Raw genomic sequence first — 144179 nt, 5'->3', positions numbered from 1 at the left:
TGAAGCTACTCCTTGATATGCTGTTGCTTATACTTGGCTTTATATACTATTGGCTTTATATTATGTTGGCTATACTTAAACTTCAAAAGCAAATATCATTATTCTATGATTATAGAGAAATTTAGAAAGTTTTAATCACCAACGTATTACGGTGGACAGGCATGTTTTGTTTCTTCGATGTACAATTAAAAACCTGAACAGTTTCTAATTTTTTCGAAGAAAAAAAAGATAAAGATTTTCTTGTCGAACGGTTATAGTTGATTAATCTTTTCCGACACAGGAAGTTTCGGATCAAGTTTTCAGTCAAAAATCACATAGTGACTGAGGTTGGCAACTGTATTAGTACTGAATGCCATCATATGTCCCGTATGTACACGGCGTTGGAAGGAATTAAGCGTCCACAAATTAGAATTAACCAATCAAAATATACAAGACATCATTTCTTTCTTATTGTTATGCATATGTATAAAAGCCTGTGTGCTCAATACAAAATACAGTTTATAAGCATTTGCGAAATTAAATGACATCTCAAAGATACATCTAGGGTTACGGTGAGATTTGAACAAGCTACCTCCAAGCAGAGCATTTGGGGGAACGGCGGGAACACTCGTACTGGGAGGACCCTCATTCGTTATCCTCTCTTCAAATTTTCCATATAATCCTCAAAGGCCACTGAAAATGTTTATTTATTATTACATGTATGCAAATTTGTGTGTTCATTAAAAATGGCTTATAACCCCTTGTTAAGTTGAAAAACAACACACATTAGTAAAGTACGTCAAAAGATACATATAGAATTAAGGCGATAAAAAATCTCCATTCTACAGAGCGTTTGGTGGATCGGCGTGACCGCTCGATCAAGGGAGACCCCACCACTGAATTGAACTTCGGCATGCAATTATATGCTATATGGCCCTTTACTTTATCATGAAAGAACGCAGTGGTAATTGTGATAATTTGATAGATTCTAAGCAGTGTTAGCGTCCCCATCACTGAATATAGTGGTTAAAAATTATTGTTAAAATATATTTCAAAATCCTAAGTGGTTGCTATTTTATCCCTTGATTTAGTGTCCTAGAATCCCCTTCTGAGTTAATATGATTTTACAAGAAGGGGCTGTTTTTCAGACACTATAAGAAAGACCTAATATAGATGATGATCATACAATACTTCGAACTAAAAATGAAGCATTGACCATTTCGTCAAAAAAAAAATTATTAAATCTTTTCATTTTACAGGCAGGTCATCATCACCACCATCATCAACAGCAACAGCAGCAGCACCAGCGAGAGCAACAGTCTCACCATCATCACCAACGCCGTAACCGCAGAGAGTCATCGGTGGATCTTGCAGCGGTCACTGAAGCCCATGGTCTAGTCTCAGACATGCTCGCCGATCCCCAACTCCCGCCCCACATTGTTACAGGGCTGCGCACTCTGTCCTCCCTCCTCTCACCAGCCCCGGCGACCGCCTCTGCCTCTTCCTCATGTTGTGCGCCCCCTCGAATGCATCATCGTCGCTCACCCCAGAGACGGAAAGGAAGTCTCATACTACCCTACTTCCGGTCTACATCCGATAATGAAGAAATACCTTTTACGGGAGAGAGACCGTCAGCTCTGCCAAAGGTATTTTCCCATTTTTATTCCTAACGCATTCGCCCAGTCATTATGTCTTACGTTAATTTTCATTGGGTTTCCATAGGCGATGAATTTATCTGGCATAGCAAGTAAATAATTGCTTCCAAGCGTTGCTCAATGCCTTTGTTACCTACATTTTACGAATTGGAGTTGGAAAAAAATAAACCACTGACATAACGCTGTAATATTAATATGCATGTAGAAATATTAAAAAATTGACTTCATTTAGCATTAGCAAGCTGACTAACAAATTTTTTTTATTTTATGAAAAAAAAAAATTTTTACAAATTAATAAATTAATAATTTCAATATCTGTTCTTGGGTCTTGAAGCATTGATTCGAGAAATTTTTAAACTAAAATGATTGACAAAAACTGAATGGGAATAACAAAATAGCGTAGTTTAAAAAATAATAATAATAAATAAAATAATAATAAATAATAATAAATTTGCCAGTATATTTATTTTTATTTTGTTTAGCTAGCCTCATAATTTTTATAAGCTTTGCATCTTCTCTCTCTTAATTTTTCGTTAAACTAGGAAAGTGGTAGAAAAATTAAGACAATAAGATGCATTTTAATTAGTTTATATTCACCACAACACCCAATTATTTGTCAATAAAATATGTTAAGTTTCGAAATTACAGATTTTGAAATTTATATTTTAAAGTAAAGTTAACGAAAAGAAGGTTGCTAAAACAATGACCGATTTGCTATAACAATAACTGATTGCTACAACAATAACCGATTTGATATGATATTAACCGATCGCTATAACGATAACCGATTTGCTTAATACTAAACAATTTGCTATAAAAATAACCAATTTGCTATAACAATAATGATACCATCTTTCACATTTGTTAAGGACCATAGGAACCCTTTTTCTTACTTTTCAAATCAGCTACTATTGTTACACAATGATAGCGAAGTGCATACCAGATTATTCTAATTGTAGAATATAATATTTGTTTTAAATACTCTCATTTCATAGGGTATCTCAAAAACGGTCTACGAATAGTAAAATCAATGAAAAAAATCGATGGAGATTGAATTATACAGTCTGCTCTGTTCTGCATAGGAAGCCAGAGATTTATTCGTCCCAAATTTCAAAATAAGATACAAAATGCTTCAATTCTTCTGCTAACTGTTAGGCCATTTCAACAGAAATATTTGCACACGCTAATTGCTGAAAAAAAGTATAAAACAGTGTTTCATAATAATCTATCGATAGCTTGGCGCCACTAGTGATATCTATGCAAATACTTTTGATAGAATAGTCTAACATTCAGCAAAGAGCATAGTTTGTTTTCATTTACTGTTGACGAACTTTACAACTAACTTCGAAATTATTTTAAAAAATGAAATTTTGGTGCCCACAGCAAACCATACATTCAGGCTCCTTCAGTTTTTTTTAATTGATTCTTCAGTCATTTAAGAGACACTCGGTATTAAAAATTATTACTTTAACCTTTTGCCTACGGCTGGTTTAACAGATGGACCAGAATGGTGGACTAAGAGCCATAAGCAAAGGGTTAAAAACTTTAAGCATTTAATTCAATATTTCGTATATATGAAATATTCATTTGTTCCAGCGTCTCCGGAAAAACCTGGCTCCCAGCGTGCTGCGGCGCATGTCTACTGCCACTTGGACGACGACGACTACTGCCACAGGAATGCCCACACTAGAACCGGAGCCTCTGAGGAAAAGGAGCACGAGCTTCAGAAATTTGCAGTCGCCGCCACCGACGGGTTCCATCAACGATGACGATCAAATTTATCAGGAAAATAACAACATAAGGGTTGACGAGGAAGAGCGACAATTTTCACCGGGGTATTTATATTTTTAAATGTAAATTGTTAAAAATTAGAAAACATGAAAAATAGGTCCCTAATTTGAATTATTAATAAGCCTGAGCTGTGATATCCCAGGGAATAGAGAGTAAGCCTTCTGTTGAGGTGAACCTGGTTCGAATCCCAGTGGCTGCGTGTCGATACGAATTCCACACTTTTCCTTTCCGTGTAACACAAATGCGGGTAAGTTCCATCAAAAAAAATTTTTATTTCCAATGGCAGATTATAGACAGTAACAGCATACATAAACATCTAAAAATAATAACAGAAACAAAAGATGCAGCAGCTGAGTCTATTGATCACAACATGTCTCTAGCTTCCCAATAGCGTTCAGTGATAGATTTCCCGCAAAGTGCAGGGCAGCGGAGAAGGTGCGTGGAGTCCATGTCCTCACCAGAACTGCAAAGAGTGCATACCGGGGAGGGAACGATACCAAATCTAGACAGATGCTTCCGCAGACAGTCATGACCGGTGGCTAAGCGGAATTCAGCCACCGCTCTTCGTCTTGGGCCATTTCGCAAATTTAGGATGGTAGTTCTCCATGACTTAGTAGAAGTACGGTCGATAAGTTCTTCATGAGCACAGGTCTTAAAGGTCCTCTTAATAAGCTGTTTGGTGGAACAGAAGGACATAATGTGTGCAGAAGTTTGGATAATTAAGGACCCCTTTTTTGCTAAGTAGTCTGCATTTTCATTACCCGTTACCCTGCAATGGCAGGAACCCACTGGAGAACAATGGTTTTCTTAAGGGATGCTAGGTATTCAAGTTGGAGGCGGCAATCCAGAATGTCTCGAGTTAAGGAATTATTTAAGGATGCAATGGCAAGCAAAGCAGCTCTTGAGTCACAAGTTCCATCGAAAAAGTACTCGCAATACTTGATCCGGGAATTTTCTTTTCTTCTGGAGTGGGTTTAAAATTACAAGGCTACGGAATTGAACATTAATAGTCGTGAACCCAGAATTGTGTCAGCTGTTTAACGACGGTTATAAAATATGAGTAAATCTTTTTGTTGAAAACACAGCTATAATGAAAAGTTTTTTTTATGGTTGTCAATTTTCTCGAATTTTTTGAGAGGGTTTTTAAATTTTTATTTAAAGTGATAATTTTTTAACATATAATTCCTGGTTTAATCGAACACAGTATGCCCGATGGTTACATAATTGTGGCTGGCTCAACTGATAAAATTAGTTTAAAAGAATTGATCTACATAAATAAAGAAATAAAATTGAACATGTAGATGCCCAATTACTTAATTTTACATCCTTATTAGTGATAGCGAAAAACAGATAAAATCACCCAAATCTACCATATTCTTTTTTTTATATTTTTTAGNTATTAGTACGGTCGATAAGTTCTTCATGAGCACAGGTCTTAAAGGTCCTCTTAATAAGCTGTTTGATGGAACAGAAGGGCATAATGTGCGCAGAAGTTTGAATAATTAAGGACCCCTTTTTTGCTAAGTAGTCTGCATTTTCATTACCCGTTACCCCGCAATGGGGCAGGAACCCACTGGAGAACAATGGTTTTCTTAAGGGATGCTAGGTCCTCAAGTTGGAGGCGGCAATCCAGAATGTCTCGAGTTAAGAGATTATTTAAGGATACAATGGCAAGCAAAGCAGCTCTTGAGTCATAAGTTCCATCGAAAAAGTACTCGCAATACTTGATCCGGGAGTTTCCTTGTCTTCTGGAGTGGGTTTAAAATTACAAGGCTACAGAATTGAACATTAATAGTCTTAAACCCAGAATTATGTCAGCTGTTTAACGACGGTTATTAAATATTAGTAAATCTTTTTGTTGAAAACACAGCTATAATGAAAAGTTTTTTTACGGTTGTCAATTTTCTCGAATTTTTTAAGAGCGTTTTTAAATTTTATTTAAAGTGATAATTTTTTAACATATAATTCCTGGTTTAATCGAACACAGTATCCCCGATGGTTACATAATTGTGGGTGGCTCCACTGATAAAATTAGTTTAAAGGAATTGATCTACATAAATAAAGAAATAAAATTGAACATATAGATGCCCAATTACTTAATTTTACATTCTTATTAGTGATAGCGAAAAGCAGATAAAATCACCCAAATCTACTATATTCTTTTTTTTATATTTTTTAGTCAATTAAACTACTACTTCTCCCATACAGACATCTATATATTCAACTGTGTGTTCAAATAACTATCTATATGTTCAAACAACTACAGTCTGTCTATAGAAAGAACTCTCTACGCCATTCGTCTGAGGTTAGTGACGGTGACTATGGTTACGAGTTTTAATTTCTTCAAGTAATAAATTGGGTCAATAAAGCTCTGGTCTGCGAAAAAAAGGAAATCAAGGGAGGAAGAAGATCATCTCTTTAAAATGCGATATTGCCTGCTTCTATAGCAGCAGACGGCCTTATACTTTGTGGCAAGGGAAGTTTTTGCTATAGACAAATTATATATCGATTTGTTCAAACAACTTGATACCACAAAAATCTTGCAATAAAGGCATTAGATAGAACCGTCGAATAAACTGGCATAGCAAAATGATTCCAAAATCTCGTGCGAATAGCAGGCAAATCATTGTTTATAAATAATAACATTAATTATAAATCAGCTTGATAATCGAACATCTTCATTCGATTAAAATATTGCTAAGTTGAGAACAGTCGACATATTTCGAAACGCATGAAAAACAGTTGAACATTTCCAGGACTCAATAGACGAGTAACAATAGAAGCTGAATACACTATGCGTTTTCTTTATTGATATTTGTTTTGTTTTCCACATTCGCTTCTGTTTTATCTTGAAAATGGGCGCTTTATTTTCGAGCGCGCGAAGCAAGTTGGCTATTGCCATCTTAATAGTTACGTCGATCTTAATAGTTTTGGAAATTAGTGAAGTTATTCAATTATTAACACTGGAAAGACTGAAATACCTATAGTTCCCAAAAAGCAATAAAAATTACTGCATTGTGAAAGAATAACTAAAGTATAAAGAAATTTGTGTAAAATTAATTTTTAATATTTTTGATACTATTTTCAGTTACATAACAAGTTATTAGTAAATATTAACAATAAAAAAATTATATGCTGTACAAAAGCATAGATGCCAACTTGCTCCGGACAGCAAATATATATCTTAAAGTGGTAGTTTATCAATTGTGATTTTTGGTTTAATAAATTCAATTTAGTAGATTTTTATCCAACACTATTTCTAAATAATTCGTAGGCTTATAGAATTCACCACTTTGTAGTAATTCTGCCATGCCATACGTTTTAAAAAGCAAGCAAAAATAGTCAAATATTTGCAAAATTTACTTTGTAGTTACTTACCGTTCCTTTATTTATTTTGGCTTGTCCGGAGCAGTTGGCATCTCTGCAAAAGGTCAAAAAATTCTAAGAAATTGTGTCATCATTGTTTTTTTAATTGAAAATAAAAAGCTATCAAAATGACTTCTTTACGCAATCTAGCGTTAAGCTTATCTCTCAGCGTCTTGGGATTTTTCTTGGGATCATCAATATTTGATTCTTTCATGTCGAAACTGTTCGAAAATCTCTCCCTCTATTAAAAAAGATAGCAGTGGCTGTCTAATAGGGAGTAAACAAGACCGCATTATAACATTTATTTGTGTCAACATAACAGGAAACAGTTTCCAGTGCGATTAATGCTTTTTAAAATAAATTCTACTTTTGGTCACCTTGTCTCAAATATTCCTTGTTTCGGTGTTTGACCACCATAGCAATCTCTAATGCGATTAACGTTCGTTAAAAAAAAATCAACCAACTTTGCCAACATTATTTCAAACTATATATTTTTATTGTTTTGATTCATTGAAAAAAGCTGTAGTGCAACTCTTTTATAATTTAGAATCACTGATAGTGGCTTTAAACAATGCCAACCTATATCTTTCAAAGGGTACCTCAAGGTTGATTCCAGTTAGCATGTCTTATATACCAGTAAATTGTTGTTTAAAAATTGTAGAGGTAATTTCGCCACAATATCCCCCACCAGAATTCGATGAACGGATAGCAATAATTGCTGTATTTGTGAAAAACCGGGAGAGCTGGTTTAAGGTCACCGGGTTTTGAGTTTTAATATGAGAGCTGTATTAAGTTCACGGTATTGCTATTAGCAGTCGAGTGTGTACAGAACCTCATTATGTGTAAATGAGACTGAGAAACAACAGCGCGAGGTGGACGATGACGCAGTCACAATAAGCAAATCAACTTTTCTATGCAAGCCATTCTTCGCGAAGTAATCGTGATCAGATCATGTCCGCAGGTCACAAATGTGTGGAATAACCATTAAACAATGCCACCCTTTATCTTTTAAAAGTTTCCTCAAGATTTAATAAAGTTAGCTTGTTTTATATACTAGTCGATTGATGTAGAATAATCATAGTGGTAGATACGCCACAGCTTCACCAAAGCATAGCAGGCCATCCAAACGCCAACGTGTCGATATAATAATAATAATGATAAGGACACAGCATAGCTCTGGTATTTGAACATCAAAGCAATCTCTAACGTGATTAATGGTGGTTAAAAAATTCAACTTCCGCCAACATTATCTTGAACTAATTGTTTTTATTGTTTTTATTCATTGATAAAAGCTATAATTGATAAAAGCTAAACTATAATGAAAAAAGCTTCTTTTTTTTTACAGTTTACAGCTTCTGAGTGTAGCCTTAAAAGAGCAGAGGAGGCCACAAAACGCCAATGTGACAATAATAATAGTAATAACAATGATAAAAACACAGCTTGGTTGTTTGAACATCAAAGCAATCTCTAATATGATTATTGCTCATTTAAAAAAAATCATCTTTTGCCAACATTATTTCGAACTACTTATTTCTATTATTTTGATAATTAAAGATGTATCGCTAATTTAAATATTTTTTCTTACAGTTTAGAATCTCTGATTGCGGCTTTACCAGAGCAGCAGAAGAGGCCGCCCAAAGGTCAACGCTCCTACTCGACCACCGCACTGCCTTCGGGTCATCCTAAGAGGAAAGATTCTCGTGGTCGGAAGACTGTAGCCTCTCTGCACCCTCTTACGCCACATGACGTCAAGTGCTTGACGTCACTGCACGAGGACGCCACCAGAAGGACAGGCGAGGAGCAGGAAGCGGATGAAGGGATTGCGTCCAAGGAACCGCAAGATGAAACTATCAAGGAAGAGGAGGAGGTTCGGTGTCTAACTTTTTTTTTTCTCTACACTTTTGAGCAGCAGTATAATTAAAACAGAACACAGCTTATAAAATCACGCATAGTGTATCAAAAAAGGCAAGACTATCTTTGTGTTGCAGTGTAATGAAATATCGCAGAGAGTGTAATTAATGCATTATGTAAATATAGCAAAAACTATGGTATATTTAAGTTACAGTAAAATTAAATAGAACACGACCTATGAACGAACAAGTTGTGCAGACAGCAAAATCAAGGTACTGTTTATGTAGTAACATAATAAAATAGAAGAAAATGTCTTAATTAACCTAGTTCATAAAGATTCGGAAATCTTTGGGTTGCAGTATAATAAAATTAAACGCAATAAATGACTTAACTAGTTTACAAAGACAGATAAATCTTTGGGTTGCAGAAAAATAAAAATGAAAACAATGAATGAACTATCATAGTTCAAAAGGACAGGAGAATTTTTGAGTTGCAGCATAATAAAATAAGGAATAAATTAACTAGTTCACAAAGACTGGGAAATCTTTGGGTTGCAGTATAATAAAAATGAAAACAATGAATAAATTAATCTAGTTAACAAAGACTGGGAAATCTTTGGGTTGCAGTATAATAAAAATGTAAACAATGAACAAATAAACCTAGTTCGAAAGGATTGGAGAATTTTTTAGTAGCAGCATAATAAAATAATGAATAAGTTAACTAGTTAACAAAGACTGGGAAATCTTTGGGTTGAGGTATAATAAAATTAAAAACAATGGATAAATTAACCTAGTTAACAAAGACTGGGAAATCTTTGTGTTGCAGTATAATAAAAATGAAAACAATGGATAAATTAACCTAGTTAACAAAGACAGGGAAATCTTTGGGTTGCAGTATAATAAAAATGAAAACAATGAATAAATTAACCTAGTTAGCAAAGACTGGGAAATCTTTGTGTTGCAATATAATAAAAATGAAAACAATGAAAAATTTAACCTTGTTAACAAGGATTAGAGTTTTTTGAGTAGCAGCATAATGAAATAGAAGACAATGAATAAAATAACCTAATTCACAAGGACTTAGGAATCTTTGGTTGCAGCAAAATAATATAAAACACAATGAGTTAATTAACTAGTTCACAAAGACAGGAAAATCTTTGGCTTGCAGCATTATAAAATGGAAGACAATGAATAAATTTATCTAGTTCACGAAGACTGAGGAATCTTTGGGTTGCAGTTTTATAAAATGGAAGACAATGAATAAATTTATCTAGTTCACAAAGACTGAGGAATCTTTGGGTTGAAGTTTTATAAAATGGAAGACAATGAATAAATTTATCTAGTTCACAAAGAGACTGAAGAATCTTTGACTTGCAGAATTATAAAATAGAAGGCAACGTGTTCAGGGTTTCTTTAGACTAAAATATACTAACTGAAGCACATCGTGTGATGACACATATAAGGTAATTTACAAAGATAAGGGTAAATTTCTGCTACGATATAATAAACTAAAAAACTATACAGGAGGATCAAATAATACAGTTAATGAAGAAATAGCAGTATTTTCTGTATTTTTTCATTTTATGCTTCATCTCTTAGGAAAATGTTCATTAGATTTGCTATAAACATATATAAATGAAGTTTTTCCTACTATATAATTTTCCCATACACTTTTGCCAATGGCATATTTTTTGTTGTCCTATAGTGAACTTTTCCCATAGGATACGGCCCAACTTTGTCATACAATNACTGACGACTATATAGCCAGGATTTGAAAACCAATCCGACGACAAACATCAATTGAGACAGTTTTGGCAATGAAAAACGTATAGTAGAAATAATTCTAATTTTCTCTCTTATCTGGATGTTATCTATTTACCAAACTTCGATACTCCGTCGCTTGTCTTCAAAAGAAAACGAACTCTAATAATAAAACATATTTAATAAAAGAGGACGGACATAACAAAAACGATCTTCTTTCATCGAAGCTATAGAAATCAACACTGAAACAAAATAAAAACATTAATATTCATAACATGCATTCAGTCTGCGCGCCATCTGTTGGCATAAAAGTTAATCTGTTTCAGGCAACCCATGATTTGAAATGTTGTGGTGTTTATCGGAGTCACACCAGAAAAAAAGCATTTGACCAATGGGAAACCAGTGATCGTAAAAAGGTGATCACAACTGTTTTTTTAGAATTGGTGTATGTAGGCAACATAAATATTTTATTATTTTTATTTTCATTTTATGTGTTTCACGGAACCAGGAACATCCTTGGGTTTAGTGGAACACCACTTTGCAGTAAAGCAGTTGACACTTTTTTTGGTGCTCAGATACACGAAAAATTTTTACAGTGTAGATTCATTCATAAAGGGATGAACTTAGAAATCAATACTGACTTCTGGTGATATTTCGACCCTTGAAAGATGATCGGTGAAAGTAACATCCGTACAATCAATACTCCGAGGTAGCCAACTGAGATCAAACCCCGGCCTAAGCTATGAAATAATCAGAGAATTATTTTATAACATGAAAAGTGTTTATATTATGTGATTTCTCATACTTCTCAATGAAGTTTAAAGCTTTTAGAGGTTTGACGGACAGACAATACATTACAAACGGAAAATAGTGTTTTTGAACACCCTATGCCAAAAAATGTAGGAATAAATTTGCAACTTCTAACAAATATTTTGGTGATTGTATGCAATAATTGATCAAAAGTTTGTGATGGACATTTGTATATGGACATTTTTACAAAAAAAACTAATTTTTTTTTGTCTTAAGTCTTTTTGCTATAATTTTAAAAATACTCAATAAAATTAAGCAAAATTTTTTGAACAAATCTAAATTAATTACGAAATTATTGCTTTAAACTTTGAGAAAAGTTTGCGTGAAACTGCACAAGTTATGATTGATTAAAGTAGTTATGTTAAAGTTACTTTTAAAGTAGTTAAAAGTTACTTTTGACTTTTGTACCTTTTATTTTTTTTAACCTGATTTACCTCATCGGAAGGTGAACCTGGTTTACCTTGAGACGGCGTGGCTCTCGGTACAATGTTTTTGAGAAAAATTCATTTAGCATATGTAGTTTCAACTTAAAATGTTAGCTAACGTTCAAAACTGAGTACTTTAAAAAAAATTTTATCTTCCTGATCCATAGTTACCATCCAAATTTATTACTGTGGGGATAATTGGAACCATATTAAGGGACTCCATGGTTCAACTTGAAGGAAAACATGGTTCAATTTAACATCTTATCGAATTAGTACCGTTTATTGGTTTAAAGTACCGATATTACAATTCAACGTGGGACCGATTTGCACATTTGTTACTGCATTAGATTTTCTTCTCGTGGATTATGAGTGTATCTAATATTATAATTTGCAGGATGAAGATGAAGATGAAGAAGAGGGTCTAGCGCCGCTTCCTTCTTTTCGCCGATCCGCCGCTATGTCCTCGGATTACGAGAGTAGCGACTCACCTCCTAGTGGCCCAGAAGACGCCGGAGGGCGACGAATACTGAGGACGCATGCCTCTGTCCAGACCACGGCAACGTGGGGCGGTAAAGGACCTTGTGCCCTGTGTGGAAGATCCGCCCCATTCACGCCTTCACCTCTTACTATAGCACCACTAGCCTCTTCTGAACAGGTCAGTACGATTTTCTAGATTACTACAATAGTAGTATTTCTAATATGGAAGTACAAGAAGAAAAACAGTGATGTCTCAATTGTTAAAGATCAGTCAATCTGAAGGATTAGGGTTCGATCCTCAAAAGCCCACTCAGCTTCTCTGGAAAGTAAAGGCAGCATATTCGCCATCTTTACCTCACTCGTCTAGTTAAGTACCACTGCCCGATAATGACATAGGCTTTCAGGCCTGCCTCACTGTCTCAACCATGCTGATGGTCACAAAAAAAAAAAATAAAGCCTTAATTATTTTCGAAACAGCAAGTTTTGATTGGAATTTTAGTCAGGCAGGACATGAGCTAGTGTAACCTGAAGAATTAGCTCTTTGTTTTTAAAAGAATTGTGGTTGCTGAACGTTTAAAAGTAATTAGTTCTATTAAGTAATTACATCTATTAAGTTAAAAGTAATTACATCTATTCTGCTGTGCAGTTGAAAAAACAACGAAAGTGCTTCACGATTGATTACGAGGAAAGTGGTCAGACAACTATTTTCCTTCTATTGCTCTTAAAACAAAATTTATTTTTGAATTTTTTTATTTAAATTTTTTGTCGCTTACGTTGATTTTTCAATTGCACGACAGTATAGCAATTTATAAAAATGCAGGATTAGACTGGCTAGACTGCTGTATTATTTTTAAATATTATGTAAATATAAATTTTAAAGATTCATACAGATCACAGATGCAAACATCTACAGGTTTGTTTGTTTTTTAATGTTTTCAGTTTAAAATCAATTCGGCGCCCTGGCCAAGAATCACAATTGATAAACTACCACTTTAAAATATATATTTGCTGGCCGAAGCAAGTTGGCATCTCTGTATATTTTATTCTTGAATAGATAAGTGTTGTAGCTTACAATCCTATGTAAATGATAAATAGCAATAAAACGATTTTTTTCTTAGCTTTCACATTGATATTTTCAATTCTCGATTATATTCGAGTGTGAAAAATAATTTCAGCATAAAATACAACGCCGCTCGAATTATCTAGAGTGTGCACAGTTTGGCCTAATTAGCGTGCTCGAATTAACTCGCGCTCACAAGTTAAGGGGTTAAAGAATAGTGGTTGCTAAACGTTTAAAATCTATTAGTTTTACATTTCTATTGGTTTGTAACATTTGTTAATACTAGTGCTGCCAGGCTGATTACATTACATCGGTAATCCTGTATACCACTTTCTTTAATAAAAGAACTTTCTGCATCACTGTAAAAAAGGAGGCATGTACTTTCGCGGACATAATTTATAAATTATAGACGTGATATAAGACTAGGTCAGTGGATAATCAGGTATTCTATTTTTCCACGTTCGTACTATTATATAATTTTCTTTATTTCTGAAAAAATTAAAAATTTTATGATCTGTTTTGCAGGAAATTACTGAAGAAGATTCGGAAGAAGAAGGTCTGATCATCCAACTTCAGGATGCAGTTTACGATCTTGAAGCTCTAGCTAACGATCCCCTTCTTGGACTCATTGACATTTGGGATTTTCCTGTTTTTGACATGGAACGCCAAGCGGGTACTCTAATCCTTAGCCAAGTGAGTCACTAATTCAACTTGTTATTTTGTCCTTATTAACCTAAGTATGTTAAAAATTGTAATACATATTTTCCTCTAGTTTATTTATTTTTCCAATTTTGAATTTTTTTTCTATTTTATTTTTCAACATTACTTTCTTTAGTATTTTTTTTTTAATTGCGTCCGTTCGCATGTTTTGCGATAGAAAAAAAAAGATATTTAAACTATTCGTACAATCCTTGATTTTCCAAAAATATACTAGAACGTAACTCTTTGACGTAGAATTTTTATTAAACATATTTTTCATGCTTTCTTGTATTAGGTTTAGGGCAAAATCTGTGAAAAATATTATATTTAGCACTTTAATAATTTATGATTATAAAATACGGGTGTCTTTTACTGCATCAAAGGTTAAATTTATCAAACACGATCCACTTTTTTAAAAAATTTGCAGTTATTTAAATCTAAGAAACAAGTTATTCATCAATGAGATTTCTTTAATTTACAGAATCAATTATTGGTAAGTTTTTAAATCTGAATGAAAAAATTACTCTTATCAGATTTTATATTTCAGAACAAATATAATACCAATATTAAAAAATTAGTCTAATGTGTTGTATTACTTCTGGGCATTCACTTTATCATTCATTCAATATGAAATTTATTCCCAGCTAAACCATTGATTTTTAATAATTTAAATTTCAGATGTGCTACCGTGTGTTCCTAGCTACGGGATTATTCGAATCTTTTCGTATACCGATGCTCCCATTTTTTGCCTACTTTCATGAGCTGGAAAAAGGATACAGAGACAAGCCATGTAAGTATTAAGGAGTGCTTAGAGAACAAGCAATATATATATTACATCTATTGTCTCCACGGCTGTCAAATCTCCCGATTTTCGAGGCAGACTTTCTTTTTACCCCATGTATTATAATACTATGGAGATGAATCTGTTATATATTTGTTTGATAATTATTAATGAGGAACTTTTGCTACCAGTTTCCCCGTTTTGCAAACGGGCAAGCAGTGCTCCTGACACTTTGTAAATAAAAGATTAGACCCACATGCTATTGACTTCCCGGAATAAAAGAAACTCTCTCCGACAGCTTTACCCGGAAAGGAGAAAAAACTGGTAGTAAAACTCTATTATTTCCAGTTTGTTTTAGGGAAGAGAAAAATATTCGTCATAAGACTGTCATGACTTATAACAGATATAATAAATACAGATGGGTGATAAAATACTAGGAATTATACTAACTATATGAAATATACCATCACCTCCTACATCAGAAGGCCTCCGCACAGTTTTTTTACAAGCAGTCAGCGCAGACTACTTATAAAAAAAAACTGTGTGGAAGCTTTCTAAGGTAGGAGGTGATGACTATACTAACTCTGTGCAAATAATCCTTCCTTTAATAGCAAATTTTAGCGTAAAGAGTTTACGAATTGTGTCATTTTTTGCCATCCAAATTTCGAATCGATCAAAATGAGAAGAGGAAGTTAAGTACTCTTTTTTTACCTTTGATACCATACCGGCAATTTTGAAATCATTTTATAGGATATTGCTATCTATGCAAGAAGGCTCACAATTATTTTGATTGGTGCAAATTTTGCATGGGTAAAAAGGACACCCTTTCTAAAATCTTCAAACATGATATTTCAAATTGTGTGACAACAATCTCACTTAAAATCATCCAAAACATTTGCTATTAAAGAAAGATTGTTTACGTAGAGATACCGTAGCGAAGTGCCCGCATACCCTCCAACTGCTACGGAATTTCCGTAGTTTCAGAAATCTTCTTTTCAGACGGTAGCAAAATTAATGTCTTAATATTTTTAAAAAATTCATTTTAGCGAAATTTGTCCACTATTACTTATAAAAGTGATGGGCCTATGGCTAGATTCTTAAGTTCTGATAAAAGTTTTATGAGAGATCCATTTGCTTTAAAAATTTCTACTTTGGTTCGCTACCACTAGAGAGAATTATTTTCAAAATCTTCATAAGTTGGAGGGTATGTCCCCGTATCATTTGTCACTCAACTGTACTACGCTTTCTGAAAAAAGTCTTATAGAGTGGTAAACAATTAAAAACGCAAGCTTTCGGAATGTACTCGTAATTTTTTTCAACGTTGAGAGTTTAGAACAAAATGGTGTTTCATATCATTAACTTTTTAAACAGCTTTCATAAAGTTATATGGATAAAAACTTTAAACCAAATTTCTCAAAATAACGAATCATATATTAAAACAAAAACTTAGCTACCTCTAGAATAAAATTTTTCAAAATGCGTAGAATCAACAGTCCTGGTAAAACCATACCATTTCCAGCTTTTACTGGGCGGCCAACTTTCTAAGCTTTCTGTAAAAATTTACTCTAGGAGTAGCTACGTTTATGCTTTAATGTATTATTTTTTATTCATTTAAACTTATTTTCCACACCATTACATATAAATGATTTAAAAGTTCATATGCAAAACCATTTTTTTCAGCTCTAGCGTGGTGAGACTTTCAAATTATTGGAAAAATTACAAAAATTACTGAGAGCTTTGGTTTTTAAATGTCCAACATTCTATAAAATATTTTGCAAGAAGTAATTGGAAAGCTTCATTTTATTCAAGAACAGAAAATATCAGCAATTAGCATGACTTGGGACAGCTATAATATGCACTGCTCAAAACAAATAAAGAGTATTGTAAGTCTTGTATAAAATAACGGTAGAAGCAATTTTTTTTTGTGCATACAAATGGAAGAAGATAGTTACAAATGTAAATTTTTATTATTTTCAAACTTCGCAGTATGCGAATTTTGAGATTGACGTCGAAGACGGCGCCTTCGGGACAGAGAGTTTGATTTGGCTTTCAACTTACTTTAAGACAAAGTCGAAAAGAATGATCGGAATTCAGTAAGAGCGTTGTTTCGATGAGTGCGATGCATCAAAGAAGTCATTTAACTGAATCAGAAGCTTGGAGAGTTGTTGGCCGGTTAGAGGGGAGCCAAACACAAGCCGAAGTAGCAGAAGCCATTGAAGTTTCAAAAAGTGTGATTTCCAGGATCTGGAACCGTTTTTTGTAAGCTGGAAATGAAGACCGAAGATCAGGGCAAGGGCGTAGATGTGCATCAACACTCAATGATGACCGTTATTTAACGCCAACGTCTCGGAAGTACCGAAATATGAATGCCACTCTTCTTCAATAACACACTCGCTCTGCTACTGGCCTCACAATTTCGACACAAACTGTCCGAAACCTTCTTCACGCTGTAGGTCTGTATACTCGCAGACCAATGATGCGTGTAACGTTAACAGCAAGGCGCTGTCGCGCTCGCAAGGTTTGGACAACAGAGCATGTGAACTGAAGGAGAAATGAATGGAGCAATTATTCTGTTCATCCTGATAATAGGCGTATTTTCATCTGGAGGGAGCATGGCACTTGAAACAATCCTGCGTTCGTGCACGAAAGTGTAAGATTTGGCGGTGGGGGAGTGATTGTCTAGACTGGCATCCTCATTTATGGATGCTCCGATCTCCATATCATTCGAAATGGAGCTCTGACCTTTCACCGATATGGGGATGGGATCCAGAGGCCCTTACGCAGCAAAAGTTGGAGATGACTTCACTGTAATGGATAACAATTGCAGGTCACATCGTGCTCACCTGGTGAATGATTCCGTTTTAGAGGAATGAGTCATACAAATGGATTGGCCTGCGTGTTCTCCGGACATGAACCCAATCGAACATGTTTGGGGCATTCTAGGCAGACGAATTGCTAGACGCCTACCAACCACACAAACTCTCCAAGAACTGGAAAGAGCTCTTCGGGAGGAGCGGGACAGAATACATTAATAACCTCATTGACTGGATGCCTCAAAGGTGTTAAACATTGCTGGCCTTCCGGGGAACCATATCCCCCCTACTGAGCACGATTTTCTTTTATGGAAACATCTTTTTTTTATTTGTTTTTCTCATGAGCACAAATTGTGATTTTTTCCTTCTGTACCCAAATGCTGAATAAAACGCATTTTGTCTGCCAAATAAATGTTATTTTTCATCATATAGTATAATAAATCAAATTTATTAAAATAGAAGTTAAGCCTGAATGTAAATTTTTCTTTACTTCATTAAATATAAAACTAAAATCTTCCCGAAAATCCAGAAGAGTTGGCAGGTGTGATATTTAAATTCGAAATTTTTTACGCCATGACCCTCAAATGAAAGATAAAATTTTAAGACTCTTATTTTTCCTATTAACTTTCCTTCTTCTGTTGATTTTCCTTTTCCTAGTGTCATTAATTTTTGTCTCCTTTTATTATTTTTTATACAATGCTGTACATAGTTTGTCGATTAATAAGTCCGGGTAATTATGGATATTCAACTGTCCGAAACTGGAAATGAGAAAGTTCCTCAACCAGGTTCTTTTTAATAATTTTCTCCCCTTCGAAAACTTTCTCGTGATGGTTAGTCAATAAAATAACAGCCAAAGTATTTCTTAGCATCCTGTACTTTCATCTGCAATGCGTGATAACGATATGTTTGTTAATTTGTGCAGACCATAATCGAATGCACGCAAGTGATGTCCTCCACGGAGTATATTTCCTCATCTCTCAGCCCATTCCTGGTTTCTGCCAAGTTTCTTCTGATTCAACAGACTCACCTTTACACAGAACTCTCAGTAAGTACACTTTTCTCTAATTCCAATAATTTTCTCTATTTCTAATTTCCTGCCAATATTACTTTCCATAAATAATTTTTCTGAGTAGTTGTCAATCATAAAACATATACAGGAAATCTAATTCTGGAACTGCTTCAAAGTTAAAGAGAATTAACGTCGGATGAGTCATTAATACATTCTTACAGCAGATTCAGAACGGAAAAGAAATAAGAAGTGGACGCTTAAAAGTGAACATAGCTTAATTTGACAATCGTAATTTTGCTTGCACTTGAATTTCAACGCATCTCATCAGCACTTTTGCAAAGAATAATTTACATAATTTTTGTTTTGGACTAAGCAGTGGTGAATTAAATAAATCAAACTATCATAACCCTATCAGAAATAAATCGATAAAGAAATAGTTTCGCTATCAGTTTTATCTGTTATTGTTGTTATTAATGCCCCTTGCCAATATCAGCAAGCCTGCTGTGCACCACACAGTCTGCTGTACACAAAATGTTTTACTACATCTACTGATAAAATCAGGATGGGTGGGATAGAAACCGCTATGTGGCCCAGGTGCCCAGTTAAGTTAAATAAAGAAGAAGAAGAAGCAAGCCTGCTGAGGGAAACCAATCGAATTTTAAGACAGAGGTTACGTTTCTTGTGTTTCAGAGGCGTCATCTATGGCCAAAAATACGACTTCAGTCATACACATGTCGCAGTTCGTTTTGCAGGGAAGACTCAATCATACTCCATTCATTCCTCCACAGATCGTAATTTTGACCTGAACCAGAGAACGATCAATCTCTATTTCAGTTGCCCCAGAGAGTTGTTATGGGAACTTGGCATAGCACTAGACTTTCTGACCCCGACAGATTTAACTTGCACTAGTCACCATTTAATACATAGGGATTCTTCTGCCAGCAGGATTCGAACTCACGCTCTCACGAACACGAGCCTAACGTCCTACCAACCTGGCTATCCCGACCCACCTGTTTTATCATTTTACATTTGCACCTGGGGAATGCACGTCTGAATCTTTCATCTGGAAGTGGTTAATAACAAAAATATGCAGCATTTTTATGAATTTCATCAACTGAACTTATTACAGATAAATTTAGAATATGATTTGTGCAGTACTTAAACGCATGGTCCGTGTACTACAAACGGTACTAAGCACACTTTTATGGTCTTCTGAAGTTATTCTTTAAAAATAAAATTAGTACAAATTTTATAGTTGGTGAAAACATTGGAGTTCTATCATGAATGTTCCGTTAATATAGGTATCAGTTTTTCTCAGGCCTTGTCTTTAACAACAATAGACTGCATTACAATCAATAATGAACCGCCATTAAATGGCAGTGAAGGATTACGGTTTGTTCCCTAACGGACTGTTGTGGGAGTACTTTTTTTTCTTTTCCTCCAGACGTGGACACGTACCTAGGTTTGCAAAACTCTTACCCGTATAGTCCACGTCTGGCTACCAGTCCAGCTCGCCACAACCCGGTCAGCTAGCCTGATCAGTGGGAATTTATTATTAAAAAAAAAACACGCACTTAAATTCTATAAGCCAATATCATCTAGCCAACAGTAGTTCACGAATTCATAAAAGCCATTTCAAATTGGCATTTTTTTCCCTTCAAGGTGGTCGCGAGGCTCAGGAACGATGGTCAACTTCAAGACAAGCCACTGTAGATAATCAAATAAAATCCTTCATAGACGATGAAGATGAAGATGATGAATCTGATGATGAGAAGGATGTTTATGGCGTGATGGGAGCCAATTTTCCAGCCCTAGAAATTATGGCTCTCTACGCTGCAGCAGCCATGCATGACTATGACCATCCGGGAAGGACCAATGCATTTATTGTAGCAACTCTATCTCCACAGGTACAGTATTGCTACCATCCCCTTTTTAACTAAAGTACACAATTTCTCACTATGCCAGAACCGCATCGTCCTAACAAAAAATAAGAAGATGTCAATTATTTCTCCCAAAAAAATAACACATTTAAATATTAGCTTTCGCTTAGTATTAATAACAGCACAAGGGTGACTTTTAGATACGTAATATAATCTCTTAAATTAACATTTTCTGATTGTTAAAATATTTGATTCATTTAAAAATTGATTTAAAAAAAATAGCCCAATTCTTCTAACACTTTTTTTTCAATAGGACGCTGCGGTTCCGATTCATAACAGCTATAAATAAGAGACATTGCGTAATCTAAAAAATTACCTATTTCATCTTTTTCCCAAAATGTCTTTCCTGCAGAGAAATAAAAATAGTAATAAACTATTACAATTTTTTAATATTATTAACTAACTGTTAAACTGAAAGGATGTCTCTTATTTGCTATATTTCAATTTTGGAAAAATTAAAATAAGTAAAAAAAATAAATGATCAGAAGAGTTTTTCCAAGTTAAAGTAACATTTCTATACACCATAGCTACTCATTCTCGGCTTAGAAAATTTTTCTCAATAGTAGAAAAATAAAGGAGAAATTTATATATATATAAAGCAGATATTTTAATTACGAGTAATTAAATTACTCTGATGGTGAAAATCATTTTAAATAATTTTTACTGAAGCAGCAACTACATTCAGACACTTTAACACTAGGTTTACGGGACGCGTTATTTTGACGCATTTCGAGTTTTTTAAGGAAAATTATAAAACCCGTTTGAATTTTTATTTTCTCTCTTGTAATGATTTTTAACCATTGATCGAGGTAAATATATATTGAAGGCTATTTTCTTCACAAGCGTTGAAATATTGAAATTCTCTATGTGGTATACCTCTACGGATATGCGTCAATTTGACGCGATCATAATTTAGACAAAATTTTGAGTAAGCAAACAATTATCACATCAATAATAAATAGGAATGTACCGACAATACTTCGATTCGTTATCCGATATCGTTATCTCAAATGAAACAAGCAATAAACAACTGTTGCCGATAAGCAATAATAGAAAGAACAAACGCAGAATGTCAGATTTTGAAGGTTTCAGTTGCTTAGTTCGAGTATTGAAACATGAAATACCAGAATATTTCATATATATATATATATATCTCATATCTTCATTTTTTTCTTACAGTATACAATTACATTGCTTTCTAAGAGCAGAGATGCCAACTGCTCCGCGGACACGTCCAAAAAAAATTTAAAAAAATGGTAAATAACAACTGAGTAAATTTTGAAAATGTAAAGTGGTGAATTATATAATCCTACGAATTATTTAGAATTAGTGAAGCATAAAAATCTACTAAATTGAATTTATTAAATTAAGAATCACAATTATATGTATTCTTTCATGCGTCAAATTGACGCGTGTTCGTAGAGATAGGTATATAAGAAATGTCCGTAAACCTAGTGTTAAATNTATGACGCATTCACATACATTATTAATACAAATACGTTTTCCAGGGCGAGACGATGAGGCAACCACAATCACTTCCACTGGTTCAAGAGGTCCACGAGTGAAAAATGCACAATATTACCGTTATTACAGAGCATGAAATCGAGAGGAGCAGGAAAAAGAGTCGTTGAATAGAACTAGTGATCCTTCTACGACTGCTGATTCTTCTACAATCAACGACGCAGGTTGCGAAGTTTAACTTCTTCCGCGAGGAGGGACTCCATGCACTATTTTTTTTAATGCTAGTGAGAACCAACACAATATGGAAATGAATGAGGGAAAACTGGATCCTACCACGTGATTTCCCGGCCAATAAAAATGCATACCCTCCAACTTATGAGGATTTTGAAAATAATTCTTTCTAGTGGTAGCGAACCAAAGTAGAAATTTTAAAAGCAAATGGATCTCTCATAAAACTTTTATCAGAACTTAATCTAGCCATATGGCCTGCACTTCTATAAGTAATAGTGGACAAGTTACGTTAAAATTATTTTTTTTAAAAAAATTAAGACATTAATTTTGCTACCGTCAGAAAAGAAGATTTCTGAAACTACGGAAATTCCGTAGCAGTTGGAGGGTATGAAAATGTAGCGTTAAACGTTTAACGCAACCTTGTTGGAAGTCGCATAAGAAGTATAACTTCAAAAAATGGTGAATCATATATGCCAACGAATTGTTTAAAAATAGTGGTGGATAAAAATCTACTAAATTGAATTTATTAAACCAAGAATCACAATAATTCAGTGATGCCAACTGCTCCGGACGTGCCTAAATAATTTAAAAAACGGTAAATAATTACAAACTAAATTTTCCAAATATGTGACTATTTTTGCTTGCTTTTTAAATGGTATAGCATGTCTGAAGTACTATAAAGTGGTTAATTAAATAAGCCTATGAATTATTTAGAAATAGTGGTGGATAAAAATCTACTAAATTGAATTTATTAAACCAAGAATCACAATTGATAAACTGCCACTTTAAAATATATACGAGTATCTGTTATCCGGAGCAAGTTGGCATCTCTGCAATAATTAAGTAAATTTTGAATAAATTTTCTGCAATTCCGTAAAAGAGTGCAAATTTTATAGTTCTATATCATGTTATACGCTGTCATCCAGCTGTTTATCGCGACCTATGTGAAAGGTCAGTGTCAGCAAGCGGTGGCAGCGCAGCCTTAATGCAATTTCTGTGCCAGCCACCGGTGGCTGATGCGGCCTAAATGTAATTTCAGTGTCAGCCACCGGTGGTTGACGCGGCCTAAATGGGAAGTCCAGTGTCAGCCACCGATGGCTGACACGGCACTCAACGTGTTAATAATTGTAGTGATAGTTACGTCACGCTGAGTATAAAGTAGTGATTTTGATAATTATCTTCAACATAGAAAAATTTCCCAAAATTGGCGATTTTCGAAAGAGTTTAATAACTTTTAAAATATTCATATTTCTCCGTTTTAAAGCCCAGATAATTCTTTGTTTCAAGTTTAGAGCACTTAAACTATGACTTTTTTACATTCCTTGGAGACTGATATTCTAAAAACCATGTTAACTAGTTAGAAACGACCGGAACTTTCTCTTCACTGAAACTCGAATGAAAGGTTTATGAATGTAAGTAGTCAGGTCATAGTTTATTTTTGAAAAAAATAAAAAGCTAGTTTTTTAACATTAGTTACTCAAAAACGTTAGTTTCTTATTTAGTAACAAATTGAGATAAATATGGAAAGCAATAGTAAATATTCAGTAGAAAACAGAAAATGTAATATATAAAGCGAGTAGCGAATTCATATATATAATTCGTTCACCAGGAGTTGGCACTTGGCTCCACCTCCTCCGACGCAGAGTTCATTTCAGCGCGGGGGAGTAAGAGGAAAAACATTTCCCTGCTTGAAATCGAGATAACCTCAAATGCGCGCAAAGCCTCCACACGGTTTCTTATAGGTAGTTCAATCAGATCACTATGAAAGCAAACCAGTATACAAAAGAGCCCTTTAATAGAAAATCTAGTAAAAATAAAAAAGTGGTAGAAAATATGTGTCTAAAATTTTGTTTAATTTTTGAATATGATTGGTTTGTCTTACGTACTTGTCTACCACTACAGATTCAATTCTCAAATAAATATGACAAATTCTTCTCAGTCACTTTTAAAATAGAATTTGGCTTCATGCGCTCAAACTGTTCGCTTTTTAAATAGTCTGCTTATAAGAAACCGTGTGGGGGCTTTCTGATGTAGAAGGTGATGGCCAAACACAAGCAGTGAATTCTTTTTCAGTCCCTTACTTCGCTTTATCACCAGCTATTATACCTTTCGTTATTCTAGCTGATTTATATTTAAAAACTATTTCCCAGCAAAATATCTCAAAAAGAACAAACTATTCAATAAAAAGAGCGAAATATCAACAAGTTTATAAAATAAAATGCACATGTTCAAAATATGCACATGAAGATTGCGAAATAAATATTTTTGTCATACGATCGCCAAATAGCAGCCTTGTTCACATCCTTCTCCCCAAAATAGCGAAATAGTATCATCCGATACCACGTGATAAAGGCGGAGCCAAGTGCCAACTCCTGGTGAACGAACTATAAACTTCCACTTCTATCTTGCAGAAATAAAATTTCTTTTTTTGTGTTATATTACATATACAGACAAACAGAACAAGAAGCCTCCTATAAAAGCTGCCTTTCTCTGTAATGAGTAGATGTTACTTTGAATAATATATTTTATGCTAACGATTGATAAGTGTTTTTGCTCTGAACTTTATTATGTTATTGCTGAATCAACATTATTGTTGACTCTACCTTCTTTCCAGGCTATTCTTTACAATGACCGATCGGTGCTTGAAAACCACCATTCTGCAGCTGCGTGGAGTCTATTGCTCTCCGACAATCGATACAACTGGCTGAGGTACTTGGACGAGGCAGAGTTTAAGAGGTTTCGTTTCCTAGTTATAGAACTAATATTAGCCACAGATCTGAAGAGGCATTTTGACATTGTCACTGACTTCAGTGCTAAAGTAATTGCCTTTTTGTTCATTAAAATTAACATTGTTCATTAAAATTAACATTCTCCCGTGTTTAGAAGAAATTTCATCTCTGTCACGTTTCTTTACTAAGCCAAAGAATTTACATGGAGGAAGAATTCTAGCCAAAGAATATAGAGAAGAGAAGAAGTCCAGCTCTTCGAATGCGTTACCAAAGATCGGAACTGCTCCATTAGGTAGGCTATACCAAAAAAAACAACTTACAGGATGAGCAACATACTCAGATTTAGCAGATCGTCATTTGCATAAGAAGCTAAGTGACAGTCAGGAGGTACGTCACCTGCGAATCGGTTGTTGGACAACTCTACACGCATGGTGGGGTACACTGCTTCCCGCCAACCACCATTTTATTCTTCATTTCTATATCAAAATGTGTTAACAGTTTTAATCAGCAAAAATAATATTAAATGTAAATAATATTACAGTACTGTTTATTAGTGGTGTAAAAATGCAGAACAAACCAACGATGAAAAAATTTTCTTCATCACCCCAAGGCTTCCCCATTCCCAGAATAGGTTAAAAGGATAGGAGGGTGCAAACCCGTTTATAGAACCTCTGCTGTTGTGTCCCCGGATGTTGTTTTTTCCTTTATATGACCGCACTTTTAGCGGACTGGTTTACATGAAGTCAATGAAAGCTAGACTTCTTCCTCTACATATATTCGTTGGCCTAGCTTTCATTAACAAAATGTAAACCAGTCCCCCAAGGTTAGGTGCGGTCGCTGTGTATAAAGGAAAATACAACATTTTGAGGCCCAACAGCAGACGTTCGTAAAATGAACTTGCGCCATTTTCTCCTCCTAACCAATATTTGGGTTGGGAAAGCGTTGAGGTAAAGAAGAAAAACTTTCTCTTCCCCCCCCCCGTTGGTTTGTTCTGTATTTTTAGAATTGATCAACAGTACTGTACTATTAATTAAGATACTTCTTTGTGAATACTTTTATATCATCCATGTTAATAAAATCTGCTAACATATTTTGACAAAAAAAAGTTACAATACAATAATGTTTTTAGAAAGCAGCGAATGTGGAGTTTTCCAACAACCGGTTCACAGGTGACGTACCTCCAGTCACTTTGTTTCTTATGCGCATGCGTTGTATCTTAGTTCAAATGACGCTCTGCTAAATCTGAATATGTTGCTCACCCTGTAAGTTGTTTTTCTGGTATAGCGTACCGTACCAAGCAGTTCCGCGTGTTAGCTTCGTGTTCGAAGAGATGGACTTCGTCTCCTCTCTATGTTCTTAGGAAGAAGGCTAGCTTCGATAGACATAATGTAAACCCGAGGCATGGTGAGGTCCCTGTGTATAAAGGAAAAAACAACATTTAGGGGAATAGCAGAGGTTTCTGGTGGTTTTGAGGTTGATTTGAGATTTATTCGAAGTTGATTTCAAAAGAAACGGGTAAACTTTTGTTATTTTTTAATCGACGTAATGTTTAATTTCAAATCAATGTCAATGCAGAGTTACGGTGTTTCGTTACCGTAGAATTATAAGATTTTTAAACAAGCACGCCAACAACTGTCAGCATTTTTCTTAACAAAATGTGGACTAATGCAACATGTGTCAGAATAAGTTAATCAAAAATAATTTATATAATATATTTAAATTTTAATTTTAAAAGCGGTAATAAATTTTTTTTAATGTTTGCATTTATTTGATATAACTACTGAAATGCCTGCTAAAGCTTGTTTCGATATTTATTAAATTTGATCATTAACTATATTAATATTTTTATTATTGTTATATAATTTATATATATTAATATACTCAGGCATTATAACAATATATATAAATATTATAATAATTTATTAACTGTACATCTTACAAATACATAAAACGCATTAACATAAAAGTTATGAAAAACGCGTGTTGACAAATGTATCCTCCCCTTTTTTTTATGAAGTTTTTCTTACTGTAAGTAGCAGAATTATATATTATGTGAAGTAAGTAGTAGAGAGCTTTTCTGCACGTAGGAAAGGGTAATGGGCATATATTGATTATTTTCGAATAATCAAATAGGCTTTGTCTGATTAATTTAGGAATCTATTAATTATTACTAGTATTACTTTGCCAATTTTTTTTCAATAGTTATTTTACAGCATGGTGTCAACAGAAATCATGGCCAAATAACAAATTAAATTGTTATTAAAATTCTTATTACAAAACAGTTTTGTTTTTTCGCTACAACCATTCTTCATGACACGAGATAGCCAGATAAAACAAAACCCCTCTATTTACGCTTTTACCTCAATTTGCGCTTCGGTTTTCATCTTTTGTATTCTGGCAATCTCGATACGAAAATATTTTAAATCATTCTTGAAAAATTTCTCTTCCATGTAAGTTCATTTGAATTCACTACTCTCTTTATAGATTTCGTTTTATGTTTTGTTCTGTTTTTTCTTTAGATTTTATTTTCTGATATTTTTACTTAATATGTTCCATTCTATTTTGTTGCAAAAAATGTATTTTTAGTGCTCCTCACACTATTGTATTGATATATTTTGCTTTGACTATATTGATACAATATTAGAAAGCACTCCTTTTTTCNGCCAGAATTATAAAAGAAATCTTGATAGTTACAGATATTTCATTTTTTTCGAAAAAAATGCTGGAATGAAATGTTTTACGTACCAGGTTTTTCTCTTTTCCGTCTTGCTATATAAGGGCTTTCACCCATGATTTCGTTTTATGTTTTGTTCTGTTTTTTCTTTGGATTTTATTTTCTGATATTTTTACCTAATATGTTCTATTCTATTTTGTTGCAAAAATGTTTTTTTAGTGCTCCTCACACTATTGTATTGATATATTTTGCTTTGACTATATTGATACAATATTAGAAAGCACTCCTTTTTTCAGATATAATCGTGTGAGCTGATGTAAAAATTATATCTCTTTTTTCTCAATTTTTCCGGGTTTCTATTATTTTTTTTTTCTCTCTTTTCATTGTTCTGCAATTTTTTCCATGTTTTCTCTGCATTTTGAACTTGCTCATAGAACGCATGTTACTTGACTGTCAACCCATGGCATCGTTTGACGAGTTAGACTCATCGTGCATTCATTTCGAATAAATATTAAATTGGAGCAAAAGCATATTTCCAACTGCTTATTTCAGAAAGAGATAATGCCTCGATAGCAACTACCTCATTTAAATGATAATGAGAGCAGTATCAAATTTTTTTTTCGTAACTAATCGACTAAATATTGGAAAAGCAAACATATTTACTCAAAAACTCACAATCTGTTCTTAATTTGGCTGTTTCCTCTTATTCCAAATAAATTCCAATGAGTATTTATGGATTTAGCGTTACCATTTCAGATCCACTCACGTTTCGTACGTATGTTTTGAAGTAACTGCAACAATCTTCTTCCGAATTCTTCGAAACTGCGCGCGCTCAGTAACTTTGTAACATACATACGTGATTGTGGAAAGATGTTATAAGATATTGCTAAATCTCTCCAATTAAAAAATATGTGAAAGTTAATATCATAGGATATTAAACGTTAGTGTTAAATGTCTCTGAATTTAAAAATTATGTTATAGCATTGCAGGCAAACTCATCATTTAATGATTTCATTGATCTAGAATTACGAGCTAATTTCGAAAAAATATTACTAGAGTAGTTAAGAAGAAAGTAGACTGTAAAATTTGTAAGGAAGATCCTATAAATTGTGGAATGACGACTGATTATCAAATTTCTCAACTAGATACAATTAACTTTTTGCATACTTTAATTATGATTATCAATCAACCTATATTAAAATTGAAAACTCATTTTAATGTTATTTAAGATAGTACGTGTGAACAACTTAACTGAGACCATGATCGTTAACTATCAGATCTGATGGATTGACGAACTTATTACTTGATTAAAAAGTTAATTCACATTAAAAATATATAAACTAATAATATAGGTCGACATATTTCAAGCTCTCCAATATAGACGCCCATTTTTAAGACTTGCCAGAAGTGAATGGACGAAACAGATACTAATATCGTTAACCAGGGAATCAGCATTCATATGAATAAAACAAGATTCCAAAATCTGATTAACTCCTCTCGGTCACTGTAGTTTTTCTTGTTCTGTTTTTAATCTTTTTCCTCTCTCGACTACTGTGATTTTTATAATTTTATTTCTCACCTTATTTTTTTCCATTTTTCGTTGGCAACTTTACGTTTTATATTTCAAATTACTTTTGTTTCTTCTCATTCACTTCTGGTAAGTCTTGAAAATGAGCGCCTATTTTTGAGCGCTTTAAACATCTCGACTATTATTTCCCATTTGTATACTTTTGAAGCGAATGAAGCATTGCATATGCATCAGCATTACATATTTTTCAGTTATATAAAAGAAATTATATTAGTGCTTCAGCTTCTTGGGATTATTTATCTAAATGCTGGTCGTATCTTTATATTGTGCTAAGATAATTTTTTCTTATAGATGTCAGATGAAGAATCCCCTCCTCTCGATTGGGCCAGTGAAGCTGATAGATTACTGGTGATGCAAATGGCTATAAAACTATCAGACATAAACGGTCCTTGCAAGTGTCGACAGTTGCATATGCAATGGACACATAGAATTGCAGAAGAGTTCTATGAACAAGTAGGGTTTGCTCGATTTGAATCCTTTAAATTCTAAAGAACAAAAATTTATTTCTTTGTGTTGTTGTTTCTAATGACACTTGTCAAATACCAGCAAGCCTGCTTGGTAAAACCAAGTGAATTTAAGTCAGAGGCATTGTTTCTTGTTTTTCAGTGGCTTTATCTATGGCCAAGAATATGTCTTAATCCACACACACGTCACAGTTCGTTCATTCATTCACAGATCGTAATTTTGACCAGAACCAGAGAATGATCGATCTGTGATTCAGTTTCCCCAAAGATATTGATTTGTTATGGAAACTTGGAGGACTTTGTAACCCGACAGATTTAACGTGCCCCCGTCATTTAGTAAGCGGGGAACCTTCGACTGGCGATGATCTAACTCCCGACCTCTTGTACATGAGCCGACTAAACATGTACATGTACCGAGTACATGTACATGTCTTGTACATGTACCGAGTACTCTAACACCTCCCAGCTAGGCTATCCCGGCTTTCTTTCTTTATGTAATATATTTGATTCAGTGATAGAAACATTAATGCTTTTTTGTCGCCAGCTCTAAATGGATCACGTCAGGGCTGAAAATCCTTATATATCAAGACGGAAAAGAGTAAAAACTGGTAACAAATAACTTTTTTGTGGGAATAATAAAATATTCATAACAACCAAATTTTTTAACGGATACAATTTACAAATAGAATTGCTTTTCACCGAGAAAAAAATTAATAGCAGTGAATTGTTTATTGTTAAGAGTAGATGTACTCCTCTCGAAAATTATCTTTTGTTGAAATAGTTCTACTACCAGTTTTTTTTTCTTCTCTTTTCTGTCTCGCTTTCAGGCCACGTGGACTAACAAATTATTCCAGCATAATAAAAATTTAATGATGTCTTTAGGTGATGGAAAAATTTAAACATTTCGTCCAGGATTTTATTGAAATCTGCATGGTCTGAGATTTGTGCGTTTTTATAGAACGTCGCATTTAACTTGCTTATATATTCACTAATACTATCTAANGGAATAATAAAATATTCATAACAACCAAATTTTTTAACGGATACAATTTACAAATACAATTGCTTTTCACCGAGAAAAAAATTAATAGCAGTGAATTGTTTATTGTTAAGAGTAGATTTACTTCTCTCGAAAATTATCTTTTGTTGAAATAGTTCTACTACCAGTTTTTTTTTTCTCTTTTCTGTCTCGCTTTCAGGCCACGTGGACTAACAAATTATTCTAGCATAATAAAAATGTAATGATGTCTTTAGGTGATGGAAAAATTTAAACATTTTGTCCAGGATTTCGTTGAAATCTGCATGGTCTGAGTTTTGTGCGTTTTTATAGAAAGTCGCATTTAACTTGCTTATATATTCACTAATACTATCTATTTTTAAGTCATTTCTAATAGAAGAGTTGGGTAGGTAGAAGGGTGCTCCGATAATACGTCGGAGAATTTTATTCAGAACTATATCTAGTTTTTTAATTTGGTTAGGCTTATGCACTGAAGATACAGTAGCCTTTTTAGGCTAAGTGGAAGTGCTGAGTTAGAGTTAAGTAGCGGTCTAATGCAGTTATACGCTGCATTTGCTTTATTTACAGTTTTATCAATATGGAGGTTCCATATTAGTTTATCATTTATGCAGAGGCCAAGGTAATCTGCTTTACTTGTAATTGGAATTTGATTATTGAAGACGCTAACTTTACTATCAATATTTATATGTCTCTTTTTTCTTCTAATAACCATTAAATTGGATTTATCAGTATTTATAGCAACCTTATTATCAACGCACCATTTTTATATGGGCGGCATAAGTTTATTAAGATTTATGAAGGGCTGATTTGGAACGCATGGCAATTGCCGTGTCGTCCGCATAAAAAGCTATTAAGTAATTATTTTTATTGATGTTAATTGGGATGTCACCTGTATATATTAGGTAAAGAACTGGGCCTAATATACTGCCTTGCAGTACTCCAGCTCTAATCAGTCTTTTTCCTGAGAGCTCCCGATTTAGTCGAATTTGAAAAACTCTCTTTGTTAAGTAAGAGTCTAGAATTTTTATCAAATCAAATGATAGATTTTTTTTTATCATTTTGCGAATTAAATCCTCATGCCAGACGCTGTCAAAAGCCTTGGCCTCGTCTAAAATGAGTAATACTGTGGTTTCATTCTTATAAAATCCATCACTTATAAAATCTATAAGTCTAACCAGTTGCTTTGTTGTGAATATTTTTTTACGAAAGCCAAATTGTTCTTTTGGTATGAAATTTAAAAAAGATTCTAATCTGTTAAGTATAATTCTCTCAAATATTTTCCCCAATGTTGGGAGAAGGCTGATGGGTCTGAAATTTTCAGGCATTCTGGCATCTTTGCCAGGCTTGGGGAACAGAATTATTACTGTATTTTTCCAAGCGTTTGGGAAACAGTTCTTAATCAGGCAAGAATTGCATATATTGATGATTTCATTGATTTTATTTCCCGGAAGATGTTTTATTATTTTGCTGTTAATGTGATCTTCACCAGGGGTTTTCTTGTTGTTTAGTCTTCTAATATTTTGAATTAACTCATTTTTAGTCACTTTATCAAGCATGTCTGGACTGTTGCTATTTTTAAAGTAATTATGGTACTCCATACTAGAATTGATATTATTTTGAGAGTTTGTTGTAAACTTATTTAAAGTAAACTGCTTTTCTATGGTGTCTTCAAAAATATTTAGCTTATCTTGATTGCTGTAAACGTTGTTGTCATCATTAATGATTGGTTTATTAGGTGCTTCTATGAACTTTAGTGATTTGGTCATTCTCCAAATTGATCTATCATCTGTATTCAGGCTTGCTCAAGCCAGCATTCATTTCTAAATTTCGTACACACAATTTTATTTTTCTTTATGAGCCTATTTAGTTCTAATTTATCTTCCGGGTTCCTATTCTTTTGCCGTAATTTTCTAATATGATTTTTATATGCTGTCATTTCTTTTATATTATATGGCAATTTTTGGTAGTTGTCGGTAGTGGGTACTTCTGCAATGGATTCTTCGAGAGGTTTTTGGATATCATCAGTGAGACAGTCAATATTATTATTAATATCATCAATATTTGCTGGTATTTGATATTATTTTTGGAGAGCAAGAATATTATGGAATAGGTCCCTATCAATATTTTTCTTTTTTATGATATTTGAGGAATTTAATTGTAAGACAGCAATCCCCGGAACATAATCACTAGATAACTCAGTGGCAGTGTAGCATCCAAAGTTGATATTATTGTTTAACTATGAAAAAATCAAGTAAGTCCGGTTGATGTTGACCATTGACAGGAAAGTATGTTGGTTCAGTTGGAGCTATTGCCATAAGGTCCATATCCTTAACTACTTCATGAAGCTTGACACCGTAGTGATTATCAACGCGAGAACCACAAATGATGTTCTTAGAGTTAAAATCCCCACCTATAATACAGTTCATATCATTTGGTATCAATGCATTTAGCAGTTCTTTAGTGATGGTGTAGGTGGATCTATTATATATGCTACTAATTTTCAGGAAGTCTTTCTTACTTAAATATAAAAGTATAGAAGTCTCTTCATATCCATCGCCTGTATCAGTGCTGTATAGAATAGTATTTAGTGATTTCTTTGCAATGATCGCTGGTCCGCCTACTCTGAATTGTATACATAGGTATACAATTAATTGTCTTATAGGTATTATATTTTACGAAGCTAAGTTTATTTCCAGAATTTACATGGTTTTCAGTAATTAGTCCAATGTCTATATCATGGTCAAATAAAAAAGTTCGATTCTGAACCAAAAACCAAAATTCGAATTCTGAAACTCGATCGAAATCCAAAATTTAAATTCAGAAATTGTTTCGCTTGAAAAGCTTAAGCCTTATGTTTTTCTAAATTGCAATTTTAGTTTAGTTTTTTTTTGTTAGAATGCGCTAGTTAATAAAGAACGTATAGGTTCATATACAAAAAACATATGACCTTAATCTAACGCACCTTAAGCTAAAATGTATTATCGCCATTTTCCTACCATTCCCGACGTAGCAGTGAGGTGGAGATGCTTACTATTTATTCAATTTCGAAAAATCCTGATTAGGAATATATTACTAAAATGCATAAGAACTATAGCTTGCAGAGAAAAACTGATTTCATATTTTATATCAGCTACGCGAAAATATTTAAAATCCGTTCAAATACATCGTGCTACAGAAAACAAAAAAGAAACTGTTCGCCAGTGTTATTTTCACGTTTAACATGGTGTAGGACATCTTAGACGAAATTTGTTCAGCTCTGTTTTTATTGCAATTCTAAGATTTTAAGTTACTATTTCTCCTTGCAATGCAAATTAAATTGACCAATCAATTTTGCATCTTACAATTATTTTATTGTTTGCTGGTCAAAAAATTGCAGCATCCATGTTAAAGTGAATGACCGAAATCAAGTGAATGTTGACTTTCACCGATGAATGTCAACAATCACATGGTCACTTTGGTGAAAGTACGAAATATATGTTATATCCCATTTGATATTAATGTATTCATTAATGTTATTATATTTATTCGCTGTTTTAATATCTTCTGCGGATAGATTAGGAGAAACACCAGTGTTCAGAGTACCGGTTAAATGCATACCGCACTGTGGCAGTTAACTTCAAAAACTCATTGGTGTAAGGTATACCGGGTAAATGTATACCTGGCAGTGGCACTGAATCTTAAAAAAACTCTAATGCAATATATACCGGGCAAATGCAAACCGGGCAGTGGCACTTAACTAAACCTAGTATATATTTCGGACATTTATCAGAGTAACTATGTGATTGTCAACATTCACCGGTGGAAGGCAACAACCACCGATTTCAGTCACTCACAGTAGCATTCATAATGAACCATTTATACAGTTTTAACTGTCCATACACTCATAGTAGATATTCAATTTTAAAAAAATTTCTTTTTTTTTTTCGTTTTTTACATATTTAAATAGCTTCTTTAAGTAAAAAGAAAAATTAAAATTATGTTGTGGACCTTCAATATTTTTGGTCAGTTTCCTGGTTAATATTATTTCATCTCAAGGCCTGGTTTCTTAGGACAGGACGCCGTCAGCTGGAAATCAGCGCTAACCTCTGATTGGTCCANTAAACTCATAGTAGATATTCAATTTTGTCTTTTCTTTCGTTTTTTACATATTAAAATAGCTTCTTTAAGTAAAAAGAAGGTTGTGGACCTTCAATTCCTAATCGACATTATTTCATCTCTGTTGAATTTTCAGGGAGACGAAGAGAGATCTTTAGGCTTTCCTATTTCTCGGTACATGGACCGTGAGAAGCCGCAACTGGCCAAACTTCAGGAATCCTTCATTGGACACCTTGTAGCTCCTCTATGTCGTAGTTATGCTGAAGCAGCCCTTCTTCCTGGAGTATGGGTACGGCTCTCACACGATCAAAGTAAGCTTTTTTACTCGAAATTATTCCATGATGGAAACAATCTTTCTTTTAATAGCAAATGTTTTGGGGAATTTTACATGGCAAAACTGTTGGTACAGTTTGAAAGATCCTGCGCTTCAAGATTTTAGAAATGGTTCATTTTTAACCATGCAAAATTTGCATCAACCAAAATCAAGCTTATTTCCTTCAGTACTATAATCCAAAAAGCATTCTTGTATTGATATTGTAATCTCTTACCTGCCAACTTGAAAAAGATTTCACAAAGTGGCAGTAAAACAACAATTAAGTTGGGAAGAATTTTCTGAAGATAAAACTAGTAAGGCATCTATAAGCATAACTAACCAATAGATCTTACATATATTTTACATTTTTTAAATTAATGATACATATCTTTTAAAGTAATGATTCGTCGCGGTAATTTTTTAAAAAAAAAATTGAAACTTTAAACTTCAATATTTAATACGCCAAAACGCTAATGTTGCTCCCTACCACAATGAAAATTATTTCTCAACGACCGTACAAGTTGGCAGCTATGCAATCCTATAGAATGATTTATCTATTGTTGCCCATATGGCATTCAAAAACTGATAATCTTTTTCAATAGCACAATAATTAAAATATATATATATATATATTTGTATAAATATTTCAATCCTAAGAAATAAATTCAATATTGTTGGTATTAAAGTTAAAAGGAAATCAATCCCATCTTTGCATGGGTAAAAATGATATTTCTAATCTAAAAGCTTTAAATGTTTCAAATTGTGCCAACACTTTTGCCAAATCTTCTAAAATATTTGATGCTGAGAGAAAAATTGTTTCCATAGAGTTAGTACATAAGTTTTTCCATTATTTTGATCGATTCCTGTATTATTTTATATTATAGTGTACTGTACTGTACTGTATTGCATTATTTTATAGATTATATTATTAGCACTAGAAGCGCTGTTGGGGTCATTGTTGATACTTATTTGCTATATTTCATGTTGTTTTTAAAGATACGTGTGAGCTATGAAGCTTTTTTTCTTTTACTTTCCCAAACTGTTTCTATGTATACTGTATTAAAGTTTCATGCGTTTATGTTGATTATTAAAATAAACAGTCATAGAAATACCTGTACAGCCAAAAGGGGTCATTTCGTAGCTTGTAAAAAAACGTTCATTTTTGAAGTATCATGGTATTACTCGCTTACTTGATTCCTTACTTGCTTGCTACCTTACTTAATGGCACAAATCAACAGGCTAAAATTTTTATTAAAATAATTTTTTAAAATATGCCTTTTATATTAAATGAAATAATAAATTTATGAAAAATAAAATGTAACCAATCAATAAACAATTATGTTTCTTTTTAATTATTAAGGATTTAGACAGATATACATCACAAATTAAGAGAATCCGACTACTACGGATACTCCGAAGTTTCCGAAAATATTTTTCGTAATGATAGTAAAGTCAATGTATTTATTTTTTAATAAACTGGAACTTTGTCCTCCAATAAACACCAGCAATTTAAACAGACATATACAGTTTGTCTACGGTAAGAACTCCTCCCGCCACAAAGTCTAAGGTCGTCTGCTGCTGTGGGAACAAGAATAGCGCATTTCAGGTAGGGTAGCTTCTTTTCACTCTAGAGCTAACACAATAGGGCGAAGAAAAAGATTCCCTTTCTCTCGCCAAAACCTGTCCTAGTATGCAATGACCCCAAACCCCTACTTGAAATATTTATACCTCGTGACCATAGTCACCGCCATGGTTCCAGGCGCTATCTAGGGGAGTTCTTACTTTAGACAAACTATTCATAAGGTCATTAGGAAGAATGTCTAAGCTCTTGAGTTCTAATAAAAAAATTTCTTAAAATTCAGTTTCAAAAAATTCTGCTTTAATTTACCACCAAAGAAAAAAAATTCGCAGCAGCCTAAAAATGTGCGAATATGACGCAATATAACGAACAAGTATATAATAGCGAAAGATAAATAGATAAAATGGTAGAAGATAAAATTGTGTATTAACAAATATTTTAGTGCCGCCATCTATGGATCCGTAAATTAACTACACAGTTAAATTAGGCTTAATTGTGTATTGGGACGATCCCTATCTTATATTGAATTACTTAAAAGTATTCTTAAAATGTATATTAAGAGTGGTGATTAAAGAACACCCTCGATATTCCTGTCTTTTTATTGCTATAGGTGCAGAAGAATTATCAGAAGATGATTTAGATCTTCCAAGACGGGTAGAAGAAATAATTATAGGTAAAATTCACATTTCTAAACAATTTTATTTCCATAAAATGAATTTGTCGCAAGATAAAAAGTACTATGAGAAATGCATTGCAGGTGGTAAACAAAAGAAGCAGCCACTTTCGAGAGTGAGAAGAAAAGTTGTCCATTGTCAACAAACTAAAAATCTTCAAGACAATTACGACTACTGGATGGCGGTACAGAGGAGGGAAGAGGAACAACAAAGTCAGGTAAATTAAACTTCAGTCTCTTAAATAATCTTAACCTAAGAACCACGTCCATTTTGTTCCAAAGAATTCAAACTATTCCTAAAACTAGATTTCCCTTTAGTATTAAAAATCAAAACGTCTGATTCCTTCTTCGGGCTTGTGTCATTGAAATATTTTGGTACCGTCATGTGGGGCTACTTTGTGCAAATTCGAATTTGGCACTTTTCAAGTGCTGCTATTCAGTATTATGTTTTTATCACGTTAAAAATTTTTGGAATTTGAAGATAGAAGTCTCCTCTATTACTACAAACATTTTTTCGAATTTTAAAACAATCTCAGAGTGTGTTTTGTTTATCCAATGTCAACAACTTTCCGAGAACGTCGGACGTCGAAAAGTGTGCGTGGAAACTTTAGCTGTGAAATGCAAAGACGTTGATAAAACAATTGTCGTAAGTGCAAAATTTTTTATTTATATATTAATAAACAATTATATCATGTTAGCGTTAAAAAAATTTGAAAATTAATAACAAATAAACGGAAAATGAAAAAAAATGCACTTTGGGGCTACTTTGTGCAAAGTTTCATTCGTTTTTTTTTTCGACAGAAAAATGGTCAGACGTTATAAAAAAATACCTGGAACGAGAAACTACCGTGATTACACTTTAGAAAAGCTGCAACAATGTTTGCAAGCAGTTGCTGGTGGTATGTCGATTGCAGAAGCTTCTCGGAAGTACAAAATCCACAGAAATACTATCTCTAATAAAATTCACAAGAAACACGTGAAACTTCCTGGTAAACTATTATTTTTCTTCTACAAAGATTTTTCTAATGAATTAATCAAACGATTTAACACATAAAAATATATTTTATAGGACATCAGGTGATTTTGACAGAAACTGAAGAGCAAGTTCTGTCATGTTCATTCAAGCATGTTATGTTCAAATTTATCAATATTATAAATGTTAATGAATATGTAATAATTATTATTTTTGAAATTTCATCCATTTCAATGTTCAAAAATGTATATGGTTTCCTTTTGTTTAAACTCAAATGTTTTGAAATAAACATTCTTTTTAAGAAAAAATTCTTTATAAAAAATGGTTTTTTAACGCTGAAAATTATTTTCAAACTAATATCTTTACATATCTTGATGTTTTTGTTATTAAAAATGTCAACAATTAACTTTTTTAACAATTTTATATCAATATTTTACTAAAAACATGATTATTAAACTGAATTCCTATCGCTGCACAAAGTAGCCCCACTTGGGGGCTACTTTGTGTAAGGTATGTTTTGTCTTATTATTTGTAAATATTACATACAAATAATGCCAATATTGATCAAATTCACTCGTCTTAGTCCAGTTATGAATATAATATCGATAAATTTTATCAAAGTTTGAATTAACATAGTTTTTTTACATGTCAAAGTTCAAAAACTGCGAAATTCTGCACAAAGTAGCCCCACATGATGGTAGTGAAAAGACTAATGATACATAATTTTTCATCTTTATATTGCTACCACTTCTTAATAGTTTCCAGATAAGTGCAAGCCTGTGTCATTCGAGGTGGAATCGAACTTTCCATTTCAAATTCTGTTTCTTCTATAATGATATTTTAAAATTTCAATTTTAAGAAAATTGATTTTAAGTAAATGTAAAGCAAACCATGAATTTTCAAGTACTGATAAAAATGTTTTCAAGATAACAAAACATGAACAAATTATTTCAAGATTTCTTCCCCTCTTGCCTTAATTTGTTTGCATTTTGATATTTTGAATCTACTTCTTCGGAAACTTCATGCTTTACTGTACGTTTACTTAAACTCGCTTTTCTATGCTTAAAATTATTTTTTCTCCCTCATTATAGGGTACTTTTAATTTGTTAATCAGGGATTAAAATCTAACGGATATGGTTTGTACGCTAATGTTACATTTTTCGGAACATGACCTCACATTAATGTGAATACATGTATTCATATTAAAGTCTCTTTTCCTCATTGAATCTATTATCCTTCAAGGACCTTCTCCGGCATTCAGATTTTGAATCTCGCAAAGTAAGCTTGTTTATAACTGCACTCTGAGCTAGCATGTCATTACAACGGTTAGGCCGTGGTGGAAAGACGATGGCTTACACTCCAATAAAGAGAGACTATTGTCCCTCTTTACCATCTTGTTTCCCAACTGGGAAAAACCAGATTATATAAGACCCGGTGCACCATCTATGAAGATAAATATGGATTTAATTGGGAATGATCTACAAATACCATTAGGAGGCTTTTTGACTTCGAAATTCCTGAGAGAGCTAAAAGACCATTTTGCTGGAACAATTCTGTCCTCAGAACCAAAGCGTGAGAAAAATCCCTCAGAATAAGAAATAATCATGGAGATAGCTACGACTTCACCAGAGACTACAACATTAGCTAACAACAACCGAGCCGAATAAGAAAGCCATGATCTCCAAAACCGAATCACGGCATAAAAGCAACGAGGAACAGCCGGCAAAGAAAAGAAAAAAGATGTCTGCTAACGTGAAGGACTCGTCATCTCAGAACTCACAAATCACCTGATTGATGAGTTCCTCATTATAGGGTACTTCACTTCATGAACTTCAATGAAACAGTTCTCAGTCAAAGTGAAACGTTTCTGCGGTACTTGCAACGTTTGCAATCACTTGCAACAGCCACACGGACAGCTGACCTCACAGTGTTAAGACAAACTGTAAAACAAATTCATGATGGACGGGATAGGGGCCACTTCGTGCTGCAGTTGCCCAGTTTCATAGCACTACTATGACTTTGAAATTACCTTCAAATAGCACCTATTGGGTAAAAAATATGCTAAAAGAAGTTGCTAATTTTAATCTTTTTTAATAGATTTATGCTTCCCTATGACATCCCTATTATCATTCGGTGTTTAAACATAGTGGAAGGCTCTTGTGTATAGAACCGAAACTATACTATGTTCATTTCTGTGCTTTCAATAGTGTAGTTTGAAATTATTGATCAGTGACTCAAATTGTTGATTAGTTTTTGAAGACAATCAATGAAATTTGAGGACTGTCCTCAAGATTTGAGATCGTCTGATCACCTTAATCTAGAGATATATGGCTTAAGAAACCGTTGAACTAGCAAAGGTAGAGGAGGGGAAAGGCATTGCAAGGAGTGAATGCAAGACAAAACATTTTGTAAGAAGCTGGCACTTGCGAGATGATAAGTGGGAATGCAAATTAAAAAAAATTCTTAAATATTACATAAACGACTAAAGCAAATAAATAAATAAAGCACCAACGAAAGAACAGAAATTTTAATCTTTTTCACCCTGGAGATCTCGCCAAACCTCCTCACATCTGTTTCTTACTTCTTTCTTTTACTATCTCTTCCAATCTTATCCCCCTGTTCCTATTGGCTAAACCACTTTGGATGCGTTTTTCTCAGCAATTCTCCATTATCATTTGATGTTTAAACCCTGGGGAACGTTCTTGTGCAAAGAACCAAAGCTATAGGATGTCCATTTCTGTACTTTCATTAGTTAATTAATTCACGTTTTTTTTTCTGTTTTAGTCTACATCGCATAAAGCATACCTTATTCTTTTTTTAAACCTTATCCATTACATAAACGGTTTTTAATTATGGTGACTATAAGAATTTTAAATGTGTAATGTCTCTTTCTAAAGCCAGTCATATGTTGTTCCAGGTTTCCACCATAGGGACCACAGAGCCTTGTACATAAAAAAAGGAACATAAATGTTCAAATCTTTCCCAGGAACTCTCGCAGTGTGGTACAGACGCACACTTCCAAACAGACTCATTACTGGTTATCATGGCGTGCGCAGAACTGTTTGCGGGACAATCCAGAGCTTATTCTTCGTCATCCTTCTAACTCCGATTCAATTCTTTCTGTGATATCCCACCTCTTCAAGGACCTCTTCAAGGACCTATCCCACCTCTTCAAGGACCTGAAAAAGAAAAAAGAAATTTCAAGGCATTCATCAACATCCCAAAGGATTATGGAGACCGCAAAGAAACCTATTTCGAAAGACTCTTTACACTGGCATCAGTGGCGTGGAATATTTGGCAAGATAATTGATTCTTGCGAGCCATCCATTACTTTGAGGAACAACCTATTCTTCTGATTGGCCAACCTGTCCTTCTGTTTTTCGCCATCTATTAATGTCAGAGAGAACGGAGACAACACTCGTTTATATTAGTTAAAGTAGGTCTTGGCGTCGCAGCAGGTACGGCCATAAAATAAAGGCCATTTTTATGGCCTGATAAGACACAAAATGAAAAATCCATATCAAGCTTAATTACCATTTTAGCTATTAATAGGCTTGTTAAGGGGAAAAAAGTCATATCATTAGCATCTTTTTAATAGATGTTATTTATACACATTTATGGACCAGAAATTATTCTAAAATGTTTCGATGATATATTTTTAAAAAATGATAAATATCATTTTTTGGGTGAATTTGTAAAAATTGTCCTTAATGCGTGTCTTTATACAAATTTACACTATAGGTGCAAAACAAAATATAATAAATTTAAAAGAAGTTAATACTAGAACTTGCTGTGCTACATAAAAGCTACTGTAAGAGTTTTTCTAAAATATTTCGTTCAAGCAAAGTAAGGACTGCTTAAGACTTATTTTTTGAAAAAAATTTAATTTTTGCCAAGAACAAAATTTTTTAATAGTTAGTAACCTTAAATTTTCTCTACCTTGAACTAGCAAAGTAATTTACTAACGTTATTTCAATTAATATTCAACATATATTCAAAAATTAGTTTTTAATTAAGATTTGTATGGTGCTTAAAAAAATTTAAAAAGTGGTAACAAACCTGAAGGACTAAAACTATTTAAGAATTTTTATCACCAACGCAAAGTTATAATTATTCGATGTGAAAAAACACAAAGCAAACATTGAGGCTTCTAAATTTAAATCCAGAAATGCAAACTAATAATTATAAATTTGCAACACCTATGGGTTCATATGATCCTTAAAAAAATTCAAAGAGTGAAAGAAATATTAGGAAAGTAAGATGCATTTATAAAGTTCATGTTCAACACAACGCTTAATAATTCCAAATGATCATAACTAGTCTTGAAATCTGATTTTGGATTTAAAAAGGAAAGCTAATGAAAAGAAATTCGCAGCTTTTTTATCAGAATATAACACCAGTATATAATAACACCAGTCTTTAATTTTTAAGAACCGTATGAACCCAGGCAAGACCGCTTTTTAATTTTTTACCTACTTAAGCAAAATGACATCCATCAATTTTTGAAAATTTTTTTTGATTTTGCATAATTTTTTTTCAAAGAAAAAAAAAGAAAATTTTAAATATGATAGAACATTGTTTATAACAAATGACAATTTTAAACAAAAAAAAGTAACAATTTATAATAATATTATAACTATTCTATAAAATGAATTAAATCTGCCAACTTTCTGTAAAAAATTTAATTATTTATGTAAACAGGTCGAATTATAAGTTAATCGATGAAGAATTGCTATGAGTCTGACCGATTTAGAAAATTTGTTCGGAATGAAACTCTTTTTAAAAGAATACTGGGTTCACTCATTGCTCTAATAAGTGTAGCGCAATTATTCAAAATTTGAATATTGACATTTTCCAGTTTATAATCCTTCGAATATATTAAGTTATTAAGGCGCATTTTAAGCCAAAGAGGAAGAGAAGAAAGGATGTCTCGAAACTCCTAGTGTCTCCAAAAACTTTTAGGAAAAATGAAGAAGTTCTGATTTTTTTTAAATTTGCCTTCAATCTGTAAGCTTTTTTCGATATATTTTAAATCAATACTCAAGTTCCCTAGCAGTGCCTTTTAAAAGCTAAATAAATATTCTTTTTAATCTTTTTTAGTTGAAATGCTATTATAAATTTAATAGTAAACAAAATTATGTAAATTATAAGACTAAATTGATTCTTTAATTTTTTTTCAGTTTCAAACTATGAAATATTAATACTATACAATATTTTTAACAAAAACATATGCATTAAACAATAGAATACATTGCAATTTACAACTAAATTCATTTTTGTACTAGCTTCTAAAGTGGAAGCAAATTTTCTGCAGTATTAAAGAAAATTTATTTTTAGGTAATTACATTTATTTATTTACATGTATTTATTTATATTTACATCTATTTATTTATTTATTTACATCTATTTATTTACATTTCTTTACATACATTCATTTATTTATTTACACTTATTTTTTTATTTACATTTACTTATTTATTCACATGTGTAATAAAAAATATACATTAAACTGAAGAATATATTATAATTTACAACTAAATTCATTTTTGCACTGGTTTCTAATGTAAAAGCAAATTTTCAGCAGCATTAAAGAAAATTTCTTTTAAGGTAATTATATTTATTTACATTTATTTATTAACATTTATTTATTTACATTTATTTATTTACATTTATTGATTTGCATTTATTTATTTGTGTGTATTCATTTATTTATTTACACTTATTTATTTACATGTATTTATTTGTTTAACGCTTATTTACTTGTTTATATTCATTTAATTCCTTGAAATGATCACACAATTTAAAATTTTAAATAATTATGTTTTGTTTATTTCATATGATAAATCATAGAGGAAAACGTTTTCATTACATTTCTATTTCAAAAATATTGTATAATATTGCTCCTAAGTATTGAAAAACTTTTGACCTATGCAATGACAACCTTATAACTATGCAATTTCTATTGTAAATACTTAAAAAAAAACTATTAAACTCTCTCTCTCTCTCTCTCTGTTTAAAAAAAACAGAAATCAAAAACATTTTATTTTCAGGTAATTGGGACCAACATTACAAATTAGACGATTAGAAACTTAATACCCTGTATATCCGATTATTGGAGGCTTTCCTCGCAGCTGATTTCTACCAGTTAAAAAAAAGTCGTAGTTAAATGTCATCTCTATATATTTTTTTTATTAAATTGCATAGGAACAATTTGTACGGACAAGGGAAAGATTTAGAATTATTAATTTGTTTTCGTGCCAATATTTTTTTCGAAATTTTAAAATCCGAGCTTTGTAGACTGAAACATTCTTGCTATATTAAGAAAATATTTTAACATCGACCGTACAAGTTGGTAGCTATGTTCAAAATCACTATAATTGATCAGAACTGTATTCTGCGCAATATAAAAGAAATGATTAAAATAGTTTAAAAAAATCTTATACTGAACTACAAAAAAAAATTAAATTAAAGCGAAAAAAAGGAATAGAATGAAGATATAAATGGTATAGTTGAGACCAATTATCGTCATTTTCCTAATTATAATGTTTTTTGTAATTCTCGGTTTTGTGTTTTAGAGATACACATTATTAGAAATTTTTATAGTGTACGCATTTTACTTAAAAAATTATCACCATTAATTATTTTATAACCGGTAGCAATCAGCGCAGTTACTTTTGTATCATTTAAGTTAAAGAGAAAAATATTAATCATTCTTAAGTAAAATTCAGTAAGAATCATCTAAGTTCAAAATTCCGTTATATTTACTTTTTGCATTTTTCATCATACCTTTTTTCTAATCGGCACACCTCTAGTTCAATAAATCTTATAACTGAAATTCAAAATTCGCTTTCTTATGCATAAATTAATTCATTCATGCATAAATTAATGCATTTAATTGAAATAATTGTTGTTATTTCTATTGCTTCCAGCAAGCATGCTTGGCAAACCAAGAGAAATTTCAGTGGCGTCATCTATGGCCAAGAATACGATTTCAGCCACACAGACGTCACAGCACGTTTTGCACAGCGGACCCATTCATTCATCCACATATCGTAATTTTGACCTGAATCAGAGATGGTTCAAACTCCAATTCAGTACCCCCGAGGTATAGATTTCTTGGGGAACTTGGAGGACTTAGAGACCCAGACAGATTTAACGTGCACCAGTCACCATTTAATGCACGGGGTTTNATTTTACTTAAAAAATTATCACCATTAATTATTTTATAACCGGTAGCAATCAGCGCAGTTACTTTTGTATCATTTAAGTTAAAGAGAAAAATATTAATCATTCTTAAGTAAAATTCAGTAAGAATCATCTAAGTTCAAAATTCCGTTATATTTACTTTTTGCATTTTTCATCATAACTTTTTTCTAATCGGCACACCTCTAGCTCAGTAAACCTTATAACTAAAATTAAAAATTCGCTTTCTCATGTTAATATAATACTTGAAATGTTTGTTGTTATTTCTATTACTTACAGCAAGCATGCTTGGCAAACCAAGAGAAATTTAAGGCGGGGGAAGCGTTTTTCGGTGGCGCCATCTATGGCCAAGAATATGATTTCAGCCACACACACACGTCACAGTACGTTTTGCAGAGCTGACCCATTCATCCATCCACATATCGTAATTTTGACCTTAATCAGAGATGGTTCGAACTCCAATTCAGTACCCCCGAGGTATAGATTTCTTAGGGGAACTTGGAGGACTTAGCGACTCAGACAGATTTAACGTGCACCTGTCACCATTTAATGCACGGGGTTTCTTTTGCTGGTGGATTCAAACTCCCGTTCTCACGAACAGGAGACCAGCGTCCTACCAACCAGGTTATCCCGGACCAATACTCGTAATAAATCGTTTAAATAGCTCCTGAGAGAAAGCAATTTAAAAATTCTCAAAATTATTGTTATTGCTTAAAAATTTGTAGATGTATTTCAAATTTCTGATATTTTTACAAAACATGTATATTTTAAGACGATTTTAAAAACATTTCTAACACATAATTTTCAAAATTTTGAAATTAGATGATTCATATACAATAAAGCTTTCAATGAGTAAAATTGGTTGAATAGTTCCTGAGAAATATTGATTTATAAAACGCTAAGAATTATAATAGGTATATAAAGAATTATATATGTCATAGCTTAATTAATCTAGCAATTTACATATAAAATTCCCCACTATTTTATTTAAAATTGTTAAATGTAAATAGTTTTTCCTTCAGCTAAAACGTGTGAAAGCCAACTATAACTTTGCAACTTTTAACATTAAAAAAAAACTTTTTTAATTGCTTTTCTAAACAGGCTATTTTTAACTCAAACAAGTGCCTGTCCAATTGAGGGTTTAAATATTTATGGAAAAAAAAGCATTATAATAAATTTAATTACCTATGAACAAAACAAATGTCGAATTACTTTTCCTAAATACCACACAGTTTTCTAATTTCATTGAATAAAGAGCATAAATAAAATCAATGATAGAAGTGAAATTAATATTTTCATACATATCTACGTGTCAGTATTCGAGAGATGTTCAAATTCTCAGTGAAGCTAAGTATAGACGGAGAATTGTATAGATCTGATTTGTAGTATGATATCGTCTAAGTGGGAGAAAAAAAATGCAAAATTCCTGGATGGAATGTAGTCTCCGTTCTCGCGTCGCACAATGTCAGCGACGTTGTGGTATGTTGATGTAAAAATTTTTAATAAACGTTTCTCGCTCTTCCTAAGTATGTTTAATTTTCTTTCACATTTAAGTGTGCAATTAAAACACTTGGGCAATATAATGAAAAGCTACAGTTCTTTGTTCAGAATTCAGTTTTCTTTATGAAAAAAAAACACGCGTAAGATGTTACTGTAACTTACCAATTTGGAAACTTGTAGATTACCAATGTAGAAACAATACTACTGAACAGTTTGATGTAAAAAATTTCAGCTTTGGAAAAAATGTGGCTTTTCACTAAATTGCCTCCAAGGTTTTCCTTTTCAAAATTTTCAATTCCCTTAGGGGAAAACTCCCAACTTTTACTCTTTTTGCAGAAAATATTTTCCAGAGAAAGTTTCACACGGATCTTTAAAAAAAAATCTGATAGTGGTAATAAATTTACTTTAACCTTTTCCGGAACAACAAGTTTCGATCAAAACTTTTAGTCAGACAGGTCATTAGCAAGTGATAACATTGGCAAGAACCTTTAACAGCACATCATAAGTAAAGCAGCATATTTAAGCTCTTTGTTGCTTAACACTAGGTTTACGGACGTTTCTTATATACCTATCTCTATGAACACGAGTCAATTTGACGCATGAACGAATACATATAACAGCACTTACATAGATGCCAACTTGCTCCGGAGAACTGAAACCTTCAAAATCTGACATCAATTTGTTCTCTCTATTATTGTTTATCGGCAACAGTTGTTTATCGCTTGTTTCATTTGAGATAACGATATCGGATAGCGGAAATAAGTATTGTCGGTGCATTCCTATTTAATATTGATGTGATGTTTGCATGTTTACTCAAAATTTTGTCTAAATTACGATCACGTCCAATTGACGCATATCTGTAGAGATAGATATACCACAAAGAGAATTTCACTATTTCAACGCTTTTGAAGAAAGTAGACTTCAATATATATTTACCTTGATCAATGGATAAAAATCATTACAAGAGATAAAATAAAAATGAAAGCGGGTTTTGTAATTTTCCTTATAAAATTCGAAATGCGTCAAAATGACGCGTCCCGTAAACCTAGTGTTAAAGCGGTTGCTTAACGCTTAAAAGAAATTAGTTTTACAATTCTAGTGTTTTGTAAAATTTGTTGAATTAGCGTTGCCAGGATGGTTATACTGAAAGAGGCCAGCTACTCCGGATACGACAAAATATTTTTTTAAAAAAACGATATAAAACTACAAATTAAAATTTGCAGATTTTCGGTTATTTTTGCCAATTTTTTAAAAGGCTTGACATAGCTTCGACGCAGGCCTGCAACTACTACGCTTTTTGAAAAATGTTTTATAGAGTGGTAGAGATTTAAAAACCAAAGCTTTCAGAAATTTTGCCAATATTTTTAAAGCCTCACCTAATATAAGCTGAAATAAAGTGGCATTGCATATGAACTTTTAAATCATTTATATGTAGTGGTGTGGAAAACAAGCTAAAATGAATAAAAAAATAATACATTAAAACATAAACATGGTTACCGCTAGAATAAGTTTTTACAAAAAGCGTAAAAAGTTGGCAGCTCTGTCGCTGTATCAACGTGGCGTATCGCATAAGTCTTTGAATCATTTGCAAGTAGTGACATTAACACGTTGAATGCCAAGCTAATTTTACACGGTAAGTAACTACAAACTAAATTTGCAAATATTAGACAGATTTTGCCAGTTTTTACAAGATTTAGCATGACATATCTGTGAAAAGTGATGAATTATATAAGCCTACGTATTGTTTAGAAATAGTGGTGAATAAAAATCTACTAAATTGAATTTTTTAAACCAAGAATCACAATTAATAAACTACCACTTGAAAATATTGATTCGCTGTCCGGAGCAAGTTGGCACCTTTGTAAAACTATTTTTGTGTCTTTTATATTGTGTTAATTTCTTCAAACCATTTTAGTAACTATAATAATATTTAAAAAAATTTACTCGAATTATGTGTTTCTAATTATCTTGGCTTCACCGGTGACCCCCATAGTATTCAACGTGCTAATACTTAAATCACATTGGTATTTTCTTACACTGGCAACCTCGTAAGTTTCAAATAAATCACAATTCCTTGATTACAGATCCAAATCAGAAGATTTATGTTACAAATAAATCGCGGTAGATGTGCATTCTTTATCTTTCTTAGATAAATGAAATAATAAAATAATTGTGTAGTCAGTTTTTATTTTTTGGAAGAAAAAAAAGAGCTTCTCTGTAATGCGGAAACAATGATTTAAAGGGTAAAACGTCTCACCACTCCCAGATCCAAAAACAAGACAAGACAACTAAGCCATTTTGAACCTTCTAAAAAGGTGAAAAAATTAACTGAAAATCTGCAAATTTTAGTTTGCAGTTTTCTTACCATTTCTTATAATATTTTATCGAATCCGGAGCAGTTGACATTTCTGAAAAGAACCGTTTTATATGAGCTTGTGAATTGTTATTTATGTACTACGTATATATATCAACAGTGACAATTTAGATAATTGTTACAGCTGATCAGTTAAATCACTTTATCGAATGTACTAAATTGAGGTTCATACTAACATATAGTTTACTAACGATAGACAAAATTTGCTCTCTAAGTGGAAAAGGCAGTATCTTTGGTTTTTTAAACAAAAATTTAAGTTTTTTTTAAATAAAATTTAAAGGCTGCTTTATAAAATTTATTTTATGGCTTTTTATTGTTTTTTACAAAATGATTCTCCAACGATTTTTTCGCTAACTTCAAACAGACGTTTTGCCAGTAATTTGTTCCTTGCCGCTCGTGTCACTGATTTCTTTTTGCAATCAGCGAAATACTTCCCAGTAGTCTTTTCCAACCGAGGATCAACTGCCAGTTGAATTGTAGTTTGAGCACCTTCTTCTGATGTCTAGAAACGTTTTGAAAGAAAAATAAAAGAATATAAATTGAGATTAAGAAGAACTATAAATAAAAATTTAATGATAACACTGGGGAGCAATTTTTACTTCTTTCTTTTGCATGAGACTTTTTAACAGATACTTTCGTATCGCTAGTTTCAAAACTGAAAATAATTTTGCTCATAACACTGCTGATTTTTTCAGTGATATTTTTAATCTATTTTCAGTTGAAATGCACAGGTTTAAAAATGTTATATATAACAGTGGTTGCAATGCATAATGTTATATATAACAGTGTTGCGACAAACTTCTAGAGGAGTTAAAGCACGTCATCAAATTTAAAATTGCGTTGGAACCCCAGAAATATCGTAATACGCTTCGTTGTTATGGATCATTTCTTTAAACTTAAACATTTCGTCAAAAAATATGCTAAAAGCGCCATTTAAAAAAATTTGCGGCTTTTAGATCAAAACAATTTTCAGACTTGAAATCCCTACAACCGAATAAGGCAAGATCAAATATTCGTATAAGTGGAACAAAAAAGTTCCGTCTTTCCCCAGTGTAATTACACAAAACTTATGCTAAGCAAACCTTTATTTCATTTTATAACTAATATTTTATTACTCTTTTTTTTTTTATAAGATAATAGTGTATGGGGCCCTCTCAAAATCCGTACCCATCCCCTTGACTGCCCTCAACAAATTTATTCGTTAGATATTCTTTTCACCGTGAAGTTATGGAACATAAGATTAATTGAGATTTTCGGAATATTGCGTATTGCTGAATTTCTATAGAAAGCCAAGATTGTTCTGTAGTAATTGCGACGCAACGTAACTTGTGGGATATTTCGTGGGAATGCTAAATCACTCTGATATCTTTCGAAAAAAAGACAACCCCGCATCGTGGCACTATACGAACAAGCAAATGATTTTTTAAAACGATTTTTTTTTCTCACAGAGTCCTAATTAAATTTTGAAGGCTCTATCGAGACGAAAAGCTTTAGGAATTCTGAGTTAGGTTAATTGTAGCATCGCAATAAGTTCTTCTTGTTGAGAGATCGGAAAATTATTAAAACTGGCATTGCACTCAGACACAGAGATTCACTTGGGATTTGAGTGCTCGTAGGGTAGTTTTATAAACTCGTAAGTTCGTAAGTTTTATTAACTATAAATTCTCTGTGACTATACATTCTGCATGAAGCGGTATAGGTTTTTATATGAATCGTTAAGGCGTCGTGCACGGTGCTCAGAATTTTGATTGAGAAATCGTTGATTGATGAACTCGATTGATGAATTGATGATGAATCAATGATTGATAAATCGATTGCTGAAATCGTTACGGTGTTCTTAATACGATTTGTGCACACTAAGTTATCAGAATTTTGATCGACGATAAATTCGATTTGGCGATAAAATGGCGGTAAATTAGTAATATAACAGAAAAGATTGGAACTTGCATTTTCATAAGGCATGTAAATGTGCAGTAGAGGTTTGAATGCTTGGAGAGAGTTCGAAATTTTTATTACAATACTCAACCTCTAACCGACACGAAAACGAATAAAGAAATACGCAGTAATCAAAACTTTTTTCACTCTAATCTTTAAGTAAAAAAAACATTGTAATTTTATATTAAGAGTTTTAGAACACAGGTATTATTTTTGCTCAAATTTTAAGTCCCGGAACTTTACTGTTTATTGAAATTACATACATTTGCAGGCTTGTTTGCTCAATTTAGGCTTATAAGCTTTTGTCAAGTAGAAGGACATATAGAACAATTTAGAGAAGGACATCACGAAGAATACAGGGTTACTGCGGGATTCGAACCCACCACTTCCACGCTTCACACTGCGCTTGGCAGGCGATACCGCTCGGGCGGTAGCTAAATTTAAGTTTTAAATTCATTTTTTGTGTATTTAAACTTTTTTTGCACACCATTACATATAAATGACTTAAAAGTTCATATGCAACTCCACTTTGTTCCAGCTCTGTCGCGGTCTAGCGTCCCGCAGTGAACTGATCGTTAAGACACGGTTCCCAGCAGATCACCGAAGTCAAGCATCACTGGCTACGGTCAGTGTGCGGGTGGGTGACCACTTGGATCAGTCTGCGTAGGGACCGAGGGTGTGCGGTATTGGTCCTCGTTAAACTGTGCTACCGTAAAGTGCTCGACTTCGCGCGCAGGTCGTCGGGCTACCGAAGCGGGGGTGCCATCCCTTCCGCAGAGGATGGATCAAAATTGTGATGGCATGTCTTCGGATCATCCTCCGGGATGTTTCCCAGACCGTCGCCAATAGCCCATTGTGCAGCTCTTGTGCGACGTAAAGTAACAACAACAACAACTCGCAGTCTAGCTTTTAAATTTTTGTCAAAATTACCAAAATTTCTCTAAGCTATGGTTTTTAAATGTTATCCCTCTATGAAATATTTTGCAAAAGGTGTAGTAGTTGGCAATGTTTGCAACATTGCCAAGTTTGTTGGCCGCCCTGTTTAAGTCTTAGAGGTTTGCCGATGGGTTTCTGCGGAACCCTAGGGGTCTGTAGAAATTTAAGAGGAGTTCCGAGAATTTGGCCTTTTTTTAACCAGCAATGATTTTTGAAACAAGTAACTATATTTGTATCCAACTAGTAACCCATAATTTATTCAATATTTCGGTTACTTTTATGAAATTATTTAATGGAAATGCCAAGGAAAATATATAGCAAAATTTAAAAATATATACATATTTTCCAACAACTATTTATTAAATAAATCGCGAAAGGGATGCGCATTTTCAAATGAGGCGTTTATCATCAAACTTTTCAATTCAAAAGAAAACTAATTTCAAGAATAAGGAATTCAACTTCACAGGTAACCGTTCTGATTGTTCATAGCAGCCCTTTTCAGAAAACCATAATTCAGCTTAGTTTATTTAATTTCAATTTATGCGTACACAAAAGTATATTTTGAACTTGTAGGCGCTCCAGAGCAGCATATTCCACGGCCTGACATTTACAATAATTCTAAGATTGTTATTCAGAAAGCAACAAAAATTTTGATAATTCATATTATATATACATCAATATTCCTTTTTAGTCTTTTTTTGGTCAGTATGTTTACAGAAGCTAATAAAACTTTATTTATAAAATCACAGTTCCGTCGAAACAACCTCGATCATTTAGTGTTTCCTAGCCGAAAAGAAATTAGGAATCATTGGTTTAAGTGATTAAGTTTAGTTCTGAAACTGCTCTAAGTGCTGGTCTGCTAAATACTGCACTTTATACAAACACGGCTGACAACTTTCTACGCTTTTTTTAAAAATTTATTCCTGTGGTAGCTAAGTTTTTGTTTTAATGTATTACATACCTGTCAACTTATAGTCCATTTGAGGATGATTTTCCCCAGTGGCAGTAAAATAGAATTTAAATTACAATTTTTGGCAGACACATATGGTGTATTTTACAAAAGCTATTACATATTAATATATATGTTTAATTTTTTGTGAAAATAGTGGTGGTCAAAAAGATTTTAAATTAAGTTTATAAATGTAAGGAAAAAATAGAAAGCATACATTTCACTACCACTTTAAATATAGAAATTAAATTTTACGCCAAATGCGTAAAAGTTGGCAGGTATGGACTATTTCATTCATTTAAACTTATTCTCCACACCACTATATATAAATGATATAAAAGTTCATGCGCTTTTAAAATGTTGGCAAAATCATACCCTCCAACTTATGAGGATTTTGAAAATAATTCTTTCTAGTGGTAGCGAACCAAAGTAGAAATTTTTAAAGCAAATGGATCTCTGATAAGACTTTTATCAGAACTTAAGAATCTAGCCATATGGCCTGCACTTTTATAAGTAATAGTGGACAAGCTACGCTAAAATTAATTTTTTTAAAATATTAAGACATTAATTTTGCTACCGTCTGAAAAGAAGATTTCTGAAACAACGGAAATTCCGTAGCAGTTGGAGGGTATGCAAAATTACCAAAAAATTCTGAAAGTTTTGGCATACTTGACAGCTTTTAATTCCTTCGAGGATTATTTTCCCCAGTGGTAGTAAAATGAAACTTAAATACAATTTTAGGCAGAAGAATACGCTGTATTTTGAAAACGTTTGTGCGGACTAGAGCAACAGCATTGCATATTGATATATATGCTTAATTTTTTTAAAAATAGTGGTGGTCAAAAAGATTGTAAATTAAGTTTATAAATGCAAGAAATATATAGAAAGTATACATTTTACTACCACTTTAAATATAGAAATAAAATTTTACGCCAAATGCGTAAAAGTTGGCAGGTATGGCTTTGGCTTTTAAATGTCTACCACTCCATGAAATATTTTTTCAAAAAGCGTAGTAGTTGGCAGGCTTGTACAAAATCAAAAGCCAAAGGCTTCAGAATTTTGAGTAGTTTAGCCATGATTTTAAAAAATTTGCTACGCCTTGCAACTTGAACAAAGTATCATTCCATATGAACTTTTGAATCATTCACATGTAATACAGAGCTGCGAACTTTTTACGCTTTGGGGGGCAAATTTCTACGAATGATAGCTAAGTTAAGTTTATATTTCAATGTATGACTCCTTGTTTTATAAAAGCTTTAGTTTTTAATTGTTTACCATTCTAAAACTATTTTGCAAAAAACGAAGTAGTTGGCAACCCTGGTAGTGGCGAGGATACTAACTTTAAATAAGTATTACTAAACAGAGAACCATACGAAAAAATTAAATCTTTCCAACTACAGAAAGAAATTTTCCCGAAAAACGTAGAAAGTTGGAAGCCCTGAATGTGTTATTTTTAAAACAAAGAGAAAGCAAAAACTGTAATATTTTTTTACTTTTAGATGTAAATCGAATACCATTTTCAAGCCACGATGTGATCTCTTTTTTAGACTAGAAAATTAAACTAAAACGCAGTAATCACGATAATGTAAAAAAAAAATTATAAAATCTGAGTCCAAATATCAAATTAGCTATAAGCAATAAAAATTGCACGTATATAGTACGTAAATTTATGAAAAGTTATAGAAATTGCCCACATTAAGTACGTAAATTCATAATAATCAATGAAACTCGCACATATAAAGTACGTGAATTCACAACAAGCAATTAAAAATGCGCACATTAAGTACGCAAATTCACAATAAGAAATAAAAATTACGCACGTAAATTCACAGTAAGCAATAAAAATTGTTATTTACTTTGCCAACCACAAAAAACAATATTCTCATTAAAATTGAATATAAACCATCAAGTGGAGTCAAGAAATCCGAGTTCACCACACCGGGATGCAATGAATTAACTGTCACTCCTGCAATGAATTAACTGTCAATAAAGAATTACAAGATAAAAAATCTTTGCTTAATATCAAACAATCACTTTTAATAATGATACAATTGCAGAGATGCCAACTGCTCTGGACACTTCTAAATAATTAAAACGGTAAATAGCTACAGGGTAAATTTTGCAAATGTTTGACTATTTTTGCTTGCTTTTTTAAAGGTATAGCGTGACATAAGTACTTGACTTATAGAAGATTCGCTGAAGTTAACGCGGTGAATTTTATAAGCCTACGGATTATTTAGTTATAGTGGTGGATAAAAATCTACTAAATTGAATTTATTAAACCAGGAATCAGAATTGATAAACTACCACGTCAAAATATATATTTGCTGTCCGGAGCAAGTTGGCATCTCTGTAATTGCTTTAAAAGCACTTACATTTTTACCGAATTTATTTAATGGCTAATGTAGTCATACTCATATGTGTTGGTTATCTTAGCATCAGCCCCGCTAGGGGCTCCAACTAATTCATCTGGGTGGAAATAAATAATAAATCGCCGAAGCGCAACTGAAAGGTGAAAGGCTAATGTAGAGCTGATACATTATTGAATATATCTTTAAAGAAAGGAATAATTACTGGTAGAAACATGAATTCCATATAAACATTTATTGAAATACAGTATATCTCAGTGCATAAATCGACCCACTGAGTAAACCGACCTCCAAATTTTGATAACGAGATAGCAAATGGTCTGGTTTATCAGTCGACAGCTAAAAAAAAAAATTCTAAAAATTTTTTAAAAAAAGTATTAAGTCTAAATAATTTTCTTCAATTTAAGGATATTTCACAATGGATTTTAATAAATTTGCCCTCGAATAAAAATTATTGAATCCTACATATATGATGTTCCGAAATTTTATAAGGCGTAAGCATAGTTCTTTTTTTCAAAGAAACTTTCTAAATTACTTTCAGAATTTGTGATTTGAAAACGTCCACTTCTGTTTTGGAGTCCTCCTTTTTGGAGAATCAGCCATGTACGGTGAACCTCTCGGGAACGACCACTCTCCATTCCACAGTAAAATGGTCGTACATAGAGGTTGGCCGTTCTTAGAGGTTACCTCCACTGACTTCAAAATTGTTATCGAAAGAACGTGATTTTAATTTTAGCCAGTGTCATTTTTTTTATGCGGAAATTCTACTTTAGTTGGCGTCCCTGAAAAGACGGATAGATGAATAAAATTTAGCCTCTATAACAATTGTTCCAACTGATAAGAATATGTGCAAAAACAATTATGAATGATTAAGCTATTTTTAAAAAAAAGGAATTATGTTTTTTGTTTAAGTTTGCATTTAATTTCATATCATAAAAATTTGTTAGTTTTAAAAGAAGAGAGGAGGTTTGTTTGAGATGCTTGCTTTTTCTAAAAAAAAACTTTTTTTCTCTAATTTAACGTTTATAACCTATAACCTATAAGTAAATCATCGTCTTTACTGCACTCTGACTACAACATGAGGTTGTATGCTCAAAAGGAGCTCTCTAAATAAGAGCGTCTCACAAATAATTTGAATGTATTTTAATCTACTTATTTGTTTTATATATATTTTGTGCTTCTTTAATTGACTTCTTCCACGTTCGGTGCAGTTGCTTGCCTGGTCGCTGGGAGTAATGATCTATCCTAAAGGTTTTCTTCAACATAAAGTCTATGGGAAAAATTCTGCTCCTCTCAAAAGTGGTCGTAAATAGAGGTGGTCGCTACACAGAGGTGGTCGCTACATAGAGGTGGTCTTTCCGGGAGGTTTCACTGTATTTTACTTGAAAAATAACATATAGTAGTGCTCGTAGTGGTAAAAAAGGTATTAAATAATTGAATTTCGTTTTTCTATTGTTACCATTTTTGTTTTTAAATTTTAAGGCCAGTGTGAATTCTGTTATAGATTTAAATACTAGGAGTGCATGAGAGAGTTTTAATTATACTAACCTGATCCTTGAAGTCTATCAGCCAATTCAGCAGTAAATAAGACGTTTGCCAACTTAGTGTTTCCATAAACATAAATCGAATTCAATCCTTTTTTGTTGCTCAGGTCTTCGATGTCTAACCTCTGGTAACGATGGGCTTCAGAAGACACGTTGATTATTCTGCTGGGTGAACTACGCTTCAGCAAATCTGCAGAAAAGTATTAATTGTCACTCTTTTAGTTTATTCGATTGAAACAAATTAATCTTGAAAAAAAAAACTGTAAAAAAATCTTTACAACCAGTATACTCACAACAATATCATGTAGAACAGTAATAATTTTAGTTTAGTTACCAATGACCGCCGTTATATACCGCCGTTGAACAGCCGACCCGATTTTTTGGGTTTACTACCACTAATGCTCAATTCCGTAGTCTTGTAATTTTAAGCCCAATCCAGAATACAAGGAAACTCCTGGATCAATCATTGGGAGAATATTGCCTTCATGGAGGTTTTTTTGATGTTACTAACCCGCAATTGCGTTACATGGAGAGGAAAACTTCAAAAACCTCCCACGCTTAGTCTGACTGCAAGGGGGGCTCTAAGTGTATTTTACATCAGCACTGTGGTCGGTACAAGCTGAATGCGGAATTCGTATCGGCCAGCCATGGCTGGGTTTCGAATCCGGTTCACCTCATTGGAAAACGAACGCTCTATACCCAGAGCCATCACGGTTCAACAATTAAAATTTAAACTATTTTAGCTTTTAGAGTTAATTTTATTTCTAGTAGAAAAGCCATATTCAGCTATTTCTCACTTCGCACTTAAAAAAAATAGAATGCCAAAGGAAAAATTGAATTAACCCCATGCAGAGCCATTGTTTTCAGTATAAAATATTTTTGGAATATGTAAAATATTTTCGTGACTGAGTTTGATTTATAAAATGAAATTCATTTAGCTAATTATCTGAAACTAATTTGATTTTAAGAGCATTCCTTTTTTTTTCTTTTTTTGTGGGAAGGTGAGTGGTATTTTAAGCGTTATACTAACTGTAAAGAATTAGTCATTAACTTGAACTTATGTGCTTTTCGATTACCGTTTTTACAAATTCTGAGTTTATAACTACAAATAAACTCGATGAGAAACGACCAAATGAGAAAACGCATAGTGCACACGAGAAAATAGCTGTCCAGTGTTTGGCTTTTCTCTTGACCCCTCGCAAACCTTTACTCTAACCTACATTTATATAAACACTCTTTGGTTTGTTTTTTTTGTGTATTTTCTGCAGCTGTCAGTAGATGGCCACACAAATCCTAGGTGGAAAAATAACTTCCCATCGTGATTTAATATTTAATAAAATTGGTGGGAAATATACTTCCCATGCCTGATGAAGTGCTAAATCAAAGAATAAAAACCTTTGTCATTAAGATAATCTGAAGTTGAGTCTATCGTGCATCTCCAATTAACTCTTTGAAGCGAAAATTTTATTAAGCATATTTTTCATTTTTTTTCTTCATTGTTTTATGTTAATTTAGGTAAAAATAAGGGGAAATATATTTAGTATTTTAATAATTTATTATTATGAAATGCAACGTGAAACGCCGCTATCTTTTTCTCGTTAAAAGTAAAATCTTCCAAATACGGCTCACTTCCACACAATAATTTTTCAAATTTGCACTTATTTGTAATTATTTAGATCTAAGAGAAACAGTTATTCAGTATTGAAATTTCTTTAATTTGCTATAACAATTGATACATTTTTAAATATGAGTGGAAACAAATTATCACATTACTTTTTTTTGGATTTTATATTTTAGTACAATTATAATTCCGAGAATGGAACAGATTTTTTTAGTGATTAGTAGACTGTTTTTTATTACATATTAAAAAATACTAAAATTTGTTTTTGCTTGTAATTAGATCGGCAGAAAAAAATATATAAAAAAGATACCGGTGTCCCATCTGCGCCAAACTGCTAAGTTTGAAATTCATGGTTTAAGCACCATAGTCTATGTTATTTATATTTCTACACTAAGTCAAAATATATTTCTCTGTTGAAAGTTCTTAGCACCTTTTTTTAAGGTTTAAACATATTAAGTTTTCTCGAACATTCATTCCTTATAATAAGGGCAACAGAAAGCCGCCATTTATAAGAATCCCAGTTATCTCAATTGAGCAATTGGTTTCATGACTAAAACTTGTATAAAATGCCTGTTCGCTAATGCAGAGATTTAACACTAAAAAAGATTTATCACGTTCACATAACATCCAGCACGTTAACATACATATGTTCAACTCAATTACCACAGTACAATCTTGACTGTTACTGTCAACAGTCTATTACTGTTAGCATTGATTGGAAAAACAACATTATTTTCGCAGTTTGCAACTACTTTGTTACAAATGTAATTAATTGCAACTACTTTTTTTAAATGTAGTGACTGTAAACTACTTTTAAAATGTAATAATGAACTTTGCTGGAGAAATTAATTTACATCCATGTTCAAAATTGTTATGAATAAGAAATTGATTTACATTAAAAGAAAGGAAATAATTCAGAAACATTTATTCATGTATACATGAGCCGGTTTGTAATTCCAAAACATTTTTTTCGAATTTGCTCATTTAACATTCAACTTTTTACGTCTTTTACGACAGCGAATATTTAATTCAAGAAGAGCGAAATTATCAAATACTTACAATTTTTCAATTGTTTAATGCTCTTTTAAATCCTCTAAGAAATTCAGAATATCGGAAATATGTTCCCATACCTGCCAACTTTTACGCATTTGGCGTAAAATTTTATTTTTATATTTAAAGTGGTAGTAAATATATACTATATTTTCTTTTACAAACTAAATTTTTAAAGGATTTTCATCACCACTATTCCTAAAAGAATTAAGCATATATATTAATATGCGTTACCATCATGATAAGCAGCTTAAGCTTTTTCAAATACAACGTATTTTTTTGCTTAAAATTGAAATTTTTATTCCATTTTAATACCACTGGGAAAAATCATAATGGAAGGGATTAAAAGTTGGCAGGTATGTGTTCCCTTCCTTTGAAATAACATCAATGTTTCACAAGTGTGCATTTGCATGTGAAAGTGTGTTCAAAGGTACTAATTATCTATTTTTCGTAATGGCCAGTTTAAATAGTTATACATGATGTAATTTAATTTCTGCTAACGCTCAGCTGCAGCCACAGGATCATTTTTATTGTATCCATACCCGCGAAGATTTTTGCCCATCAAATTCAAAAAATTAGCTGCGTTAGAACCGTGTCTCTTTTCTCAATTAATGTTAAAAGTAGTTGCCCAGAATAGCTACATACTATTGGGGTTTTTTTTGTATTGCACAACTTACTACACTACTTTTTTAAAAAATAAAGTAGCACATTACTCTACAAACTATTAAAAAAGTAGAGACTACAGTAGTTCCACTACTTTTAATGCGCTACATCCGACCACTGACTGTTGGTTTGGTGAGCAATGTTTTTTTTAAATTACATGCAGGGCTACCGACTTAGGTGCCAACTGCCAAATATACATCCAGGGTAACGGCGATGTTCCAGCCCGCTAACTCCACGCTTTGCACAGCGTTTGGTGGGTGACACCGCTTGACCAGGGGGCTGCATCCAAGTGACGTTGCATATGATATGAACTTTTAAATCATTTACATGTAGTAATGTGGAAATAAAGTTTGAATGAATAAAAAATAACACATTGCAACATAAACTTCAATACCACTGGAATAAATTTTTACAACGAGAGTAGATGGTTGGCAGCCCTGCCTAAAGCATGAATTGAAAGAAAAGAAGAGAAAATGTTCTTACCTAAAAGTAAAAGCGTCAAAAGAAAGTGTCCCAAATGATTAGACTGCATCGTGTTTTCGCAACCATCTTCTGTCAGCTTTCGATTTTTTAATCCTTTAAAAATGAAAAACAAATGTTTTTTTATTCTATATTTCAAACCTATCAAAAGTATTTATTTAATTCAAAAAATAAATTGAAACAAATGATTTTAGATTTGCAATCTAAAAGCTCTTACACAATCAAAGGTTATAATAATCCAACGTTATAATTGCATGTACATAGTCGCATCTTTATCTTTAAAACTTTGAACATTATTATTATTTAACAAAATGAGAATCTTTAATTACGTTCTTAACAAACTGCGGTATCCATGAGGGTAGAATCTTGCAATTTCGCCCTCAAAAGTCTCTGCTAGAGCTTCATACTTTGTGACTACGCAAGTTTAAATTGTTCTTGGCATGCAAAATTTATCGCTTAGTGAAATTTGTGGTCAATCTGACTAACTGGTGCACTCGATATCATTTGGAGCTACGAACCTAATAAAAATTCTAATTTTAACTGATTCTTCACCGTTAAAAGCAGAAATTACCACCATGGGGAAAATTATATAAGCAAGTATGTAGGTAGGTACTTTATTTTCGTCTCGTCACACTAAAGCTGAACAATGGGCTATCGACGACAGTTTGTGAAGCATTCCTGAGGAGGATCTGAAGACATGCCATCCCAATTTTGATCCTCTGGATGACTCCCCCACTTTGCTATCCCGACTGTCTGGGAAGCATTCCTGAGGATGATCTGAAGACATGCCATCACAATTTTGTTCCTCTGCAGAGGGGATCTCTTCTCCACTTTAGTAGTCTGACGGTCTTCGAAGCATTCCTGAGGATGATCTGAAGACATGCCATCCCAATTTTAATCCTCTGCAAAGGGGATCTCTCCTCCACTTTGGTAGTCTGGCTGTCGGGGAAGCATTCCTGAGAATTATCTGAAGACATGCCATCCCAATTTTAATCCACTGCAGAGTGGATGAATCCTCCACTTTGGTAGCTGAATCATCTGAGCTAATTAAAATTAATTAATAGCTCAACTATTTTATGATAAAATAACAGCTATAATTCGTACGTAAATATTACTCTATAATATAAAATACTATACTAGTATGCAAATAAGTACTAAATATATAAAATTCTGAACAAACTTGTTAATAAAAAAAGAAAAAAATTAGAACATGCAAAAGTGTTATAAACAAAGTTTATAAAATTAAAATTAATAACCTACCTGCTATGCCGGCATTATTGATTAAAACGTGTAATTTTTCTTCAGTTTCCAATACACTTTTTGCACATGCTCTTACAGATGCAAAAGAAGTCAAATCTAAAACCTTGACAAACACGTTCTGATTTCCAGTGGTCTTTTTTATCTCTTCGGCCACTTTATTAGCTTTTTCAACATTTCTACAAGCGAGCAGCACACGAGCGTTTCTTCTTGCCATATCCATAGCGGTCATTTTACCAATACCTAATTTTAAAAGAGAAAATATTTCCATGAGGCAGGATAAAAGACTGGCTCATTAAGAGACAACACATATAGCTAAAATGAAAAATTATCCAATCTAATCATACTTTTCTTCCTTGTAGCGCATTACTGCCACTAAATAAGACATTTTATTACATACTAAAAATAAATTTTCAAATTAAAATGTAAAGTAAAAAGTAATTTTAATACATTATTGCTCACCATAATGAGCCACGATAGCTCAGTGGTTAAGGCACTAAACTGTCATTGGAAAAAACTATAACTCGATCCCGGATGTCGGTCTATAGGACACCCTGCTTTAAAACGATAGATACCAGCTTGAATGAGGGAAAAAAGCACCTTGATTCAAATGCCACAATGCCAACGGTCAGGAAGAAGTGACCCAGGTTCGAAACCCAGCAGTAACTGCTTGATACGAATACTTTTCCCGGCTCACTCCGATCACATTACTGACATAAAATACCCCCAATAGTAGACGAATCATGGGTTAGAGTCATCTTGCCGTCTGATTTACCGTGGGAGATTTTCATGGTTTTTCTTTTTAGGTAACGTAAATACAGATTAGTTCCATCAAAATGTCCTCCACTAAAGCAAGTTGGTCCTATGCTTGATCCAGGAGTATCTTGCCTTCTGGATTGTGTTCAAAATTACAACGCATCTAAATTGAGTATTCGAAAACACAGAATGGGATCAGCTGTTCAACGCCAGTTACGAAATAAAAATAAAATCGTGAGGAAATTGTGGAGCCATAATCTTCTCTGGCCCATAGCGAAAATGCTTTTTGTTCACCACAATCAGCAGTTAATCAATGTGTGTGTATATATATATATATATATANAGATAGATAGATAGATAGATAGATAGATAGATATATAGATAGATAGATAGATAGATAGATAGATAGATAGATAGATAGATAGATAGATAGATAGATAGATTTGAAATATCCTGCTCAAGGAATTATTGATAAAATGAGAGAAAAATAGGAAAGGAACTTTAATTTTACGTAATTCTATTTTTACACTGAACACCTTACTTTCATTTTTCACCTGCCGCAAAACGGCAGGAGACTAGCTTCAAATCCAAATGATTTGTATAAAAATTAATATTAACTAACCCTTAAAAATCCTCTCTCATCAATTTTGGATAACAGGTTTGTTTATTTATCTTATTTCTGTTCTTAACAAGAACTCTTAGTGAGAAATTTTAATTTAGCTGTAGGATAATGCCTGTCAACTTCTAGTCTAAAGAAAGATAAATTTCTCCAGTAGTGGTAAAATCAAAGTTAAATAGTAATCACATGCAAAAAGATATTTTTAATTATTGTAATTAAATTAATTGTAATTATTGTAATGTAAGAGCGTAAACATACCATCATATGACTAATAAATGCTGCATCTAATAAATGTTTCTTAAATAATGCAGAGATACCAACAGTGCCGTAACTTCACCCCTCGGGGCCCTGGGGCAAAAATTTTTGGCAGAGGCCNGGGGTGACCGGTGACAGGCGAAGCCAAGATTATTAGAAACACATAGTTCTAGCAAATTTTTCCTTTTTTTATATTATTATCGTTACTAAAATGGTTTGAAGAAAGTAATGCAATACAGAACACCCAAAAATAGTTTTATTTATATACACAAAGATGCCAACTTGCTCCGGACAGCGATTAAATATTTTCAAGTGGTAGTTTATTAATTGTGATTCTTTGTTTAATAAATTCAATTTAGTAGATTTTTATCCACCACTCTTTCAGAACAATTCATAGGCTTATATAATTTACCACTTATTAGAAATGTGACCTCACCTGCCTGGACCTCACCTGTCTTCTCTTTATATTTTGCTTGCTTTAACCAAATTATGGCTAACCAATTTATGTAATCACGAATTCGATGAATCAGTAAGTGGCGCTTCGCGCAAAATTCCGAGGTATCACCTATTTCCAGCGTTCCACCTGCCTGGACAACGATACCTCAACATCTACTGAAGAAATTAAACCAATGCCAAAACAAGATCCTTAGAAAAATAATCTGTGCAAGATGGTTCATCCGGAATCCCAAAATACATACAGACCTCAAAATACCAACTCTATCACAGCATATATACAAGCTAAACGCAGATTTTTTCGATAAAGCTATAGAATGTAAAACAGCAAATTTTAATGAAATCTTTAAATTTGAAAATTATATCAAAGATAAAAACTACAGACCAATAGCTGCGCATTTCGCCTCCGATTCTTCATATCATAACTATCAAAACACATATAATTTCATCAACCTTTCTGAAAATAACTTTTCCTCATGCTGATACAATTCTGAACAACTCCAAAATCAAACAAACACAATTATAGAGCAAGCTGCTCATTTTATTTTTTTATTCATTTTTAGTTATTCATGCAAAGTGCTTGAAACATTCATAAAAGCAATTCCACTTCCTGCTTACCTCAATGCTCAGCCAAAACAGTGTTAAAATTCCAGATGAATGGGATAGGGGTCGCTTCGCGACCCAGGTGCCCAATAAAATCAAAACACTAGGACTAGGACTAGAAATGTCATGTTCCTTGTATATAGTTTTGTATGCAGTTTACTTTTACTTGATAAATTGACAATGGAGTCTCTCCAACCTCTTCTTCAATCATTTCACTTTATTGTATCAATTTATGTCTAACCAAATTACGACAAAATAGCTTCGTAGAATCAACTAGTGGGGCTTCGGGCCAAATGCTGAGGTTCCACACATTTCCAGCGTTCCAGATATGTCATGCTAAGCCTTTTTAAAAAACTAGAAAAATCTATCTAGTATTTGAAAATATAGTTTGTAGTTATTTACTGTTTGGTCAGACGGGCAAGCCATGTAAAATTAACGTGGCATTCAACGCGTTAAGTAATTTTTCCACCACTATTTATCGAAAATTTGAAGTATCATATGAAATGCAACATACACTTACTTAGGTTCTCGAGATTTTACAACTGTAATCTTATGTTAGCTCGAGATGACCCTTTTAAAGAATAGGTGTGACATTATTCTACAAGTTATACAACTTAGTTCGCTATCAATTTATTGAGAATGTTAGTAACGTCACTTAAAATGTAATCTAAAGTTAGTGTTTAATTTATTTATATGTAGTGGTGGTCAAAATAATTTCAAAGTAAATTTAAAAGTCATTGCTCTATAAGAGCATTAAAAACAACTTGGTGGTTTTAAAAATTGGAACAAATTTATTATAATTAAGTAAAGAAAAACTTATTTGTTAATAAAAACTTATTTGGAAAAAGAGTTAAAATTAGTTAAATAATTAATTAATTATTTAATTTAAAAATTAATAATTTATTGTTATAATATTAACAAGAAAGATTCTTTGAAATTCTAAATTAACACCAGCTTTCTAATTGAAGCTGCCCTGGAAATAATAAGCCTCTCTCAGAAGAAATTTAATTTTTTGAACAGATACGTTTAGAATTCAAAATCAGAATTATCAAATTCAAATATATATTTATAAAAATCTTATTTACCTGCTGATGCACCTGTTATAAGCACTGTTTTGTTCCTCATATCCTGATGACTATCACAAATGCCAAGGGTCAGTCTGCAGTAGAAATGCATTAAACTACCCAGAACAAAAATAATTATTACAGCAGAATAAAAGGGATAGTTAATTAGATCATGGAAAAGATCCTGAGCTATCATCAGTATGAACTCCATAACTGCAATCTTAAGTCTTTACCCTCTTCAGAAACTGTAAATAAAAAATAAATGATTACTTGCACAGATAACTCTGCGCTACTGGGGCATAGTTGATTAAAGGTGTCTCACACACAGCTGGTAGAGAGCTGAAAGTCGTAAGTTCGATCTTGGCAGATAGTTAGGTAGGTAGGAACTTCATTTACGTCGCACTGTACTTGCACAATGGCCTATGAGCGACAACCTGGGAAATTCGTGAGGATGATCCGAAAACGTGTCATCACAATTTTGATCCTGAGCTGAGGGGAAGCTCCTCCGCTTGGGAAGCCCGACGACCTGTGCTTGAAATCGAGCACTTTATGGTAGAACAGTTTAATAAGGACCGATACCGCACTCCTTCGGACCCTAAGGAAGTTGATCAAGGTGGTCATCCACACGCTTACTGTCCGAAACCAGTGATGCTTGACTTTGGTGTTCTATTAGGAATCGTATCTTTACGATCTGTCAAATGCGGAAGCTGGCAGATTATTAAACAACCGAGATGTAAAATCTGTCCAAACTGAAAAATCCTCTCGTTTTTTATTGTGTAGATGTTTAGAAAGATTCACCTGGCCACAGTCTGGAAAAATTTAAAAAGAGATAGAAGAAATTGTGGAAACTTAGAGTTTCAACTAATTTCTATTTGTCCGAAAATATTTGCGAACTAATGAAAATATACCTTGATAGTCAACTAAATTCTCGAAATTTAAGTGAAATTAAAAGCTAAATTTTTTTAACAGATTTATTAAACATTTGTTACCACTATAACGTATCGAGCTATATTAAAGAAAAGAAAATATATATATATATTTTTTTTTAATTAAAGTTCCCGTAACGGGACAGTAGTAACTTTTCAAACAAATATAGAAAATCCGTAACGGATTAGTACCAAGCTCAAATTCGAAAAACAAAAACTATAGTCTAAATATCAACAACTCTCTGTTGTTCTAAAAAATTGTCTCGTGCTTCTAATTTTATCGCCTGCTTTTATTTATTTCTTTTTAATCTCTTTATGTGTTTATTTTATTCATGCTTTTGCTAGCCCGTTATTTTTTTAATATTTTTACTTTTTTCTTGCATTTGCTAGCCAATTATTTTTCCTATATATTTATATATTCAGACTTTATACCACTCTTTAATTTCTCTAGTTAGTGACCAGTCTGAGCTCGAGCAATGTCTACATCATTTGATTGGAATCAAAATTGCTTGGCATTCCCAACGCCACCCTTGAATGGTAAAAACATGAAAAACGGTACTTGGCTATGGTTGGGGGATATAATATGTATGTACAATAATACAATGTTCCTGCCAGCTGAGCATGCAATTCACATTTCCATTTGTGATGAAGCCCTAGGGCGACTGGAATAGTAGCAGTGTACAATCTCATCCTCATAGCATTCACTTTTCCTTATTTTTCGGGAGATTTTATATTTAAAGTGGTTACAAAATGTATGTTTTAATGCTTAATTTTTGTTACATTAAATTTATTTCTTACTGCCATTACATCTAATTAATTTAAACATAGTGTAAACCAACCAGTGAAGGAACACTACCCAGTGAAGGAACATTTCATATACATTGATTAAAAATAAGAATTTGAAAGTTTTTCTTCAGATTGATTGGTAACAATAGCTTACTGCCAAACAATAGGAAGTCATCTAGCAATGTTTTGGATTACCTGGTCAAATAGACTTCTCTGGAAAAATTTTTGAATTTGTTATTATCTCTGCAACACCTTGTTTCTTTGAAAAAATTATAAGGTGAGTGTTTGTATTTATATGTTTGAAGTGGAATTAATTGCATGTAATAGTTTTATTTTTCTCACTGTGAAAAAGAGAATTCAAAATATAGTTATTGAAGTTACGTTTTTTTTTTTTTAAGCATCATAGCATAATAAAGTACTGAGATAAGGGGGTGTTTATTCACTGGATCACCAAACGATGAAAAACCAGTGAAGGAACAAGTGTTCCTTTACTGGGTTTTTTTCTAAGTTAATGAAAATGAAAGAAAAACTTTAATTTTCTTGTACCTTTAGTGATGTTTTGCATCAAAAGTATGTTAAAAATACAAAAAACAACTTCTAACCAGTGAAAGGACAGGCATGTTCCTTTACTGGGCATAGATTTCCCAGTGAATGAACAGTATGTGTTAATATGTTGACACTTTACTTTTCAATTCATGATTACAAAATAAAAGTTAACATTTTCCAAGTATTTGTATGTTATAATTACAAGAATAGGCTTGTTTTTAGATATTTGAATGGCTTATAAATTCATAAAGAGCATTAAGAAATAACCAAAATGAAGTGTTCCTTTACTGGGAAATTTTGTGTTCCTTCGCTGGTAAGAGCTGTTCCTTCACTTGGTCTTCTTACTACTTGTTATTTGAACCTCCAAAACTTTAAAACAATATTATGTAAGTTCTCTACAATTTTTTTTACCTAATTTGCAATTAGTAGCAAATATGTTGACACTGTCATTTAAGTAAAATTACGAATTTTGAAATTAATATGATTTTTTAAAAGGCAAGCGAAGCTTAAGTGTTCCTTCACTGGTTAGTTTACCCTACATATAAAAACAAAATATTTAAAATAAGTAACTAAACTGTATGTAAATAATTCACTCAAATGCGTACGTGCTAACTCTTCCGGTTTTCCCGCAAGATTTTTTTTTTATATTTAATCTGGTGGCAAAATTTTTCGAATCACATTTAATTCTTCATTAACCCTTTCGCGCCGACTGTCACAAATACGTGACAGCAAAAAACCGTATCAATCAGGGTGAAAAGATAAAACTGGTAATCAAAGTATTTCTTTAGCAGTTTATTTGTGGGCGGAGTTATAATTGTCTGATTTATTTAATTCACCATTACTTTGTTCAAAATAAAACTATTTAGTTGTACTTTGAATTAACATTGATTATATATATGATTGCACTAACAATAATTAAAGTAAAAGCAAAGTAAGTCTGTCAAATTAGTAACGACTACATTTAAGTTACCGTTTTTTATTTTATTGCAACTTGATTCTGATTTTGTACGAATGCTTTTCTGAATCACCCGTCCCCAAGGGGTTAAATAAAGACGGCTCAAAATGATTTTCGCAATAAACTACATTTAAACCTAGATAACAAAAGCTTGCTAACTCCCTAACAGTGTTTTCAATTGTTCGCTAAATTTTTACAAAATACCAACATAGAATCTCAATTTCGCTCGTTTTACCCTAGCATTAGGAAAATACTTTTTCAAAAGGCGTAAAAGTTGTCAGACAGGAATACCTGCCATAAGTTAACTATGTTTTGTGCAAACTATTTTATAGTGAGGGAGACATTTAAAAACCAAAGCTTTCAGAATTTTTTGTAATTTTGCCAATATTTTAATTGCCTTACCACGAAAGAGCTAGAACAAAAGTGGCGTTGCATGTGAACTTTAAAATCATTTATATATAGTGGAGTGGAAAATAAGTTCAAATGAATAAAAAATATTACATTAAAACATTAACTTTGCTACCACTAGAATAAGTTTTTACAGAAAGCGTAGAAAGTTGGTAGCCTTGGTTAATATACAAATGCATTTTCACAATTGCAGGGAAAAAAATTCTCCGTAAGAGTAAAAATTGAAGGTTATACTCTTTCTATAATTTTGGGTCAGATTGTAGACATGAATAACTAAAAGCAGTATTATAACGGTCCGTTAAAAAATGTTAAGTGGTAGACATTTTGAGAGGAATCAGAATAGAGTAACTAATTTGTATCTACTTATAGATATTAGCAAACTAAGAGAAATATTACTAGATGAGAAAAGTCAGTTCTTAAAATTAAAACGTATAAAATTTCGGTAAGCAACATAAAATATTTGACACTACTTTTTACTTATTTTTTGACATTATCAAGCTTGATAAAAAAAACTATTTTTTTGACAAAATTTAGTAATTTAAAATTGTGAAATATCTCTAGCACAATTTACTCTTAATTATATACTTCATTTTAATTTAAATTTTAAAATAAAAATTGGATAAAACTAATCTAACGAATTAATTTTTAAAAGTTAAATCATAACCTTGGGCGTAACAACATCCTATATAAAATTGAATAATGGTAAGAGAATTATGATATTTTTTTGCATTATTTGAATGAAACAAAATATTTTAACAAACAACATAAAAGGATTACACTTAGTTAATAAAATCTGAAGAGTAAATATATTATTAGCTTCAAAATTAATTAAAACCTATTAGCTAATTAATTTTTAAAAGTTAAATAACAACATCGGGTGTAGCATCCTATTAAAAACAGAATAGTGGTAAAAGAGTTATGATACTTTTTTGCGTTTTTTGAATTAAACAAGATATTTTAACAGACAACATATGTTAACAATTTAAAGGATTACACTCAGTGAAATCTAAAGCGTAAATAATTTATTAGCTTCAAAATTAATTAAAACTTGTTAGCGAATCAATTTTTATAAGTTAAATAACAACAGTGGGCGTAACATCCTATTAAAAATAGAATTGTGGTAAGAATATTTTTTTGTATTTTTTGAATGAAATAAAATATTTTAACAAACAACATATGTTAACAATTTAATTGGATTACATTTAGTGAGTAAAATCTAAAGCGTAAATATTTTATTTGCTTTAAAATTAAATTAAATTGTTAGTTCAAAGTACATCTGCTATCACTTATTTATTTTTTATAGGACAACTATAAGAAGCAAAAATAAATCATTCTGGCATTTTTACCTTTTTATTTCCAGTCCGCGAAAACTGATTGAACGATATTAGCAGCTACAAATCTTTATCTGATAATTTTGATGAATGACTTTCAAAAATAAATAGTTGATAAAAAAAAAGTAATCAGAATTTATCTTAAGTTAATTGTATCACTTAGATTTTGTTCGATATTATCGCGGAATATACATAGATCACAATGCTTATAGTTTTTATATCCGACACCTTGAGATGCCAGCTACTAAACTCCTCAATGTTTCTGAGCTAGTACAAAACAATATTGATACGAAGTATCTCTAAATAATTATAAGCTACGATTTAAATACACGAAAAAAAATTTCCTCCAACGTTTATTTTTTTCCTTTAACAAAAGATCAATTGATTTTATGATGGTTCGCGTAAAATCACAATTTAAATATTTTTTTATTTATACGATGGCTTAATAAAACGACGAACGCGAAAAGGAAAAAATACCGATTACAAGAACAATAAAAATATTTAATTATAAAATTTTATGTAAGAAATGTCTTTTCCTTAGATCGCAATGCTGATTATCGTAAGAATCATTTGAGGTGTACTTAAAAAAAATAATATGAAAATGACATAATAAATTTACATTTTATTCGAGACTCATAAACAAAACAAGATCATTAATCAGCTGAATATAATGCTAACTTTAACTCTATGCGACCAAGCTTAATAAACTTACAATAAGATTGCTTTAGTATGCACATGGATTTTCTTTTAAATTCAATCAGTTCATGCATTAATATACAGTACTCTCGATATCTCGAACTTCGATATTTCGAAAACCTTGTTATGTCAAAAAAATACTTTCCCCTTGGTATTTTATATCATCCTAATGTTAATTTGAATTCCTATGTCAAAGATTTTCTCCTCAAAACCTTGTTATGTCGAATTTTTTTTCTAAATAGAAAATGAATTTTTTCTGAAAAATCACAATGTAAATTTACTGTAAACCAATTCTTTTCTATTTAATGCATTTTTATTTTCGTCTAACTCTTAAAAATAAAATTATCATTGTTGTATTTAGAGTATTATTATAGTCAACTATCAATACAAACATATTTATTAGTAGTTATTCTCATGTATCATGACTCTATTTTTAGAGTAATATTTAGAATATATTTTACTAATTTTTAGATTATATTTAGTTCTGAACTTGTTATCTTGAAAACTCGCTATCTCGAAATTTTTTTAGCTTCCCTTCAATATAAGATATCGAGAGTATACTGTATATGTTAAATTTATTTATAAGTATTATAAGATAAGTATTATTATATTGAATTTATATAAAATCATTCTAAATTGAATTTACAAGAATTAAACAGAACATCATAAATTAGACCACCACATTAAATATTGTATAACGAATAAAATCTGACGAAGTACTCATAAAGTCATAGTTACTGTTTTTTTACGCTTTCTGCTTAAGATTTTACAGTACAGATTTTGAAATTGTAAGCAGGATTTATTTTTAACTTTGTAAACACGTAATGTTTCAAAAAAATTTTGGTATAATTTATCTTGATATAATTATTTAAATTACACTAAGAAAGAAATTTTTTGTTATATTTATATTAAAACTAAATGCTACCTTATTCGGATGTGGGGATTTCAAATTTGAAATTAGTTTTTTTTTTTTTTGGAAGCTACATATTTTTTTTCAAAATCACATTTTTAGTTTAGTTTATTTTTTCTCTAAATGTACAGGTTTATTAGGAATATATAGGTTTAAAGACATACATATATTTTGGTTTATAAACAGCCGACCCAATTTACAGTTTACGACTACAATTTTTTATTTTATTTTATAACCGTCGTTGAACAGCCGACCCAATTTAATGGGTTTACGACTACTAATGTTCAACTCCGTAGCCTTGTAATTTTGAACCCAATCCGGAAGACAAGGATCAGTACCCCCAGAGGTACTGATTTGTTATGGGAACATGGAGGACTTTGAGACTCGACAGATTTAACGTGCATCAGTCACCATTTACTACACGGGAGTGTTCGGCCGGCGAGGATCGAACCCACGACCTCTTGGACTTGGGCGCAGCACCCTACCGACCAGGCTATCCCGGCCCTTTACGACTACAATTGTACAACTCCGTAGGCTTGTCATTTGGAACACAATCCAGAAGACAAGGGAATGCCTGGATCAAGTATTGGGAGAAATTTGCCTTCACGGAAGACTTTTTGATGGAACTTACCCGCATTTGCTTTACATGGAGAGAAAAGCCACGAAAAACTCCCACGGTTAGCATGACGGTAAGGAGACTCTAACCCATGATCTGTACCATGATCTCTATCCCAGGGACTCTAACCCATGATCTGAGAACGGATACATCTATCACTGAGGATACGTCAGCACTGTGGTCGGTGCGAGGCGAGTGCGCAATTCAAATCGACCAGCCATCTCTGGGATTCGAACCCGGTACACCTCATAGGGTGGCGAGCGTTCTATCCCCTAAGCCACTACGGTTCAGACATACATATACGCATTTCTGCTCCTTTGGAGAGAAAAAAAAATACAGATTACCTAAACTTACTGCCTCATAAACTATTACCGCTTTCTTCCAAACACTCCCTAAGTAAGCACTTTGTCTTCACACGAGTAAACTTTAAAATATATTGCTTAGGAACATATAATTAAATTGCGAAACAACTATAGCGTGTAGAGAGAAACCGAATATAGATTTCCGAAATATATAAGATCAATATCAAAACTCTCATGCAATCGAAAAAAATTGTTTCCCCGTGTTATTTTCATCACTTTCCTGTTTTTAAATTTTAATGAATTCCTATCATTGATCATTAGCGAAAGTTTTCTTACGCCTTTGCAGATTGAAGGCGATTTTTTGAGTTCTCAAAAAAAGGAGGGGAACGGATGAACCTTACACTACAACACCCACTCTTAGACTATGTAATTGTGAATGACCGAAGTTAGTGGTTGTTGACTTCCACCGGTGAATGTTGACGATCACATAGTCGCTTTGGTAAATGTCCGAAATACTATATACTAGGTCTAGTTAAGTGCCACTGCCCGGTATGCCCTACATCAGTGTTTCCCAAACTTATGACTGTTGTGTACCCTTTCTAAATTTTTCGTAATGCTGTGTANACTGATGTTTCTCCTAATCTCTCCTCATCAGATGTTAAAATATCGAATAAATATAATAATATCAGCGAATAGATTAACATGAAATATTTCGGACATTCACCAAAGTGACTATGTGATTGTTGACATTCTCTGGCTGTCGATCATTCACGCTAACAATTATACAGACTAATTTCCTTATTTCACGAGCTATGGAATTTTTCTGATAGACATGATTTTTTGTCTTCTGAACATCACGGTTCTGAAAAGCAAGTTTTTAATTACTAATTTTTAACTTTAAAAGGATGTTTTAAAAGTATTATTTTGAAATTTAATTTGTATTTTTAAGGATACCTGAGCCATTTACCGACGTGGTATGCATTTTATTAATTAAAATGTCGTATTACAATGAACATCTCTCACATTCACACACCTTTGAAATTTAATACGTTTTGAGAATGATATTTCCAAGTAATATGAACTGAAAAGAAAAATCAGAATTGTTCTAGTTACTCTGTACCAGCCCTGGTGGTGCCTCTCACTGATTTATCAAATCTGACAGAACTCAAAGAGATAAGATAATGAATAGGCATATAGTTGAGTATATGTACGATTTAAACATAAATATAGAGCACTCGCCTCTCTATGAGGTATACCGGGTTCGAATCCCAGCGATGGCTGGTCGATACGAATTCTGTATCCGGCTAGCACCGACAGTGGTGCTGACGGGCCGCATCACCGACCTCAGTGGTAGATGTATCATGGGTGCAGTGCCGGATTGCCCATTAGGCCAGACTAGGCCATGGCCTAGGGCCCTCAATGATTAGGGGCCCCCTTAAAATGGATTTTTTGAAAATAAATTTTAAAAAATTAAGAAAAACAATGATTTAAAAAAATTTAATTTCAAATATATATGTTATGAATATTTTTTAGTTATAATTTAACAAAATAAAGTAAAATTTAATTTATTATTATTTATTTTAATTTCAAATATGCTTTCTTAAATGAAAACATAAATAAATACTTTCATATTTATATAAATGGCTGGGTGGCGCAGTTGGTTTGTCGTCGGCCTTCTGAGCCCAAGTCTGCGGGTTCGATCCCCGGCTCAGACACTGGACTTTCAGGATGCAGAAAATCCTCAGCGGCCATGTCGTATGGTTATGCGGCATGTAAAAGATCCCTGGAGTGCCTTNGGCCCCCTTAAAATGGATTTTTTGAAAATAAATTTTAAAAAATTTAGAAAAACAATGATTTAAAAAAAATCAATTTCAAATATATATGTTATGATTATTTTTTAGTTCTAATTTTACTAAATGAAGTAAAATATAATTCATTATTATTTATTTTAATTTTAAATATGCTTTCTTAAATTAAACGATATATAAATACTTTTATATTTGAATAAATAAAAAATATACGAGAAAAAAAAATTTAATCTATGGGCCACAAAAATTTGAATGGTCTAGAACGCCCGCGTACGCTTAATCCAGCACTGCATGGGTGAGAGTCCCCTTACTGTCGGGCTAACTGTAGGAGATTCTCATCGCTTTCTTCCGCAAATGCGGGGTAGTGCCATCAAAAAGACCTCCATGAAGGCCAATACTAGATTCGGGAGTTCCGTTGTCTTCTGGTGCAGGGTTCATAAGTACAATGCTTATGGAGTTGAACATAGGTGGTCCTAAACTCAAAATTGGGTCGGCTGTTCTACGGCGGTTATAAAAATAAAACATAAATATAGAAATAATGACAATATAGGTGTATGGCAAGAGGGCCCCAACCGCGACTGTCAGCAGCTTCTGGTGGTTATAACTTAAAATTGTAACTAGAAATATTTTAAATTTTTTCCAACAAAAAAAAATTAAACTTTTACACTCATATTTATGTATTTTTTACAGATTTTCGCATTCATTTCAAAATACAGTTGGGAGAAGGGTGGGGATAATCAGGAATTTCTAACTGCAACAAAGGAGAAGGAAGACATAAGTGTAACAAACCAATATTAAATTTTTTTTCTTCTTATGCTCTAATTACACAGAAAAATATTTTTTGGTATTTTTTTATTATAAAAATAGTCTAATATTTACTAAAGAAAACTCGCTTAAATTATCTGAATTATATTTGTACTAAAATATAAAAATCACGAAAAGTAGTTAGGAATTTTTTTTCATTCGTATTCAAAAATATATCAATCATTGATTTTGTAAATTATAGAAATTTGAATTATGAATAACTGTTTCTTTTAGATCTAAATTACTGCAAATAAGTGCAAATTTTAAAAATTATCGTTTGTAAGCGAGCTTTGTTTGGAAGATTTCAGTTTTAACACAGAAAAAGATACCGGTATTTCACAATAAATTATTAAAATGGTAAATATAATATTTTTTACTTATAATACAAAATTGATATAAAATAACTCTTCTGGTTTGGGTTCCAAATGACAAGACTATGGAGTAAAATGGGTCGGCATAAAAAAAAGCCAAGATAGTCACGGGTATTTGTTTCCTTCGGAAATAATTAATATAAAGCTTTAGATCTTTAATTATGCATTTATGCAAACTTTAATCAACAATTTTTAATAGAATAAAATTTGTTTTGGGTATTTCACTATTTAGAAATGTCGAATTCAAATTTTTTTTAACTCAGTTTAAAAAATTTGAACAGCTCTACTAATATTTGTGAAAATAAATCTTGATGCCATTCATACTTACTCCAACTTTTAGGAATTAAAAGTTTCTTAAAAAAAGCTAAAAAACGTGCCGTTATGACGTAACATATCGTTTTACGTTCTAAATACCTAGTTTTTAATTTTTAAACTTTAGTTTTTCATTCTGTCTTAGATGTTAATATGCTTAGAGAATATAATAGAAATTTAATAAAATGATACAAAAAAAAGTTTTGAAAAAGATGATAAAAAGTGAAAAAATTCCAGACTCAAAGAAGAATCTCATGCTTAAAAAAATTCACTTCAAGAATTTTATTTTTTAACAAATGGAAATAACTAAAATTTGGAGAAAGTGTAAATTACATCCAGGATTATTTCAACAATAATTATTAGAGCTGCTCAATTTTTTTAAATTGAATTATAACATGCTAAAGTTTTCAAATATGACATTCTTAAACGGTGGAATTGCCCTTTTCAAATCAATTATTTAATATAACTGAAAAAATTACTATTCAATTAAATAATTTTCATGCAAATTACATAATTTCAATTTTTAAACTGTCTTATATGTTAAGGATTAGAAAATATAATAGAAATTTAATAGAATGATACAAAAAAAAAAGTTTTAAAAAAGAAGATGATAAAAAGCAAAAAACTGCAAACTCAAAGAAGAATCTCATGCTTAAAAAAATTCTTTCCAAATTCAAAAAAACTATTTTTACTTTGCCTGAAAAAATTTTAATGATAGTTCATATTATTAGCCAACTACCAACAAGATTCTAATCACATTCTACAGTAAACCTGCCTTATATATTGATTACAGTCGAACCCCGCTATAGTGAACCTGGGATATAGTGAACACTCGGTAGTGAACTTTNTAATCACATTCTACAGTAAACCTGCCTTATATATTGATTATTATCATAGGTTATGAATGATGTTTTTAAATAACAAAAATAAAACTAAATGTAGTAATTCTTTTAATATCACATTCCTTTAAACGAATATTATAATACAGTAATTAAATTACAAATATTTTGAAGTGCAATCTTAAGAGCAAGCTATAAAATAATTTTCAAGCTCTCCTTTGACAAAAACGTGTAAAATTCAAACAACTACTCATTACATTTCTTGAATAAACATTTTTTTAAACATATAATTACAATTATAAAATTTATAAACATTACGCTAAATTTCTGAAAGCACTTATAGAAGGTAATTTCACAACCGAAAATTATTTTGAAAATTTTGTCTTCAAGAACATTTATTTTCAGCACGGTATGATACAAAAAATCCAAAAAGAAAAATGTTCTTCATCACAGTTATTTGTCTGAAAGAGACAAAAGAGATGTTATGACTTGATCTTTGTTTCCATGGCAATTTTCTAAGACACTCAGAATAACTTCCCGATCATAGGCAGGGAACATTTCTTGCATCTAAAAGAATAACAAAAACACATATTCATAAATACACATATACAGAATACATATACAGAATACACATATTCATAAATATTTTTTAAAAATAACAACGAATTAAACGTGACTCCGGTAGCAGAATTCATACAGTGAATCTGAAGCACTATCTTCATATACCTGATTTCATTTGGGACCTTACCATAGACGAAGATTATTATTGTAAAAACAATTTGGGACCTTAACATAGACGAAGATTATTATTGTAAAAACAAACTCAACTTGATCTAAAATATGAATGGCAAAATTTGCATATTAAAAAGAATTTAAAAATTATGCATAAAAACTTTTGTTGTTAAAATTTAAGTTGAGTTTTAATTCAACTTAATCTAAAAAAAGGTGGCTGAATTTACAAATTATAATCTCTACAAGTCTTAAAAATAAAACTTTCTGTCATTTAAAATAAAGTTAAAGTTTAATTCAACTTAATCTAAAATACATGTGATAGAATTTACAAATTATAAAGTTTTTAAAATTATACATAAAAGCTCTATGTTGTTAAAAATTAAGTTGAATTTTAATTCAACTTAATCAACTTTGTAAATTTTGTCACATGTATTTTCAAGTTGAATTTTAAATCAATTTAATTTAAAATAGATGTGACAAAATTTACAAATTATAAAATCTTTAAAAATCGTAACATAAAAAATTTATGCAGTTTAAATTTAAGTTGAATTTCAATTCAACTCAATTTAAAATGCATGTGATAAAATTAATAAATTATAAAGTATTCAAAAATTAAACATGGTTTAATGCCACTTGCCACACGGCAAGCCTGCTTGGTGAAACCGAGCAAATTTAAGGCAGAGTGTGCGATTCTTGCTTTTCAGTGGCGCCATCTATGGCCAAGAATTTGACTTTTGCNTTAAAATGCATGTGATAAAATTAATAAATTATAAAGTATTCAAAAATTAAACATGGTTTAATGCCACTTGCCACACGGCAAGCCTGCTTGGTGAAACCGAGCAAATTTAAGGCAGAGTGTGCGATTCTTGCTCTTCAGTGGCGCCATCTATGGCCAAGAATTCGACTTTTGCACATCATACGTCACACTCGTTTATAAGGCGAACCCATTCATTCATCCACAGATCAAAATTTTGACCTGAATCAGAGAACGGTCGGTCTCCAATCCAGTACCTTCAGAGGTATTGATTTGTTATGGGAACATGGCAGAATTTTAACATGCATCAGTCACCAACTACACAATAAGTATTCGGCAGGCAGGGTTCAAACCCACAAACTCTCAGGCATGGGCCCAGCGCCCTACCGACCGTTTAATTTTTAGGCTATCTCGGCCTAAGAATTAAACATAAAAACCTTATGTTATTTAAAATTAAGTTGAATTTTAATTCAACTTTAATTTAAATGCAACTTTGTATTTAAATACAAAAAAAAGCAAAAAGGGATTTTCCCCTCTCAAAAATATAAGTTTGCCGCATTCCCATTCCTGTATAGAAAGGTTTTTTCCAGATTCAGCATAAATACATTGCCGTTTCAATTTACATTAAGTATTTCGATTTTGAGCTTGTTTAAAACCCAGATAGTTATAGAATTTTTCCCGTTTTTTGTTTTGTCAACACAATAGTTCTGCATTTGAGCCTCTCACTTAAGACGTAAAAAAGGCAATTTTAATTAAAAACAAGAAAGCAATTTTTAAAGGTATTAATTAATAATAAAAATCAAATGTAAACTACTAAAAAATATATTTTAAATAACTAGTTAAAATTGAAACGATACATTTTGTAATCCACACTTGATAGTTTCATTATTTTTTTACACTGTTATATTTCAAGTAAATTTATAAAACCAACGCTAAAAAAAAAAAAAGAATTATTTACTTGTTTTATTTCTTCTTCACTAGGACGGTAAGGTTGTGGCTGAACTGCAGGATATGCATAATTTGGATTTACCATAGGTGGTTGCTGGTATTGTACAGGTGGTTGCTGGTATTGTACAGGTGGTGGTTGGTATTGCATAGTTTGTATACGGGGAACTAAAAAGAAAATAAATCATCATAAAAGAACATAAACATTCATCTAAAATAATACCATGATAGATTTAATAACCATGATTCAATTAACTTTTGATGGTGATTAAACCCGTGATATGTCAAAAAAGGCCACATTTATTTAAAATTTACTTTAACAGAATTATTCTAGAAAACTTTTTATACTAACGTCCAAGCATCGGGTTTCCGTATTGCCGGGTATAATATGGCAGGTCAGGTGTAATCATTAGGGTCGGTGCAGACACAGTAGACCAATATGGTACAGACTAAAAAAAAATTATCACTTAAGCAATGCTTCATAAGATAAAAATATACCACATACTATTTCAAATTTAAAAAAAATATCTCAAACAATAAACTGAAATATGTGAGCACTTATTGAAATTTTAATTTTTACCTTCATATGCATTGTAATACTTAAAAAGCCTTCTTTGTCTGTTCCTTGTTTACCACTGAGGGGAATGTTTTCATCAAACAATTTGCCTTGAAAAACATCATCAGGAATGACTAAATCAGCATATGCTATTCTTTCATCAGGAGTGAGGGTGCACTAAAAAAATTTATTAGGTACATCACAAATTTGGTATTCCAACAATAGACTTATATATATATTCTAAAAATTGAATTAAAATTAAATACAATTATGATCAGTTGAAAATACAAGCATATTTAAAAATTTATAAAGATATTACCTCATCAAACATTTCAAAGTGAATGGTCTTTATACCAGGATCAAGGTAGCTATAAATACAACAATGAAAAATTAGGGTTTCATATCAACTAATTTTGAAAAACAATTTATATAAATAAACGTCAAAATTTTAAAAATTTTATTTAACCACATATGTTGAATTTTCAACATATAATGACATGTATTTAAAATCGCTTTGTTTTGAACCTATTAAAATAAGGAAACATTTACAGGGCTCCTAGCATATTTCAGCAAAAGAAAAGAGAAAAAGAAGACTATTTGTAATTAAAAACAGAACTTAGAACCATTTAAAGTTTAAGAAGAGGGTTTAAGAGTACCATTTATTGATATAACCATTTATATTAGGTACCACAATAAATGTTTTAGTCTTCTTAATGAAAGTGTTAAGAAACAAAATCAGTTAAACAGAATTCTTAAAAATGATAGAAAAAAATACAGATATGCTACAAAAAAAATTACAAGACTCAAAACCAAAACACAAACTGAAATTTTACTAAAATAAAACAATTCTCTGAAGAAAAATTAAATGAAACCAATTGGTCAATTATCTATTGTATTAATTTATGTTTACAGCTTACTGTTACTGTTATGTTTGTTGTTACTGAACATATAGTCCATTTATTAATAAAACTATTTATATTTAGGTACCATAATAAATGTTTTAGTTAGCTTTCTTTATAAAAATGTTAGAAAATAAAATCAGTAAAATAGAATTTAAAAAAATTGTAAAATATCAAAATGCAGAAATGCAACAAAGAAAAAATTACAAGTTTCTAAATCAAAACATAAACTGAAATTTTACCAAAGTAAAACAATTCACTGAAAAATTAAATGAAACAAATTCATATGTAAGTTCTCAAAAGTTCTAAAAGTGTAAGTTCTCAAAATTTATTTCATAATGCACGCATATAAGACTTGCTATTGGGCATGGTTTAATTATAAATACTTCAAAAAAGAAAGAAAATCTTGTATAACATAGTGTGGAGAATCACTTTTTGTGTATTTTTTTCTTTTTAAAGAATATCTACAATTTTACACTTATGCTTCCACTCTTATGCTGATTTCATCACAGCTGAGTAAATTTTGCTACTACAATATCTTTTAACAATAATTTTTTTTTTTTTTTTTTGTAACACAATCCATTTTTTGTAACACTTTCTATAACTTATTTTTGTAATTATATCAAATAGATAACCATACACATTGAATTAAGCAGACATTAAATACATTAATAAAATCCTATTACATACATAAATTAGCGAATGAATCCCAGTAAAATTTACCATAATTAATCACTTGTCAATTGAATGCAACCAAAATCTGCATAAGATTCAATAATGTAAAAATTATATAACTAGAACATATATTTTAAAAAATATAAACTAGAAAATGTTGCCCTCATTTGAAGATAAGATTTAAAATTCTTTTAGCCATGCAACAATTGGTGCAGGCTGACATTATGAAAAAGTTCATTAATAAAGCCAATTAAAGTAATTAATTAATTTACATTAATTATCGCTTAATATTTGGATACAATCAAAATTAGCATAGGTCTCAAAAATGCAAAAATTACAAAACTGGAAAATTCATTTAGAAAACACTTACAGGGAAATGTAACCCTAATTTGAAGATAAGATTCAATATTTAAAATTTTAGTCATGCAACAAAAAGTGCAAGTCAACATTATTGAGAAACTGGCATTATGAAAAAGCTAACATTATTGAAGAAAAAGTTGATTTCATTTAATAGATTAATAAACTAAAAACCAGTCCCATTCCAAAAAAATAAAGTTACATTTAGAGAATTAAAAAAAAAAATTTATGTGAGTACATTTAATTAAAAAGAACTTACGATGTAATTATCTTATTCCATCGAGGAAATTTGCCTCCTCTAATCGATGTATGGGTTTCATACACAGAGTGACCTATTCTAACTCTCACATATGGATCCATTTTGGTCAAGCTATAACTTTTAGTGAGTTCAGCCTGAAATAAACCCACAAAATTATTACTAAATTATACACGCAAAGAAAATTGGTTTATACGCATATTCGCCCACCATTCATAAGAGGGTAAGGATCTTTTTCATCCATAGTAATGGTAGTAGATTCAGGCTGTTAAGTATGAACTTTTCTGTTCCAGTAGTTCACAACTTTGGGTCTCAAACAGAAAAGGTATTTAATTTAAAATTTTAATTACACAGTATTACAAAAATATATAAAATTTATAGTTAATCTTGAAACAGTTAACCAAAGTAATTACTAATTCTTTACAATCTGTCGTAAACAGTTTAAATAATAACATTTAAATGATTGAATACGAAAGATTTTAGAGACCTGAAAGCTTTCTAATCTCAAGAGACTTTTACGCTTTAATCTCATAAGGTTTGTAAACAAAGACAATCTACTTAATTTAGTTTTTTAATCCAAATCATAAGTTTTAAAAAAAACTACATACTTTACAAAATAAATAATATTTTATTTCAGTTACGGTATATAAGTTCAACATTTCATAACACTGGATACTAATGAATACAAACTATGTCGATTTTAACATCAATCAACTGAAAAAAAATCTCAAAGCAAACAAAGTTCAATATCAAAATATTCAACAAATATACAGTGTGAGTCCCCAAATCCGAAATACTGGCATATTTCCTGGATTTCTGATATGAACTTAAAATAGCAACAACATATACACAATATGCAATGAAAAAAATACAGAATTCAAAAATGAACTAAAATCTAGATAAAATTTATAAATTAATCAATATTTTACTTTAATAACCGAATTATTTTTAAACACAACAGTTTTAATAATTTTAAAAATTACTGTTTTTCTTTATTTCTAAAAATTTATGAATCAATTCTTTTTTATTTTAAACATTGCTTTATGTAGAAAACATTGAGGGTTTTCTGAGGTGGGCCAACTGACACTCTGAATTTACTGTGAATTGTTAAAGCTGCTGTTGTTTTTACTTGATTAAGAATTTCATTCATCTAAAAAATATACAAGTTTTAAACAACAGTCCACATCTTTCTTGCGCTCAAAAACAAATGTCCATTTTTGAGACTAGCCAGATATGAATTAGAAGAATCAAAAGCTGCTGTAGTTGTAAAACGATGAAAAACCTCAATCAGTTTAAACACCCAAGAATAAAGATTTCCTCTATACCTCCTCTCATTGTCTGTAAATAAACCATTTTACTTAATATAAAATATTCAAAGCAATGAAAACAACTTTTATTCATTATGGAAGTTTATACAACAATTTAAAGAGAGTGAATTTTTTTTTTGATAACCATTACTTTAAAATGAGAATTCATACGAATTATACAATAAGAAATTGATGAAATAGTGAACTGGTCGAACTAAATGCAGTAGTATAAGTTTTTGAATAATTAAAATAAACTTTTATTCAAAATAACGTTTTTTTTTTTTAAATTTCTTATAATTTAATTTTCTAACCGAATTATTTAAAATACTGAAAAAAGAATAATCATGAAGAAATAAAAAAAAACTATTCACTGAAAAAAGAAGAAAATTGTGATCGCCACAAGGTGATCACAGGTTACCCATTGGCAAAATGGTTGTGGTCTTATTTTTATTGGAAAAGAAACTTTATTGTGTTTTCATCTTGGACATCTTGAACTGTTAATCCTGAACTGCTCGGTACACAATTTCGCAAACATATTTAAATGCAGCTCAGGCACATTCTGTGTAAACTCTTTTGATGACTGAATAGACATTGAACAGCCAATTGAGATCAATATTAACATTTTTAGATGGGTACAAAGGTGTTTGACGGAGATTGTAAGCCGCATCACACACGCGTTTGGGATTCGCAAGTTTATTCATGAAATAGGATTTGAAAGCTAGGCTTTTTCTCAATTTTACATGAATAGTGAATGAATCATTCATATTATGTACAAAACAGTCTACGATCTTGTGTAAGTTATTAGGTACGTTGACAATGAATTCTTTTTATCTCTAACTGGTGATCAACACTTAGTTCTCGTATTTGCATGAAAGGGGTTCGGAGAGTCACCATTCGCTCTTCAGTAGGATTCAATTCTCTCAACCACCTTCGGTACTTTTGGGAGGGACGGCCTTCATGCTTGCGTTTGCAAACAAAATCCTTCGTTTCTCTGTTTGTGTGTAACACTGAAGGTATTCCTCTCCACACTCTTTGGTTTCTTCAGCCTCAGTAATTTTAGGCCTTGGCATAATTTCTTTCTTGCTTCAACTCTAACTTTTGGGACTGTGTAAATCAGTTTAGACCCTCTTTATTTGTGATATTCACCTGAATTAGTATTGAAAACGATCCAGTTTGAACTATAGGTTATTCTTAAATAAAACAATAAAAACAAAAAAATATTGTTTAAATTATGAAATTTTCTTTCTTTCACAACCCAAGAAGTATTTATGGGACCTTTCTGGTTCCATATCTCAAAAATAAACTCACCAACTTAATGCCTAACACAATTAAAAGTGGAAAAAAAAAAGAATTCTAAAAAAATTATCAAACTGCAGCGGTCATCATAGCAACGGATGTGCACTATTACTCTTGATTATTGTAGTTGAAAAGTGACGACGCCATGAAATCCAAACCAAGATCCGTTTTGCCAATGGGTAATAAAGAATCATCAGGTGACAAAATATTTATCAGAATTGTTTGAAAAGTTGACAATTCTTAAATGTATATTCAACTTAAAAGTTGAAACAAATTGGTACATACTCCACTAGCTCTAATTTACAGAAGGCACCTACAACTATGATTAAATTATTCATCTAGAAAGATAAATAATTTAAACATACCTTGACTACTTTGAACTACTTTTTTCTGAAATATTTTTGCTAATAAAAATATAATAAATGGACAAACAATGTCCAAATCGTGTTTTAATCGATTAACAAATTATAACGAAGTAAGCTAGAAAATTTAAAGAAAACAAAACTTCTTTTTTCTATATTTTTACTGTTTTGGAATTTTTGAGTTAAAGTATCTCCTGTTCGAGACTTCTTTGGAACATTCACTTATTTTTAAAAAATTGAACACAAGACTATGTTAGACTATATAACCCCTTTCACAAGAATCAGAAAAAAATTATGCAGTAAATTAACAAAAATAAATTATTTTACATATATTTAAACATTAAAAAATATAGATTTCTTGATTTGACCTTACGACTTTTGGAAGCTAAACTTTTCATTCTAACTGCTAATAGTTATCTCATGAATAGTAAAGTATTCATGATTCATTAGCTTGGAAGGTTTTTTTTTCTATTTTATTCTTCTTCCCTTGAGATTCAGTGCACTCATAAACAAGAATATCCATTTTTTCAGACTTGGTATAAAATGGCTCAGAAAACTTGGTTTTTAGGTTGTGTTTATGAAATCTTTATCGCCAACAAGGGGAGGTGGGAATACAGCACATTGGACAGGCTACATAAAGGAGTATTTTGACATTTACCTAATTTTTATCTAGTAACTGGATCCATCCACAATCGTATGTTTGATGGTTAAAACTCATCAAAACCAAAGTTTACAAAAACTCCAGTCTAGCATGACAAGTTTTTTAATTACCGAAAAATACTAAAATAGCCTTAACAAGTGTATGTATAAACCATTTTTTAAGACCAAAAATTAATATACGCTTTGTTTTTACTAACAGTCAAAACTAATAATTTTTTCTTGTGTAGGACTAAAGTAACCCCATATGAACCAATGTAGCCCAAATTGACAGTAAAGATGGTTTTTATTTGAAATTATACTTTAGAGTTCTTTCTGCATTATAGTTAAAATGTACTTTTTATACAAAAAAGAAACCAAAGTAAGTTTTATATTTATATCACATATAGTATAAAATATGCACCCAAATAAAAGATAATGAATTAAGTGCAAATCAAGAAAGAAAGAAAAAAAATTCAAATAAAGCAAAAAAATAATAATTATATAAGATAAAAAGAATATTTTATTAATGGAAAGCTTATTCACAAAAAAAAATTGCTTACATAAACAAGAAACCTTTGCTTACTTGAACAATGGTTATAGTGATTTGATTCACCATAGGTTGTGGGGCCATANTTTGTGTGTAATACTGAAGGTATTCCTCTCCACACTCTTTGGTTTCTTCAGCCTCAGTAATTTTAGGCCTTGGCATAATTTCTTTCTTGCTTCAACTCTAACTTTTGGGACTGTGTAAATCAGTTTAGACCCTCTTTATTTGTGATATTCACCTGAATTAGTACTGAAAACGATCCAGTTTGAACTATAGGTTATTCTTAAATAAAACAATAAAAAAAAAATATTGTTTAAATTATGAAATTTTATTTCTTTCACAACCCAAGAAGTATTTATGGGACCTTTCTGGTTGCATATCTCAAAAATAAACTCACCAACTTAATGCGTAACAAAATTAAAAGTGGGAGAAAAAAAAGAATTCTAAAAAAATTATCAAACTGCAGCGGTCATCATAGCAACGCGTGTACACTGTTTACTATTACTCTTGATTATTGTAGTTGAAAAGTGATGACGCTATGAAATCCAAATCAAGACCCATTTGGCCAATGGGTAATAAAGAATCATCATGTGTCAAAATATTTATCAGAATTGTTTGAAAAGTTGACAATTTTTAAATGTATATTCAACTTAAAAGTTGAAACAAATTGGTACATACTCCACTAGCTTTAATTTACAGAAGGCACCTACAACTATGATAAAATTATTCATCTAAAAAGATAAATAACTTAAACATACCTTGACTACTTTTTTTTGGAAACATTTTTGTTAATAAAAATATAATAAATGGACAAACAATGTCCAAATCGTGTTTTAATCAATTAACAAATTATAACGAAGTAAGTTAGAAAATTTTAAGAAAACAAAACTTCTTTTTTCTATATTTTTACTGTTTTGGAATTTTTGAGTCAAAGTAACTCCTGTTCGAGACTTCTTTGGAACATTCACTTATTTTTAAAAAATTGAACACAAGACTATGTTAGACTATATAACCCCTTTCACAAGAATCAGAAAAAAATGATGCAGTAAATTGAAAAAAATAAATTATTTTACATATTTAAACTTTTAAAAATATAGATTTTTTGATTTGAAAAACATGACAATGTTCTTATGACTTTTGGAAGCTAAACTTTTCATTCTAACTGGTAATAGTTATCTCATGAATAGTAAAGTATTCATGATTCATTAGCTTGGAAGGTTTTTTTTTTTTTTTTTTTTTTTTTTTCTTCTTCCCTTGAGATTCAGAGCACTCATAAACAAGAATATCCATTTTTTCAGACTTGGTATAAAATGGCTCAGAAAACTTGGTTTTTAGGTTGTGTTTATGAAATATTTATCGCTAACAAGGGGGGAATACAGCACATTGGACAGGCTACATAAAGGAGTATTTTGACATTTACCTAATCTTTATCATGTAACTGGATCCATCCACAATCGTATGTTTGATGGTAAAAACTCATCAAAACCAAAGTTTACAAAAACTCCAGTCTAGCCATAACAAGTTTTTTAATTACCGAAAAATACTAAAATAGCCTTAACAAGTGTATAAACCATTTTTTAAGACCAAAAATTAATGTATGCTTTGTTTTGATTAACAGTCAAAACTAATAATTTTTTCTTATGTAGGACTAGAGTAACCCCATATGAACCAATGTAGCCCAAATTGACAGTAAAGATGGTTTTTATTTGAAATTATACTTTAGAGTTCTTTCTGCATAGTTAAAATGTACTATTTATACAAAAAAGAAACCAAAGTAAGTTTTATATTTATATCACATATAGTATAAATTATGCACCCGAGTAAAAGATAATGAATTAAGTGCAAATCAAGAAAGAAAGAAAAAAAAATTCAAATAAAGCAAAAAAATAATAATTATATAAGATAAAAAGAATATTTTATTAATGGAAAGCTTATTCACAAAAAAAAATTGCTTACATAAACAAGAAACCTTTGCTTACTTGAACAATGGTTATAGTGATTTGATTCACCATAGGTTGTGGGGCCATATGGTGATGTTGCTGTTGTTGGCCCACTTGTGAAGGATTTTGTGAATGGCCATTAGTAATTAACTCTGGATTTGGATTTTCTTCATTGAATCTTAGAAAATCATCAGGTAAATTGCCTACTAAAACCTACAAACAAGCATGAAATAAATATTAAGCTGATTTAACACCCAAAACAAGATTAACAATAATCCTTAATGTCTATATAGTCTTAACGATTATTTATCATGAAACCGATCAAATGGTACATTTTGGGAAGAAGCAAAAAAAAAGTTACCCAGTGACAAAAACAATAACTTTGTAAACAATAACAAAAAAAACGTACAACATTAATACAAAGTAAGAATATCATAAAACAAACTCAGAAAAAAATTATCCTAACCATTTGCAAAATGTTTAAGTCCATACAATTTTTATTTAATCATTTTGTTGTTGCTATTAATTTTTATTTTTCCTATAATTTCAAATCGCAGGTATTTTTGCGATTGCAAAAAATACAGTTGCAAACAACTAAAAATAAAACACATCAATACAAATGAATGAGTAGAGTAAAACATAGTTTTAAAAAATTATACGTTTAACATTTGAAAAATCTTAAAGTTCATTAAATATTTATGGCAAGTAGTAACAAGGAAAATAGTTGACAATATGATTTTATACAATCAATATTGAATGTTAATGGTAGATAATATCACGTATAATCAGACTCAATAATTCAACTTTGCAGAAACAGAAATGAAATGCTATTTTAATTTTGAACGATCCTGACTTTTAAACAAATACACTTTAACACGAATAATAAGTAAAGTGGCAATTGCAAGGAAAAAGCAAGAACTTTTTCACAATAGAACAATAATAGTTTTAAAACAAAGTTTCTAAAACTATACATTCAATTTTATAAAGTTGCAAAGATAATTTAGATACCATTAAATTGTTAAAACGCTATGCCAAGAGTTTATAAAGAAAGTCAAAATTTAGCATTTATTTTGAGTCAGCTATTTTGAACGAAAAGAATATAAAAAATAAATTTACTCGACTTCTTTCCTCTAAGTATCTTGGATTAGGCGTATCCATTATTAAAACTAATTTACTTTACAAAACTAATATTGCATTTGTTTATTTACATCGTATGTAGTTCTGTTTCGGTTTAGATGACTAATACGATACGATAACGATATTTTAAACGCCTCCTGAAGCAAGGGAAGGAGCAATCAATCGATACAATCAAATGATATCCTGTTTTTTAAAGCTAGGCATGTAGCACAATAAAAGACCATTCTCACTGAATGTAATATTTGTCTCATGCAAATGAAAGAACTCGTTAATCACATTCTCAATCGCATTCACACAAAAAAAAATCACTTCCACGAACTAATTTTAAGTAACTTTGCATATCGTCGACGTCTCGTAATACATGTCGCCGTCGAGGAGGAGGGAGGCCCTGATTAATGGAAAATATTTTCAACAGTCAAAAGTTCTGTTTTTCCCCTCCATAATATTTTTTGCATTTAACTTTCAGAAATATTTTTTAAAGTTTCCACGACGCTTTCTTTAAAAACTATGTTTAACACAGTTTTCAGTTCCATATAATTTCCCTACTTAAAAAAATTTTAATCTGTTTGAAATCAAGACAGGGCATCCCTTCTGTCGAGGATCAAAAGCATGTCTTTGGATCCTCCTCGGAGATACTTCCTAGACAGTTGCCTATAGCCCATAGTGCAGCTCTAGAGCGACGTAAATAAAATATCTACCTACCGAATCAAGACAGAAGCTAACGTACTTCCTTCTTTAATGACTAGCATGCTAGAGGAGAGAGCATGCGAAGTGTAGCCATTAGGTAGAGAATTCTGCTCTGTGCCACCTGTAGCCCATTTCGATCACCAAACATAGACTTTTAAGAAATTCTGGAAAACTCTTAAAAGCTATTTTTCCATTTGAGAGGGTCCCACAGTGGACTGATCATAAAACACAGTTCTCAGTAGAACACCGAAGTCAAGCATCACTGGCTGCGGTCAGTGTGTGAGTGGGTGACCACTTTAATCAGGCTGCGAAGAAACCGAAGAAATGCGGTATCGGTCCTTGTAAAACTGCTTAACCGTAAGTGCTCAAATTCGCAAGCATGTTGTTGGGCTATCAAAGTTTGGTGGCATCCCCTCCAAAGAGGATCAAAATTGTGATGTCATGTCTTCGGATTATCCTCAGGGATGTCTCCCAGACAGTCATCACGGGCCCATTGAGCAGCTCTAGTGCGAAGCAAATAAACAACTACAACTCTATTTCAGAGGTTAAACGTGAATTTTAAAGCGACTCTCCCCAGTTCTTCGAGAATCGTTAGATCTTAGTTGTTGATAAATATTCCAGATTTCTATTAACCATTCCTTGTTGAGACGAGACATTTCTGCAGCGATTTTATATTTGAATTTTTTTTTTTAAATTTTTGGAATGTCTTCATTTATTTATTCTGATCTAAGTTCTTCTTTCATGTCTCGTGAACTGAAATTATTTCTTGCATCTCATAGAATTGTCACAAGCCGCACTACTCCTTAAACCCCAGCTGGTACCAGACAAGAAGAATGCTATGATGGAATAACATGGGAAAAAAATCCAATTGGCCCTAAGATCTCATACTATAAGAACAGGGCGAGGAAAATAATAGTCAATGGCTCTTCATTCTATCTGTTCCCTGTGGTGTACACTGCACAACAGCAAATGTTATTCCCCATGAGCATATGTTTTCTCACACCAGAAGGTCACATTATGGCTGCTGGATCCAATTCTGAGTTAATGACTATCAATGTTCAATTCCGTAGTCTTGTAACTTTGAACACAATCCAGAAGACAAGTTAACTCTTGGGTCAAGTATTGGGACAAACTAGTTTTCGTAGAGGAGATTTTAATGGAACTAATCCGCATTTGTGCTACATGGAGAGGAAAACCACCCACTGTTAGCCCGACTGTAAGGATATTCTAACTCATGATCCGCCTACCACTGAGGATATTTTGTCAGCATTGTGGTAGGTGCGAGTCGGGAGCAGAATCTGAATCTACCAACCAAAGCTGGTATCGAACTTGGATCACCTCATTTCGATGCGAGAGCTCTATCTCATGAGCAATCACGGCTCTGTTTTAAAAAGTTTTAATAATCGCCGTTGAACAGCCGAACCAATTTTGGGTTTACTACTAATGTTCACTTCCGTGATGGCTGTATTTTGTAATTTTGAATCTTGTATTGTAATTTTGAACCTAATCCAGAAGACAAGGGAACTACTGGATCAAGTATTGAGAGAAATTTGTCTTCGTGGAGGACTTTTTTATGGAACAAACCAGCATTTGCCTTACATGGAGGGGAAAACCACGAAAACGTCACATGGTTAGCCTGACGACAAGATTCGTATAAACTAGCCATTGCTGGGATTCACCTCAATGAATTGCGAACGCTCTATCCTCTGAGCCATCACGGTTCTCTTTGAACGAGTTGTAGGAAGTTAATGTTGTACGCCCATTGCTGTAGAAAATATTATCTCCATTTCTTTATTTTATAAGCTCGATGTCGAATATATGATAATCAAAAGTAGTATGAAAAAGTTAATAAGAGATTAATTACATGTTGGCAGTTATAAATGTTAGCATTGCATTAAAATATTTTAATACAGAAAAACTTCCTAAACAGCGGTGAAAACCGCTCCCTATTTGAATTGTTATATAAGTTTCGTCAACCTGTAAAATTACTTTCCATTTACTTCTTCTAATTGGGTCAAACATTTTGTAATCTTTAGGTTAAATTTTTTTTTCAAGTACAGATAATTGTTTTTCAAATATAGGAAAATATCTATTTCGTTGCGATAAACATATTAACTAAATGCTCTTACATGAAGCAACAATAAGTGTATGCTTTGAAAACAAAACATCCTGTGTTTGAGGGGACGTTTAAAAAAAAAGAAACAATAATGAATGAGAAGCAATTACTTGACTTGTTGAGCGGTATGAGCATGGGAAGGAGCTCGTAGTATGTTAAAAGTAATTTAAGAATTGCGAAGCAAATTGCTTTTTTAAAATTAAGCATCCCAATGAGGTGATCCGGGTTTAAATCCCAGCAATGGCTGGTAGATGCGAATTCCACACCCGGCTGGCCCCGACCACAGTACTGAAGGAAAATACTCTAGAGTTCCCTTGCGTTCAGACTAACCGTGGAAGGTTTACCTCTCTAAGTAACGGAAATGAGGGTTAGTTCAATCAAAAAGTCCTCCATAAAAGCAAATTTTTCTCAATGCTTGATCCGGGCAAAGATAAACGGGTTGATAGGGAGTTAGACTTCTGTTCGTTAGAACGAGATTTCGAATCCAGCAGTGCGAAAAAATCCCCGTGTTTTAAATGGTGACTGGCGTACGTTGAATCTTTTGGGGTCACAAAGTTCTTCAAGTTCCAATAACAAATCAATACCTCAGGGGGTACTGATCCTGGAGTTCCTTTGTCTTCTGGAATGGGTTCAAAATTACAAGGCTACAGAGCTGAACATTTTCAGTCGTAAGCTAAAATTTGGGTCGACTGTTCAATGACGGTTATAAAATATAAAATTATAAAAAAAAAACTAGAATGCAAGAGCAGCGGTTGCTCATATTATAGAGCAGTGGTTTCCAACTGGCTGCCCGGGGGCCGCATCCGGCCCGCGAAGCCCTTTTTTGTGGCCCGCGAACTAAAATATATTAGTTGTCATTTTTTTGCGGACAATTTTCGTAAAAAATCTATATGGGTTTAAAATACTTTTCTCGTTAATAAAAACCTAATTTCTTCGTTTCTGTGAAATTTATCACACCAACGGTGCAAAAAGGTTTTGCATCCAAGAAAATATTTATTCAAATACAAAAATAATCTTTCACATTGCTCTTTTTTATTTCATTGTATTTTGTATTTTTGTATTTTATTGTATTTTTGCATTTTGTGAATATAATTTAGCATGTGTGCATCAGAAATTTTCTCGAAGAAATTCTCCGATTTAACTTTTTGAAACCACTCATTTTGGACGAAAATATTTACACACACATTTGTAAATTTAAAATGTAAATATCTATTCTCTGGTGGTTGCAGCAGACAAACCTCAATTTTGTCATTGAACATTTTGTGTGCTACTATGTAAGTTTTAATACCAACCTTTTTAAAGTTTTATATCTTAACAATTAGATATCTGTTGCACATTAATTGTTTAATACATGGGTGCACATTAAAGTTATTGTAGCCCGAATTTTTTAATATGCAATTAAATATTTTTAAAAATCTACTTCTTATTTTAATTTGTAATTCAATGCTTTTGTTTTGTACAACTTGGTACAAATCTGACAGTAATATTTAATGTTCCTTCAAACATAAAAGAGTCCTACATAAAATTTTGATAAAGTTGCTGCCCCCCATTTGATTTGTGTTTTTAATTGTAGCCCCCGGCCTCATGCAAGTTGGAAACCCCTGATATAGAGCATTCGCCTCCCAATGAGGTGATCCAAGTTTGTTCCCAGCGTTGGCTGCTCGATTTGAATTCTACTTCCTGCTCGTACCAATCGCAAGATGACATAAAATATCCTCGGTGATGGGCAGATCATGGGTTAAGATCCCCTATCCATTAGGCGAAGCGTTTGAGGATTTCGTGGTTCTCCTCACCGTGTAACGCAAATGCTAGTTACATCAAAAGTCCTTCACGAAAACTAGTTTGTTCCAATGCTCGATCTGGCTTCCACCGTTTTCTGAATTGGGTTCTGGTTGAACACTGTCTGAAGGCTACTGAGTTGAACATTGGTCGTCGTAAACTCAGAATTAAGTTGGCAATTCAACGCTGGATATAAAATTTTAAAAAAATGCCTCAACCTCCTCGAATGTTAGCTACTTATGCTAAAAAAAATAATAAAGCTCACAAGCACAAAATTATAGTTTAAAAGATAACCATCATAAAGACAAAAAAAAAAAAAAAATATTGTACAACAAAGTTTCTGTTCTCTTTTTAGCTAGTTTATCAGCCCATTTGCTTGCAGCTATTTTAAAATGAGTTAGAATCCATTATACGGGAATTTTCATAATTTTCTCAGAAATTCTTAAATGTGTTGATAAGGGAGAAATATAAAACGATAGTTTTATGTATTTAGAAAAACCACTACACATAATTTTTTATATCTGTGAGCAATTAGTCCAATTTTAAATTGCTGACATTTTTAAGTAGTATAAAAAAATGGAAATTCCTGATTGCACAATGGTAAAATTTTTACCAGTAATAAATTTTTTTTAAGGATCGTGGGTGGTAACCCGATTGTAAAACATCAGTCATCTTTTGTTTTCTGCTAAATTATAAAGAAATGTTTTGAAAGATAAAATAATTCCATTAAATTTTAATTCCGTGATGTAAAATTATGTAAAAAATTCTTTAGACGGTTGAAAAGAAATAAAAAAAATGGCAATGTTTTTCGCCTAGCCCAGAAAAAAAAATTTTCCCTTTTGTCTACCTGAAAAACATAGTTGAATTTTTTGGGGGTATTTTTTTATTATAAAAAACTGTCTAATAATTACTCTGTTAGTAACTCTAATAGTTACTTTGTTTAAAAAAAAAATCTGTTTGATGACCGAAATTATAATATGAAATCCAAAAAAAAGTAGCTTGAAAAAAAAAATTCATTCATGTTCAAAAATTTATCAAAAATTAATTTTGTAAATTTAAGAAATTTCAATAATGAATGATCTTTTCTCTAAGATCTAAATAACTGCAAATAAGTGGACATTTGAAAAATTATCGTTTGGAAGTGAGTCATGCTTGAGAGATTTTTACCTTTAACGCCGAAAAATACACCGGTGCTTCATGCTGTATTTCAGAACCGAAAATTATTAAAATACTATAGACAATATTTTTAACTTATTGTGACCTAAATTAGTACAAAATAATGAAAAAAGTATCAAAAATGTGTTTAATAAAAATTCTGCCTCTAAGGGTTATTAATAGTAAAAAAGTTGCAATGATGTACTAAAAATTCTTAAACTGAGCATAAAAGTGTATAACTATTTGGTTATTTAAACTTTAAGTTTATTGTTAAAGATAAGTAAATTTCTTCGAAATCTATGAGTTTATTCATTCTTTACACAATTCTGCTATTCCTACAAACAAAAATTCAGAATAAATAACATACGATTGGAAGTAATTTTCTCTTTTTTCCCCAACTGCTTTACGGCGCTTAGAGAAATTTAAGGTATTTTTGAGATTGATTTGAGGTTTATTCGAAGTTGATTTCAAAAACAACCTTTTAAGATCAACTTCCCAAGATGTATTGCCAAGGTGTATGAAGTTGTTTTATTCACACTGGTTGTTTTGAGATTAATGGAAATCAACTTTAGAGCAACCAGCTTAGGAAGGTTGTTGCTGCTTAGGGATAATTTTTTCTGCACTTCTGTATATTTGAGGTGCGATTAATTTTACCCATCCTAGACTAAAATTATTTCTGAGTTATATATGAGGTTGAATTTGTGAAGTGTAAATGAGGTTTATTAATGAGGTTATTTTTTGTGCAAAACATATTCTCATTTTCTATCTCCGGTGTATTTGTTTACATCTGTCAACCTCACAAACACCTTATTTCTTAGTAAGAAGCTATATATGAAAGTCGTCAACTAATTTTTAGCAGGGGAAGAACAAATAACCATATTATTTATTTAGGGAATATGCTATCGCTAAATCTCAAAAGCAGTTTAACTGCTTTGCTTTGTTAAAGTGTGGATTTAAGAGTTTTCCAAAATTTATGTTGATAATGTACGAAAAAACGTTCTCCATATCGTTAAAGTTAAAAAATTTGTTTCTCTCATTCAACCTATTATTTGACTGTGTGATTCATTTTTATTTATTTAATAAACTCTTTAATTATTCCATCGTATCTACTACTATAAATTACATTTCAAATTATTCAGATTTATTCCAAAATTTGCGTTTAATATATTATATCAAAGATAAAAACTACAGACCAATAGCTGCACATTTCACCTCCGACGCCTCATATCATAACTATCAAAACAAATAATTTCATCAACCTTTCTGAAAATAACGTTTACTCATGCTGATACAATTCTGAACAACTCCAAAATCAAACAAACACAGTTTAGAGCAAGCTGCTCAATTTATTTTTGATTCCTTTTTAGTTATTCAAGCAAAGAGCTTGAAACATTCATAAAAGCAACTCCATTGCCTGCTTACCTCATTGCTCAATCAAAACTGTTCAAAAATTCCAGATGAATGGGATAGGGGCCGCTTCGCGGCCCCTATCCCTAACACTAGGGACTAGGCGTTTAATATATTGCGAGATTGGCTATTGTCTGAATTACTAAAGATGCATCGGAAAAACTAGGACCATTTCACTATTTGATGTCTGGACGTGGCAAAGGAGGTAAAGTTTTAAGTAACGTTTAAAGATTTAAGTTTAGATTTATTCATTTCAATTCAAAATGTTATCTCGAAGCTGCGGACGTGGAGGAAAGACTACACACCCGTCCACCGGGCGGCAATGCCTCAGTGATTCAACGACGGATGAGGAATGCACGGAATTTGACACCACGAAATTTGACAAAGCCGGAAACATGCTTAAAGCCACGGAAAGGAAAATGAGAGACATGTTTGAGAATGCAGCTAAATTCATGTCGCATCCCATGACTGAACCAATTAAGCCTGAATTGCAGACTGAAACAACTGTTGACCCAGCCATGGTAACTAACGATGAAAACCAACATTTGAAACACACGAGAGAAGTGCCAACCTCTGATCCCGAAAGCATTTCCAAAAATAACTCAGAACCTCTTCCAAAAAAAAAAAGAAAGAAAACGAAAAAGCAAATTAACGTCAAAAAAACTGAAGATAATTGAATCATGTCTGCAAATAGCCGCACTTCTTCACCACTAGATACCGCCACTAGCTTACAACTAACTGAAACTAAAGCAGACTCCAAAATAGTTTCACCCACCTACCCTCCCATTCCAGCTTCTCCGGCTACATCTGTTAGAAACTACAAAGTTCTTATTCGCGGACTTCCAGCCGACTTCAATCCAGATCACATTCCCTTAGAAATAACGAAAATGGACTTACAATTGGTCAAATTAATTCAGTTCAAGAAGAGAGAGGGCGGGGCCTATCGGCTACTACCACTTTTCCTCGCAGTCATTAGAGAGACTGCCAATCACCTTCAAGTTCTCACCTTTGGAAAGATTCAGCGGTTCTCGGTCAGTGAGGAACGCTTCCGCGGCGGTCGGGGATCGCTGCAGTGCTACAGATGTCAGGACTGCGGCCATGCACAAAGGTCTTGTCCTGCTCCTCCCAGATACCTGAAGTGTGCAGAAAGTCATCGCTCCTTCGAGTGTTTAAAGAACAGAGAAACACCTCCAAAGTGCTGCAATTGCGGAAAAACACATACAGCGAATTTCTCTGGGTGCGAAGCCCGCCCCAGTAGAAAGCCTACTCGCCCTCCTAGGGCTCCTACACCGAAATCCTCATCTTATCGCCTAGTTCTCATTGTGAAAGAACTCCAAGAACTTTTGCAGAATGAAGAAGTTGTTGCACTTCTTCAATCCATCATGCAGGGAAAGACTGCCGTGGTGTAGAGGTCAGCACACCCGCTTCATGTTTCCTTGATCCTTGGTTCGACCCCAATTGAACTGACTTTTACCCCTGAACTCTGAAGTTCCTCCACATTCCAATGACCGCTCTATTATTCCAGTTTATAAACTCTTTAAATCATAGACTCTCAATACATAGCAAAATTATACATGTGTTAACACTGCAAACTATGTTTACAATTACGTCAACATGTATTATTAGATCCAATACTCAGATGATTACTTTGCTTATCTACTACTCATATGTCATATCTAATACTATATATAACTCTCTTACGTGGCTCCCAAATTTTGGCTGTATTTCTTTTCCGCCGTTTGCTTTGTTTTGTTTACGTTACTATTTCTCTTACACGGCTACAAAAAAAAGTCTCATTACAACTCCCCGAATGGCAACGCTAGAAAATCGACCAAATATATATAATTCTCTTACGTGGCTCCCAAATTTTGGCTGTATTTCTTTTTCGCCGGTGGCAACGTTTGCTTTGTTTTGTTTACGTTACTATTTCTCTTACACGGTGACAAAAAAAGCCTCATTACAACTCCCCGAATGGCAACGCTAGAAAATCGACCAATGATTGCCGCGAAGAATGTCACATGCAAAATCTAGCTGAGATGGCTCAACATATAGCGCTTTTAAAAACGGAAACTGAAATAACCAGAGAGCATCAGCTGCGGCAATCTCATACAATTAAGCTAGGCAGAAGTGACTAGTCTTTGTCGATAGATCTCTATATTAGTATTTTGTCGAAAGCGCTTTTTTCACGAATTTATATATTTGACGATTTTTGATTTATATCACGAATTATATTATAGCACATTTCTAATAGGTTTAACGTGTCATGTCATTTATTTGAATTCATTTTGAATTGACATGTCATTTATTTGAATTCAAATTTATTTTAATGACTTAGTATTTACTAAAAAGATGTAATTTTTTTTAAAAAAAAGCTTTTTTGTGGATTTGAATGATTGTCTTGAATTCTTAGAATTTAGTGCATTTGCAATGCACCTAAGTTAGTAGCGAGCGAAGCGAGCTTGGTTTGCGAAGCAAACCATATGAGATTGCGTAGCAATTTTCGGGGATTGGCGAGCGTTAGCGAGCAGGGGGCACAGCCCACTAGTTTATACTAATTATATTAACTCATGTATTAATCCTACAAATAATGTTCACATCTACGTTAATATGTGTTATTTGAATTAATGCTTAGATATTATTTACTATGCACTAATTGATTTAAAATATTCTCATTGTTGTAATAATTTCAACATTTTTCTTATCAAGCAAATGTGCTGGACCTATTTAAATAGCTACCATAATGTTGCTAAACTTAAAATTTTTTTAACACAATGTATCTAAATTACATGATGTATGGGATAGGGCCGCTGCGCGGCCCAGGTGCCCAGTTTTGTTAAATAAAGAAAAGAAGCGTCTAATATATTAGAGATGCAAGAACTCCTTCAAAACGCCGAACTAGTGAACACTCCTCTCCGAAGCCCAAGCCTAATCCAACATCCAGGACTAAGCTTTTTCCACCAGCCGAACCCAGCTAGCTGTGATCATTTTTTTCTTTTGTTTTCAGATCCTCTCAACTTCGATGAATCGGTTAAAGCCGCTTGTACCGAGATAGATGGAATTTCTACCGTACCGTCTGATATATTAGTAGTATACTGAATAAAAATATGCTTAGAAAAAATTGCTAATTCTGTTCTCGTTTAATAAAGTTTTGAGTATTTATTGAGTTCCGTGGAAAGCCTTCCCCAAGCACATACAAATTTAATCAAACGCATATACTATTTAAAATTCTAGGTTGATTTTAAATGTTAATTTTGAGGATGTTAAATTTTTATCATAATTGAGTATTTTATCTAAATTTGTGTTGCATTCTTTATATAGAAATTTAAGTCTTAGTCAATTTTGTATTTTAATACTAATCTTACTTACTGTGAAATCCACACAGCTCAAAAAGATTGAAAAAATAATCTATCTTAATTCGTATTTAATCTGTAGTGTATGAAAGATGTTTTAGCAGAAACATACCTTTATTAAAGCCCAACCATACGTCATTGCAAGAAAACCGAAATAAATTAAATATCTTCATTAAAAACTCTTAAAGTCTCTCAAAGTTATAGTAGTGGTATATAACTTATCATCAAATCAGTGAAAATTCACCTGGTTTAGCAACCACTTAAATGCTATAAATTTTGACCTATCCATTGCATCTTTTCTTATATGTTGTCGAATTATTGTGGCGATCAAAAATGTTCCATCTTAACATAAAATACATCTTATGACAAAAGTTTATTTACCACTTTAATAATTTTGAGAGATCATTGGACGTCTCGTTAACTGGGAAAACGCTTAATTTTTGAGACTCTCTCTGCGTCACTAGTCAAGAAATTTGTTAATTAAAAGAATTTTAAGTGCCCACCGGAGTGTGTGGTGGTCAGAGAGCTGACCTCACACCAGAAAGGTCCTGGATTCGAATCCTGGATAAAGTATGGATGTTTTTTCATTCTCCGTACTATCTGTCCTTACTGTGAGAGCTTGGCCCACCTAATATGGTGCTCCTGAAAGAGTGGCCAACAAATCTTCCTTACTCAGGGATGACACAAGCGATTATTTATGTAAAAAGTGATAAAACTCAATTCACTCTTGTTTATTTATTTACTGTTTCTTTAATTATTTAATTGTATCTACCACTATGATTTACATTTCTTATCATTCAGATATAAATATTTTTTTACTACACCCTAGGTCGTAATCATCCAGTTCACAATCTTAGAGAATCCTTAGTGAATTATCGATCTTTGTGATATCTTATTGAATCTTCGATCAGTGTATCAATCATTGTTTAGAACAAGAAGGAAACAACATCAACAAAATTCTAACGAGCAAAAGTGAACTTTCAATATTGAACTTTAAAAAAAAAAAAACTCTTAATATATATTTTATGTTTGACCTCTTGTATAGCTACCACAATGTTGCTAAACTCAATATGTTTGTAACTCAAAGTATTAATACTTCATGATGTATGTGATAGGAGCCGCTGCTTGGCCCAGGTGCCAAGTTTTATTAAATAAGGCAAGCAAGTTCACCCTAGGTCGTAAATTGAAAAAAATATGCTGTAAAAAGATTCTAATTAAAATTTCTCCCAGTGGAATATTGAATTTTAATAGTTAGCACTTTTTGCAATTTTAGTCGTTACAACTACTGATACCTGAATGAAAAGCGCCAATGAAGGGGGGCAATGGAAAAAAATAAAAGAATTTTAAAGTGACTTACTGCTATTTTTATACTATTAAGTCACATTTATTAGTTCATTGATGCTTTTTTTCACAATTCTGCTACACTGCAGTGCAATTTAATAAACAGAGTAAGTTCTTCACGATTGATTCCGAGAAAAGTGGCTTGACAACTTTTCTTCTTCTATTGCTAATGCTAAAATAGTATTTCAAAAAACTGATAAAACAAAATTTATTTTTGAAAAACTTTTTTTTTCCGCAATACGTAGCTTAAACCATATAAAGATGCCAAGTATTAAAGAAAATCTCAATTTTGAATTTTTTTGTCGCTTGCATTGATTTTTCAATTGCAACGCAATATACACACAAATGAAGATTCCTACTAAAAAACGAATAATCGTGATTTTGTTCCGTGCCTTGCTATTTCACAAATAATAAATGAAAGAAAGTCGCCAACCAGTTTTTGGCGGCAAACAGGATGGGTAAAACACATCCGTATCATCCATTTTCGAGGATATAAACGAAACGTGATGTTAAGAGAAGAAAGAGATAGAAGAGATATGAAGATGAGTTTGGAATGGTTTTATTTACCTTTGCTCGTGATGTCAACGGCTACTTTGGCGCAGGACGTAAACTGGGGTTTCAAAGTAAGGTGTTTTGTGGTACATGGGGAAGTTATCTGCCCTGGTTGCAACACGCGAGCTGGTAAGTAAATTCATTATCTGTTCCCCAAGTTTTATAGTTTAGAAATTCCAACTAGCTTCGATTTGTGAAGAAGAAAAAATTTTCTAATGTTACCAAATTTTATGTTTTAGTTTAGGATTCCTGGTTTAGTAAATTTTATTTAAAGTGATTTTATCTACCATTAAATATAAATTATTCACATGTAGTATAAATGAAATATAACAACAACAGTAATATTTAAAGTCTAAATAATAAGAAAATTTTACAAGCTTATATCAGGCCTGCCAACTTTTAACAATTAATGTAAAAAAAATATATTGGTGGTAGCTAAGTTAATGTTTAAATGTATTATTATTATTATTTTTTTCGTTCACACTTATTTTTCACATCATAACATATAAATGCATTGGTACCAACTTTACCGGTTTTGCCCGGAAGATTTTAATTTCTGATTAATAGTGGTAGCGAAACTATTCCATTGAACTTTTTGAATTATAATAATACTTAAATATATATGAGTTTGTTCACCGCGACGCATAAATAATTACAACAAATATATCAAAGCATAATAATATTTACAATAGCGAATTTCAAAAAGGCCAAAATATAAATACATTTTTTAATGAGATTGTTTTTCGGTAATTGTTTTACCGCCACTTGGACAACCTATTTTCGAACAAACTGAAAAATGGCAGGTATGTAAATGATTTATAAGTTCAGATGCAATACCACTTAGTTCCAACTCCTTCGTGGTAAGGCTTTCAAAATGCAGGGTAAAATTACCAAAAATTCTAAAAGCTTTGGTTTTTAAACGCCTACCATTCTATAAAATATTTCGCAAAAAGCGTAGTAGTTGGAAGGCCTGTCACTTCAATACTTGACTCAATATTTTGCAGAACTATTGAGTCAAGTATTCGAAAATCGAAGTAGTTGGCCTCAACGCTGCTTGTACCATTTTTATTTTATTTTATCATTATTGATGAACTGTCTATTCACGAAACTGATTTCAGACAGTAATAAAGCCTTAACATGTCCACTGCCTGCCGAGTGCAGGTGTTATGCTATATGAATTAACTATGAACCCCCTAGTCAAAAATAGATACCCAAAAAATGCAAAATTTAAGCAAATTTATACGTAAACAAATATTTTATCAACAATTTTATGCTGGATAAGAATGTATTTTACATACGTTATTTTTACATATTATGTTAATGGTAAATTTGCTTCGTCAATAATATTTACGTAAAATACACAGAACTATTTTTACTAAATCTAAATAGTAAATTTACTTCGTCAATATTACGTGAAACATAGAAAAATATTCTTACCGAAATAAAATGGTAAATTTATTTTTTCAGTATTACGTACAATATACAGAAGCATTTTACCAAAATCTGAATGTTAAAATATACGTCAACATGTATACGTAAAATGTACAGAACTATCTTACCGAAATTTTTAATGGCAAATTTGCTTCGTCAATACCACATAAAATGTACGAAAGCAATCTTGCCGAAGGGTAGTTCTTAACCACTTCAAAAAAAAAACTTTTGCCGAAAGCCGGAGCAGTTGGCAACCCTGAACGGCTTGCTGCTAAATTTGGACCTTTTATTGCAGATAAAATTTTCTTATTTTAGCCCCCTTCCTAAGCATTCAACATTAAAAATGTTACCACGAAGTCTCAGACCAGAGACGTGGTGGCTCAGGGTATGCAGCACTCACCTCCTAATGAGGTGACGCAGGATCAAATCCCAGCGATGGCTGGTCGATACGAATTCTGCACACAGCTCGCACTGACCACAATGCTGAAGTAAAATATTTTCAGTATAGACAAATCATGGGCTAAAAACCCCTTGCCACGGGCTAACCAGGGGAGGTTTTCGTGGTTTTCATGTCCATGTAGCGCAAATGCGGGTTAGTTCCATCAAAAAGTTCCTCACGAAATCAAATTTCTCCCAATACTTCATACAAGAGTTTCCATTGTCTTTTGAATTGGGTCCAAGGTTACGTAGTTGAACAGTGGTCGTCTTGAACTCAAAATTGAATTTGGATGTTCAACGACGGTTATAAAATATTATAGTCATATCCTTCAGCATTTGAGTTTTGCGTGAAATTTAATTTCCAGTGATTAAAGCCAAAGTTTTTAAAACAAACAGAATTTTCACAGGATCTTTATCAATACTTCAGAGCATGGCCATTCCAAGGATGTCATGAGTGACTATAAATGTAAAAAGCGATGACTATTAAAAACAAAAAAATATATATTAAAAGTAGCAATTTTTTATGGCTTAGTTAATCCAGTTCACAATTGGAAGTGAATGTGAAGAACGTTTTCGTTATAAATATGAATAATTTGCGTAAAAGTCTTAATTTAAATATTAAACTGTTTTATCTACCACGACAAATCAATAATTCAAACATATTTAGATAAGAGAGATTTAGACACTTGCGAGTGTCGGTAAAATAGCTTCTTTTTTAGAAAAATATTAATACCATAAGTATTATAAGACTGCCACTCTCGAAAAATCTTTCTCAACAGCCGTTTAAGTTGGCAGCTACTCATTCCTTTATCTGACCTTTAATGTATTTCCTTAAAATAGTTTTATGTACTTGTGGGCGAAATTTATTTATTCTAATTTATTAGACTAATACATTACCTTTGTTACCATTAGAAAAAAAAATATCCCGAAACTACGGAGATTCCGTAGTTGTTGGAAGGTATAACACCAACACATAGTATATTTCATGACAGTTATATACGCGACATTTAACAACTGAAAATGTTTGGGGGCAAGTGCGGTCAATGTCAACATACGTTTGACATTGAAACAGAGAGAAAAAGAAAAGCGTTATTTCAAATCTGCGTCAAACGCTTCCTACTTCTGCCAATTTCCACTCAATTAACTTTCATCATTTAATTTTGTTCTTTCAAAACAAAGTAGATCTCAATAGTTATTAAACACATTTAACATCTCTCCTCTGACTGCTTTTCCACAAATTATAAAAAAATTTTAAAATTTTCTACTTAGTATTGACGTTTACTAACTGCTTATTTCAACTCATATTTTTCTTAGATCATAATAATTCATTTTTTAACGAGCGCAATTGCCAGCCGAGTGCTGGTAGTTTTTCAATATTTTTGATGAGTGGTTATCTATGAAAATATTAAAGTTAAATTATCTTATATTAGCAACCAGTTTAGTTTTCAAATTTTACAATACGTTCCTTTAATAAGTATTATGTTAAGCCCACGTTAAGGACTTCAAATTAATAGCTGTTAAAGTAGCCGAATGTCAAAGATCTTAAGGCAAATCTTAACAATTTTCTTAAGATTGTTTTTTTCCCAAAGAAAACTTCAATTAAAAATTTTATTATTTTATAAAATGAAAATTCAAATCAAGAAAAATTTTGCAGTTAAGGTGAAAGCAATAAATGTGAAAGAGGGTGAAAAATGTAGATGTTGTCTTGTAGTCTTCGAGGAAAAGATTGAGGTTAATTTTTGATAATTTCGTAGACAATAGCAGTAATATAAGGATAAACCTGTTGCAATATTACGTTATTATCACATTATTTTCGAGAAAAAACATATTTTCGGAAAAAAATAGTTGGATGCATCTTACACCACTTAGTCTATTTTATTGACACGAACTATAGGGAAAAAATTTCATCGCGTAATATCGCTGCGCGGCATATGTTCTTTGGCCCAGGCACCCAATTCTTGGCAAATAAAGACAAAAAGCGTAATATCGCGTGATCCGGCAATGAACGCGGTAATCTGTAATTTACGGTAATTTGTTTCATGCTTACATAATCTCTCTTGTTGCTTACATTATCTGGTCTCAATATAATTCTGATTAGTTATGCGACGCATCGAACGGAAATTACTGCTATCGAATAAAAAATACAGGATTCGTTTTGAAAAACTCCGTCTGACTTTTTTTTTCTGGATCTAGGGGTATAAATATTTTTCTCCTGCCTACCGGCCTGTGTACTAGAGCTAGGGGCAGGGAACTGTCCTTGCATCAGAAAGGTTCTGGGTTCGAATCCCGGGGAAGGCATGGATGTTCTTTCGTTCTCTGTACTATCTGTCCTCACTGTGGGAACGACGTTGGCCCACCTAATATGCCTGAATTGACGGATGTTAAGACAGGTCAACATTGAAAAAAAAATTCTGTTTAATAGAATAAATCATTCGCCAATACTTTCGCCAAAGCACAATTTTTTTTAGCCGAATTTTATCGCATTTTGAGAGATGGCGAATGTCCTGAATATGTTATTGTCATGAAAAAACACTTTTTCTGCAAAAATAGTTGGATGATAATTTGCATCTTGCGACCACTTGATTAATTTTATTGACACTAACTCAAAAGAATTTTGTCTCGTTATATCGCGTGATCTGCAACGAAACTGTTAAAAAATCACCTACACAGATTATTATTTTTTTTTCATTCATCACTGTGATACTGGAATCAACTTCGCTCTCTGTAAAAATATAAGTTGTAAAACTAAATATAAAATTCTCTCTTATAAATTAACTTTCATAACATCATGACACGAAGCGAAAATACATCATAAATGTCATTTCTTTTCTGTGGCGAATTTCGGTGAAAATTGTTCAAATATAGCACAATTATGAATAAAGAACAGGAAATGAATCCACATTTTCGTATACTCTACTTTCGAAATAGAACTTGGCATGTGTTTTCCAAAATTTGGCCAATGCGTCATCTGCACGCAAATATGATTATATCCGCACTTGCTTTTGTGTTTTGAAAAGATGACACTTTTCGCAGTAAATTAATCGATACTTTATTTACATACAGCACTTTAAAAGTACTGTTTACAATTCAATATATTGAAAGAAATATTAATATTAAAATAATTATTATAAAAAAATTATTGAAATTTAAATTCTTAAAACATTTTCTCGTTTTTAAAACAGACCTACCATACGCATCCGTTTCATTGTGTTTGCAATGTATTTGGTTTACATTAGTGTGGTCTAAATTAGAAACAAAACCAGAGCAGAAACTTTTTCACTTTTCACCAGGGCTTGCTCCTTAAAAATTAAAAAAATACTGATAAAATTTTAATAAAAAAAAATAGTGCGTGGAGTCCCTCTTTGCGGAAGAAGTTAAACTTCGTAACCTGCGACGTTAATTGTAGAAGAATCAGCAGTCGTAGAAGGATCACTAGTTCTATTCAACGACTCTTTTTTCTGCTCCCTCGCTTCCGTGCTCTGTAATAACGGTAATATTGTGCATTTTTCCCTCCTGGACCTCTTGAACCAGTGGAAGTGCTTGTGGTTGCCTCATCGTCTCGCCCTGGAAAATGTATTTGTATTAATAATGTATGTGAATGCGTCATAATGTAATTTCAGAAGAGAAAACCTAACAATCAATTGATATTCACAAGAGACGTACCTTGACATAACCTTAAATCCGTCGCATTGTCCGTGGGATTGTTTTCACTCATTTTTTACAATTGTTATCCACTAAATTTGAAAATAAAAAATACTACCCTATTAAATTATATGTGTATCAAAACAAACTAAAAAAATATTTATAGAAAAACAATACTTTTATTATTTTTATGCTAGTGAGAACCAAAACAATAGAAAATGAATGAGGGAAAACTGGATCCTACCACGTGATTTCCCGGCCAATAAAAATGTAGCGTTAAACGTTTAACGCAACCTTGTTGGAAGTCGCATAAGAAGTATAACTTCAGAAATATTTATAGAAAAACAATACTTTTATTATTTTTATGCTAGTGAGAACCAAAACAATATGGAAATGAATGAGGGAAAACTGGATCCTACCACGTGATTTCCCGGCCAATAAAAATGTAGCGTTAAACGTTTAATGCAACCTTGTTGGAAGTCGCATAAGAAGTATAACTTCAAAAATTGAATAATTTTTTTTATTAGTTTTCAATTCAATATTATAAATAAAAAAAGCTGTGACTAGATCCGTTTATTTGGAAAATTTAAACGTAATGGTGGACACGAATTTATAAAAAATAAATTTTATTGTCTAACTTATAATACCACTTTAAAAAAAAGTAATGCTGAAAGTTTTTCTAATAATAGTAAAACATTACGTTTTAATATTTAATTTTGGCTCAATAAATTTATTAAGCAGTCGAGTGTTCGGTTTTCTCTGTCTAAAATATGAAAAGTTGCAGCTATGCATTTGATTTTATATTTTATAACCAACGTTGAACAGCCGTCCCATTTTAGAGTTACGACTTTGGAGCCTTTTAATTTTGAAACTAACCCAGAAGACAAGAGAACTTCTGGATCAAGCAATTGGGTAAAACCAGACTTCGTATATGACATTTTGATGGAATTAACTCGCATTTGCGTTGTGTGGAGAAGAAAATCACCCAAACCTCCCACGGTTAGCCTGGCGTCAAGGGGATTCTTACCCATGATCCGTGTATCACTGTAGACATTTTGCGTCAGCACTGTTGCGTGCTTTGCGGGCAGAATCGATATTGCAGAAATCTCAAATTGCTACACTTTATAAAAAAATTATTTTCTATTGGTGACAAAATATAAGAAATGTAATAAAATACCAACTCTTCCTGTTTTCCCCAAAGGTTTTATTTTCATATTTAAAGTGGTAACGAAACTCATGTTACTCCATTAAACTTTTTGAAGTATAATAATAATTATAAATGAGTTTAACCCTTTCGCGCCGACTGTCACAAATGCGTGCCAGCATAAAACCATATCAATCAGGGTATAAAGATAAAACTGATGACCAAAGTAGTTCTTTAGCAGTTTGTTTGTGGGAGGGGTTATAATTGTTTGATTTATTTAATTCCCCATTACTTTAGTTCAAAATAAAATTATTTAAATATACTTTGAACTAACATTGATTATGATTGAACTAACAATTATTAAAGTAAAAGCAAAGTAAGTCTGTCAAATTAGCAACGCCTACATTTAAGCTACCGTTTTTTATTTATTTACATCCTGATTCTGATTTTGTACGAATGCTTTTATGAATCACCCGTCCCCAAGGGGTTAAACACCACTACATATAAATAATTACAACAAATATATCAAAGCCTAATAGTCTTTACGCAAGATAATTTCAACCTGGTCAAAATATAAATATATTTACGAATAAGATTGTTTTTCGGTAATTATTTTACTACCATGGGAAAATCCATTCTCTGAAGAAAAAAAAGTAAAAGTTGTCAGGTATGTAAATTCTTTTAAATTTAGTATATTTTATTTTAATAATTTTTCCACCACTACATATCAAAAATCCAAACTAACATATAAAAAGCAACTTTATCGCAGCGGTGACATTTAACTCAATATCCCTCGACATATAGGTTAATGCCGCTTCGCGGCAACGCACCGAGATTGGTTTTATTTACAACATTCCAGCGTAGACACTTTTTTAAAGTGGTCGTAATTATAATCATTCTACATGTTTATTCAAACTTTAGCCAAAAGCGGAGCAGTTGGCATCTCTTGTATTGACTAGCCATCGCTGGGATTCGAACTTCTTTAGGAGGCGGGGCTAGCCACCGCTACTCTATGAATTTAACCAAACGTTTTGATGCATTGACAAGTTGAATGCCACGCTAATTTTACATGGCTTGCCCGTCTGGCCACATGGTAAATAAATACAAACTAAATTTGCTAATATTAGACACATATTGCTAGTTTTTAAAAGGTTTAACATGACAATACTACTTATAGTGGTGAATTATATAAACCTACGAATTGTTTAGAAATAGTGGTGAATAAAAATCTCAAGAATCACAATTAATAAACTACCACTTGAAAATATTTATTCGCTATCCGGAGCATGATGCCATCTCTGTGTATATAAATAAAACTATTTTTTTGTGTTCTATATTGCATTAATTTCTTCAAACCGATCAATATACTTCACCAATCAATACTTCAATAAAAGAAAATTTGAAAATTTATTGGAATTATGTGTTTCTAATAATCTTGGCTTTGTCGGTCACCGGTGACCCCCATGGCATTCAACGTGTTAGGCATCAAATTTGAGATAAAGAAAGATTTTGAAGAGGAAAGAAGTGGCGGTTTCTTGCGTTACCAAACAACTTAAGTTTATTTTACTCTATTAATTAGTTCACTTCCTTCCTTCAATCACCGTACCAGAGATGCCAACTGCTCTGGATTCGACATAATATTTTAATAAACAGTAGTGAGCTAAATACAAACTAAAATATACAGATTTTTCGGTTAATATAGCTAACTTTTTAGAAGATTTAGGTAAGGCTTGTCGGCACCAAAGTGTCGTTTCACATAACCTTTTGAATTAGTTAGAAGTACTGGTGAGTAAAAACCCTAAAAATCGAACCTAAAGATCCCTAAAAATCGAATTTTACCACTCGACAAATATTTATCTGCTGACTGGCAACTCTGCCGTTTTAATACCTATAAGGAACTCACGTCCAATTTTTTTTTCCAGTAGCATTGAAGTGTAATACTAACAAAATAACATATGCTTTTGTTTACACAAAATTTAGTAAAGCAAGAAATCACCACTCCTTTATTCTTCAAAATCTCTCATTGTTTCAAATTTGATACTTCAGGCATTAAAGGGTTAAAATTACTTAAATCAGCATGACATAAATAAATATTGGAACCCTTACAATTGGGTATAATATGAAAAAAACACAACAACTTCGATTTCGTAGGAACAACATATGACGCAATGCTAAACGAATGGAATTTAGTTGTTGTTTATATAGTTATTGTTATTAGTAGTTGTTGTTATTTGTTTTAGTTGTTGTTGTTTATTTAGTTGTATTTAGTTTCAATAACTTTTCTTTATAATGCAATAAAATCTGGCGAGCAGCTATTTAAACGATCGAACACTTTGTTTGTTTATTTGTGGCTTGAAGTTAGGCTCGCAGAAAATGCCGTTCATGGGCTAAATTTAGTAGGAACAACCCAACCTGTGACGTAGGCTATATTATACCCAATTATGCCCAGAATTTGTTATCCAATACAGCATTTCGCGCTCTGTTATACGTTTATTAAAATGATAGACTCTTAAGGAAGAAACTTACATTATGAAGCATAAACTATATGGCAGAACTACACTCGTACAAAACGTTTTTCAGTCCAGTTTAAGGGCAGGGAAATTTTTGGTCTAGAACATTTTGCACTATACCCTGTTTCAAGAAAAGAAGAAAAAAAACATAATCCCTATGGAGAAAGTCTGTTTGTATCTAAATGCACGCCGGATGGAATGCAAAGCTCCCAGCGCAAATAGTATATCAACATCGCCAATTCTTGACGTTACACAACATTCTTTTTCTTGCTTTCTTAGACCGTGTGAAATGAGGAAAACAAAACTTATTGAATAATCAATTAACAAATTATAGGAATTATTAAAAACGATATCTAAAAATAGTAAAAATTAAAAGTCTTTTTGTTCGCATTAAAGAAACTGATGATAGAATAATAAATATTATTTTTTGCAGACGATTTTCTTCTGCAGCGAAACAAAAGTAAAATTTCTTTATCACGCATATTATTAGTTAAGGGTATGCCAGCATCAGAAGCGCCATTTTTAGTGGTCCAATCAAACCAACCATATGATGTTGCTACTGCAACATCATATGGTTGTTTCTTTTTCAAGTACGAATGTTCTCCTTATTTAAAGAAAAATGTAGCCGAGTCTAGGATTCCTGTAAGACTACGAAACTATAACCTTTTTTTTCTTAATAATTCTGTTATATAGCCTGAAAGATAGCAGGAATTAAATTTCTACCAGACTTTTTCAACTTTTAAAATCTACTAAATATTTTTGATAGCATATTTGTGTAATTTTTGATAACGAAATAAAACGGAACTATATGCAGTCGTAGATGATTGATTAAATCTTATACGACAATGGTCTTTTCTTAACTTGCAACGGATCTATTCTATAGAATAGATGTCCGTTCGTATGAGGGTAATCCAGTGGTTAGAGAATCGAACTCCTGTCGAGAAAGGCTGGGTTCGATCCTCGACTCCACTTTGACTGTTAAAATCTGTAAAATTGAAAGATCTGTGGTCAGTTTTAGAGCAGTACCATGAATACATAGATCTTCCCCTTCAAATCTAAGTCTAAATTTAGGAAGTGAATGAAATCTTCAAAAATGAAATGCAAAGGATCGAAATAGTGAGGGTGCGTCTTCGGATTATCCTCAGGAATGTTTCCCAGTAATGGGAAATTCAAAAAAGTCAGAAACTTAAAAATCGATTTCTCATGAACTATTCGACCGATTTGCTCAAAATTTTTATTTTGCCATATGAAATTACATTCCTTGAGAAGATGTAAAAAAAATTTATACCTGACAATCCAAAATTTTTTAAAACCATTCTTAAATAAAACTATAAAAAAAATATTTGCTTAAAATCAATTTTTGTATTATCTTTGGATAAACGTATTTTATCGTTGTATACATAATTTTTCAATTCGCTTAAGAGTAAAAGCGAAATACGCAAAAAGTAAAATTAACATAAAGGATTCCAAATTTTGGAAGGACCTTCTAACCAAACTATTGGGACCATAATTCCAAGATTACGACTACCCCGTTTCTGGGGGGGGGGGGCAGGAATCCGAATCCATCGAAAAATATGTATGTTTATTCAGAGAAAGTTCGTTGTTGTGTTGGAGTTTGTAACTTAAAATACCGTATTTGAGGTCACCCCCTCAATCATTAGTTCAAAAGTTATTTAGAGTAGTCCGTTTTCTTTTTTTTTTCTTTTTCTTTAATGTGCACGAATCTCTCTAAAGTACATCATAGTCATGGTCTGGCTTTAAGAGACAGCACATACATATTCAAACTTGCATATACATATTCTTATCAAAAGCAAGAGCATACATATTCAAACTTGTAATGAAAGATTCCGGCAGAACTAAGCGGTATATCAGATATATACATTTAAACGTAAAACCACTTTTTTTTCTTCTTTGTAATATATAAAGGCACTTTTTGTGTCCAATTATGGACACTTTTTTGCAGCAGATCTAATAATATAAATTTGAAATGTCACTGCTAAAAGGATAATAATTTGCAATTTATTTTTTTACGTCTTACCGCTTTTTATTTTAAATAATTTTTATTACCATTGATATTTCCTCACCGAAAGCTAGGCTAGTTATATCCCGATACTTCGTTTTTAAATCTATGTAAAAATCAATTGATTTTTACGACCGCTATGTGAAATCAAAAACCTGTCTAACCAAAATTTTTTACTTTTGAAACAGTTTTTTTTTTTTTAAAGGAAAAACATGATTGCACAAATATTTCATGATTTCAGTTATTCAGAAACACAAAATAGTTCTGCATACAATAATTTGCTGTCGCGAGGACTATTCATCATGGGACTCAAAACCACGTTGAGGTTAAATTCGCTTTGGTAACCGGACAACCTGCGTTCGATGTCAAAGAAAGAGAACCGACGCCGCATACTCTCAGTCGTTTCTCAGACTGGTGAAAGTGATCACCCATCCGCACACTGGCCACAACTAATAATACTTAACTTCGTTGAGGTACTGGGAACTGTATCTTACGAACAATCCACTGTGGAACAGGAGACAAGACATGTGATTTAACCTTGATATTGCATGGTTATAAAGATCCCCCAGATATTTACGCCAAATGATTTCTTTTTAAGAAATTACGTCGAAGACACAGTTTAGGAATCAAACAATGCAGAAAAAGTATAGATAGATATAAGTCATTTTCAAAGTATTATGTGCCACTGAAAGTAAAGTGATAGTGAAATTATATCAATTGAAGATCAAGGGGAAAGAACGGTTTATGCCTATTTTTAGAGAAAAATGACGTTTAAAGGTCATCTGTTGCAGTTTGAGGATTACTCAGTTTTGATAGATCAATAAAGTGGAAAATCGGTTCTCCGCGAGTGTTATTACAGGGTGAAGATGGCCGTGTGGTGAAAAAATGGTCCCTGTCCACTTGCAGACAATCGAAAAACGAAGAAAACTATTAAAAAGAAGATGACAGGATGCTTGATAGGATGTATTGATTGAAGAGGAATTTTGTGGAAAAAAAACTGTTTTTGTCCAGCCTGATTATCCAATTTTATTTTTTTTTTTTTCGACGTCAAGAATTGTGCATTTTGTTGGGAAATTTTTGCAGTGTGTGATCAAATACGGCTTATCATTCTTTATATATATAAACCTTTTATTTATGCATTGAGCATTACAATCATTGAAATCATACAGAAGTCAAAGCTTTATTTCATTAAATTAAAATAGTGATAAGCCAGTTACATTTTTTGTTTATTTTTGATTAACTGAAATATTTTTAGTACCACTTCATTTTAACAATATAAATAATTATATTTAATTCTACTAACAGAGCTGTTTACCTACTGCGATTTTTCCTTAAATAATTTATTCCAGTGGTAGATATGTTTCTGTTTTTAATGTACTATTTTTAATTCATTTGAACTTTTCTTCCATACCACTACAAATAAATGATATATAAGTTCATCTGCATCATCACTATGTTCTAGCTCTTTCGCGGTAAAGCTTTTAAAATGTTGGCAGAATTACATACCTGCCAACTCTCCCGCATTTTGCGGGAGATTTTATTTTCATATTTAAAGTGGTAGTAAATATATACTATTTTTTTCTTTTATAAATTTAATTTTTAAATGATTTTGATCACCACTATTCTTACAAAAATTAAGCTTATATATTAATATGCGTTACTATCATGGTTGTCAACTTAATTTTTTTCAAATACAACGTATTTGTTATNTAAGTATTATAAGACTGCCACTCTCGAAAAATCTTTCTCAACAGCCGTTTAAGTTGGCAGCTACTCATTCCTTTATCTGACCTTTAATGTATTTCCTTAAAATAGTTGTATGTATTTGTGGGCAAAATTTATTTATTCTAATTTATTAGACTAATACATTACCTTTGTTACCATTAGAAAAAAAAATATCCCGAAACTACGGAGATTCCGTAGTTGTTGGAAGGTATAACACCAACACATAGTATATTTCATGACAGTTATATACGCGACATTTAACAACTGAAAATGTTTGGGGGCAAGTGCGGTCAATGTCAACAAACGTTTGACATTGAAACGGAGAGAAAAAGAAAAGCGTAATTTCAAATCTGCGTCAAACGCTTCCTACTTCTGCCAATTTCCACTCAATTAACTTTCATCATTTAATTTTGTTCTTTCAAAACAAAGTAGATCTCAATAGTTATTAAACACATTTAACATCTCTCCTCTGACTGCTTTTCCACAAATTATAAAAAAATTTTAAAATTTTCTACTTAGTATTGACGTTTACTAACTGCTTATTTCAACTCATATTTTTCTTAGATCATAATAATTCATTTTTTAACGAGCGCAATTGCCAGCCGAGTGCTGGTAGTTTTTCAATATTTTTGATGAGTGGTTATCTATGAAAATATAAAAGTTAAATTATCTTATATTAGCAACCAGTTTAGTTTTCAAATTTTACAATACGTTCCTTTAATAAGTATTATGTTAAGCCCACGTTAAGGACTTCAAATTAATAGCTGTTAAAGTAGCCGAATGTCAAAGATCTTAAGGCAAATCTTAACAATTTTCTTAAGATTGTTTTTTTCCCAAAGAAAACTTCAATTAAAAATTTTATTATTTTATAAAATGAAAATTCAAATCAAGAAAAATTTTGCAGTTAAGGTGAAAGCAATAAATGTGAAAGAGGGTGAAAAATGTAGATGTTGTCTTGTAGTCTTCGAGGAAAAGAAATGAGTATAGGTTGAGGTTAATTTTTGATAATTTCGTAGACAATAGCAGTAATATAAGGATAAACCTGATGCAATATTACGTTATTATCACATTATTTTCGAGAAAAAACATATTTTCGGAAAAAAATAGTTGGATGCATCTTACTACCACTTAGTCTATTTTATAGACACGAACTATAGGGAAAAAATTTCATCGCGTAATATCGCTGCGCGGCATATATTCTTTGGCCCAGGCATCCAATTTTTGGCAAATTAAGAAAAAAGCGTAATATCGCGTGATCCGGCAATGAACGTGGTAATCTGTAATTTACGGTAATTTGTTTCATGCTTACATAATCTCTCTTGTTGCTTACATTATCTGGTCTCAATATAATTCTGATTAGTTATGCGACGTATCGAACGGAAATTACTGCTATCGAATAAAAAATACAGGATTCGTTTTGAAAAACTCCGTCTGACTTTTTTTTTTCTGGATCTAGGGGTATATATATTTTTCTCCTGCCTACCGGCCTGTGTACTAGAGCTAAGGGCAGGGAACTGTCCTTGCATCAGAAAGGTTCTGGGTTCGAATCCCGGGGAAGGCATGAATGTTCTTTCGTTCTCTGTACTATCTGTCCTCACTGTGGGAACGACGTTGGCCCACCTAATATGCCTGAATTGACGGATGTTAAGACAGGTGGACATTGGGGAAAAAAAATTCTGTTTAGTAGTAAAAATCATTCGCCAGTACTTTCGCCAAAGCACAATTTTTTTTCGCCGAATTTTATCGCATTTGGAGAGATGGCGAATGTCCTGCATATGTTATTGTCATAAAAAAACAAATTTTCTGCAAAAATACTTGGATGATAATTTGCATCTTGCGACCACCTGATTAATTTTATTGACACTAACTCTAAAGAATTAGTCTCGCTCTATCGCGTGATCTGCAACGAAACTGTTAAAAAATCACCTACACAGATTATTATTATTATTTTTTTTTCATTCATCACCAGTACTGGAACCAACTTCGCTCTCTGTAAAAATATAAGTTGTAAAACTAAATATAAAATTTTATCTCATAAATATTTATAACATCATGACACGAATCGAAAATACAATTTCTCTTGATTATGAATAGTTTTCAGAGTAAAATACATCATAAATGTCATTTCTTTTCTGTGACGAATTTCGGTAGAAATTGTTCAAATATAGCACAATTATGAATAAAGAACAGGAAATGAATCCACATTTTCGTACACTCTACTTTCGAAATAGAACTTAGCATGTGTTTTCAAAATTTGGGCAATGCGTCATCTGCACGCGAATATGATTACATCCGCGCTTGCTTTTGTGTTTTGGAGAGATGACACTTTTCGCAGTAAATTAATCAATACTTTATTTACATACAACACTTTAAAAGTACGGTTTACAATTCAATATACTGAAAGAAAAATTATCTTTAAAATAATTATAATTAAAAAAATGATAATTTTAATTCTTAAAACATTTTCTCGTTTTTAAAACAGACCTACCATGCGTATCCGTTTCATTGTGTTTGCAATGTATTTGGTCTACATTAGTGTGGTTTAAATTAGAAACAAAACCAGAGCAATAACTTTTTCACTTTTCACCAGGGCTAGATCCTAAAAAATTTTAAAGTGTTGATTAAATTTTAATAAAAAATTTAATAATTTATTTTTATTAGTTTCCAAATTAATAAAAAAAAACTATGACTAGATATGTTTTTTTGGAAAATTTAAGCGTCGTGATGGACACGAATTTATAAAAATGCATTTTTATTGTTTAATTTTTAATATCACTTTCAAAAATTTTTAAGCACACTCAAGCCCTGATTCTTTATAGTAAAACATTACGTTTTAATATTTAATTTTGGCTCAATAAATTTATTAAACAGTCGAGTGTTCGACTGCTTAATCGACCTTCAGACCTAAGTCTAAATTTAGGAACTGAATGAAATCTTCACAAATGAAATCTCCTCTGCAAAGGATCAAAATTGTGAGGGCGTGTCTTCGGATTATCCTCAGGGATGACTCCCAGTAATTGGAAATTAAAAAAAGTCAGATACTTCAAAATCGATTTCTATGAACTATTCGACCAATTTGCTCAAATATGGATTTTGCCATATGAAATTACATTCTTATGTAAAACAATTTACGCTTGACAGTTCAAAAATTTTCAGAATCATTCTTAAATAATATATANTATAATTATATATATTTACTTAAAGTTAATTTTGCATGGAATTATCTTTCGATAATCGAATTTTATAATTGTGTGCTAAAGTTTTCAATTCGCTTAAGAGCAAAAGCGAAATACGCAAAAAGTAAAATTAGCATAAAGGGTACCAAATTTTGGAGCGATCACCTGACCAAACTATTGGGACTATAATTCCAAGATTACGGCAACCCCTTTTTTTTGGGTTTTAGAAATCCGAATCTGTCGAAAAATATGTATAATTATTCAGAGAAAATTCGTTATTGTGTTGGATTTTGTAACTTAAAATATCGTATTTGAGATACCCTCTCGATCATTAGTTTAAAAGTTATTTACAGTGGTCCGTTTTTATTTATTTATTTTTTAAATGTACACGAATTTCTCTAAGTACATAGTCATTTTCTGGCTTTAAGAGACAGCATATACAACGCAAGTGCATACATAATCAAACTTGTAATGAAAGATTCCGACAGAACTAAGCGGTATATCAGATACATACATTTAAAGGTAAAACCACTTTTTTTTTCCTTTTAATATATAAAGGCATTTTTTGTGTTCAATGGTGGACACAATTTTCCCGTAGAACTAATAATATAAATTTGAATTGTCAATGTTAAAAAAGATAATAATTTGCAATTTAATTTTTTACGTCATACCGCTTTTAATTTAAAACAATTTTTATAATTATTAATATTTCTTCAAGTTCTGTCAATATTGAGTGCTTGTTTCAATTAAGTTCTAGAAAGTTGATAGATTGATCAATTTAAACTACAGTAAAGTACAATAGTATCCAGAAATACTAACTTAATTAGTAAGCTAATTTTTTTTCCCGATATTTCGTTCTTAGTTCTATGTTTAGCCGACCGGTCTGTGTAGGGGGCAGGGAACTTTCCTTGCATCAGAGAGGTTCTGGGCACGAATCCCGGGCAAGGTATGGATGCTCTTTCCTTCTCTGATCTATCTGTCCTCACTGTGGGAGGTTGGCCCACCTAATAGGGTGCCCCTGAAAAAGAGGTCAACAAAATCGCCCTATAAATGCCTGAATTGGCGGATGTTAACATAGGTGGGCATTGGAAGGAAAAAAAAGCTGATGTTTTAAATTTCAATTAATTTTTACGACCGCTACGTTTAATTAAAAACCAAACTAACCTAGTTAGTAGATTTTTCTTTTAAAACAGCTTTCTTCTTTTTTTTTTATTTGAGGAAAACCATGATTGCACAAATATTTCATAATTTCAGTTATTCACAAACGCAGAACAGTTCCGCATACAATAATATGGTGTCGCGAGGACTATTCGTCATGGACACAATTCATCGCAGGTCCAATTCATCACAGAGACAATTTGTCGTGAGCACAATTTTTTGCCGTTTCGGTGAAATTAATCTGTTTTGAGACGAATATCTTGCATTGTGTACAAAGTCTAACTAATTAGAGACGAACATCTTGCATTGTGTGCAAAGTCTAACTAATTAGAGACGAACATCTTGCATTGTGTACAAAGTCTAACTAATTAGAGACGAATGTCTTGCATTGTGTTTGTGTACAAAGTCTAACTAATTAGAGACAAATGTCTTGCCTTGTGTACAAAGTCTAACTAATTAGAGACGAACATCTTGCATTGTGTACAAAGTCTAACTAATTAGAGACAAATATCTTGCATTGTGTACAAAGTCTAACTAATTAGAGACGAATATCTTGCATTGTGTACAAAGTCTAACCAATTATTTAATTTATGGCCGTTTAAATACATATTACGAAAGCACCTAGACGATGATGGGTTTGTGAATCTGTATACGATAATATGGAGTCGCGAGAACAATTCATCGTGGGCACAAGTCGTCTCACTAACAATTCATCATGGGCGTTCGTGTTGGGAACACATCGCGAGCACAATTCGTCGTGAGCACAATTTCTTGCTGTTTCAATTTCTTGATCATCTTCAAAATTAAACTATTTTGAAGATGAATATCCTGCGTTGTGAACAAAATCTAACTAATTATTTACTTTATGGCAGTTCAAATACATATTCTAATTTGCTTATTGTTGTTTACAAAGGGACGGGAAGGTATGGGCAATGCTTGCATAAGACACTAAAATTACCTTAATTTTTCAATATTTCTTAAGTGCATAAAGACTGTTGTGGTTAATCCTTAACGTCCAGCATAATAATTTCGTTAAAATATATATACACGAGTGTAAACTATTTTTTTAAGTAATCCGTCGAAACATGTTTGGCAGGAGAATATAATTTTCGACTTGTCGTGCTTGTTCTTGAAAGTATCTTAATAAGTTTTAAATTTTTAAAAATTTTCAATTCCCCAAATGTAACTTTAATTACAAATATAAAAATTTCCAAGTTTAACATTTTTCAACAAACTTTTTGTTACATCTTTTTGCTGTAAAAAAGTTTATCTTACGCATCGTTCTTACCTCTGCACTTTTTTCTAAATAACAATAACCCAACTCCCTAAGGTGATGACGAAATATTTGAACAGCCGCAGAAGTTATCAAATAATAAATTTTACAGCCACTTTAAATATAAAAAATGAAATCTTCCAAGTAAATTGAAAATAGCAACAATTCAAAGGGAAATGTGTACATCATTTTTATGCGGGCTATGATTAGTCAATGGTTAATAATAATGCACTAGCGTGCTCTTAAAGTTCTTGCGGTGTTTTCAAGGTTGATGGTTCCAGGGCTCGAAAACCCGCCCGTCCTCGGCGGTCAAAAATTCCTCGCGGACAACGAATTTCTCGAATCCGACGTCCGCGCGGACGGCCATTTTCCCGTTAATGTTCGTGATACATTTTAAATTTCAAACTCAAAAAACGCGGTACCCTCGGATAAATTGACATTCCAGATAACTTGACCTTTGTCATTTAAATTATTTCATAAAAGAAATACTAGGTTACTATTAGTAACCTAGTATTTCTTTTATTATTACTGTATAATGTAATCCTAGTAACTACTAATTCATTGTGCAATTTACATATATGTTTGTAGTAAATAAGAGAAAAATATATTTTTATTTATTTAGAAGCTACGGGTTAGTTTCAAAGGAGGACGGGTGCATTTATTATTTTTTTTTTCCGACATCAAAATTGTGCATTTTGTTTAGAAGGCTGATCATTCTTTATATATATATAAACCTTTTATTTACATTGAACATAACAATCATTGAAATCATACAGAAGTCAAAGCCTTGCATTAAATTAAAACAGTGATATACCGGTTATGATATCTTTTGTTTATTTTTGATTTGAGATATTTTATCTACCACTTCATTTTAACAATATAAATAATAATATTTAATTTCACTAACAAAGCTGCTAACTTATTACGATTTTTTTTATAACTTATTTAAGTGGTAGCTATGTTTCTGTTTTAAATGTACTATTTTTTATTCACTAGAACTTTTCTTCCATACCTCTACATATAAAAGATTTAAAAGTTCATGTCCATCGTTACTTTGTTCTAGTTCTTTCGTGGTGAGGCTTTTAAAGTTTTGGCAAAATTACCTAAAATTCTGAAAGCTTTAATTATTATACGTCTACCACTCTATATAATATTTTGTAAGTCTGTATTAATGGCCGCAAATAGTATATTGATTGTTTGACAGTTTAAATTAAATCTGCTAACGTATTTTAATTTTTTTATACGATGCTTTCACCCTGATCCTATTCTGTATTAACAATGCATAGGTGCCAATTTATACGGTCATTGCGAATTTTTTTCTCTTTTTTTGTAAATTCAAACCTATCTATATAAGATAAATTAGGCAGCTAGGAAAGTGAACTATGCAAGCTTTTAGCCTTGTTAATACAACCATGCGCAAAACAATGCCTAAATTTTTTGTAATGTAGTGAAGGACAAAAATAATTCTGAGAAATTTTATATCAACAATAGATATTAAGAAAAAAATATATATCTCATCACTGTTTGTATAATTTGACAAGTAGATAAAACGTGACATGTCTATTGGAAAGGATGTTAATATTTCCTAGGCGAAGGAAATCCTGTCCCTTTCTTTTAACTCAAAAAGATAATTTAAGAAAGAAAAAAATATATTCTAAAACCACAAGTGGAATAATGACTAAAACACTTAGAATGTCACGTTGGAAATTCGAAGGAAACGCCTTCACATAGTCAGACAGGCAATTCTTTTGAAAAGAAACCTTTTCACCTTTTCTCATTCAAATGTTAATGGAATTGGTGATCAATTCTTTAATTGTGCAACAGGTTGGACAAAATAATGGAAGCACTTCTATTCTGGCACATTTTTTGATCTATGCAAGAAAATCGTTTTATAAATTTAGAAGTGTTTAGGTTATGCGATTTCTCATACTTATCAATGAAGTTTAAAACTTTTAGAGGTTTGGGGGACCGACAATAAATTACAAACGGAAAATAGTGTTTTTGAACACCCTGTGCCAAAAAAATGCAGCAATACATTTGTTATTTAAACTATTTTTTGTTTTGTATATGCGATAATTGCACGAAATTTAGTAAACCTGCCTTAAATATTCATGGATTTATTCATCTCTTTACAAAATACAAATTTTTTTTGTCTTGCGATTTTTTTGCAGTAATTTTAAAAATACCCAATAAAATTAAACAAAATTCGTGGAGCAATTTAAAATTAACTACAAAATTATTTCTTTAAATTTGAGAAAATTTTGCTTAAAACTGCGCAAGATATGAGTAATTAAAGTAGTTCTATTACACTGCGCAAGCGCGGAAAAAATTAAAAATTTTTTCTTCTGAATTTTGCAGTGAATCGTATTTGACAACTAATAAAAAAAGTCCGATTCGAATGTCTAAAAGATATTAAATGTTTCAAGCAATTTTCTAAGTAGTTTTCATACCTTAACAAAATAAAGGGGGGGGGGGGGCTCTAATTGATAAGGGGTTTTTCACAAATTTCATTTTGTGCTATTAAACACGATTTATTAAAAAAAAACATCCCCCATAAAACTATTTTTTCTTTCGCATGTTTTCTTACCTTATATAATCGCATTTTGGGTGTATGAACGTTTATTTTAAGGTATTATCATTTGTTATTCAATATTATTACAGTAAATAAAAATAATTATTGCTACATTTTTTGGCATAGGGTGTTAAAAAATATTATTTTCAATTTGGAAATTTATTGTCGATCCCTCAAACCTGTAAAAGCTTTACACTTCATTGATATGTATGAGAAATTGTATGATCTAAACATTTCTGAAGTTATAAAATGTTTCCTAAAGTATTTCCTGAAAAAGATGAAGAAATTTATTAGTATAGAAGTGTTTCCATTATTTCGTCCACATCCTGTATTTCCCCTCCATAAAAAAAAAAATTTTAAAAAATTACACAGGGAATTTAGATGAAAACCAATCCTAAAGACAAAGTGTTACTTTGTTATCGAGTCCGGGATTTTCCTAACAGATGAGACGAGGCGAAACTCACCAACGTGGAGGCATATAGGGATAAGCGCTTATAAATTAAATTTTAAAAGGATTCTCACAGGGTTTAAAAAAATATATTAATGGTAGTAAATTTTCGTTTCCTTTTTTTTTTTTTTTTACTACAATGCAGGTTCAGAATGGCCATAAACTAGAAATTGCAAACGTCCCCTAGGCCTCAGCTAGAGTTTGACAAAACCAGAGATGCAGGCTGCTCCGGACACAGCAAAATAATTTAAAACACAGTAAATAACTACAAACTAAAATTTACAATTTTTGAACTAATTTTACTTACTTTTTAAAAAGTTTAGCATGATTTATCGGTAACAAAGTGGTGAATTATAAAAGCCTTCGAGTTATTTAGAAATAGTGGTGGTTAAAAACCTTTTAAATTGAATTTATTAAACCAAGAATCACAATTAATAACCTACCAGAGCCGCAATAGCTCAGAGGATAGAGCGTTCGCCTTCCAATGAGGCGAACCGGGTTCGAATCCCAGTCGATAAGAATTCCGCATCCGGCTTGCACCGACCACAGTGGTGGCGTGCAATATCCTCAGTGGTAAACGGATCATGGATTAGACTCCCCTTGCCGTCAGGCTAACCGTGGGAGGTTCTCGTGGTCTTCCTCTCCATGTAACGCAAATGCAGGTTAGCTCCATCAAGAAGTCCTCCACGAAGGCAAATATCTCCCAATACTCGATCCAGGAGTTCCTTTGTCTTCTGGATTGGGTTCGAAATTACAAGGCTACGGAGTTTAACATAAGTAGTCGTAAACCCATAAAATTGGGTCGACTGTTCAACGACGGTTTTAAAATAAAATAGCCTACCAGTCGAAATATTTATTCGCTGTCCGGAGCAAGTTGGCATCTCGGCAAAACGAATCGTCAAAGTGATTCGAATCGGTGAATATAGATTAATAACTAACATATACTTCCACAAATAACTACAGATTTAATATCTAATTATATTTTGCTTCACTTCCTAGGTTTGAGTTGCCCTCGAGTTAATCCACCAGTCCGCGCCTGTGAAAACGAAAATGAATTCTGGCAACTTCCACCAAAGACTAAAAAACCAACAACAATTGATGCGGAGACTACGACTTCAGTAACAACTGAAACCGAGACAGAGACTACGACATCTGAAGTAACTACTGGTCAAAATATTTTCGATAACCACATAGGAGATGTGCCTGCAACTACACCATGGGATTTAGAATTATTCCTGTACCAAATCATAAGCGAGCCTCCAAAGAGAAGAACAAAAAGGGATGACAACAGTTGCAGATGGAATGGGGATTGCCCATGCCCACTTATCTGTTGCAGAACATCTGAGGACTGTGAAAAGAAGTGCATGATGGGAGTTCGATTGCCACCACCTTGGGGAACTGGTTAATAAATAGATATAAATTCCTGTAGGTCATTTACATCATTTAAAAACATCAAAAATGAAAGAATATAGGACAACAGGTAAAAAGTTCAGAAGTATTTTTGTATGAGCTTTACACACACCTCCGATTACTTTGGTTCATTGCATCAGGTTGTGTTTATCTTTGTCTCTTGAATAAAAAACATTTGTGTGTAATCTTAAACTAAATACTGAGATATATACTAATTTAATGATATATATAGCATAGAATGGTAGACATAAAAACCCCATTTTTAATAACCCCCCAAAAAAAGTGTTTAAAAACTAAAAAAAAAAAAAAAANAAAAAAAAAAAAAAAAAAAAAAAAAAAAAAAAAAAAAAACTGAACTCCAAATTAAAAAAAAAAATGACAAATCAAACTTTCTTGCTTAAAAATTTTAAAGAAAAAAACTTTAACCAAAAAAAAAAACTTTTTTTACTTGAAAACTACAAAAGTATGTATTCTTTAAAAACATCCCATTTGTAAACATTAACAACTACTTACATATTGAAATAAAAAAACACTGATAAACGATAATTTTATTTTTTTAATTTAACTGTGCAGAAGTTAATTAAAATATCACCAATACATATTTTTTCTATGTTCTTTCATCCCATTAGTACGAAAAAAGAAAAATAAAAATTTAAAGTAGTAAAGAGTATAGAAGTACTCTTTACCACCATAAAAAATTATCATAGTAAAAAATCTTTTTTTTTTAAAGAAATACTATTTTGAAAAAATACACCACATAATCAATTCTTCGGTTTTTCTTTTTTTTTTTTGGTTTTTTTTTTTAAGAGAAAAAAAATAACTACATTTTTATAATATCAGCTTATTTTATATTCCGTGATTCTGATTGACTTTGCTAGTCTTAGAACCCAAATTTCTGGATCCTAATTTTCTTCTTTATTGTGCATATTGAATTCTCTTGTATTGTTTGTTCACTCTTGAATTGTGCATATTGAATTCTCTTCCTTATTGTGCAGATTCATAATTATGTTATTCAACAAAACAATTAATTTTATATCAAAAAAAGCTATATTTGAGCTATTAATGCTTTTAATTAGGGTTTATGAAACACCTGTTTTAAGAATCATAAAGAAAACGAATTTCTTTTCATATACGTATTTAAAGGTTGATTAAAATTTTTGTAATTTCTTTCTGCTGAAAAATTACGTGCCCTAGGGGATGCATTTAGTTTATTTTTTGCATACCAGCTATGAATGATTTTTGAAAAATTTAAAGCGCTATGACGTATAAGCGAAATCACTCGTGTCTATAGAGTTTAAAAAGTATTAAAAATTTAGTTAACAAAAAAATTTAAACCTTGATTAAGAATTAACGAATTATGATAAATATTTTAACATTTCCTTACAATTGCAGAATAGTCAACTTAAATAATAAAAACCTCCAGCAGAAATATCAACAGAAAAAATATTAAAGCCAGTAGCAAATATGAAACTTTCGCAAAAGAAAATTTCCCACAACACGTATGTAATATATAGAACATTTCATATACATAATTGTTGGGATTTTCATAACCAATGAATTACAATAACCCTATTAGACTAATCTAATCTGCAAATTTAAATTGTTGGCAATATTTTCCTTTTTCGATTGAAATGAATGGACTTTAATATAAAATGTTTTTATAATGTTATTGAATTCATAAATTTGAATAGTAGTAGACAATTAAATCACTTTAATAAAATTTTAAAACATTTTTTAATAAATTTTTAAACAGAGGTCTAAATTAAGAAAAAAAATAGCTTCAAACAAATTACTTTCAATATTTAGTAGTATACTTATTTAAACAGTCAACCCAGCAATAAACCAGGTAAAAAAATATTTTGATAGAGATTTTTTTCTAGAAACTTTCTTAAATTTAGGAAATTTTCAAGAACATACAAAATCTGGAAAAATTATTGATTAAATCAAGAGAAATCAACAAAATCAAATAGTGTTGTTGTCATAGGCCATTAAAGCAAGAAGTGTGAGTGTTCTTGTTTTTCAGTGGCGCCATCCATGGCCAAGAATTCAATTTCTGTCACACCCGTTTATGGGGCGGAACCTTTTATACATACATTTATTCATTAACAGATCGTAATTTTGACCTGAATCAGAGAACAATCTATATCCAATTCAGTACCCTAGAGGTATAATTTGTTACAAGAACAAGGGGGACTTTGTGACCCAAAAGATTTAATGTGCACCAGTCACCATTCACTACATGGGAAGTTTTTGACCGACTGGATTTGAACTCCTGTTCTCATGAACTTGAGTCAAACGCCCTGCCAACCAGGCTATCCCGGCCTCATGAAATAATTTAATAGCAAAAGTAGAACAGTCGAATTGAATTGAATGTAAGTTTTAATGGCGCAAGGTCCAGAGAGGACAAGCTGCGCCAGACACACGTTTTTAAAAACATATTAAAAGGTAGGATAAAGTACAATTACACAATCAATAAGTATAGTGAAAATGATGAGAATTCTAAAACAGTGTAAATGCAAGTATTTTTATATGTGGATAAAACTTGATAAAAATGGNCAATTTGGAGCATGTAGGCGCAGGTTTTCACAATTGGCACGGATCGGCGCAATTGGAGCAGCACTTGCAACACTGGGAGACCTATATCCATGACTTTCCATGATTTTTTCAAAAAAAATAGCAAAAACATTACATTTCATGACAAATTTTGCTCAATACTGAAATTCATGACTTTCCATGATTTTTCATGACTTTCCAGGTAAAGGAAACCCTGTATGTAGAAAGCAAACAACTTGTATGAGCTTATCAGATTTGATAAAAATAACTATAATAAAAGACAAGAAAGAATAAAACATAAATATAAGTAATTTAATAGAAAACTCTCCAAAATGTTTACAACGTAAAATTCTTTTATAAACACATTCTATTATATAATTTTTTGTTTGTTTTCCAATTTATGTTGCAGCAGTTCTTGTGAAGAAGTTGTTGCTTGATTTACAGCACAGGCGGACTCAAAACCATCACCACATTAGGCATAACGATCCTTCAACAGAAATCGCTTTTAGTTATAATTAAAAATTATGGTATGAATAAACAGTAAAAATTTTAAAATCTAAAAAAAATAGATGTATAAGTTTAAGACAATGAAATTCAAATCAACAGCAACATTTTGCAATGACTGAATATATTAAATATATATATATATAGATAGATTTTAAAGATGTCTAGGCAAAATAAAACTTAATGCTTATTGTTTACATTCATTATTACAAAAAGAAATGTATTAAACTTTCTTCGATTGATTATACTATTAGTCTAAGCATTCTCGGACAAAAACATATTACTATGAAAATAAATACTATGATATACAACACAATTTCTTTACAATAACAAAAAAATGTATGCTTAGAAATCAGAAAAGATGATTGATCTTACAGAGTTTTTAGCAGGAAAAAAAATATATTGTTAAAATTGTTTAACTTTGTAGTCAACTTTATATCAAATTGTTAGTAGGGGCAAAACATTTACAAATGTGATTTTAAGTCATTTAAATTTTTAGAGCATAATTTTACCAGTCAAATTGAAATACACAACAAGGAACAATACCCTTTAGCTCAATTTAGCTACAGCTTAATTAGGTTCCAGTAGATAGGATTTCTAAAAATATAGACTGATTAGAAAGGTGTAAACTGTTCAGTGTAGCTCCTTTTTTTCTCCTCCGACTGAAATGCGATTTTTATTAGACAAACATATATGAAAAAAAGAGGCATCGAATTAAAATCACAGTTTGTAAATTTGGACACATCTATTCTTTAGGTTAATACCTCCAAGGTCAACAACAGTGCAAGTTAATTTTTTTTATCATTGTGAGATAATGTTCAATAAGTCAAATAAAAAGACGACTTCTTGATATTATGCACTAAAAAAGTTAAAGGAAAAAGAAACAAAACATCTTTTTAAACTTCTGATTCTAAAAAAATTCATAATCATCATTCTGATAAAGTTCATAATTCTGATTAAAAAATCTGAAACATAATCTTTACACAGAGAAATTTATAAAATATTATGAGAATAAAAAAAAAAAAGAAACAGCATCAAAACCTAAAAGGATTCATAGACAAAGCACTAGGGTACATAAACTATACAAAAAAATCCAATACACAATGATTTAAGCAGAATTATACAATAAACAATTTCAAATCCAACATACATCTCCCAATTACAACAAAATAAATTGCATATTTCTACATTGCTTTATATTTACAAATGAATTTATAAAGATAACAAAAGCTGAAGATGTTAGTTAATAAGAAAGATTCATCAAGAGTGGGTATAGATTAAAACAAGAAAATAAAAATAGCAACTCATACATAAAGAGTATTAGTTTGATATGTGTACTTTTTTCAAAAAACAATTTTTAAACGCATCTAATTCTCACAAAAATTTCTCACTTTTAAAAATACAAAGCTTACTATACATATTATACTTTTAATTTGTTCATAATATTACCTCTCATGTAATGGTATACTTTGTGAAGACAGCTAAAATTCATTACATTAAATTATGTAAAAAAGGTATTTTTAGATTAAATAAACCCATTACATAATAGAATTATCTCATGCCTATATACATAAATAAATATAATTTTAGAAACAGCTTTAAAGCCGAATTTTAAAAATAACTCAAAATTGGGCTTCAGCTGCCCTGAGACCCAGAGATGCCTTTGAAATCACACCTTCAGTAGCCGTAACGATCCTTGAATAAAAATAAATAGACTTAATTATTGTGTATTAAAAACTTCAGTGATTAAAAATTTAAAATTTGTAATGATTAGTTGCAATGATTTAGTAGTAGCAGTAAATGATGCACATTCTTCAGATAATTTGCAAACCATTCATGCAGTTGTCTTATTTAAATTAGTAGCAGTCGCATATGCATTTGAAAGGCAATATTTTTGTAGAGATTAGGTTGGATTTTGATGCAACTTTGGCTTTTGATAAAATTTTGATAGAATCTTGTATAAAAAAAAGTAATTCATTTTGACAAAGCCTGAATTTTTAGGAGACTGAATGTATATTTTCAAAAATAAATATTAAAAATATATACCTTGAAACAAAAAAGAAAAAAAATCAAAATTAAATCAACAACTGTTAAAAGTAATTAATACTATTCATTGCAATAGCCACATTAAAACGCTCCCATTTTATCGAAACTGAACTCAAAATATTTTGAATAGAGTTACTGCAATAGTAAATTAAAAAGTGATTGAACAATAAAATATTTTCTAATACCATAAGTTATTAAATCATTCAATTTGAGTTTTGTTTCAATCCCCTCCCATGTGCAAATAATATTTATTATATAAGCATATTATAGGACATTAAACACGTCAAGAAATTATTTATTTTGCATAGTTAAAAAGTTTTTTGATTTTAGCAAATAGCTCTCCTTACCAGGAGGTTTTCAAAGAGCAAAGCCTATTCAACAGCAATCCTCATTTACGCTGCAAACAGAAGAGTTAAGTTTAGTTCAACATGCAAAGTTGTGAGTAAGAAAATTTAGTTACACATGCAACAAACGAATGCCAACCACAAATTTTCAGTATTTTGTGTTAATTAACATTTTAAAATTCAAGAACAATGAAAAGACAATTACTAGACACCTGACATGATATTTAGGGATATTATCAACCGTTTAAACGCTACAATGAAAAAACCTTAATACTTTTGAATAGTGTATTGAATTTGAACATAATAAAAACATTACTCATTAAAATGTGTATATCATGTGCCTTTTTAAAGCATAAGTAGACGTTTCTAACCCAAAATTTTACAGAAATCAGAGGGTCAAATTACACACTAGTAATATGAATAACTCTGTATCAATTTACTTCTTTCAAGAACTATTTTTAAAATGTTACATGCAGCTAATTAGTTAGTTTTTTATTTTCCTTCGAAATATTTCCTTTACATATTAAAGTTTTTTTTAATTTTTTTTAGAATTTATACTTTTAATTAAATTCATAAAAAAAATTAAGAATCAGAAAAGCTAAGTTTATTCAAGAGTAATTTTAAAAAATACAACACAACGCAAACTTTTAAAGCATACTATAATGATACAATTTTAAAGAATACAGAATATCATCTGAGTAAGATTAGATAATGTTCAGCAGTGTTGTGCCATAAGGATCCCCCTCTGCAATGGATTCTACTTCAGCCCACAAAAAATCGTCCCTCTCCAAAGAATTTGAAATTCCAAACTTCTTAAAGAATTTTACAATAAAATAATTTTCACTTTTTAGTGGTCAACTCAGACACCTAACATAGCAAAAATTTGCTATCTCCCAATCAAAAATAGAGATCGACTTTACTGGGATATACGGCACTTATTTTGAGGATGACATACATCATAACTCAGAATCATCCCAGATCAATTTATTAGCATTCATATAATATGGCAAACAGTGCAACATATAGGATTTTGAAATGAGAAAAGCCAATAAACAAGCAAACAGTTAAAGAGTTGACAACTAAAGAGAATCAAACAATGATAATATTAATAATAAATCTTTTCATTTTCCTGTTTCCCTACTTGTTTGATATGAATATTTTTTAAAAGTTTCGAATGTTAAAAAAGTCAATGTTTTAATTCTTTTGTCCTGAGACGCTATAGCAACCCACATTGGAAGAGCATATGACCTATAAGTTGGGAGCTTGTGTCATTATAGAAAGATATGAACATGTTAAATTAAAGATAAGCTCAATTAAGTTGAAATTCAGCTTAACACTTGAACTATCCACTATTCTCCACTTTTCAAATATTTACAGCTAGTAGTGTTAACAAAAAATATTCCAAGGATATTATGATGAATTTTTAAAACTACCCCATAAAAAAAAAGCAATTGACACTAGTGGGATAAGCATAGAGCACTACAAAAGTAGAGACATGAGGATAAGACAGAGGGAGAACATTGTGAAACCCTAAACTTTTCCCAATGCAGGAATACAAGAAATTTAATCTGACATTAAGACAATTTAGACTTTCTTCTAAATTGACAAATGCATTACAAACAGAACTTTATCAAATAAACTGCAATTTAATAAAACTGCTCATTATGCTGATAAAGAGATCAAGCCTTCCTTCATCAAATTTAAAACTGTAAAAAAAATTTATGGGACTAAGGGATAAAAATAGATTATGGAAAATGCAAATATGTAAAATATAAATTTCTAGGAAAAATATATTTTATGACAATTCATCAAATTAAGAATATCATCTCTCCAAAAATTAGGAGCTCCCAGCACTTTGGTGTAATAAAGAAAAAATAAAATTTAATTCCTAATGTGCCTGTATATTTTATTTTTAAATTCATTGGGCCCAAAAAAAAAATAACAATTTGACAATGTGAAAGTAATGAGGAAGGTTGGCATCCTTCTATAAATGTTAATCAAAGAACAGGAAAGGAATAAGTAAGTAATGGATTAGGAAATGCCAGAAAGTATATCAATGATTCGTAATAAGCTTTACCTGCAGCGAGCTCATCACACCATTGGCAATACTTGAAATTCTACCAGCTACCTTGGTAACTCCATCCCTTACACCTTCTTTGATATCATAGAGATTTGGAGTATTGTACGTTGAGGCACTTGGACTTCTTCTAGAATCACCTCCAAAAAAATCTTCGCTGCTGATAGAGCTGGAACCTTCAAACCTAGTTAGGTTGGCCTTTCTTTCAAACTGTAACAAGAAAAAACTCAATCTTAAACATAATCAGAGTATTTATCATTAGTGGTTTAAAATCTTATCACTGGTAGATTTAGTACAAAAATCTTTTTTAATGAAAATTTCCCAGACTACATAAAAAAAAAAACTGAAAATTTGACTGTAAATTGCATTTAGGTTTTAGAAATCAGACTTATGAAGTATGCTTATTTTAATTCAATTAACAAACAAAAAAATTTTTTGCCTGCAGATTAAATCAGAATATATGAAATAAGATTAAATTTAATAAAGATAACTTAAATTTAATAAAGATAAACTTGGCAAACTTTCGGTTGAGTCAAAATGTGATAAAACAATAAGTACTGGCAAATTCTGCTACTGATACAATGAATGGTCAAAGATAACTTGAATTTAATAAAGATAAACTTGGCAAACTTTCGGTTGAGTCAAAATGTGATAAAACAATAAGTACTGGCAAATTCTGCTACGCCCGAGTTTACTCGAGATAATAAATATTTGTAACATATACACATACCAGAGTTAGCTCTGGATAATTAGGGAAGCAGTTAACGTTTATCAAACTTTATAGCGTTAAACCCCCAAAAAAAGTTTAAATTAGAGATTCTTTTACAGTCGCAGAGCAACTTTAAAATTAATAATTCCGCACACTGCATTGAACTTCATATTACAGCTATAGATTATATATAGTAAATTGAAAGACAAAATAACATTAAATGATGCTAAGTTGTCTCACCATTTAAGTTTGAAGATAATTAGATATCACAGTCTAATAAATTCAATTTTTGGACTAAATTCGCATTGCAAACAGTAAAATCACATATGAGAAAAATGCAAATATGACAGATCTACAATTTATAATTCTGGCACCATTTCATTGGTTTCAAACTTTTCATTGGTTTTGTTAAACTTGAGTTTAATGAGAGGGATAAGGCTAATTTGATCTGCACAATGGAATTATATTTGGCTGACATTTGGAAATGGTAGCCTAGCATTGCCAACTGATGTGGATTTTAACAAATAACCAATCAGGAACTGAAACATTAAAAAATGACTTCCTTAATTAGTCAGTAAATGTTTTACCTGAACTATCGATACTATTTAGTATCATTCAGTTAATGTTTTATGCAAAGTAATCATACTCTTTTTTTTTTTTCCTTACACACAGAAAAGCAAAGATCATAATATTTAAATATATTGCGCTATTTTTACATCAAAACGATATTTTTTGCATTAAACTTCATTACATAAAGCATGTTTATTATTTATTTTTAAAAAAAAACTTAAATTATCTTTTTCCACATCATTAGAAAATGTTTGCAAAACATTAAACTAAATTTATCAACTAAAACCCTTAAGCACAACACAAAATCCTTTCAACACTAATTTTCTATATGAGTTGCTATAGTTGAAATATTATAATTGATATTTCAAATAATCCCTTTTATAGCAGAACATTAAAAATTGAATCAATGAACTTTTTTGAAAAAATGCACATAAGTTAAAAAAAGAAATTATATTTAATTTTTAAAGGGTATTGAACAGCCAACCCGATTCTGAGTTTACAACTATCAATGAAATTTGTTGCCTTGTAATATTATACCGACCCCAGAAGACAAGGGAACTCATGGACCAAGCACTGGGTTGAACTATTCTTCGTTGAGGACTTTTTTATGGCATTTACCCGCATTTGCATTACATGGAGAGAAAAACCACGAAAACATACGACAGTTAGATTATCAGATGGCAAGGGGATTCTAACTCATGATTCGTCTACCGCAGAGGATATTTTACATTAGCACTACGGTCAGTGTGAACCGGGAACAGAATTTGCATCAACCAGTCACTGCTGGATTATGAATCAGAGTCACCTCATTGAAAGGTGAATGTTCCATCCCCTGAGACACCAAGGCTAATTGATTGATTTTTGAATTCATTTTCTTTAAGAGAATTGATGAATTTTTTTTTCTTTTTTTTGATAAAAAAATCTTCAAAATCTTAAACAATTATCCCAGATAATATACAAATTGGGGGCTAAAAAAATATAATTTTAATATTATAACTATTTTTTGAGAAAGCATAAGGAAAGTTAAATAAATGGATAATAAACAATAAATATGATGAAATGTATGGATAACAAACTCATTATTATTATTATTATAAGTAGCTTTTGTAAAAATGTAGAGCAAGATAAAAAAATAAGCAAAAAAAATTTTTAGCAAGTATTATCTTACATCATTATCACTTGACAATCCAAAAAACTGGTCAGATGATATTCCTTTAGCGTTCCCAAACTTTTTTTGGGCTTCATCACTAGATCCTAAATTGGAAGTTGATGCAGATTTCTTTGCTCTACTTCCACTATGCGAAAAAAAAAAATTACAAACTTATATATATACATTTCTTTCCTAAGCAGAATTATCAATCAAAAAATTAATAAGTTTGAAAGAATATAAAAGTAGAATACCAAAGAGAGAATCAATCTTGGAGATTTGGTTAAATATATATTAATTATACATATCTAAAATATTAATACTCTGCTATAATAGGACAGATAAAATAAGAATTAATAAATCAATAAAAGATGGTATAGGCAAAAAGAATTTTTTCCAATCACTTAAGTAATAACACTCTGCAATAAAAAGATGGGCAAAAAGGAATTTTTGTCAATCAGTAAAATAACAATACTCAGCATTATAAATATAGAAAGTTATTAAAAGTTATTGAATATAAAAATCCATGCAATATTATTTAAACAAAAGTCTTTAATCCACACTGATCACGGCACTAAGAATAGTTATTAAATAGAGTTAGTTTAGAAAATTAGATACATTTAGTTCTTTTGTTGTCATTATAGTAAACAATGGTAACATTTATCAAACTTGTTAATTAATAAACTGGAAAATTATACAGATTTGTTTACTTAATTCGATTAAGAAATATACAGAAAACAAGATAGCATACGTGGCAATACTTTTACTTTCGTTACTTGCAATGAAAGTAAAAGTAAAAAGTACATACTGGGCAATTCCATATGTGACGGAATGATATTTTGACTTGCAAAATAACAATTAATTGAAGTTTCTATGTATTTAATTTCAAATAAACATTTTTTTTCCTCATGCATATCATTATTATTGGCATAATGCGCTTCATAAACTAAAAAAACAGTTAATAACAATTAATTGAAGTTTCTATGTATCTAATTTCAAATAAACATTTTTTTTTCTCATGCATATCAATATTATTGGCATAATGCGCTACATAAACTAAAAAAAACAGGATTTTCTATCTTTTTTACTTTTAATTTTACGAACTTTTTATTTGCGTGACGGAATGACATTTCGGCAACCAAGCTTTTGGCATGCCGCTTAGAACTGGTAGTTTCTGCGAATTTTGCAGCTATTATTTTTCTGAACTATTTTATACTTTTAGTATAATGTGTAAGCAATGTAAAATGTGAATTTGGAAAATTAACCTCAGGTTGGCTAGCAGTTATTAACATCTATTTGCTGTGACGGAATGACCGTGACGGAATGACAAAAAGTTTAGTAGAAGAAAGCCTTCATTTAAAAAATGTTTTATTAATATGTAAATGATAAACAGAATGTAACAGATAAACAGGATTAATATTTATGTAAGAATTAGTAAAAATTTCAACAGTTTGAAAATTAGGTTGTCTCTGAAGAGGTTTTGTGTCTAACTTGCCAATGTCACGTCTGATCTTCGTTCTCAGGAAATTTATGCATTATTAAGACATGTGACGGAATGGCGTAAAAGAAGTTACTTTTATTTTATATATTAAACTTAAAATGATAATGTCTTAAATGTTTAAATTTTGTACTACATGCATATTTTTATCAAAATATTGCAAAAGAAAGATACATTTCTTTTATTTTATAAGTATTTTTCAAGAAAACAATTTGAGCACAAATGTGAACAATTCACTTGTCAGCCATGTGATTACTTTAGAATGCTGCCAGATTCAAAAAATTTAAAATTATCAAAAATGAAACGGCAATATGTAGACTTTGGCTATTTTTGAACATATTTCTAAGATTAAAATATGCAATTCAAAAAAAAAAAAATTTTCACTTAAAAGTTGACACTTCCGTGGAATTGCCCACTTTTACTTAGTTACTTTTAAAACTTAGAACCTTGACTTGTTTGATTTCCTCAAAACGTACTTTAAAATCGCTACATTTTTCGTTCCGTACTTTTTACTTGTTACTCCGGATTAAACTACTCGTACTTTTACTTGTTACCTTTTAAAAGTAACATTCCAATGTATGCAAGATAGAATAAGCCTTTAAATTAAACGTCAGCAAGACATTAAGTTACACTATGCTAGTCCTGAGTCCCCAGAGCTCTATCCACACCAGATGTTAAAAAACAGATGATTTTTGGAGAGTTAGCATTAATAAAATATCAAAATAAAACAAAGCCATTATTAAATATTTAGACACACTATAATCATAACATCATTTATGGGTAACAAGAATATACAAATACTCAAAACTAGAAAAATTTATTTACTTACATATTTAATAAAAAGTGTTACATTAATTAATCAGTAAAGGCCAAAAGCTTATTTATGGAAACAGTTTTTAAAACAAGTTTTGACGGTTAGGAATAGGAAACTAAAAAAATTATAATATTTCAATAAAAAATATAGCTAAAAAATTATAAATTTTTGGGCAAAAAGTATAAACTGATATTAAAAATGCTATTAGATACTTATTTAGTTTAAATTTATTAAGATAATAATACAAACCTTGACGATCCTTTGGAAGAAGTGGAATCAATGGATGGCCGCTTTTCTAATTTTTCATTAATCCAGGAACCTTTTGCAGTTATATCATTTAATCTAGAATAAGATGAATCTCTGGATAAAAATGGACTGTCCCCATATCTGTAATAAATAATAATAATAATTTATAATGAATAAATAAGAAAGAAAACGCTAAACAGACTTCATGCTAAATACAAGATATAAAATAGCTATGAATCTCTGAATAGAAATGAACTATCTTCATATATGCAAAAAAAAAAATTATAGAGTGAAAATAAAAAATAAAACATTCTGATACTCTTAATCTAGTGATTGGATATTTACACAAAATTATTTTAATGTTTCAAGAGTGTAACCTCATTGACCTGACTGATATGAGGCATCTTTTCATTTGTTGGCCTCCTGTTTTATCAGAACTGGTCAAAAGTGTCAAAAGTCTTGCTGCCTAGCGGAATTTTGTTTTTAATGTAAATTTGTAAATTTTCTTGTTTTTGTTTTCTACTTACTTCTGTAAGCATCATGCAATACTTTGCGGTGCATGAGGAGTTTTCAATCGTTTAAATAAAATAAAAAGGGTGCAAACTTAAAACTGCTAGTTAAAATGTGCAAATAATATTTTAAATTAAAAAATCAGTTATGAAACCTCCCTCTGATTCTGATAAAGCATTTTTTTTTTTACTAGATTTGGATGTGGGAAGCTTTACTACCGATTTGGAAAAATGTGGTCCTATTTATTTTAACAATGATCAATTATTATAATTATAAAAAGCAAAATTTTCGAAAAGAACAGAAAAAGTAAAACAATTTGAAATATGTCAAGTCTTAGCAGACTAAAGAATTGCAGTTTGTTACTAGTGTTAGTGTTATACTAACAATATAGTTGTTGCTTTTTTTTTATTACAAGTATAGACCAGTAGGGGCAAGTATAGACCTGTGTTCAAAGGTTACAAAAGCAAAGCCTGCATTGTCAAATATCTAACTCCAAAGGGGGTTGGTTATTTACTTATTTTGCTGAAAAGGAAAGAGGAGGGGTATGACAATATGACCAGAAATACTCAGGAAAAAAATGGACTTTTCCCTAATTTTTCCAGGCTGATTTTCTCCAATCTCCAGAAGAAAAAAAAATACTATAACAAGACAAATGTTTTTGGAGGGAAAAAAATAGAACATCATATTTTTAGATCTAAATATCAAATTTATTCATTTTTCATGACTATTTGAGTATATATGTTAAATTCTCTGACATTTCTAGATTGTTAAAATTGCCTCACTTTTTTGTTTTGTAACCGCCCCAGAAAGAGCAATGCTTACATGAGAAATGCTTACATTAAAATCCCATTTCCTTGAAAAAAAAAATTTTAAAAAATTGGATTCAGAAAAAATTTTATATTTGAAATAAAAGGAAAATTTGGTGGAAAAAATTGTTGAAGAAACATTTTTTTTTAAAGGGCTTGAAGAAAAACACAAAAGATTGTTAAAAAATATTCCACTCAAAAATTTATTAAATTAATCAAAACATTAATTTTGATTTGGCAAAGTTAGATCATTTATTGGAATCCTAAAATTAGTAAATTATTACAGATCACAGCAGTAAAAAGTTAAAACAAAGTCTTGTATATGCATATGACTTTCTCACACAAGATTGGAAAGTGTTTGTTTTCACTGATAAGGGGGCTGAGGGAATTTAAAATATATGCTCATGTAACTTTTGAATGACCCCATATTTACAGCATTGTTTTTTAAAAAATACATTCTATTAAAAAGGACATTCAATTTAATACAGGGCCACTAGGCATTTGCCACCTCGCAAAATATGCTAAAATCGTAAATTTAGCAAAAATAATTGTAAATTATATTAAATCTAGATACTCTAACCATAAGCAACGAGAAAGATTACTAAAGCATAACACCAACTACCATAAAATACAGATGAATAGTTAATAAGTTTGTTGGCCTCACGCGATATCGCACAATGAAATTCTGCCTACAGTTTGTGTAATAAAACAGATTAAGTGGTAGCAAGATGAATATTATCATCCAACTATTTAAGCAGAAAAATATCTTTTCTCCTGACAATAAATAACATATAAAAAACTTAACAACATAACGTAGCTTTAGGTTTACCATTATATTACTGCCTCTTGTCTAAGAAGTTAACAAAAATTAACCCCAACCTATTCCTATTTCTTTCCCATTAATATCTTATTTACTACTTCCAAACTGCAAAATGACTCTTGACTGCCTTTTATAAAATAATTTTACTCCAAATTTGTATTTTGATTTGAGTTTTTAATGGGGGGAAATCAATCATAAAAAGTTTTAAGTTCTGTCTTTGACTAAGAATTTTGAAAATCCGCAAATAATTTGCGGCACTTGGCGCGGGCCCAGTTTATATAATACTAAAGGGTATAACCTTAATAATCTTATTTGATATAATCAAATTATTGCATATAAACTTGTTGACAATTTCACTTATATTGGTTCAAATATTAATGCCTTAAACGATATAAGTACAAAATAAAGAGACATTATAGCAGCTAATAATTATCCTTCACGGCTTAAGAACATTTCTAAAATCAAAATTAATTGGAAGACAAACAAAAATAATGCTATATAAAAAATCATTAGACCTTTATTGACCTATGGATCCAAAACATGGCCTTTAACTAAATAGCAAGCAGATCCGCTAACTGTTTTCAAAAGAAAAAGCCTTGAGAAAAATCTTTGGTTCTATGAATGTGGATGGCTTATGGAGATGACACAATTTTGAACTATACAAGCTATTCAAGGAAACTGATATGAACAAATACATCAAAATAAGCTGCTTAAAACTAGCAGGTCACATCTGTCGAATGGACCCTTCCTTCTTGACTCTTAAGATCTTCAATTTCAAACCAATGGGAATTAGAGTTAGAGGTAGGCCTAAGATCAGATGGCTTAACTGCGTGGAAGAGGATTGCAAAATCCTAAAATTTACTATCTGGAGAAAAATCGCAAAGAAAAGAGTAGAATGGAGGAAGATTCTAGGGAAGGCTCTGGCCCACAAAGGGCTGTCATAGCAGTTATATGTGGTAAAATACACATTTTTAAAAATTAAAAAAAAAAACTAATTATTTACAAACATACTTGGGTGGTCCACTAGTAAATCCTAAATATTCAAAAAAATCATCAGAATCTCCCTCCTTATCTTTAGATTTTTGTGAACCAGCAGGCGCTTCTTGAGTTATAAGCTTCATTTCAGATGCTGCAGAGTGAGCGACCGGCCCAGTGCTCCTTCCACCAAAACCCATTCCTAAACGTTCTAACTGCTCAGCTTTTTTAGGATTTGTTTGCCGTAATTTCTCTTCAGTTTTTTTCTGCTCGAGACTTAAATCTTTGTAAGCTAATCGAACAGATGCCCTAAAAATGCATACATACAATTTTAATGAAGTAAAAAATTAATAATTACTGAAATCAGATAAACAATTTAATAAATATATGTCGAACTTAAAAATCAGACAACGAAAAAACTACTTGAATAAGCCACTTTAAGAATGATTAATCAGCTATCTTACAATGACAATGGTTGCTCTCAGAGCATGCCTTTAACAACATTTTACTAACAAAATATACTATTTTTAGTTCTTTTTGTTTAATTTTGTTAGACAAAAATCTTGGATTCTCATTTGTTTATACAGCGTGGATATATATAATAAATTTTTTTAAATAAAAAACATGTATGTTAAAAAATTTTATTGTTTGAGACATGTCAGGAATGAGTTATCTTGTTAAAAGAATTATTTTAAAATATAATTTGCATAAATCTGCATTTTTCATAAACTACAACATATGCATCGAAAATATTTTCTTTGAAATTTTTTTATATATTTAAGAAATCTTGATTGATATTCATAGTTAATAACCTGTAAACCAAAACTTTCGAGTTGTTCTCATCACACATTGATAAACTGCACAAAACAAGAGGAAATCAGATCTAAAAATGTATGTTATTTCTTAAAATTTCTCAAGAAGTGGAATTAATTGATTTGAGCAGCAAATGGCTCATTAAAAAATATAAAAAATTAATGATCAATTATTAATTTATTTAGATCCATTTCTAATATTTGGCTAAAAAAATTCTATGCTTAATTACTTTTTGTTAAAAATATTATATTTGCAAACATATATTTTCATTGCACATTAAACAAACCTTTCATCCTTCATGCGAACTAATTAAAATACAATGTAATGATTTTTTTTTTTTTACCCATTTATGTCTCAGGTTTGCAACCCAACTTAAAATAGCTAAAGATTGCTTAAAATACAACCATGCAACAATCAATAAAGATTCTAATTAACAACCAATTTTAAATTACTTATTACACTAAAATAATTAACATAAATTGTATGATTTTTAACTAATTTTAAAGTTTAATTTAAAAGGAAACACAAATTTGTTTTGGAAAATATTTGTAAGTAATTACATTAAAAAAAAGGCAAAATAAGAAATTAAGACAAAAATTCTAATAAAAACTTAAATATTCCCAATTAAATTGAAAAAGACTTGGCAGCTGTACTTTAATTAGCAGTTTCCTTTTTATACATGAGTTTTTAATAGATTTATTTAGGAAAAGAAGTTGTGAAAAAAAATTTGCTAGAATTACATCAAAAAAACTTTTAATAAGTAATAAACTCTTACATTTGCTTTTCTTGTTCTTCAGGGGGAATCTCAACAGCTGATGCAGTTTCAGCTTGCTCCCTCAATCTATCTAATTGTTCAGCTTCTTTCTCAATATCATCAAAATTAGCATTCACACGTTGAGCACCTAATCCTTTTTTTCCTCCTAACTAAAAGAGAAAAATTAATATATTTTGAAAAATCAAAATAAAATAAACTCGAGTAAATTTTTCTTTTTAATACCAACTCTTCCTTAACAGTAAACAAATGAATGGACAAAATTCCTTTTAAAGCTCAATAAAAAAATATAATACTAGAAAAATTTTTAATCTAACTAGTTTTATCTATCATAATATCTCTAACCACAGTAATTTTTAGACAAGACTGGGAACTGAAAATGCACTAAATACTTTATTAAAATGCAATTAGTATTTCTTGCTAAATACCAAAAGATTATCTAAAATGTGTAAATGAAGCAAGCTTTTTTGCAAAAACAATTTATAAAATTAGATTTTAAAAAAAATTAAAACAAAAAATTAAAAAAATAAAATAAACTGATGAGAAATACAATTAAATTTGAATGAATAGACAGCATATCTACATGAATAGATGAGATATTTCAAATAAAGTATAATCTAAGCTTGAAATAAGGCTATTTGATGCACATAAAAGAGGATAGAAATCATGGTTACAATGTTCAAATTACTATAAATTTCAACAATATAATAATTCATTCAGATTTAATATTTTTTAAGAGTCATGTTCTAAGCTTAAACAGGTTATTTTGGACTGGTACTGTCATAGAATTAGTTTTTACTCTATGTTAAGTACAATTATAATTGAAGTATTTTGCTTACAAATTTCAAAATAAATAGCCATTTTAGCATTTTGTTACAACTTTTCAATGATTTATTTCTGCCAAACAACGTTTAAACTTAGCTCAGACCCTGATATTGATACATTGTTTGAAGCTTATTATCAAATCAATAAACTTATCACAATAGAATTTCACTAAACACTCATTGGTATATCTTAGAAAACAATTTGTTAAACTAGAAGGTAGGGTTTTAAATGTATAAACCAGAAAATTTAAATACTACAAAATATAATTGACATCAACCAAATATTAACATTTTGCAGAAAGTATATGCTAAAAATAAAATCTAATTCAATTTATAAAGAATTCAAATTCATTAATAAAGCCAAAAATATAGCCAGTTTACAATACCAGAAAGAACATTTACACAACATCCTAATCATTATACATTTTTTAGAGCTTAAAGCAATAAAAATATATAGATTTGTAATAAATAAAATTACCCCTTTTTTAGCAGCATTCGGTTTTCGGATTCCTAAAGAAGCTTTTTTAGGCTCTGATAATTTATCACTAGCTATCGGATCAAGAGATACACCTAGTCTAGAATCTATTAAAAGATAAAAAGGAAATTATATTACTCATTAATAATAATAAAAACAAATTTAATAGAAAATTACACAATACTTCTTTATATAATTAAATAAAACATTCTGTCAAAATAACCTACAAGATTTTATTTATACTGACTTCTATGATGATTTTAGTGAAAATGTTGAATAAGTCAAAATTTTTAATTTTATATTAATTATTAATTTATATAATTAATTTTAAAATTTATTAATATAAAAAGTTTAGAATTTTGAGAAAATATTTTCTTAAAAATATTATACCACAAGATTCTATTTATAATGGCTTGTTGTATAATGATTTCAATGAAAACACTCAATAGGTCAAAAATATTGATTTTACATTAATTATTCATTTT

At 31.4% G+C, this 144179-nt stretch overlaps 5 protein-coding genes across 9 annotated transcripts in view; 2 read left to right on the top strand and 3 right to left on the bottom strand.

The window, feature by feature from the left end:
- Positions 1 to 41728, top strand: part of LOC107457273 (cGMP-inhibited 3',5'-cyclic phosphodiesterase 3A) — a 57039-nt gene extending 15311 nt beyond the window's left edge. The window contains exons 2-15 of the mRNA XM_043047595.2: positions 1239 to 1625; positions 3231 to 3469; positions 8379 to 8658; positions 12032 to 12292; positions 13700 to 13867; positions 14552 to 14663; positions 18390 to 18512; positions 20139 to 20383; positions 24723 to 24926; positions 29391 to 29552; positions 34813 to 34987; positions 37179 to 37241; positions 37326 to 37459; positions 41132 to 41728. Of these exons, the coding sequence (XP_042903529.1) occupies positions 1239 to 1625; positions 3231 to 3469; positions 8379 to 8658; positions 12032 to 12292; positions 13700 to 13867; positions 14552 to 14663; positions 18390 to 18512; positions 20139 to 20383; positions 24723 to 24926; positions 29391 to 29552; positions 34813 to 34987; positions 37179 to 37241; positions 37326 to 37459; positions 41132 to 41167 (2589 nt within the window). The 3' untranslated portion in view covers positions 41168 to 41728. The remainder of the gene's footprint in view (positions 1 to 1238; positions 1626 to 3230; positions 3470 to 8378; positions 8659 to 12031; positions 12293 to 13699; positions 13868 to 14551; positions 14664 to 18389; positions 18513 to 20138; positions 20384 to 24722; positions 24927 to 29390; positions 29553 to 34812; positions 34988 to 37178; positions 37242 to 37325; positions 37460 to 41131) is intronic.
- Positions 41729 to 49573: 7845 nt separating this feature from the next.
- On the bottom strand, positions 49574 to 71079 carry LOC107457263 (retinol dehydrogenase 11-like). 2 transcript variants are annotated; one of them, XM_043047594.2, is made up of 7 exons: positions 70813 to 71079; positions 65867 to 66090; positions 62099 to 62338; positions 60842 to 60934; positions 57029 to 57214; positions 54968 to 55077; positions 49574 to 49793 (listed from the first exon to the last, which is right to left on the bottom strand). In XM_043047594.2, the coding sequence occupies exons 2-7, from the start codon at positions 66054 to 66056 to the stop codon at positions 49602 to 49604; spliced, it is 1011 nt and encodes a 336-aa protein (XP_042903528.1). In that variant the 5' UTR covers positions 66057 to 66090; positions 70813 to 71079; the 3' UTR covers positions 49574 to 49601. The 2 variants fall into 2 exon arrangements, with proteins under 2 accessions (XP_042903528.1, XP_071036813.1); XM_071180712.1 differs by lacking the exon at positions 65867 to 66090 and having other exon boundaries at positions 70813 to 70852.
- Positions 71080 to 77549: 6470 nt separating this feature from the next.
- LOC107457274 (toll-interacting protein) lies at positions 77550 to 90001 on the bottom strand. 3 transcript variants are annotated; one of them, XM_043047589.2, is made up of 8 exons: positions 89837 to 90001; positions 88760 to 88933; positions 82633 to 82766; positions 80762 to 80810; positions 80467 to 80619; positions 80239 to 80335; positions 79900 to 80054; positions 77550 to 78022 (listed from the first exon to the last, which is right to left on the bottom strand). In XM_043047589.2, exons 1-8 carry the CDS (start codon positions 89876 to 89878, stop codon positions 77909 to 77911), a joined length of 918 nt encoding a protein of 305 aa, XP_042903523.1. In that variant the 5' UTR covers positions 89879 to 90001; the 3' UTR covers positions 77550 to 77908. The 3 variants fall into 3 exon arrangements, with proteins under 3 accessions (XP_042903523.1, XP_042903524.1, XP_042903525.2); XM_043047590.2 differs by having other exon boundaries at positions 89729 to 89928; XM_043047591.2 differs by lacking the exons at positions 88760 to 88933; positions 89837 to 90001 and adding an exon at positions 86817 to 86863.
- A 12162-nt stretch (positions 90002 to 102163) lies between these two features.
- LOC107457264 (uncharacterized) lies at positions 102164 to 125376 on the top strand. Its single transcript, XM_016075390.3, has 2 exons — positions 102164 to 102373; positions 124781 to 125376. Exons 1-2 carry the CDS (start codon positions 102199 to 102201, stop codon positions 125185 to 125187), a joined length of 582 nt encoding a protein of 193 aa, XP_015930876.1. The 5' UTR covers positions 102164 to 102198; the 3' UTR covers positions 125188 to 125376.
- Positions 125377 to 128035: 2659 nt separating this feature from the next.
- LOC107457275 (ADP-ribosylation factor GTPase activating protein 3) overlaps positions 128036 to 144179 on the bottom strand; it is a 30571-nt gene continuing 14427 nt past the window's right edge. The window contains exons 5-12 of one of the 2 annotated variants that reach the window (XM_016075407.3): positions 143698 to 143801; positions 142399 to 142547; positions 140847 to 141119; positions 137703 to 137840; positions 135163 to 135289; positions 132716 to 132925; positions 130642 to 130691; positions 128036 to 128231 (exon numbers count right to left, since the gene is read on the bottom strand). In XM_016075407.3, the coding sequence (XP_015930893.1) occupies positions 130683 to 130691; positions 132716 to 132925; positions 135163 to 135289; positions 137703 to 137840; positions 140847 to 141119; positions 142399 to 142547; positions 143698 to 143801 (1010 nt within the window). In that variant the 3' untranslated portion in view covers positions 128036 to 128231; positions 130642 to 130682. The remainder of the gene's footprint in view (positions 128232 to 130641; positions 130692 to 132715; positions 132926 to 135162; positions 135290 to 137702; positions 137841 to 140846; positions 141120 to 142398; positions 142548 to 143697; positions 143802 to 144179) is intronic. The other variant, XM_071180711.1, reaches the window with a different exon arrangement.

The sequence above is a fragment of the Parasteatoda tepidariorum genome, chromosome 5 (genome assembly GCF_043381705.1).
Source record: "Parasteatoda tepidariorum isolate YZ-2023 chromosome 5, CAS_Ptep_4.0, whole genome shotgun sequence".
NCBI lineage: Eukaryota > Metazoa > Arthropoda > Arachnida > Araneae > Theridiidae > Parasteatoda > Parasteatoda tepidariorum.
Note: the sequence above shows the minus strand (reverse complement) of the source record. Positions and strands in the feature narration are given on the sequence as shown.

Bases quoted from the DNA above. Each gene is read 5' to 3' on its own strand.
- LOC107457263 (XM_043047594.2), bottom strand. From the start codon at position 66,056: ATGGAGTTCATACTGATGATAGCTCAGGATCTTTTCCATGATCTAATT. The intron at 57,215-60,841 runs GTAAGAACATTT...ACTTTTCTGCAG, and splicing joins TTTGACGCTTTTACTTTTAG to ATTTGCTGAAGCGTAGTTCA. The intron at 55,078-57,028 runs GTTAGTATAATT...AATTCATTGCAG, and splicing joins TGATAGACTTCAAGGATCAG to GAGTGACAGTTAATTCATTG.
- LOC107457274 (XM_043047589.2), bottom strand. From the start codon at position 89,878: ATGGATACGCCTAATCCAAGATACTTAGAGGAAAGAAGTCGA. The intron at 82,767-88,759 runs GTAAGCAAAGGT...GGTTTATTTCAG, and splicing joins TCACTATAACCATTGTTCAA to GCTGAACTCACTAAAAGTTA. The intron at 80,620-80,761 runs GTAATATCTTTA...AAATTTTTTTAG, and splicing joins ACTTTGAAATGTTTGATGAG to TGCACCCTCACTCCTGATGA.
- LOC107457264 (XM_016075390.3), top strand. From the start codon at position 102,199: ATGTTAAGAGAAGAAAGAGATAGAAGAGATATGAAGATGAGTTTGGAA. The intron at 102,374-124,780 runs GTAAGTAAATTC...TTCACTTCCTAG, and splicing joins TGGTTGCAACACGCGAGCTG to GTTTGAGTTGCCCTCGAGTT.